Source organism: Patagioenas fasciata, chromosome 5 (genome assembly GCF_037038585.1).
Source record: "Patagioenas fasciata isolate bPatFas1 chromosome 5, bPatFas1.hap1, whole genome shotgun sequence".
NCBI classification, from domain to species: Eukaryota; Metazoa; Chordata; class Aves; order Columbiformes; family Columbidae; genus Patagioenas; species Patagioenas fasciata.
In genome coordinates, this window is record NC_092524.1 from 6,628,928 (window position 1) to 6,737,598 (window position 108,671).

At 36.8% G+C, this 108,671-nt stretch overlaps 1 long non-coding RNA gene across 1 annotated transcript; it reads left to right on the forward strand.

The window, feature by feature from the left end:
* The first annotated feature begins 2,532 nt into the window (after positions 1 to 2,532).
* LOC139827987 (uncharacterized) lies at positions 2,533 to 103,567 on the forward strand. The gene is made up of 3 exons (XR_011739136.1): positions 2,533 to 2,679; positions 55,717 to 55,763; positions 103,452 to 103,567. It is a non-coding gene; the product is annotated as an uncharacterized lncRNA (long non-coding RNA).
* The last annotated feature ends 5,104 nt before the right edge of the window (positions 103,568 to 108,671 follow it).

The window sequence follows — 108,671 nt, forward strand, 5'->3', positions numbered from 1 at the left end:
AGCTCTTCTCCCAGCTGAGCCCCAGGTGCTTGCTGTTAGGAGATGCCCCTGGGGAAGATGAAAGGTAAGAGGAGAGAAAGGAGGGGGTGAGGCTCAGCAAGTGGTTGCAGGCAGGTCTGCGGAGGGGGAGGAAGAAGAAGAGTCATTCAAGATGATAGTTAAAGCAGGAGGAGGTTTGTAAAGCCCCTGAGCTGAAGGGAACAGTTTATGGCCTTGGGCAAGACAATGAACTTACTGCTTTGTTACAGAAAGAGAGATGTAGTTACTCTGAGACAGCTGAAAGTGAGGTAATATTTATTTTAAGGGTTTTGAGTATAAATAAACTGCTTGCAGAATTCAAAAGATACCTGACGGTCTATCTGAAGCCAGGAAAGAGTGTCCTGTCTTGGTGCTTATCTGCTGGGAAAGAGAGTATTAGAACAATCTGTCTTCCCCTACTTCATTCATTTCTGATGCCCACAGCAATCAATGAAGGACAGAAGGGCCTTGTGTGTGCCAGGTGCACAGCTCAATAATCATCTCCCACAAAGGAGGTTCAACTCCTTCTTTGTTGCCAAGGCTCAGGGAATAGAGTGTACGATGAAGTACAATAGCTTTGTAAATTGTGTGTCTGTATCTCTTTGAGCCTATAACTGTGTAGTATAACATTTCTGTAGCTGGGGGAGTGAGCAGCTTTTTCCAAACCTGTAAGAGTTATTCCAAATCAGTTCCTAAGTGTTAGAGTGATTCAACCTTCACCTTCTCTGCCAGTGTATGAAACATCAGCAGCCATGTGTGCTTTGAGTTCCTGCCAAGTCCAATTATCATTGAGGAGAAAATAGCAAGAAAAAATGGCTTCATGGCTGTTGCATATTAAAAAGACCTTGAGAATTTTGTATGGGAAGGATTAAGTTGTCTGTAGTGTATAGAAGAGACCCGAGCTGAGGAAGTTACTAGAAGTTGTAGTTCTTTAAACCTGTCATGTGCTCCAGCACCAAATTTTCTGAAGAGCTGTGTTTGCAAAGAAGTACAACAGTTCAACAATGTAAACAATTTATATTTGGAATCCTCTTTTCTTTCTAATGTGAAGAAAACCATAGCTGAGTAAGAGTATTTATAGTGTGTGCTATGTGCCAGTCTTTCAAAACTCTTTAAAGAGTGTCCTACAAAGCTCTGTGGTATAACAGAATAAAGTAAAATTACCAAATAGGGACTTTCAGAAACACTGAAAATGTTGCATATCCCCATTAATATGTCAGTTCATTTCAAGTTTCCAAAAATAACAAGCAACTTAAAATAGATTAATTTTATTTATGCCCTTTTCTATAAAAATATTTTTCACAACATGCACCAGAAAAGCCTTGCTGTGCTCTCCTCGGTGCTTTAGAATGGCACTATGCAAAGGACTTGCCTTTGTCTTGAGGGAATTTTGATTTGAGACATGAAATAGTGGGTAAACCATCATTTGTTTCCTTCCCCAAACAACGGATGTTTTGCATTATTGGCATTTATATTTTGAGAGAATGTATGCATGCATGGAAGAAAAAGGTTCATTTAATTAGCTTAGAAGAGTTAATCTAAAACCAGATTTTAATCTTTTTTTTAATGATCTTAGCCACAGACATATCTTCAAAACAAAGAATTAAATCAGTCTATCTCTATAGTTTTAGATTTTATTATAGCGTGTTAATGTGAAGCTTTCAGTTGAAATATCAGAGAAGCTAAAATGAGTGAAATCAACACCTAGTCTAGAGTCCTCTTGTTTCAGATTGTTGAGAGAAGTGTGAGTTGTAAGGCAATGCGTAATTTTCCTCTTACAGATATGTGAACTGTCATTATTCATTTAAAGAGAAGAAACCCACAAAAACAACAAAAAGGCCACCAAAAACTATAAGCCAGAAAGCCATCTAAGGCAAAATTATTCCCCTGAAAAAATGTCATGGTGTAATAATTTTAACCTCTTGAGAATGGGCCTTTATAAAAGAATTGTTGACAGATCTTTTGCAATTGGGTACTTCAGTTCTTCATTTTGTTCTATTCCTAGACATGAAAAGTATCTGTTTCAAGAACTTAATTCACAAATTGGTCTGCTCTGAAATGTTAAAGTCTAGCAAAATATGCTAACACAAAAGAACCTTTATTTGTAGAATAAGATAAAGAATGTTAATAATAGAGTTGCTTGAAACTATTAAACACAAATCAGAAGCTATAAATTCCTTTTCCAGACACAGCTTTTGTTTTAGGGTTTTTTATGTGTGGGGTGCTTTCTTATGAAAGGGAAGTTTCTGTATGTTTTCTATCACTCTGTATGTGTACATATGTATATTTAGAGAGCTTCATAAGAAATATTTTCATTTAAAAATTATTAGCAATTTAAAGGTAGGTCTATGTATTTTGAACAATACTTTGAGAAAAATTTCATCTCAACAGTGACAATAAAATTTTGGTTTTGTGCAGTCAGTTTCTATCAACTATAAAAGGAGTGCAGAAATTACTATTTTAATTTCACATGTGACTCTTTTTGTTTCTGTGTTGCAATAGGTTCCAGTTGCCTGCAAGTCCCATTACTGATCAACAGCACACACATGTTTTTCATTAAGCATAATTGATTTCTTACACCTGGTGGAAATCTTCAGTGGAAGGCAGAAACCGCACACAATGGTAGTTTACTCCAAAAGAAGAGCAGCAAAATGGAGATAAGTAAGTAGACTACAATTTTATGGTGAATGGGCTTTTTGTGTGTGTATTTTAGAACTGTGTTGTAGTACAGAGCACAGTGCAGGCTTTCTCTAACTAACGTAGAGTTGCTGGAAAAGTGATTTTCTAGGAAAGCTGCAGATTAGTTTAGTAGTGGCTCACCTGGAAGAAAACCCCTGAAACTTCTTAAAAACGGTATTTAAGATGAAATCTCTGGTATAACAATCGTTGTACTTTGTCAGAGGGTAAGAAATCGTGCCTTGTAACAGAAAGGTTTTGTTAGTTGAGGTTCTACTTCACCGAGATTGTAGCAGGTTTCTGAGACTGATGATTTTTCTTTTTGGTAAGGCAGAAATCTGAAGTGTGCTTCTAAATGTTGGCCTACAGCAACAACATGTTCCAAAGTAAAGCATAGATTTAATAGCTCAAATTTGTAAAGTTGACTCCTTCCCCCTCCCACCCTGGTTGGGGTTTCTTTGTAACACAGTAGATTTTCTTAACTTCTGCTCAGTGTTTGTGTAATAAGACTTGTAATTATTCTCTATGATTTTGTACATTAAAAATTGTCTCTAGATAGTGCCTGTGTTATATTATTGAAGCACAACATGCCAATTAGTCTTAAACTAAGATGAAACTGCAGGAAAAAGAACATGCCGAGGCTCTGCTTGGTAAGAGATCAGCTGCAGGTGGGTGGGCATGGGGCTGCTTGTCTCTGTGGACTGCAAGGGGCAGGAAACAGGTGCTGGCTGAGTGCTGTACACTGTGGAGAGAGTTTCCCTCTTTTGTTCCTATGGTGTAGGTGGTATAAAAGAATGAAAGAAAGATGAGTCCAGGCTGTCCTTTGCAAGTAGCACCTAGTATGCTTTATGTACAGCTGTTGAAGTCATGCCCCTGTCTAGGAAAGAATTCAATATTTAAGGCGCAAAAAATATGAGAGCAAGATTAGGAGTAAATCTGCATCCACCAAGTCAAATTGGTGTATGACTCAACAGACTTGATCTTTGTGTGTGTGTTCTAAAACTTCTCAGTTTTGAAACTTTGTTATTCTTTCTCATGACTCTTACTCTTTTTTTTTACATGACTCTTTGTACATACGATGCTTCATTTTTCTTAAAGCTTAGAACGCTAAGACTAGTTGTTCGATATTGGTTGATATCCTTTCCTTTTTAAAAAGAAATATCTCCTTTTTGCATTGGAAGTTTAGAATTCCCAAGTGAATGCCTCTGAAATGGACACATTTTTGCAAATAGAAGATGAAAATTTAAAAATTATATTCCTTCAGTTTTGAATTTAAAATAAATGAAGAAACATAGTTTATTTTTTTAACCAACTTTAATTATCTCAGTAGTAGTAAATAATATTTAAGTTTACAGAAACTCCTAAACTATAGAAATCATTACTTGAAATATTGTATACAGTAGCTGCTTGCCAACTCCATGACCAGAACAGTTATCCCTTAAGGTACAAGCAGTAATTATAATAGAATGTACAATATGCTCTTTAGGGTCACCGTAAAACTGACAATATTTGATGTGTAACCCCTCATTTCACTAGAAATTTAATTGGTATATTTTTTGTTCAGGCTCCCTTTCATTGGCTGGAGCTTTAACCTATAGCTTCAGACCTGATGTTTAGTTAAGTACATTCTGACAGAAAAATAGACTGTTAATTAGATGCGAAGATATAAAGAAGACTTTGGTTGTCCAAAGTCAGTACTAGGGTAGGCTGGGAACACTGCATAATTGCACAGTTTATCCTCTAACCAGGATTTTTCAATACCTTATCATTCAAAACATCTGAAAAATAGGAAGGTCGACATGGAATGTTTGTGGTTTTATGCATCAAATGTGGCCATAGGTAGGTGCTGGATTCAAATATTAAGATTTAAAATGGGGTTGAGTAACCTTTAGCTGTGGAGAAAAGCATTAATTACGGCAGCAATGAAAATTTAACAATTAATGGAGAGAGAAGGATCTCATGTACCCAGCATAGGGTTCTTTCTTTCTTTCTTCTAGAACTTAGAACTAGTCATGTAAGAGGGCAAGGATCAAATTGTAGGTGTGATAGAGAATCATTGTTTCTTTACTGATGGAATGACCAAGAATTTATAATGGATTCTGTACGTCTTCATATTTCAGTGTGTAAAAAGCCTTCTTCAAAATATACTAGTTTGGATGAAAGAGATTAAAAAGTCTTGAATATTTATGTATTACAAAAGCATGGGTGTGTTCATTTGAGTAACTCTTAGGTAATGAAAATCATTATATTCTAAATACTAAATAAAAGTATACAATTGCCTACACAATCGTGAGGGAGAAAATACCATGTGCTATTGGAGCTTTTTTAGTCCTTTGTAAAGAGAAAGAGTTGCTTGCCAGTAATTTTTAGAAAATTGTAAGTTTTAATTCCCAGCTTAACATTTTTCCACTTTAATTATGTTTCAAGAACTTCCCCATCTCAGACTATTAATTCCTTCTGAGCACTGGAAAGCTTTTGGAGTAAATTCTCTTGCTCACTGTGTTACGAAGTTTATCATAGCCAAGTGTTCTTTGTTGTCCCAAGCCTAAATGCTTTGAGAGGTTTTGTCTCTTTTTCACAGCACTACATACAATTCTTATGGTTAGAATAACGCAAGGAGATGTGAACTATGATGCTGAGTAAAGTTCCTGAAAAAATATAACCAAGTGGCTAAATAATTTAATTTAGAAAAGAAAAAAACTCCTAGCCTGTTAGCAATGAGTAAGCAGCAAGCCTGTAGTTGAATAGCTAAGAGTAGGGATTGGATTTTGGTTTTATTCTGTTTATCAATCAAGTTGCTGCTTTTCTTTGTAGTTCAACTTCTTGGGGCACTGTTTAAAAGCAGGAAACTTAACTACCCTCATCACTGGAAGCTTACATCATTTTTAATAGTGTCCCCTTACCTTTCATGATGGTATTAATGATGAATTTAGTGAGAAGGCCATTCTTTGTAGTCTGGCAGCAGATGTAGTTAAAAGCAAAATAGCTGATGTCCTAAAAGAGCTAAATATGCTATCTGACTGAGCAGAAACAATTGAATAAGTGTAGAGAAGCAATAGAGGAGCTGCAGATAGTTTAATAGATGTCATCAATCAGAGAAGCAAGCACCGTACACCAGAGGTGGCATGGTGTTTGTCATCTGCCTGCACCGAAAGAGGGATTAAGAGCTGGATCCAGTACACCAGCTTATTTGCAGCTTCAGGCAAAGACATAATCACCCTGGCTTTTTCCAAGTGTCTTCTTAAGAGGAAAGTCTGGCATCCAATTTTTTTTTTAGCAAATTAATGTTGTTTTAAGATTAACTTGCTTGTTTAAAAATAGCTTATGGGGGGATGAAATGGTGTTCACTCCTAGAGATTCATAAATGTGTGCTTTCAAATTAAATTCTGCCTGCTTCATGCATGTTTCTAATGGCACCAGCATGTCTGTAGCTTCATCCTCAGAATTTCCTCAGTGTGAGTAAATTCTGAAAGTGTGATGGAGGATCAGCTTTGCAAAGCTTTATATTTTCAAGCATCAAGGTATCAAAGTGTTCTATAAGAATTGTCATATATACCACTAGTTATAAAATAAAAGGAAATAAAAGTGAAATAAACTGGTGGGGTTGCTGATGGAAGACAAAAATGAAACAAATTTAAGTACTTGAGAGTTGCTAAAGGTTATTGGGAACACCATACTTTCATTTTATGACAAAACAGATGTTGCAGTGTGCTGTAATTTTAGCAAGAGTGCACGATAATTGTGAAATAGTGTTAAACTCGAAATTATGAAAAAAAAAAGTTGAATTAAGTCTATTGCTTTATTAATTATGACAATCTCATAAAAATGGCATTGTGAATTTTGGATTGTGTAAATTTCTAAATGTCATCTACCTGGTAAGGAGTAATTCTAATGTTTTGCATGTTGCCTAAAACAGGCATAGTTATGGATAAATTGGGGTTTTTGTTCTTGTTGGGAGGAGTGTAGTAGGTCTTCAGGTTGGAAACATGTTTAATTTTATTTTCATACCATACAGTGATGCTCTGGTGGACAGTTGGCTTGAGCTACCATACAGCCACCAGGAGCTTTCCAATTTGTTTTGATTTGAAACAGGCCACATAAACATACATTCTCGTTACAAATGGAAACATCTGCAGTTTGAAACTGCAAGTTTCATTTGCTTCATCAAACTCTTAATTTACTCTTTCTTTTCCATTATAGATGTTTTATTTGTTGCACAAACTTTGTAGCTTTATCCATCGTTGTGTTAATATAGCAGTATCACTTTGTGTTTTCATTGTTAGCTTATAAATTAATGAAGTAATTTTTATAGTTGTTATCAAAATCTTGCTAAAGTGGTGTTACTGACCAATAAACCTCTAAAATGGAAGAAGGCTCAGAGATGGGCAAAGGTGATGTGCCCAGGAAGCTCGGAGACTCGAGGAGTAATGAGCACAGTTGTTGGAAAGAAGCTGACTTTATGTCACCACAAAGGGGACTGGAGAGTGCTCTTTGGTTTGGGCAAACAGCTATCAACATTTGAATAGATCAAATGGTGGTGTAAATGACTCTCCCATTAAAAGTTCATTAAAAGAGTGTAAACCTCTCCCTAAGTTACCCAGACCAACATAGGAGGAGGGAATCCGTGCCTCAACCCAGCATTAGGGTACAAAAACCTTATACCCTTCATGCATGGGATTTCTAAAAGGACCTGATCAGAACGTATTTGACTCTGACAAATGGGCAATTTGTGTAATCTTAAAAAACTTCCATCTGACTTGTGATGTGTATGATGCAAATAATGAAACACATGGGTGGTCGGTGTAGCAGTTGCACATCCCCCAGATGAGATCCGGAGCCTTCAATAGGACACTTGATGGCTCTTTAGTACCTTTTGTGCACCTAGGATGATGCTGATAGTCACGTCCTTCCCACACTTGGGGGCAGGGTGACTTCACCTCCACCCACCTGGGGGGCAGGAGGCGTGGGACCTAGTCGATTGATATGGTCGTCAACAAAGCAGATGCCCAGAGAAGCTTCTGGACCATATTATAATTACCACAGCCAGATCTGACCAGGCTATAAAACAGGGTCCCTGCCAAAGATCCCCTTTGAGTGGTCGTCTTGGAGCAGTGAGTCTGTGAACTGGAGCCCTACCCTTAGACTGGGATACCATCTAAGGAGAATTCCCAGGATTTAGTGTGCCTCTCCTCCTCGTCTGGTGAGTGGTTATTTTTCTCTACTGGATATATCCTTGAATGAGACCTCGCCTAACCCAGGCAAGTGTGAGTCCTTGCCTAATCCAGGAAAGTGATTATTTCTTCTGGGTACCTTTGAGTGACAGGCCTCTGGTTTTGTTTCTTGTGAGTGAATGCATGCGTGCCGTGGATCCTCATTATTCTTATGTTGTTGTACCCCAATAATGTCCTCAACTGATATCCAAACCTGTATTTTATGTTGTTGGAGTGCTAAATAATTGTATAAACCCTCTTTCTAGTCAGTTTATTTGCTACACTTTTCCAGCTAGAATAAAGTCCATTTTGGAACTTGTCATCTGGCTAAAATTGACTTTTGGGGAGCCTTTGTGACAGTTCGCATAATTAATAATCATTCAGGATATTACCAAGATAGGTATGTGATAACCAGAGTATTATTTTCAATGAATTTCTGGAAAAATCAGGATTTTTGAAAAACAGTATATTTTCGACCTTAGGCTTCCTATTGAAGTCCAATAGAACATAAAACTTCAGGTTTCAGAAGTTAGTAACTTAGGAAGTTGAGAGTTTCTGATGACTTTGTGACTTGATATAGCTAAAATTTACTTCAAACATAACATTTGATAGGTTAAACAGCAGCTGAATAGTAGGTGTTTAAAATGTTCTGTGACCTGTGAGTTTATTCCAGTTGGAAAGAGAGACTTGATTCATTTAGTTGGAGATTTCTATAGTGTGTTGCACTCCCTTTATACGTAGTGTTGCCACACAGGTGTAATTCCAAACTGACGTGTGAAAAGTGGCCTGGTTTACTTTTCTACAGAAAAGTTTATGAAGAATGAAGTTGGCTTCTGGCTAGATAGGAATACAGTTATCTTACAAAAGAAAAAGAACAGCACTGCTGCAGAGTTTAATTCTGCTTTATTTAAGAGTTTTGGGAATGTGAATTCAATATTAGACGGTTTAAGTCCATCTTCAGTTATTCTGTACTTGAACAGTTCAGTCAGTTACTCCAAGATTCAGTAAGTGGTATTTGTTCATGATCCTAACAGTGTGAGAAAGGTTATCATCCTCCAGATTTCATTAATCTGCAGTGGATTTCATCTGACAGATAACCCAATGACTGGTGGGTAGAATTATTTAAAACCTCTCAGTTCTTTCTCAAGTGAAATATTTATAATAAACTGTTTTTACTTGCACGTGTATAGCGATTCTGTCTTGTGTGTGTTGGAGATAATAGTTAATGCAATTCTTTTGCTATTAGCAAAGTTCACTTTGTTCTTTACTTCAATACAAACTGTTGGTAGTTGATGTAATGAAATAATGGTATTCATGAGTTTAATGAGTTAAAGACAGGTAAAGAGTTAAAAATACAGTGTCTCATGCTTGTATGTGTTCTTATATTGAGCACTATGGCTTGCACTGAAAAGGCTAAAAGGACCAACTAAGATTCTTATCTGTCCTCTGGTTTAAAAGAAATTGTCTGCATCATCTTTTTTCCAAAGGGAATCTGAATTCAAAGGAAAAGTGAGAAATGCTTAGTTTTAAAGGGCCATTTTCTTCCCTGAAATGCAAATAAAAGTGCAACTGCAGCACCACAGTGTCCAGCTCTAGGGCAGGCAAAGCTGTCCCTTTTCAGCCCTGAAAAGAGCTCTTCCTCTATATTGTGATGGCAGAATATTTCCAAGCTGCCTCCTCATCTCAGCAGCCTGGTAACAGACTGGAAAATATTTGCCTCTGAGTCTGTGTGGCAGGACTTCAGTTTGGGTACACTCTGCAGTCATATGGGAGCTGGATCATGAGGGCCACTCGTCATAAGAAGGACATTGGAAGAGTAGAGAGAGTGCGGAGGAGGTGATGAAGGTGGTGAGGGGCCTGGAGCACAAGTCTGCTGAGGAGCGTTTGAGGCAACTGGGGCTGTTCAGCCTGGAGAAAAGGAGGCTGAGAGGAGACCTTATCACTGTCTACAACTACCTGAAAGGAGGCTGGAGCATGGAGGGTGTTGGTCTCTTCTCCCAAGTAGCAAGTGATAGGACAAGGGGAAATGGCCTCAAGTTGTGCCAGGGGAGGTTAGGATTGGATATTAGGAAAAAATTCTTCACAGAAAGGGTTGTCAGGCATTGGAACAGGCTGCCCAGGGCAGGGGTGGAGTCACCATCCTTGGAGGGGGTTTAAAAGGCATTTAGATGAGGTTCTTAGGGCCATTGTTTAGTGCCAGAGTTAGGTTATGGTTTGACTCGATGATCCTGAGGGTCTTTTCTAACTGAAATGATTCTATGAGTCATTGTAGGACCGTGTAAAAACTGGTTGACACTGTCAATCAGATCTATACATTTTGCAAGCAGGTAGAGGCCTTTAGGGGCACTGATAGTTTGCAGTAATCTCTAGCCCGAACGGTAAGAATAGTCTAAGAAGAAAATATGGTGGCTAAGACGAAGCTGAATGTATATTGCTGTCCTCGTTCTGCCTAAGTCTTTGTTGTCCAAACCTATTTCTATTTGACTAGCAGAAATATTTTTTGCAGGTAGAAGACTTACAAAGTGGGTGCATATATACATTCACCACTGGAACAATTAGGGTCTCTAGTGGGCAAATGGAGTGTAGTTGTGAAAGGGACCTCTGGGAAGCTCTGCCTGGTGCACGCACTGATCTGGGAAGTAGGAGGCTTCCTACAGCCACTGGAAACTGAAAGGACAAGGGGTAATTGCTAGTAATATTTCTGTATTAATGAGTTAGGAATCTAGGAAGATTTTATTGCTTTACAGCAGGTAACCTACTTCTATTTCTTTTATTGCATAAAAGCTGGCCTTTCTATTGGGTAGTACTGTTTAGGTTTTTGTAATAACTCTAAGTCTGGGCATGAGTTTGTGCTAGTATTTTATTTTAACTTAATTAAAGACTTGCTAGCTTTTGTGCTATATTGGACTATAATTTCAAATGTCTACTCCAGTTAAAAAAAAAAAACCATCTTAAAACTAGCTGGTTGAGGCTCATGAAAGTATATAATACCTAGTTTGTGTCTCAGGGCAGTTGTCTGTTCTGCTCTTCACAGAGGCAATAAACCTTTTATGCTTTGGTGATTTTATTTTTAATTGGTTCGTATAACAATAGTAAAGCCAGAAATGTAATTAATAACTTGTCCTATTGCAACTCGACACCTATGGTTACACCCCAGATCTGAATATAATCCATATATAATGTAGAGGATTCTTTACTACAAAAAGCTAAGGCACTAAGGAGAATACACTTAAATTTGAAAGGCAGAACTCTCTAGGACACTGATATTGTTAGATGAGAGAAGTGAAGCAAAAATAGGACTGGAAGAGCTGACGCACACAAATGCTGAGGTCAGAATGAAAACTGGTTTGTCTGAAGATGGCATAAAGCTGAAGGAACTGAGACTTTACCTCCGGCAGTTTTTTTGAAGCTGTGGTTGCCTTCTGTGTGTTGCAGTGGCTGTGTTAGTTTTTTAATTTTCAGTTCGCTGTTTGTGGTGTTCTATTGAGAAGGAAAAAGAAAAGACCACAGCCTCTAGATACGCACATAATCCAGAGGAATTGTTCTAATATACTTTCTTACATAACAGCTCTGTATTTATTCTCCCTGAATAATGAATTGTTCAACCTAGGGTCACAGATATATTCTTCTAGGGTTTTTTAGGTAAATGCATTTTCTTGGAGAGCCTGTTTAAAATTTTATCTCCTTTCATCATGGCAACTTTGTTAATAGGAGATTTTTCTGGAAAATAGTAACATTTCAGGGATTGAGGCGAACCTCAGCCAGAATGACGCAGTGCCTTTGAGAGCCTCTTAAGCAAACACTCTTTTAATTGCAATGCTGGGATGAGAATTTCCTTTCAAAGACTTTCCGCACTTCTGAAGAGCAGTAATTTTAGGCTATGTCTTGAGCTACTGTGAATGTATGCCAGTGGGATAGATGAGGATGCGATTCCTGCTTGCCTAGGAATAGTGAGATACACAACTCATAATTTACTCAGACAGATGGCACTTCTATTTAGCATCTAGTATCTATTGGTATAAACTATCTACAGATTGTCTAGTAGTTGCAGCAGACTTTTAAAAAGGCAAGTGTTTTTTTGTGTGGTTGCTGTTGTTTTTTGTTGGTTTTTGTTTGTTTCATTATCAGTGCTTTCATATTTGAGGGGGCGGGATCAGGAGTATGACAGTGTTCTCACTAAAGATACAAACCCTCAGTAATGACATAGATTAAGATTGGCAGGTAGTATAATTCTTTACTTAAGGTAAAAAAACTAATAAATTTATGTAGCTGGGCTCTGTACTTGACCTTGGCAATGTTTAATATTAATAGCCCAGAGGAAACAAGAGAACAGATCAGCAGTTAGCAACAGGTTGCTTTTTTGACATCATTTGTTCAGATCTCCTAGGCTTTTTCAAATGTAAATGAAGAGAATGTAATCTCCCTTAATAAAAATATAAAACAAACCCAAAATTAACCCACTGCAACTGTAAATCTGGCTTTGTTTTATTGGTAGTACAATGAACGAGCACCCAGGATGCTCTTAAATTCACAGGTATTCTCAGTTCTGTGTTTTTCATTCACTAAGTAATGGATTATTTTCATTCAAGATTAGAAGTCTTGCTACAAAGTGAAAATCTGCTTTGATACCAACATGAAGAGGCGCTTCCATACCCAAAGATGAGTTGTCTATAAATAGATAGCAGTGACGCTACTGCAGTTGAGGAAACCTCATTCCATTAAAAACATCCGTGAAGAACTACAGTAATGCTTAATAATTAATGAATATGATTTAAGTACATTTTAAAGCGATGATACTTTTTAATGGTCCTGTAATATTTATAACAAACTCTTACCTCCTGTAATTCTAATGAATGAATTTTCCTGACCATTACTGAAAGTTACACCTCTAAAACAGGTTTTTCCAACCTTGCCTTTCATGTTAACAGATTGATTGTGTGTATGGCAGCTTTCCCGGTTAAGGGCATGTGGTCTTTCCAGATTTAGTGAAGAAAAATCTGGGCTTTGCGATTTCATACTGATTAAGGATTTCTGTGTGACTGACAGGGAGTGTTCTGAATATCCAGTGCTCTTTGTACTATAGAGATACTTAAATCATGGATATTTACTAGCAACTTGCAACCACTAGGGATTCAGAGAGAATGCTTTTGAAAGTGACTAAGTATTTAAAAAGAGTAGTTATATTTTTATACTAATATTAATTTAGGAGTAGACCTGGGTTCTTGGCCACCATCATACTGAGACCATTCATGCCCAGAGGTCTTGCAACACAAGAATATTCCAATATATTCCGGTGATCAGACCATAATTAGGTTGGTGTGGACCCAGACTTGGTGGCTTTAGTTGTATTGAGATTAACCACAAAAAATTGTGGTATGTGTGAAGGCCAAAGATGTGTGATGGAGTTCTGCACCATAATTTGTGCTTCCAGTGCTGTTAACGTATTTTAACTGACAGCCATTTTGCATAAATGCAGTTACTGTTCCTCTTTTGATGATAAGAACGAAAGGTCACTCCTTTTGGGGGGATTGGAAGCATGTCATTTTGTTCAATTTGCCTTTAGAGAATATCTGGAGTCAAGTTTTACTGTCTTAGAAAAAGCTTCTGTTACATCAATGGAGAGAATGGATTTTAAGGTTCAGTCTATGAAATGTTTTTCTGCTGAATTCCAGCCCATGAACGAGCTATGCCCTCATAGCTGGACATTTAGCACCTTCATGAGATTTTTAGGAAAAGGTAAGCTCAGGCATTTTGAAGTCTAGTATTCATCTGATGAGGTTTCTTACTGAAATATTTCTAAAATATTTGACTAAGTTATAAAACTAGCTTTTATTTCTTCCACTTAAACATTACCATCAGGGATGGGGTAGTTGCTTCTGGATTAATTGTTATCAATCTTGAACTGAGTTGAAAATTGGTGTTACAGGAGATACGAGAAAGGAAGTGGAAAACACTAGTCAGGAAGAGACGACTCAAAAGTGACCTGTGCAAAATCTTCACAAAATAGGAAGCAGCGTAATACTCTGGTAGGGTATGGTTGCAGTCTTGAACCATGACCTAAGTTGGGTTTCGATCAATAACTGGGCAAATTCAGCACACCTTTTAAATCAAAGAAAACTGGTCAACATTTGCAACAGTGTTAGTCACTGTGGGTTTGAGTGTTAGACACTCTAAAGTTTTGTAAAGAAAAAAACAGGAAGCAAACAACTGAAGGATAAAGTTCAAGGAGTCTAAACCATGGCAGATCAAAAGAGAAGCCAATGTCTGCATAACCCCCCACAGTATGAATCTGCTTTGTTTTTAATGGTTTCATTCTTAACAGATGTTTGAGATGAGCTGACCTTTTGCCAGGAATGTCATTATCACCTATTGCATTATCCAACTAATACCAGGCATTTGTTGTAAATTTCTTTTGCATACTTTTGCATAATTTTCAAACTATATTTTAGATGCGGCAATATCCAACTTCTTTGGTCTGTTTCACTTTTTCCATTATGAGTGATTACATGGAAATGCTAGCCACAAGTAATTCATGAGTTTCAGATGAAGGTTTCTCATGGTCTTTTTGGATTATATCAAATTCAGTGGTAGTCCCACATTAAACATTTCAAAAAGCAAAACTTAACTGTAGAAAAGGTTGGCACCTGCTTTTTCTGACTGTTTTAAAAGTGTTTTCTTGTATAAGAAGTAGCCTAAGTCTTGCAAAAACATCCTAGTATCCCCTCTCAAAACAAAAGCAAACAACAACAACAAAAAACCCAAATAAAACAAAAACCCCACAAAACACAGAAGAAACCAAGTTTACTTTTAGGTTTCGTGGAAATATTTCTTAAACTCTAGAATGAATGTTTTATGCTTTTTCAAAATGAGGTACTGTTTGCACAATGTCAGGAAAAGTTATTCTATACATAGTAGACACAAAGTCCAAATTCTTTCTTATCTCTTCTTTGGCATTGATGTCTATTTAATTTTGAAGAAAATGAGCAAATGCGTATAACACAGTTATGCTGTGTGCTCTAGAAATTTCTGGAGATATTAAAAAAACAAGGTGACACAGGGCTGGACAACCTGCTGTAGCTGATTCTGCTTGAGCAGGGAAGTTGGGGGTCTCAAGAAATGCCTTGCAACCTAAATGATTCTGTGATTCTTTATTTGCTTGATGATGGACTCTTAAATTTGCTTTTATATTTTCCATATTCCTTTGATTTGTCAGCACAAGTTAAAAACCAGCATGAAATCATGAAAAAGAAGCATTAACAACATGTTAAGAAACAAAAGTCAACAAGTTCTCAAATTAATGTGTTAGGTTAGAAACAGAGGAGCATAAAAGATGACTCAGCTCCTTTATCTTGATGTCAATGTATAATACAACCCAACCAGGGGAGGGAATGGCATATTAAAAGTGCTATACCAGTAAATTCTGCTGGCTCTTGTATTATAAACCTGCTGTTATAGATCTTACAGTACTTGTACCAATAGTTCTTTCAAAGGCATGCAATGTATGCTGAAAACATTAGTCATCATAACAGAACACGTTAATATTTATACAAAGTAACTCACCCTTAACAGTAAGAGAATGTATGAGAGAAGTTTTGATTATTTTGTTACCAATATTTAGAACTGAATTTGAATTTTTATTTCTGCATTGAAAACTCGAAGTACTAAGCTAGCTGAATGCATTTCAGTTGGATAAAGGTTTCTTGCACTTTTCTTATTCCAGCTGGAAGCAGTATGAGCAAAATATAAAAATCATAGAATTGTTTTGGTTGGAAAAGACCCTCAAGATCATCAAGTCCAACCATTAACCTAGCACTGCCAAGTCTGCTTCTGAACCATGTCCCTAGGAACCTCATCTATGTGCCTTTTAAACATCTCCAGGGATGGTGACTTAGCCACTCCCCTGGGCAGCCTGTTCCAATGCCTGACAACCCTTTCAGTGAAGTTTTTCTGAATATCCAATCTAGACCTCCCTTCATGCAACTTAAGGCCATTTCTTCTCATCCTATCACTTACTATTTGAGAAAAAAAGACTGACACTCTCCTTATAACAACCTTCTTTCAGGTGGTTGTAGAGAGCAATAAGGTCTCCGCTCAGCCTCCTTTTCTCCAGGCTAAACAGCCTCAGTTCCCTCAGCTGCTCCTCCTAGACTTGTACTCTAGACGCTTCTGGATTCTGTTAGTGAAGATCTGGATCTTCAGTTCCTGTGGGTGGTTAGGCCACCCAAAATGTGATTAGTTTACAGCAAAATGTCTGTCACTCTTGATCTTCCCCACGTGGTGAGCTTCTGAGTTATGCAACTCGTGTAGCACATTCTATTTTATTCTTAGTTCAGTGTGGACCTGAAAACATAAGCATTTTCTATGGAGAGCTAGTAGGCACATGGATCCCAGGTTCTTTGAGATGTATTTGGGGGTAGTTGTACAGCTGAATATGAAGAGGAACCGTAGAAAGAAACCACAGTCAACTATAAGGAAAGAACAAAAAGCTTGAATAGGTGGGAGAACACAAAAAGGAAGAAAACTGAGATAGAAATTATCCCAAGTATTTCATCTGTGAAACTGAAGTTTGATTCCATCTTTTTTTATTAGGCATTTAAATTTGTGCTAATTGTTAAAAGCTGCAGATTCGAGCTCAAAGCACCTGGTAAGCTGGGACACTTGGTATTATTTCCCGAATCTGTGGATTTCAGCACCCTGGACAGGGGTTCGAGTCCAACTGGTTGCCGTTCACTGAGAGGACACTGAAGCAGCAGATTCATGCTCTCTGGCACATAAGAATAACTGTATTTATCATGTGATACTACTGAGGGAGACAAGATTCAAGTCATTGTTTCCTCAACATAAAAGAGAAAAATTTTGGAAGTCTTAGTAAATTATTTCAGCTTCTTCTCAGGGCTGCCCACATCTTTGTGTACTTGCTGGTTTAGGCTGTGCTGTCTGGTAGAATTAAGGTGGCTAGGACTAAATAAATGAGTATGAAAAGATTGTAGCTATAAATTACCCCAGAGTCTGGGTCAAGTGCTTGGTGGTGCAGAAGAACACATAGCCTAGCTCTGAACTCTTTAATAGATTTACATTCTAAACTTTGAGGAATATTGCCTCCCTTGGCCTCTTTCTTAATTCTCTATCATAGAGATTCTCCACTTATTCCTGACAAAACCTGTCTTAATCTAGTTGGAGAAATAAAAGAACTTCAGTGGAAAATCCCATTACGTGGAAGAGTCTCGTATAAAGGTGAAATGTCTAAACTTAATCAACCATGCAGAAAATCTCTTTCCATTCTGAAAATTTATGTTATATCAAACAAGGGAAGGAATAGTATAAGATTCATTGTAACAGATGACAAAATACTTTCAGTCTGAAGATGAAAGGATCTAAAATATTTTCTCCATTTCTTCTTGAAATGAAATCTCCTCTGCTAGAATTATAGCTCTCTCTGCTTCCTTAGTGTGTTCTGTCCTAAGTAGACAGCTTTCATTTCTCTGCCATAGAACTGGAATCTGATGTCATCAACTTCAGCTGGGTATTCATCATACAACTCATATGGCAACAGAATTCATCATACAACAAGCTAGCTCTGCATCAAGCAGGGCTTTGGACCAGATGACCTCCTGTTGTCCCTTCCAATTGAATTTATTCTATCACTCTGTTTTCACCATCTGTTTCTCCAACTGTCTAGACAGATACTGGGCCCTCTGGAAGATGCTAACCTTCAACCTTCTTTCATGGCCTTTCTAAGAGCCAGAAGGGTAATGTGTCTAGTCACACTGTTATCCAAACAAATAATTAAAAATGTTTTGTGTTTCTTCCTGTATCCTGATATATTTAACTGGTGCACATGCCTGCTTGAATTAAGAATCTGCCTTAAACATTAAGTTTCTTTGAGCAGAAATGGACTTTTCTGTTTCTAAACTCATTGCTGCTGTTGCCAGATGCATATCAGCCATCTTCAGGTGGGCTGAGAGGAAGGAAGTCTAGTTTCCATATAAAGGAGATCTGATAAGAAAATAATTAGTGTTTGGGAGAAAGACTGTGCAAGAGATGTGGGTTTCACATCAAAAATAAATTTATTATCAAAATCAATATTTGAAAATGTTTAATGGCATAAGTGTTTCTTCAGTATGCTGATGATGGAAGGGAAGAAGAGGTGGAAGGAAGGAAGGTGAGAATGATATGGAGTATGAATTTTAAAGACTGATTGAGGAAGTCTTTGTCTGCTCTTTGATAGATTTTTGGCTGTAACGAACAGCCAAAATATAAACAAAACAACAAAGGAAAAACAACAAACAAAACCCACAAAACAAACAAATAAATACAAAGAAACCCAACCAACCAAAACCCACAAAACTCCCTCAAAACAAACAAACAAATAAATACAAACAAACCCAACCAACCAAAACCCACAAAAACCCCACAAAACAAACAAACAAATAAAACCAAAACCAACCTACCCACCAAAACCTCCCAAAGGCCAAAAAGGGGAATTTCAACAGAGTTATTTTGGTTGGTTTCTTCTGGTTACAGGGCTGAAATCACTAGGAGTTTTTCTGTTAATTTCTGTGAGAGGAGGACTATGTTCTAAAGGACTCCTACAAGCATGTTTTAAAAGGCTTGTGATGAATGGTAAAAGCAAGATATGAAACTCTACAAATAGTAACTGTTGACTCAGAAGACAGGATATATCCTCGCAAGACATCTCATACCATGTGTGAAACTGCCTATTTCTGGCAATTTTGTCATCACACCCAGACAAATGGTGGTAATAGCCAAATGTAAGAATAATGACTGATACAAAATCTGAAGTGAGCATTCTCTAGTTTTTCCATATGGCTATGAACAGGAATAGATTTCTTCCAGAAATCTCCAAGCTATATTAAATTTTCCTTGAACTATATCAGTGTACAAAATGTTGAGTTGTACTGTACAATAAAAACGGCAGAAATATTATGTAAGGAATATTTTGGTTCCCTAATCATATATGATGCACAATTTAAAAAAAAAATGTGTTCCTGGAGGAACACATAATGCGGTAACATAAAGTTACATCCTTATTCAGAACTTCATTTCTTTTACACTCCTAGAAAGCACATGTGATCTGTGAAGCCCCATGAAAGTGTCTGGTGGTCAGGAGGAAAGTAGAAGGAATACCTGCACTTCTTGCTCCGTGCATATACACATTTTGTTACAAATTACTATGATCAGAGTCATCATGCAAATCCTTTTTCAGACTCACTGCATTCATGTTTATATTCTACATCAGGCTTGTCAAGGCTCGTCAGGTATGAAGAACGTGGCTGAAGAAGAAGGAACTTATGGAGTTATGTCCATTTTCTTATCTTTGGCTAAATGAAGGGTTTTAAAGTATTAATCTGTTGATTCAAAAACAACATACAGCACTAAATAGTTTTACTGGTGTTGTAATTTCATTTTATGAAACCCTTTTAATGGCTGTAGAGTCATGCAAAGAGTAGTTGCTTAATGTTCATTCTTTTTAACTCTAAGGTTACATGTGGATACTTTTGAAAGCTGAAATGTTCAAGAAACACGCTATCAAATATCTATAGTAAATCATAAGGTTTGGTAGGAGAAAACATTAAATTTGCATTTATTTTTGAATGGCTCAGGTGTTTTATTCTAAGAGAATGTCAGGCAAATAAAAGGAAAGGTCAAATGGAGATCTTTCCTTTTAATAGCTAAAGAAGAGTAAATATCTTAGTAAATCTTAATAGACTTATGGAACTCTTTGATGCTTCTTAAGCTAAACCATTCAATGAAAGCCCCAAGGATATAGCGTTTTCACTGGTTCCAATAGCTTTCCTCATAGCTCCTAGTCACATAGGTTGCGTCTTATTTGGATCATGTCAAATTATTCCAATAGTGCTTATTACAGACTTGGAGAGAGAAAACTCACTCTGCCACCTTTCATCTCCTGGCCATTGTACATAAACTAGGACCTGTCTTACTGTCTCAACCACAATACTAGTGTGCCAGCTTTGCTACTATTATACTCATAGAGTCCAAGATTAGCAGAAGTAGGTATAGTAAACAGTTACCATGTAAATCTGTCCTACTTGCACATCAGTCAAAAGAACAAAGTGGTCAATCAGGAGATGTGTACTGGCTGTTCTCACTTACTGAGAAACAATGTCTCCTGGGGCCAGTATGCCCAAAACATTAGTTCTTATGACTTCAATTGTGAACTTTATCCTGAAGACAATTGGGCTTGCAGCTACATGTTCCTTTGTGACTTTCCTTGCTTCTGATTTACACTGAAGGGAAGTAACCCCTTCATCCTCAGTGAAATTGTCATAACATGTAACAACACTCGCTACAGAAAGAAACACATATTTTTACTCTCATTATGTTGCTAAATAGTCTAATTCTAAATAAAAATTGAGTAGTTATTTTATCAATGTTAATACGGTTACATATCTGTCATTCTACTTGGGAAATTCACTTTGGCTTAAATAATGCAGGCTTCCTCCCTCCTCTCCCAGCCTCAGTGGAGGAAGCACTGTGCTTTTAGGTGTTGTTGGGGTACCTCTCGGGTTGACCTATAAAAACGTCTTAAAAATATTATATAATTAGAAAGGGTATAGAGATATCTAGGAAGAATGTAACCTGTTCAGTACCAGCTGCTGTTCTAATTATTCAGTTATCTCACACAAAGCAGTTTGAAATGTAAATATTTTCATTTTTGTGTCCTATGGAAATTTTCTTAAATAAAGAACTAAAAGTATTGGGAAATCACTGATGTAAGTGCAGTAACAAAACTTGCCTGTATCAACTGGTTGCTCCCATTTACTTATATCATAGTGCTTTCATGAACCTGGGATTACAAATGGGATGCTCAAATTAGTCTGGTTTGAAAGACACAAAGGAGCAGCAGTGGTCACTGGACTTCTCCAAGAGGTGAATGACACATCTAACTGAGGAAAAAAAGTCAAGTTAGTAGTTATAAAAGGGTGTGAAAATAGCTGGGTAGGTACATTTCTCTTTGCTTTAGCCAGTTTCAAAGACAATTTAAATTTTGACTTGCATGATTAAAAGGGTGAAATGAAAGCTTTCTATTTGGTAATTTCTTCCACAAACCATTCATAGGTAGAAAAGGAAAAAATAAAACCAAGCATCTTTATATCATGCTTTAGCTATCTTTGTTTTCTTTAAAACTTTATACGCTCAGTGTGTCTCTATTTTAAACTAAGAATGAATAATTCTAGCACTGTTAATATCTGTCCATTTCGGAGAGTTTTCTCAAGGTTGACAGCACATGATTGTCTATAAATTATATTTATAGGTGATTTACTTTATAGCTTTATAGAATATGTTTTGCTTCAGTTTCCCTCTCTATATAAAATACAAACAAAAGTACATCAGTGTTAATCTCCAATGAGGATTATTTTATAAAATGTATTAGGGATTTAAGAAAGTAATTGAAAACTGGTCTTGAAGATGTTTTCCAATTTATTCAAGATTATGTAAAAGTATCTAGAGACAAAAGGACACACAAGGGAGTATAGAGATTAAGGTGCTCTGTGTAGTGGGAGGCCACAAGGGCTGGCTAAAGGAAGCTCAATATCTCAGCATCCTCAATGAGATGACCTACTCTCCCAGGCAAGTGGAAATTGTGAAAAACAGTAGTAAAGCTAGCACGATACAGAGTTTAGCTAGAAGATGAACAGCTTTGGTCCTGGTGCTGTAGAGTCCCATTAATCCTTCATCTGATGTACTGGGTTTGCTATGTTTTGGCATAGGTCTCACGATATGGCTACACGTCTTCTCGAGTTAACCCAGTACTGTGCTGCTCTGTTTGAATGTATGAGACTGAATCTCTGTAAGTCTTTGGAACGATCTCTAGTTCACAGTTCATAAATGACCTGCTTGCAAAACAGTTAATTTTTTCAAGCTGGGAAATGAGCCACTCTTTATTACCCTACTCTTTATTACTCCTGTTAGATTAAATACAGTATAGTGGAATTTGGTAGATTCCATAGCAACAAAGCAAATGGTTATACAGTAGATTGTCCATTAGACAGTGAGAGAAATGAAAGAAGAAAATCACATTCTTCAAATGTTTGGCCACATGAATGACTGAGTTGTACTTGTCCAAAGGAATGTCTAAACAGGTTGTTTCGAAGTCATGACTTGTAAGCTGATAGAATGCAGGATGAGTTATAAGGATAAAGCATTTTAGTATGTGCAAGTAAAGGTCTAAAATCTAAAACCTTTCAGACAGAGGGAAAATGAATAAAAATAGGTTATTAGTAGGTTATTACATACCATCACCTTCTTTTTGCAATCATGTCTCTCTTCTGTTTAAATCTCCCTTTACAGCATTTTGGAAGCAGTTTATTTGGTGCATAAATTGTTTCAAAGTTTACAGCTATTCAAGTTCAGTCTTAACACTCTGAGCAAGCCAAACAAAATTCAGACAAAGGTGTTATTGTCCCTAATGAACTAAATAAAACCTGTAGAACTAGGTAAATAGAGAAAATTGGAAAGTTTTTTTCTTCCTTCTTATTTTAGTATCTACCTACATCAGGAGTTCAGAAATTCTGCTATACTATGTTAGTATTATTCCAGCAGAAAGTTTTGTCATTCCGGTATATTGAAAACAAAACTTTAAACTGCAATTTGTTTTTAGGTAAGAAGATCAATTTATATGCTGATTAATTTTCTGAGCTGCTTGTCTTCCTCTGCCTTTGTCATATGTATCACTTGTTAGTAATAGATCTTTAACCTCTGTACACCAATTCTGATGGTACATGAATTCATTTGTTTGCTTTATGCCCTTCATTTGTAACACTAACTGATATCTATATTCTGTGGTGGAACTTGATCCTAAAAGGTGCCTGAATGCTCTTCGTACTTGCTGTGTTATGAGTGCTCAGCACTTAGCACAACAAGGCAATTAGGAAATATACATTCCTGTTTGAACTGTTCCACTAAGTTAAATGTCATTAAACAAGAGCTTATTTTTTTTAAACTAAAGCCTACATATTCGTGCTGATACCAGTCTACCTACCTGGAGGAGAAATGTATTTAGTAGCCTTGAAGTATGGATCTTTCCATGTGGATTTTTTTTCATTTTGCAAGCAGTGTATTGGGTCTTATATACCTGGAAGATGAAAATACCACTAAGACTATCATAGTTCCCCTCCCTTCCATTAGTTTCCTGCAGTGAATCTAATTTAAGAAAGCTAACAAGGATGTTAGACTTTGTTCTGTTCCCAGTCTAGCAAGTAAAATGAAGGAAAGTCCTATGTGAACCGACATTGTTTGTCAAACTAAAAGAACCCCAAACTTTTAGGTCCTGCTGAGGCAGGTACTATATGTGGGATTCTGTGAAAAGAGGAGGATATTAGCTAATTATCCTTTCTGAGGGGCAAAAGGAAAAGAAAAAAGAAGGCTAATGGGTTACATTGCATTCCAGAAATTAATGTCTGGCTTAGTTTTCTTCTTTTTGCATGCCAGGAAATTCTCAAAGTACTTTTCTGAAGATAAACTAACATACTCATCATATCTTACTTATGCCTGTTAAGTCTTCGTGTGAAATGTTTAATACGGAAGGATGTAAATATTTTGACTAGTCGTGCCTTTATTTTTGGAGTGCATTGCAGATGACACATGAATGTATCAGGATGAAGCTGTGGCAGCAGAGGCATGGAAGAGCTTGTCAATGTTTTTAAAAATATATTTTATTAATGGAGCCAGCAATAGTAAAAAATGCCATTACACAAACAAGTTAAAGTGGAGTAACACATACCTACTATAGGCTAGCAGGACTGTGGTAGAGATATTTTTGAGATGTAATTTATAATGTGAAGAGAGATATAAATGGTAACAACTTGTTTTCAAATCTGAAGGGACATTTTGTACTTTTATTTCTCCTTCTGGGCAGCAGATGTGGTGTTGGTTGGTTGGTTTGCTTGTTTTTAAATAATCACAAGGGCTAACAAACATGAGATACTTACCAAATGAGAATGGTTTGTATGGGATTGCGTAGTTTTTAATCTAAGGTACTTTGAAAAACACAACGAAAAATGTGATTCAATCAAATTAGTGTGTGTGTTTGTAAATTGAAGGTATTACACAAACAAATGCAAATTGTAAAGTAACAGATAATAAGTGTATGTAAGTGTATTTAAAGATTTTAAATGTCCACAAGTCAGGTCTCATCTAGAAACTACAAAGAAACTGAAAGCCTTCTAACTGCTTTATAAGCATAAATGTTAGCCTTCAGTTTTTTTAACATAAAGTTGAAGTTCAATATATTGTGATACAGTGTCTACTCAAAGTTGTGGACTTAATGACTAGGGAAATAATTCCTGAAGAGGTGGTTAGATCCTTTCTCATAGTCAATTGTAGATTTAGATTTAGTGTGATATATTTTGTTATACAAGCTATGAAGATTTAAGCAAGAGAAGCATCATGAAATCCTTAATTTTGTTTAATGTATGTTTCTTTTAGCATTGCTATTAGAACTTTCAGTTGTAGAAAATGCCTCAGTTGTGTTTAGCTGGCCTGCTCTTTAAAATTATGCAGCTTATTTTTAATCTAAATATATCTATAATTGTCTTAGTATCTTTGGTTCATACCAATACGGAGGGGGGGAAGAACAAAATTATAATGGTACCAAATCTCTCTGTATACATAGTTTGATGTGATACTATAACCATTCCATTACTTTTTTGGATCTGAAATAAATGGACTTAACTTTTAATCTTATGCGGCACCACATTTTCTAGACTTAAGGCTATTTTTATACCTTCTGAAACTTTCCAGTTTGTCAGAAACCTTTCTGAATCATGGAGAAATGAATCAGTAGAAGCCTTACTAATGCCAGATGTTGCCATTAAATCATTTCCCTACTCCTACTTGATGTTTGCTAGATTTTGCATCTGTTTATTTCCATTGCATTCCTTGCGTTATTTTTGAAATTCTTGTTAGTGTTTTTCCCTTTTGTCTTTTAGATTTAGAATAGAAATAGTCCACTCAAAACATTAGGCTGAGTAATATAGAGCACTTAAGCATATGCTTAGTTTTCTGTTGACACAAGAGAGATTTGTGTGTACTGCATGCTTGCACATCGTTCTGAATACATAATAACTGCTGGGCTGAATTTTGAGGTCAACTGATTAGTATTTTTATCATAACATTTGCATTGTGATATGGCAATGAATTATTAATATAAGAAAGTTAAATATAATTTATAGTGTGGTTTTTTTTCCCCTAACCACCAAATTTTCTGGTGAATCTTGAAATACCCTTTTGAATTGCTTACCTTTAAAACCTTATCTTTATTTAACCTCCTTACATGTTAAAAGCATTAGTTATCTAGCAAAATTTTAACAAAGCAGCAGCAAAGAGCATTTGTCTCTGCAGCAGACAGCATGTGACATTTCTTCATTTAAAATTCTCCTCATGTGCTATCAGACAAATTCACACATCATATTATTAAGCATGACCTTAGTGAAAGTTCTTTACTTCTCAAAATTTTTTGATTTTTTTTTTTTTGACATTTACATATGCATCTGTAAAATAGCACATGTTCATAAATATATTTTTCTCTATTTTGAGAAATACTATAGGAGTGCTTTAGTTTGCTGAGGCCACACTTGTTCAAGACTACTTGAATACTTAATGATGTTGAAAACTGGTTTTAGTCCAGTCCATACACAAGGAAAGGAAAAGCCTTTTTACTGATGTCTCCTCTCTGTATGGAACCACATTGGCTGTTTCGAAAATTGATGTTCTATTATTGTTAGCTTAAAATAATATGTTAGCTTCCTTTTTACTGAATAAAAGAGGAGAATTATAAGGAGGAGGTTATAAGAATAATTTAATGCTGTGGGAGAGGTTGGTGTGCAGCTTGTGCCAGTGGGCAGGGCCAGGATTTGCTTAGAAATAAAAGGTTAAAAAAACCCCTCAACCTTAAAACGTAAGAAAGTGATACTGAGGAATGTCACAAGTCCTCATTATGAGTATCTACGTGTCTTTTGCAAAATGTCAAAGGTTGATGAGTCCACATTAGAAACATATAATTCAGATATTAGTGGGGTATTTTTCGCTCCTACTGAATCCCCTTGTTTACCTTTTCCTTGTTCTGCAGCCTGATTTGTTGCTCTTATCAGTTACATCTGTACTGCACACAGGCACTTGACCTATTGTGTAGTTTTTCTTAGTGCTTAATAACCTCTAACAAACATTTTTGCTGCATGTTCTGTCTAAATTTCCCAACTAAGACATTTTTTCTTCAGTTTTATCTGTTCAAGAGGAGAATATATAATAAAGGCCCTGAGCTTCTTTTTCTCATTCACTGGGATCCTTTCAACAGAAAAAAGTTACTTTTCTCCTTTGAGGAAATTTATTGTTTTTATCAGAAAATGTAATTTTGCCATGTTAAAGCCATCTTTTTCATTGTGAGTTTGTTCTTTATAGGCCACCTTTTTCTTTAACAAGAGTACCAAATTGTGTTCTGGAATTAACTGTAAAGGAAGAAAAACAATAGCTTACTTTCTGAGTATAATTTAGCATGATTAATTCAGGAACTGCATGAGTTGTTGTAGTATGTGCTTGTAATTTCTCAAGTGTGTGTTTTGCTACTTCCTACTCAAAATTGGTTTAGCAATGCATAGATTTAGGTGGAGAAAATCTGTTCTATATTTTTCGGAGTGTGCTGATGTGTATGGGCTTAGATGACTTTTTCATTGAATAAGGGTTCTTGGTGGCTTAATCTAGACAAAACCAGTAGTTTTCTGTTCATCGTTGTCAGTGACTCAGTTCCCTGTCTGTAAATGTGATAACAACACTGCTTTTTTGCTGACTTGATGTTGCAATGGTGGATTACAGTTTAGTTAACTATCTGTGCAATGGCACTTAAAACTGAACTGGGGTCTGCTCTAGAGTTCTGTAATATCTGTCATACAAGATTATTAAAACAGGATCTAGTAATGGATTATTAACAATCCTTTTAAAACAGGATTTCAGACTAAGTGAAGTGAGGTTTTTGGTAGTTTTCTGCATTCTCAATGCGAATGGTGCCCCAAAGTTTTGTAAACAATACACTAAAACTATTACAGACGGGATTTGCCAACAGAGTTTTCCTGTGTAGTTGTGAGCATTTGAGACAGCTTTGCTGGAGTTTGGTATTAGGTGGACACCTGTGTCACCGAGCAGTAGATGTGGATCTAGAGTAAAAAAGTATTTTTTGCAAGAGCTAAAACAGAAGGAAACTTGGGAGGCCTTGGTTATTTAGCTGAGGTTCTACAAGACTGAGCTGTGCTGTAGAAACCATACATGAAGTGGGGATAATCCGTCTTCATCCTTGTTATTATTATTATTTATTTATATTAAAAAAAAAGTATATAGAAAGACTATTTAATTCCCAAACAACTGATTTGTAGTCCGAAAGCGAAACCTTCACGCACTCCTGTTTGCACTGAGAGTAGAAAGATTGTTCTTGTGTTGTACAAGGAGAAAGTCTGGACAAGGGAGGTGTATATGGTTTAGTGAACCCTGCCTTTGTGTGAGTTTCTCATATCACAGAAGATGCACGATCTTGGCAAGATAGATGGGGATGAGAATAAGCTACCTTTTTGTGGTGAGCATGCTTTTCAACTCTTCATGGTTTAAGAGAAAGGGTTTATTTTCTCTTTCTTTTGAAGATGCCAAGCGAGCACCCTGAAATTCATGTATACTCAAGTTAGATGCAGTTATTGTTTTCTTTTTGTTGACTATAGCAGTGTACTTTGGGTTTTATTATTTTTAAACACCATTGTTGAATTTGTTTCAGCTTTCATAAATAAATCTTGCAATGAGTGATTTGACAGACATAGAGAAAATATTTTGTTGAGTCAGTCTTTTTTTCTAAATGTAAGCTTAACTTTTCTTTGTGGAAATAGAAGCTTTTTGGTTTTCTTTGATCCTTGCTGCAAAACGTGTGCGGTGCGTGTATGTAGATTCATCATATGGAACTTCTGAGATAGACTGAATAACACTGAAATGCTGTTGGAGGGCAAATATAATTAATAGGAACATGCTATAGTGACTGCAGTGGGTGAAAATATGAGAGTCTTAAGGAACAATCAGCAATTGCCTCTGACATGGTTGCATTGGCAGCAATAAAGCCAGGTGGCAGGCTCTATTGTCTCAAAACTGTTTTATTCCATTCTGGGATAAGCTAGAGGTAATATATACTAATTAATCTTTCTGTTGAAATATGGCCAGTAATTAGAGGATTGTCCCTAGTCTTTGGAGTTTTCCACATAGTTAGCTGTACTAATGGTTAAAAATGTCAATTCTATATTTGTCTAGATCCATGTTCCCCTTACTGGTCCTTGTTAAAAGAGATTGAAGAACTCCTTTTTATTACATTACTAATCCCCATGTAGCTACTTAACACGTTAGATCAAATCACCTCTTAACCTTTTCTTTGCTAAGATAAATAGATTCAAATCCTGGAACCTCTCTCTAAGGCATGTTTACCAATCTTCTAGTCAGTCTTGCGGCTCTTTTCCAAACCTCTTCTCATTCCTCAGCAGCTTTCTTTTATTGGAATACTGAGGCAGGACATGATCTGTTTGATTGTATTCCTGTAGCTGTCATCAGATATTAGCTTTCCCCTCTTATTCAGAGTTCCAGTTTAGGCTCTTTGTTGGTCTTTTTTATTAACTGTTTCCTAAAGCATTTTTTCACCTTTGAGCTTTATCAATGCTGTTCCTCCTCCCCCGCCCCAATCATCAGTAAAAATACTAAAGACCACATACGAAAGACCACGTGGACTTTTGCAGATGTATACCCATTTAGCAGTAACTCTGCTTTAAAATTTGAGACTTCTCCACTTAAACACATTGTTAAAAAAAAGCTTATTGTTTGTTATTCTAGTAGATAATAGTGAAATTATTTAAGAAAAATATCGAACAAACACTAGTTAATATGCATTTCCATAAACTCTCACGGAAGTAGTAATACTACACTTCATTTGCTCTCTTTTTTTGTCCATGATCAGTGTCGTGCTAACAGTCTAATAGATATATTATTCAACGCTTCTTTTTTTACCTATTAAAACTTCATTATTAATTTTTTCCCCACTTCTAACTATCTTAATGTTTTGTCCAATTTAGTGTGTGAGGTAGCATGTGGTTAAGAGAACATTTTTTGGTAGGGATTCTGTAGTAATGTTAGTACAGGAAAGAGTAATAATTCAAAATTATGTATCTTTTTTAACAATACACAAATTTATATTAACCTTCTAAAATTTCTGGAAATAACATCCAGTTAGAGAATTCCTGAGTTTTGAGCAGTCCCTTTCCTTTCTGTATTTAGTGTTCATGTGAGAGCAGTATAATACAGATTAAATCCATCTTTCTCTTGACTATGCCTTTCATCTCTCCAGTTCAGCAACTTCAAAAGTTTGCCACTTTCTTTCAAAGTGTTTGCACTGTTTATCTTTAATAGCAGCCCTGACTAACAGATCAATACAACTGTAGTCAGAGTGCTACATCTTTCGTGTTTCTGTGTATAATAAAACCAGATATGTTTCCATATATATATCAATCCTTCTTTTCATTTTTTTTGTATGACAATTTCAACTTTAGTTAAGGCCTTGGAAGTATATTTGTGAGTCCCTTATGATCTTCTGGAAGTATGTACCGCATGCTTCTGGAATAAATGTACAATTGAAAGCATATGTCACAGGACTCTGACAATTACTATACTTTCACAGAAATTTTACCCCGGTGACTTCAGCAGAATCAGTGGATTTCTTGCCATTAGGGAAATTTAAGGACTATGTTACTAAAAAGAAAGTAACAGAAGTAATAGGTGCTTCCAAAAAATGTTTTATAATGGCACACTACTGTGTACTATTTGTTTTTAGCATAAAATATAGAGGGAAAAGAATCTGATAGTGCCAATTCCCCTAACTACGATTATTTTATTATCTTTTTACACACTTGTTTTAGTGCCCCCGTTGGATCTCGGGCTTGTGGTTCTTTCTCACTCTAATTCTGGATCTCACAAGTGTCTTTTGTACAGACTCGTGTCTCTGATGTCCATTTTGTTTTAAAATATAGAAGTCCACAACCTTCTAAAAGCAGCAGTCTTTAAGAGAGGTTTTACAAAATGCTCAGCCATCCCTTCTCATAGAAAATGAAATCTCACAGAAAATTTAATCATACCAAAGGCCGCAATAATCTGTGTGCATCCTTTAGCACAGGCTAATAATCTGCCAGTTAATTGTTTACTGCTGATTTATGTTGTTCCTCTCAAGAAGAGTTACAGCTGTACTAAAAATTAACATTCTTGTCAAATCTGCTCATTTGTGAACATTTTTTTGCTGTGAGGGAGCATCCATCTGCACCTTCTATTCTTCTTCGCTCTCATTCTCCCTTCATTTAAGGCACAAACTACTTTCTGCAGTGATAGTTGAGGAAAATAGCTAGTAACTTACATGTTACATTCTTGGAAAAGAGCCAAGCACATGGTACTTGTGTGTTAAAAACCAATAAAAAAGCAATATGTATTTTGAAGCTTATTCTGTAACTGTTAACAAAATAGTACATGCAAAATTTTGTTATGTAAAATGAGATAAACACGGTACTTCTTGAATTAAGGCTTTGCCTGCACACTAATTTACCCACAGCATCACTTGAACAGACTTTTTTGTAATAGTGGATTTCCTCCCCTCATACGCTTTAGACAGATAGAAACAATCGTTCTGTTCTTTACCACAAAAGCAAATTAAAGACCAGTTAAAATTCTACTTCTTGTTTATCTGACAGGCTGTTGATCTTAGAATTTTCAAGGTTCCTTTCATTTTCAACCTGTCAACAAGTGAGAAACATACATAGAACCCACATTGCTTTTCATTTGTTGTTTAAAAAGAGTGTAAATACTAATTCTATTTGAATCGGAAAAGTCTTTCTCACGAGGCTTCAATTTAGTAAAGAAGCAATTATTTTGTAAAATGTGCATGCAAATCTAAATGATGTATCCCATCTTTCTTCCTTGGTTATGTATAACATAACCACCAAGTTATAGTTCCAAATATATTTCTATGTTTTGAATGTCTGCACCTTACCCTCAATGTTGTTTCTTTTAAAGTCTTCCTGAATAGTCCAGCCAGCTGTGCTTTAATGTACATTTCTTATAGTTTTTTTTACAGGTCCTAATAGATGGTAAATAGTCTGGTTTTATCTTGATTCAAGAATTTGTAAGTCTGTCTTGTTACACTTCACAGTCCAGAGAGTATGTGGGTTGACACAGAATATCCTTGTGAAGTTGCTCATAGTTTGAGTGCCACTGACCAGATATATTGCCTAGTTTCCCCAAATTGACTTATACAGAAGACAGATGTATAGGCAATATGTTGAAATAGACACAGAGACATCATTGTGACTTTGTATATAAGAAATTCTGTGACAGGTTGTATGCTATGACATCAAGTACTCTGTACCAGATTCTTCATAAGTAAAGCAGAGACCATTTTAGAGAGTTTTTTGACGGGGGATTTGTTGATCTGGAAACAAAGGGATAAGGACCTAAAATTGCTTTTAAGCTGCAGAGATTCATCTATAGATATCCAAAATATGAAATATTGACAAATATACAGGGAAAATTCTGTAATGCAAGTAAGACTTTTGGTTATAGTTTTGCGAATCATTAATTGTGACTGCAAAACAAGATCTCTAATTTGTAATCCAGGCTGAAATCCACTTAAGCTGTCTGTCAGAAAGGAAAATATACGTCTTACATCTCATAGTCATGAATAATCCCATGGAATGTATTCATATCAAATTAATCAATGAAAGATTGATTTCTTTCACTTCTCAAAGTCGCATTCTGAAGTTGAAAATATATATATGCTTGTTTCAAAATGTTGTAAGGTTTTGTTTGTTTGTTTGTTTTTAATTTCTGAATACTATCTACATTAAAAATACCTGTGAAACTTGTATAATGGAAAGACCAATATATCCTGAAAGAAGAATAAACCCCAAGATATTTTAAGCTAATTGCAAAATAAATGTTGAGTGCTTTTCTTATTTTTCTTCTCTCACCTACTGGAGCTTAAGCTTTTGAATCTGGTTCAAGAGACTGCTAGTCCATCATTTTACACAGAATATGAACAGAGGTGTAAATTGAGAGAGGCTTAATGCTTTAAAGTTTCCTCATGTGTGATATCTGTATTCATCTGAATTTATAAAAATTGCACTGTTTATGAAATAGGTGAGACTGCGTCTGTATAAAAATATATATATACATATATGTATAATTGCAGTGTTACTTGAACAAGGCAGGAAGAGACAACTTTTAGTTTGTGCTGTTGTAGGTAGGGAATTGCATATTTAAACTTGCAGCTACTGGGAGTCTTAATGTGAACTCCAGAGGTAGTTTCTAGGAATGCTAAGTAATGCGCTCCAGACTAACTAAATGAAAGAAAAAGAAATTGGTATATGTTGACTTGGCATGACTGAAGTGAGATTTAATAATTTAGGATGTGTGTTTGTGATTTTCTAGGACTATTATGTAACTTTTCCCGAGCACCTGGAGAGCCTGGAGATGGGTAAAACCTCCAGCGTGTCAAATGAGGTAATGAAACACAAGGCCTCTTCTAGCAATACCTGGGGCTTTTTTACATTCCAACAAAGTGCACGTTCAACAAACAACAGATGTAGGTTATATCCTCAAAAAGATGCTGATTGAGACTGAATGTTCATATAGCAGTTTATTGTTTTGGGGACATTTTCCCCGGTCTGTTATGCATCTCCTTTTTTTAACTGATAATCAATGCCTGGAATTTTGTACCTTTTTGCAACATAATATTGCAAATAGATTTATGGCAACTCTAAATATTCTTTATTCTCTCCTGAAAGTTCACTTTTTCCCCCTGATAATTTCCTAAACCTCCTGATGTTAAAGAGCTTATGGAATGTGTAGGTGCTTTTCATTTGAGAAACTGTCTTAAATTCCATGGTCAGAAAGTCTGCCTGACATAATGGAATGTATTTAGAAAGGGTAAAAATTGGCAGAGACACGTTAATTGTGTAGTAGCTGAAGTCCTGGTTCAAGTGTCTAAATAGAGAGAATTGTTTGAAAACACTGAAGAAAAGGTTTCATAGCTTTTTATTTCCATGGAAACTTTATCTGATGTTATCTTTCCTTTGCCTTTAATTACGCTGTGTTTCTTTCTCCTTTCTTCCTGGTTTACATTATGATCCTGTGTAAGTCTGTAGCAACTTCTTACGCAATTCATAGTATGTAATAAACATCAGCAAATAAGTACAAATGCTCTTCTTGCCTTAAAGGTTAGTGACAAGCTATAGGTGGCAGTTGTCTAGCTGCACCAATACAGAATATGTCAGCATTAGTTTTTATTTCTGTCTCAACAAAACCTCTCTTTGGAAGTAGAAGAGGTGGTACTTGACCACTGCTTCAACGTAACAACAAAAAAGGGCTGAAGGCACAAAAAGGACACCATTATAGTTAGACTTAGAGAACTGAGGAAGAAACGTATTCTGGGGAGGGCATTCCCAAGAAAATTAAAAGCTTTTGCTGTAAAACAAAACCGAAGAACCTTTGAGTGGGTTCGATGTGAAGCTGCGAAAGAGCAATATGGGATAAAAAGAGGAAACTGGGTGGTAGCTCTGATCGTACTATAATAGAGGGATCCAAGTAGCTGGTGGAGCATATGAAAGAGTAGTTCAGGCAATTAATTACTACACAGGGCTGTATCTAGAAGTAGGATTGGTAGAAATGCTCTCTGGAGTAGCCAGGGAACTATCGATGAGACTGAAAACTCACCTAGTTGTGATATGTTGTATTTATGAACCAAAAAAGTGTTTCTAAGATGAGACTGAGTGAGATATCAAGTTAACTGTCAGCTTAGTGACATTGCAAAGCTTGGGCTAAATCACCTTCCTTGTTGTTAAAAGCAAAAATATCTAAAGGGTTTCCTTAAAAAAATAGTAATTTAAAAAAAGAGTGAGAAAGAAAAAGGGAGAAACAGGTTACTCACAGGTAAAGAATAGATGCTCCAAGGAGTTGTGTGTTTGTTAGAATGGTCTGACCTCTTGCCCCTCCAAAAGAATTAATGTATCATGGAGGTTAGTAATTGCTGAATAAGTTGGAGATGCACTTCAGAATTAGAAACTTTCTGGATAATGAATCTGATGGTGTGTGTTTCATTAAGAATCAAGCCATGTCTAGCTCAGACATTTGAGCCAAGAACACAAACACAAACACCCTGTGTTCCCAGGGCGCAGTGACTAATACTTCCAGTGAGATCTCAGCATTCCCTTTATAGATCAGGTGTTAATGTGCACTGACATTCCAACTTGCAGCACTGAAAGGTAATATCAATATGGTAGGCTAACTGAAGTATAACTCTGGAGCTGCAAATACTTTTGGGATGAAGAGCAAGTGTTTCAAAGCTTTTCTACTGATGTTGAGACAAAGTCTTTGGTGCAAAAAACATTAGATTAAAAACCTTCTTGAGATTGCAGATTGCTTATCCCTGTATAGATATGCTCATTGAACAGATCACTATACTAGAGTAACTGAATTACAAAAATGAACACATAAAACTAGATGGTGGTTAACAAGTTCTATTCCAATTTTTCTCATTTCTAAGACTTCCTCTGTAGTGTGTTGTAGCGTGTCTCTTAAACATTAATTACATTCTACATCTACAAGTATCTTTCTAAAATGCAGTCGATGGCAGTATTTCTAAGTAGGCTGAATTTCATACCAGCTTCCATTTTTTCCTTTGGAAACTATTCCAAAATTTAAGTTTATTGTAGTAATGTAGAGACTTCCCCTCTTTTTTGTCTTCCACCTGTTTCACCCTCACTGCTTCGCTTGACACCTTCATATGTGTGTGAATTACACGCTCAGGCTAGAATTTAATATCTCACCTGAAGTTGTAGGGGAACTCGGTAGTGAGGTTTTTATTTTTCATTCGTGGGGAATCACTCCTTTACAAATTCCCAAATCAAATTATTTTTGAAATCAGCTTCTCTCCCTCTGCCTGGAATATCACAATGTCCAGCCACTTGTTTGCTCTTGCTTCCATGTTTCCTCATCTGTTCAAGATATGTACATCTTTTCCAAATGTTGGCTTCCATTTTCATATGTTTGATGCATGTTCATATGTTTCAATAATTTTCTGTTCATGTGTTACTGTAATAACTTCTTGATGTCCCCTTTGTATCTTTTATTCTACTATTTATCTGAAATTTGTGGGATTCTTCTTCTTACTGATATTTTTTAAGGCAAGTGCAGTACTACCGTGACAAGTCAGGAACCACTATTACTTTACAGTTGTTCGATTTGTTGCTTATTATTTTCTTTCATTTTCTCTTAAGTAAGTCACAGAAAAACTTAGCTACAAGTGGATCAGTGACCCATTTATTGTTTACATATTTTCTTCTAATTCTTTTAACCTGATGTTCCTAAATATAGTCTTCATACATCCACATGTGTTAGTGTTCCTAACTCTGATATCTCTTAGACAGTTAATGTTTTGTTTCATACCTGCTGTAAGATTATGAAAGTCATGTTTCCCATGATCAGACTGCTAGGAAACTGAGGTTTATGACTGTGGCAAATATACAAGAATTAAAAAATTGTGGGGCATGTTTGTTGTTTGTATATAAAAGTAGTTCAGTTCTAAGTAGTTGTTTTGGATATTTTATTTGGATTACAGCCTGTGTCTGGGTATCTTTAGAGCAGATATATATTTTTTTTTTACAATGCTATTTGACTATAGAACCCTAAACATTTTAGAAAAAATGTACAGAGAGGTGTTAAGAAATTTCACATGTAAACTAGCGTATGTTTGTTTTGTATACTATATGCTATAAATTCCTCCTGCTTTGTCAGGTTTCATAGTTTCCATAAAAAATGAAAAGTGGTTGAATTTTGGCAGGTGTAAACGTGATGATTCACTGATTTCTTAAGCCAAATTATAGGAGCTGAAAACTTGGGCATTAGAACGACAAAAATAATGAAAAATATTTTCATAAATATTTCCTGGGTTTAATGTATTAAAGTTAATTACAGTCAGTAGGGTTTTACTCTAGCAAATGAATGCAGAAAGTGGAATACAAAATCTGACTGTGTTTGGCACAAATATATTTAGCTTCTTTGAGCTTGGTTCCTAAATTGCAAGTGTTCTCATGTTCATGCTTATTGTCTTTCATATGGTTCACCAAACAGGTAGAAATACAAGTATCAATCCAAGAGTGCATAACCAAATCAAAATTTTAAAAAGTTAATGCTGTTGGATTTTTATTGCTATAGAATAGGTTGCCTGTAAATGCATCATGAGCTCGTGTATTTGTACACATGCCATTTGTGGCAGTGAAGCTGCTGAAAAACTATTAAACTTCAAGTATTATTGGCTTAATGTGATTTAGAAAGTCCATACTGATGGAGCTGGTATCTCAGTCGCTTTTTGATCAGTTTGCAATCTATTAAAATTTGCCATTTATACGTTTTTCCTCTGCCAGTTGAGAGTAAGGTGTTTCACTATCGTTACTGTGTTTCTCTCGTTATAACGGTCAAAGGGAGGAGGGATATAAAGCCAGTTCTGTTGGTGTGTGAAGCCAATGGTACCCTTTTTATTTGCTAGATACGTGTGAGATATGTGGTAGCAATGGACTCCACTTGCCTACTGACCATACTTTTGTATGCAGATAGCTTATTCACAAAGTGTGAACCACATTATTGGCTTTATACCCCATACTGGTGATACCAATGGATATGGTAATTAACAGATTTATCTTCATTTTTGCTGTTCTTATTCTCAGAGGTTTTCCTCATATCTCTCTAAAGCTTTCAGTTTCTTTTTTTTTTCTGTTTATTTTTTTGATGTGACAAGAACTTCAGGGTGAGTGCCATGAGGATGGAGTCAGGCTCTTCTCAGTGGCAAACAATGATAGGACAAGGGGCAATGGGATCAAGCTGGAACACAAGAGGTTCCACTTAAATTTGAGAAAGAACTTCTTCTCAGTGAGGGTAACAGAGCACTGGAACAGGCTGCCCAGGGAGGTTGTGGAGTCTCCTTCCCTGGAGACATTCAAAGCCCGCCTGGACACCTTCCTGTGCGACCTCACCTAGGCGTTCCTGCTCCAGCAGGGGGATTGGACTAGATGATCTTTTGAGGTCCCTTCCAATCCCAAACATACTGTGATACTGTGATACTGTGATACTGTGAATATGCATGGGAATTTATGTAATTATTTAATTTGGTGCTCATTCTCCTTTAGATGCACCAACAGAAAGAAAAAGGCCTTCTTGCTAGTTCCTCTCCCTCCATTCTGATATATGCGCTCTCAACAAGGAATTCCAACGAATATATCTTTTTTGGCATATACTCTATTTACTGCAGCAAACCAGGAGACAAACAAACAATGAATCATCAACCAATTAGTGGCCGAAATGCCCCCAGGATATGAAGTGGGCCAGAGTTCCCAGCCCAGCAAGATGCATAGGTAGCCTTTTAAACAATTGCTTGGTGGTGCAGACACAAGCCTCCATTTATGATGGAAGATCACGATTTATTTTCTTATTGAAGTATTAACTTCCTTTACCTGAACGTAGTTAGAACAATGTTTTGAGGACTTTTTGTTTGTTTGGTTTAACCCCAACAGGCTTAAAAATAAATCTGGTAAACCTGGTTCTGATTTCATTGACATGAATCAGTTTGTGCCAGTTAAAGGTGACAGACATTCTTCTCTCACTTCTGTGGATTTTAGGCAAGGGATGCCTGTTTGTCCCATTTTCCTCTCTTCTAAATTTAAAAGAATTATACTGAGGGAAATGAAGTCATTCAAGTTAGCAAAGCTTGAGAAAAACAAAAGGCTTTCTTGCACAAATGCGCAGACACTGTAATATTGGCACTTTGTTTATAAAGAGGTAATTGAAGAAAAGGCTGATGTGATATTTGAACAAATGTGGTATATTCTGGCTGATCAAAACCACAATCTGTACTGGCAAATTATCGTTACTTTTAAGAAAGGTAGAAAAAACAACATTCTCTGTCTCTTATTAAGCATGGAATTACTTTTAGTCAACAGAATTTGATAATTTTCTAGACTTATTATGTAGCTAATTCTAACAAATGAAGATCTAGCAACTTTTCTTGTGGATTTGTCCTCCTATGTGTTTGTTTCATACAAAATTTTCTAGTAGAGACAATCTGGAGCAAAAATGTAAAATAGTTTGACAAATGCCTTACTCAGCTCAACTTTGTGTTTTTTCTTTCCTCATAACTTGTTTCAAGGTACCGACTTGACTTTTTGCATTTGGAGCCAAGCTATTTGTGAGCACCTGGAACTTTCTCGATAAGTTTGTATGTCTGTATTTGTTTGTACATTTACATTTTGCAAAGTTGTGTTAGATCCTCACTTTGCAAAATAAAAAATCTCTTTTATACCTGGCATGCTAACCTGAATGTCCTCTAACGATCTTAACATTCACTCGCATGTCCTGTGGAAAAGAGAAAACATTAACTAAAGTGCTCATCTGTAGAGCCTAGATGCTCTTATTTTTATTCCTGAAGGAATTCGCATAATAGCAATTCCATGTACCTGTCAAAGTTCACAAGCATGTAAAAGTAATATTTGTGCTGCTGGCTGGCATTGTTATAGCCTGTGCAGTGGGTTACATGAGGACTTGCATTGCGTTGTCTTCCCATGGCCATTATCTTTCTTTCTCCCAACAAAGATCAGCTGATCCAGTGTTGTGTTCTGTGGGATGATGTTGGGGGGGAGAGCAGCAGAGTTCAGCAATTTGGTTTACACCTCTGTGTCTTTTTTGAGTAGCAGTCATCCACAAAGAGGGAGCAATAGCTGTGGAGGAGGATTCCAGATCTGGTTATGGAGGAAAGCAAGGTCCAGTACGAGAACAGAATGACTGGCTGGTGAATGTGGTTGAATCAGGAGTTTTGGGCGTATCTGTGTGAAGAATGGGGCCATCTGAAGGAAAAGCCAAAAAAAAAGATTTGGAGGATGGGGATATGGTGTTTGAAAAAGAAAAAAAAAGAAAAGGTGTTTATTTATGTCGAGGGTTTCGATTGTGGGATGACAATAAAACCCTGGTGGATGTATTGTTAACTTCCTCTCCTCCACGCTTCCCCCTTTTACCCTTCCCTCTCCCCCCTTCCCACTAAGGACAGGCGATCGGGAGGGAAAGAAGGACAGAGAGAAGAGAGTTGGAAAAATTAAAAATGTTTTACTAATGCTACTAATAAGAATAGAGAAAATAATACAAAATATACAAAACCAATCTTGAAAGTCTCAGCAACTGCAGAGCCGGCACCCAAAGTCCTGGATTGGACTGTGCAGCCAACTGGAGCTGGATTCAGTTTCTCACTAGGCCTCAGTTCGCAGGGACGACCAGCAAGGTCCTCTCCTAATGTTGGCCATAAGCAGAAGGGAAAAAAAGGGACAAGATCCTCGTGATCTCCCATTTTTATATGAAGTATTCACGTGAATGGAATGTTATACACAGTTCGTCAGTTTCTTGGTCACCTGTTTCTCGTTACCCCTCTTGCAAGATGTCCATCCATGCTTATCAATAACTTTGCATTCCATTGCTATGTTTACCAACACATGTGTCTGGTTCTCCAGGAAAATGCAGCTAATATGAAGCTTTACCTGACAGGCAAATTCACTAAAAGAGAAACTTGGTTTTTAACAAAACCAGGACAATTTAGCAATGTCAAAATGATGTTTCTTTCCTCTGCATGTCTTGAAATTTCTTCTGCTTTCTTATACTAGAGGTGTTGTTCAGCATTTCTGCCAAAACATCAGTTTTAATTGAGTTGAAAGTTTCTGTTTTTTTCTGGGTGAAACTTGATCTACAAAGTCAGCAAGTCCACTATGAGCTGAAATTAGGAAATAAATGCTGCTAATGAATTCAGGAGTTTCTCAGTGAAGTTGAAAGTATGAGTATAATCCTCAAATTTTGTTTTGCTTTCGTAAGCTTTGAAACCTTTTTTTCATTTGCAAGTAGTCAAATAAAGTTTGCTGTCTTCTTTCTTTACTACTTGTGAGAAAATGCATTCCGTTTCCATAATAATCCAGGGAAAACATTACTGTTGTTAACAGCTAACAACAATAGAAGAGATAGTAAGAATGAAGACTTTTCTTGGCAGGTGGCCAAGCCGTTCTCTGTGCCAAAATGTGTGATCTCATGTGAAGTACAGAGGCGGTACAAGTCTGATATCAAGCGTGTCAGCCTCACGCTCAAAGCGTGAGCCCTGACAAGTCTGGTGAATGCATAAAAGGTGTATGTATTTAGCTTTATATAAATGATTATTTTGGTGGGTCTTACCTATGCAAGCAGAATTCAGATTCAGGTGGTTCACAGCCTATTCAAATGAGAGACATGGTTCTCCTCCATCAGTGTGTGTCAGTTCCCCAGGGTTTAATGTAATTGTGGAAACAAGACTCTCTAGTAAGAAAGGGTCTCTGCTGTTTGAGTTGCTTATGCTTTATAATAACAGAACTGATACTGACAGATCAATCTATTCAAACAAAGTAAAACAGAGTGTATTCAAAGCCTATTCCCTCTTTCCCAGGCTGTTTAGTTGCATATAAATGACTTAAGCGGCTTATTCATTATTTCTAGATTTGTTATTTTTGGCAATGGTCTGTACTTTGTAGAGATAATACATGTACTTTAAATTGCATTGCTTTTTTTTCTTATAGTAGCTCTTGCTACCAGAACACTTCTCCCCCGGCCTTGCAAACACCAATTTGGTGCTCTGTAATGTAGACAAGTTTGTGTTATGACACTTTATCCAGCTTCCATTCATTTTCAGCAACGCTGTCATAATTTTTGTCTGCTTTCATAATAATATGGCTCTGCACCTTTAAAACCTGCTTGCATGTGTATATTTATGTCAACCTAAAGCAGTATCCCAAGGAATTGTAAATAAGATGTGCTCCATTTTCCGCCTACTATACTGTCTCATGGGAGAGGAGGCTGAGTGCCTGGGACACCTTGGTGTACTGAACAAAAATCTGGCCCCACAGCTTCACAATGTGAAAACCCTGGGAATGAACATGCTGTTGAGCTGTCCTGAAGACATTGTTATCACAACTGCTTAGCCTGAATTCCTAATTTCTTGGCACTGCTTTTAATTACTCAAGCCACTAAGTTAGTGTCTCAAAAATCATCTGTGGATATTAACATAGCTGAAATGGAATGTAAGCAAAACTTTTGCAAAGTAATAGTGTCTACAGTAACAGATAACAGAACCTTAAATGTGAATGAAAAATAACAGTTGATATATTCTATATGAAACTTGTCCTGTTTACAACATTCAGCCAATGGCTGTACTTGGATAGTTTACCTAAACTATATTGTATTTTCCCAGAGAACACCTCTGCCTTAACTCCTTCAAGCATTTACAGTTCAGAGAGCATCCCAGAAAGACAAATGCCAACAGGCAACTGCAAAGAGGCATCTTTTCTTTCCCCTCAAACTACAACCTCACTTGTACACCAAGGGAAACAGACGGTCTGAGCGTGTGTAACGATGCCATCTAGCGAGTCCCGTCCTGACACTGAACAACAATTCAGCAGATTTGGTTGAATTGCTATTCAACCTATTCACTATTCAGCTCTTCAGCTATTTGGAAACATCACTATGCTGTGTTTTTTGTATTCTCCAGGTACTACCTTTCTCACAAATGTTTGTCCATTAGTATTATATGTGCTTTTTAGGGCTTGAATATGAGGTCGGGTTTTGTACTTTTTTAAGGCTGGTTTTGGCTCTTTGTCTTTGTAACAGTGTATGTTAGTTTTGCCTTACATTCACCAAATTTGCTCTTGCTCTTTTATTTGTTTTTGAAGTGCAGAGAGGTGTAGTTTTGTCAATAGGTGCTTTTTTTCCGAAAGTTAAGCAAGTGCAGGTTTTAAGCAAGCATCTTTTCTGAAGTATATTTCCTATCTCATTCGAACAGAAAAAAGCAAATTACTCGAGTAAGATGACTAACAGGTAGAAATGTGATTAATCTACACAACACATAATAAGGAAATTGTGAAGAAGTATGGATGATCAATGCATATAAACATAAAACCACCAGGAGGTTTATCACAGAGCAGAACAGCCATCATAAATAAGATGTTCTACATACGTATTTCATTCTCCTCAAAGATGTGGCTACTATTACATAAATAGGTAAAACAAGCACTACAGAGTCCAGTACTTCATGATACTCAAAAGAAAAAACAACAAAAACCCACAAACCAACAACAAACCAAACCCAAACAAACCAATCCTCAAATGAAAACAAGCAAGTTTTAGCTGTCATGAAACAACTTAACTGAAAGTATCAATCAAAATTAACATTTACCTCAGCATATATTAGATATTTTCCGAAATCACAGGGTTGCAGTTAAGATCAGTATTGATCTTATCAGGTGCTAAGTAATCTAGGGAGATAAATGGAAAACAAATTGGGAAACCCAGGAGTCTTTTGTTAGGCTGTGATTAATTCAATGTTCTCTCATAGTCTGTTACATTATCAGTACAGAGATCATAACAACAAATTCACACAGGCGGAAAGCTAAGTTTATCTATTGTAGCAATACGTATTTTCTCAAAAGTCTGTATTTCGGAAGTATTTTGTATTCCCAACATGTATTTGTAACACAGAAAATATTATATTAGTTCAGTAACTTCTGTACTGAACTTAACTTGTAAAACAGTGTTTGGTGCCCAGATTCCTGACAGTTTGTGAGATTTACAGCTACGAAAAGTATGATGTATTTTATGATTCTACATGGCAAATGCTAAAGTAAAAACAGATACTGAGAAGTTGGTGGAAAATGAGAGTATTTTTCAGATTGCCACTTAAATCTAAGCAAGCTTAGAACAGTAATCAAAAGATGGTACCATGCAATGACTATTTGCTAATGAGTGACATAATTTGAGAGTTTTAGTTATCAATTGACTGAATAAACATCCTAGTCCCGTAGCTCTACTGCAATCAGCTAACTGGTAGCTTTTTACAGTATTTAAATCTACTAATAACTGATGATGTTCAACAGTTTCACAATGAAGAAACTTCTGTCTAACAATTAAACCCCTTCAAGTGGTATTTAAGAGCCATTTAAGAACTGAAGGTGCCTCCCTGCCAGATTACAGAAGCAAGACTGGCCCTCTGAAGTTTTCAAATGTTGTCTGTCTGTCTTACCTCTTCAGTGGTGAAAGTTCACTAGTAGGTTTGTTGTTTGTGTTTCTCTTTCCCCTGCTTCAAAGAGTACATAGTTGTGATTTAACGATACATAAATGTTTACTACAGTGCAGGCCCAACTAGTTTTGGTGGCTGCATGTCCAATATTATTGACACGGAGTGTCTCCTTATTTAAAAGCTGGAACAAAGCATTGGATGAAATCCTTAATAAAATACCATAGATACACTGTTAGTCTAATTTTCAGCTTGTCTTGGAGTTAAATGGACTTGCTTCAGAAAGTACAGGATAAATGACTGAACTAGCTCACTTTTTCCTAACAAGCTCTATCTTGCTATGACTCATTTACGCCGTATTAAAAAGCTACTTTTGTTCTTAGTTCCAGGTTTTCCTTTCCTGTGTTTGAAGTACAGGAGAATCACATCTTAAATTGCCTTTTATTTTGCATTGCTTATGTCTGCAGAGCCTGTGAAAGGGACTAGAGTAAAAAGGACATTCGACAAGTCCCAGAACTATCCACAGAGCTTTCTCCACTTCATGCTTGTCAACTGCTCTATTCTACCAGCTCTACTCCTTTTAAGTGTGAATTTCAGTTTAACTATAGTATTTGATTGAAAACAATTATGTTTTCTTGGTGGGTGCTCTATAATGTAGTAGTATAATAGCTGGCTGGTTCATAGGCAGTGAGCTGATTGATTGTTTGAGTGAACCTGTCAAAGAAAATTAACGAGTTCTACCCTAGGGAACAAGTGAGTATTTTCCAGTGCCTACTGTAGTCTACCAGAGTATATATTTAAGGACTGAAAAAACCCTTAATTTTATAAGAATAACCTGCCTTTTCTCCAGGGCTATTTGGATATAACTACAGTGCTATGAATATTGTCTCTACCTGTGTCACATGTGCCTTACCGGCTAGACTACACTTAGGTTAACCTACAGTCTGCTCACTTGAGATGTTATTTTTTTTACTCAAGGTATTTTTAATAATGAAGACACTTATCCCATTGTGATGGAAACACCATATGTGTTGTTACTACTTTGCTAAAGAAAAGGAAAATCTATTTCTGTAGCATCATATATGTATTAGAAAATGTACCTTCTGGTGATATGGCATCAAGACAATAGTACCATCTGAGATAGAAAACAAGGAGGGGAATTTGGTGTTCAGAATTATTGTCATGTTTTTATTTGCTCCCCCAACCTTTTTTTTTTTTTTTTTTCTTCCTTTCTTTTACTTTTCTTAATTTTAGTTGCACTATTGGCAAACATTGAGTGGTAAACCTGCAATGTCAATTGTGTCAGGATTACCCTGCCATCAACAGAAGTCAGAAAGTACACATCAGCCCATAAGAGCTGTGCTCTGGAAAATGGTAATACCAGCAACATGTTATTTATATTCTTTGCTTATGCTGGAGAGCCTGAGGTCTGTTGATGACTGGTGTGAAATTTAAGAGCCTTCAGATTGCTCTAGCAAGTTGAAGTTCAGTGCATATGTAAACATAATGAGGGGAGTAAAATTGTGTTGGGCTTAGTTTCCTGTCAATGAGTTGTGTGATCTAGTCTTTAATCACATCCAAAAATCTGGGAATTAAATCCCATGCAACTATAGGAATATTTCTCCCTTGATTCAAGGTGTTGGTTTATTTGATGAAAACACATTAAACTATGTCACAGATACATCTGAAAGACACTCTAAGTGACCTGTTAGTTTCTGCAAATTTTGTAAGACAGAACCAAAAAAATGAAGATTTGGAAATCAGAAGTTATTTGGGGTATTTTCATTGATAATTAAAAAAAAAAAGGACAAATAGAAACAATATTAAGTGAATGTACAGGTTCGAAGACAAAGCTGAAAACCAAAAATTTTAATTAAAAAAACCTCAAATCAACAAACTGGAGTCTCTCTGAGAGAGACAGAGTGAATGTCAAAGTTAGGTTTTGTCTTTGGTGATTTGAATGCCCATAACACACTATTAGACTTGAGAAAATTTGTGTTTAAGCTTACTTTAGCTTCCATTTGCTTGACAGCCATCTTATTTTAGAGTGAGCTTATGTCCATGCATTTTTCTCCTGTTACATAATAGACCAGAATTTTGCTTTCTATGATCAGCCTCTTATTCATTTCAATGGAATTTTCCTAGATTTAATTTGAAATAAGTAAGAGGAAATTTAGGCCGTGAATCATTCATTCGCTGTATTTGATAATACATTAATTCTATATGCTTACAGCTACTGTTCATGCTGGAGTTCTTGAAGGTGCAAACTTCATTTATAAGCATGAGGTGCATTTTATGTAATTTAAATTTTTATTTCCATTATTTCTATATTTTTTACATTTCTTTCTATTATTTGGATAGAACAGTTTACTGTTTATTTTCCAGACCTGCATTCAATTTTACAAAGCGAAAAGTATCCCAGGTTTTGAGGAACAATTTGTACAGTTCTTGCAGCACATCATTACGAACAAAAGTTACCTTTGTAACTTCAGTGTTTGAATTTAAAATTGCACAGACTATGACTAAAATTCTTTAAACATCTAAAAATAATGTTCTGATTTTGAAAGGTCACACTTTTTGTCCTCACTAGCCTTTCAAAAATTAATTTTCCCTGTGTGATGTTGCTTTGAGGCTCCACATGTGACAGAGAGAAAGAGAATCAGGATGTTAGTGTTTTCCTAACACAAGGTACTCAAAGTTACTTTTACAAGGCTTTATTTAAATGGTTGAAGGCTTTTTTGTTTCTTTTGAATGCTTGTGGAAAACCATGTTTAAATATTGACAGGAGAAACACACAACTCAATGATCGGGGAAAATTTGTGAGCATGAATGATCAGAATTGCTTTTAGTCAGAAAAATGTCTGTATTTGGCAGCTGAGAGTCTTTGGTTCTCAACCACTTACTCAAAATAGATTTAAGTCAACATGACATTTACAGTAAATTATATATTATGGAAATATAGAAGCATATATAGGAGATGTGCATATATATATATAATTCAAAATAATTTTAATATATTCAAATAGCTAACAAACTAACTGTTGGAGTAATTGACAGGTTGATCCTTCTCCTTTCTTGACCTCAGTTTACATCTTATTGAACTTATACCTCAAGTTATTATTACAACATCAATATTATTCTAGTTATAGATGAGACAAATTAAGAAATTATTGTATAAAAGGGCAAGGATTGTTGGTGAACTATGGATGATTCTCAGTGAACTGTTAGAGGTTCTCTTCCATCTGCCGTTTTTACGGAATGTCTGTTTTACCTCCCTGAATTTGAAGGCTGAAATCAATGGAGTCTGGTCTTCCAAAGGTATCTGGCCCATCCTTGATATCTGAAAGAGGCAAGGGTGCCCTTGGCTTCCCTTGTAGCTCCAGGGTGCCTGGGAAGAACCTGCAGTCCTCCAGATCCCTAGATGCCCGTGTTCACAGGGCCATTTATGGAAATGAAAATCCCTGCTCTGTCATCCAACATTTTATGTGCCATGAAGCTTTCACAGCTCTGTGAAGGAGCTAATCCAACTCCTTACACAGCTCTAGGAACCCCGAGGCTTGATTAGCTGTTGGGGACAAAATATTGGGTGTAAATGTCTGGAATCTCCTCGGTTATGAATACATTAGTAATGCATGTGTTGCACCCCAGCCTTTCCTCCCTCAGTTGGCATTCCCTTCCTGCCACAAACAAAACGCAGCAGCTTTTGGACAGCTGGAAACTCTCCAGTCTGTAAGAACTGCTCAGCTGGGCAGGCCCATGTTCTCCTCGATCTCTTTAATGATGCTTGATGAGCCCGGTGCAAGTAGTCAATGGATGGAAGGTGAGACACTCAATGAATCAGTTTAGTTAAAAGGTATTAATAAGGAAACTCAGTAAAACAACTTTTCGCCCACATGTTTAGTAGAATTTAGAAATCTAAGTGTCACATTTAGTCCCTGGGGGGAGGAGGAGAAATCTTTTTAACTTCTATTTTTAGGTCACATGCCTATGCTTAGCTCTTTTCATTAAAATAATAAAAAATAGGGCAATTTTATATAATTATTTTCAGTGATTTAGGGTCCTGTTTCATTTTGATCAAAATAAGAAAGAATTCACATTTTCTTGGTACTAGGATGTAACCTGTTGACCTTTGGGCATATTTTGTTAAGCTAAATCACCACTGCCTCAGGAATCCACCGATTTTATGGGGAAAAGGTCTCTCCCATGGTCATTTTATCAAGGCAGCTGAGCTTCTGTCCCTTCTACTGGTAAAACCATAAGGCAATACCTATTGAAACAGGATGCTAACCAAGTAAGGATCTTGAAGACCATCTTAATTTTTTTGCACATTAAAATCACTATTGATTCTGAGTCACAGTGTCTAACTCATCCTGAAAGTTAGATGTGTCCCCAAGATGTTGCTGCATCAGAGGCTTGCATTAGAATTAACATTACAGTCATTTGGTTTTCTTGGGGGGGGGGGGAAGGGGGGGGTAATGGGACTGCTATTGATTTTGCTGTTTTGCTTTGTTAACAAAGGGAGAGGGGAAAAAGGAAACAAACATTTACGAGAGAATATTTTTTTCCTTCATCTATTTAAACACGTTGACACTTCAACTAATAGACTAGATGTTTTCTGGTGGGATACTGTGGTTTTCTGAAAATCACAGAATGTTAGGGATTGGAAGGGACCTCGAAAGCTCACCCAGTCCAATCCCCCTGCCGGAGCCGGAACACCCAGATGAGGTTCCACAGGAAGGTGTCCAGGTGGGTTTGAATGTCTGCAGAGAAGGAGACTCCACAACCCCCCTGGGCAGCCTGGGCCAGTGTCTGTCACCCTCACTGAGAAGAAGTTTCTTCTCAAATTTAAGTGGAACCTTTTGTGTTCCAGTTTGTACCCATTACCCCTCGTCCTATCATTGGTTGTCACTGAGAAGAGCCTGGCTCCATCCTCCTGACACTCACCCTTTATATATCTGTAAACATTAATGAAGTCACCCCTCAGTCTCCTCAAAGCTCAAGAGCCCCAGCTCCCTCAGCCTTTCCTCACACGGGAGATGCTCCACTCCCTTCATCATCTTCGTTGTCCTGCGCTGGACTCTCTCCAGCAGTTCCCTGTCCTTCTGGAACTGAGGGGCCCAGAACTGGACACAATATTCCAGATGTGGTCTCACCAGGGCAGAGTAGCGGGGCAGGAGAACCTCTCTCGACCTACTGACCACCCCCCTTCTAATCCACCCCAGGATGCCATTGGCCTTTCTGGCCTCAAGGGCACAGTGCTGGCTCGTGGTCAATCAACCCAATATTAATCTCTGGTCAAAAAGCAAATAGAATGTTAGGCATTACTAGCAGAGGAATTTAAAGCAAATCAGAAACTAATTTGTGCTTCTGCATATATCTGTTTGTAAAGTTGTGTAATTCTGTAAATTTCAATTTTGAATGCTTCAAGCAATTTTGTATGAATTATAGTCAATTACACCTTTGCAGCTTGGAGAAGAGACAGATAAGAGGAAGAGGAGAAGATATTGAGATATGCAAATATACAACTTGATATGCCAAATAAAATTATTAGCTTGTAAATAACTGTATAGCTAAGTGAAGAAATTATTTTTTGCACAGTTTATACTTCTAGAACTCATTACCACAGGATGTTGTGGAGAGCGAAAATGCAAAGGTATAAGGCAAATTTATGGAGTACGTTTCCTGAATTACCTACTAAACCTGACGGTCCAGATACGAGTTCCAGGTTCTGTAATTCTCTAAGATTCTCATAGCATGACACAGAGGCTATTATTGTACACACACTGTGATCTTCAGTTCCTCAGGAAAGTACATTGGACTAGGCAGGCTTAGAGTTAGTAAATTTGTTCATACATTCTGACAAGTTGATGATACAATATTCCAAATATTTTGGATTTCTAGTATCTGACGAATGTTAATGTATTTCAGAGACTTCTACACCTGGTTTGAAAAGACTACAAATGGATACAGAAAAAAGATACTGTGGGATATATCTGTTTTAGTATTATTTTAAACCACAGTTAGTGTTTCTTTATAATATTTTTCCCTTCTATTTTTGAAGAACCTAAAAAAAAAAAAAGGGAAAATGAAAATAATGTGTTACTTTGTATTTCTGAATGTTTGCAATTATCTAGGTAAAATGCCACATCAGTGCAAAGTGAATAAACAGTGTCAGCCTTTCTATTTCCAGTCACACTACTCAGGTTTATTTTATTAGAGACATCTATGATTTGTTGATACCACTTGAATGTTTCATTTCTTAAAGGAAACATAGTTTTAGAGCAAAAAGCCTCTAGAGTCTGCAAGCAGGAGGTGGAAGTGAGTGGGCTGATATTGAGAAAAGCACTGTTGATTGGCACGATATATTGGTTTGGAGTATATTAACTTAGCTCACACTTTAAAGAATCAAAATTAACTCAGGAACGTGTTTAGAATCCAAACACCTCAACAGATGGAAAGCTCCCTTCCTTCCTCCTCTCCCAAATCACCTGGCAAAGAGTGAGCCAAGGCTAAAAAGGTGTTTTAGAGAATTTTCTTTCATTCTGCAAATTATATTTTTTTACACTTCTCAGAATAGTTTAAAGCTTTCCATAAACCAGAAAATGCATCTTCATAGCTTTTCTTGTTTCCTCATGAAAAACAAAATTCTGGAGTAGAGTCTATTTTAATTACACTGCGTACAGTATGTCATGGACTAGTGCGTCAAGCATTGCTATTTTGTGTCTGTGCTTAATTCCAACTTTAGACGGACATACATCATAACTGTAAACACCTGCCCGGCTTCATTAAGGATAGTAAAAATATCCCATTGTGGGAGGATCATACGCTGTGTTTTAGGCAGTTAGTGTGTGATCTCTGACAAGAACATACCGTGCTACGTCTTTCTCACTGTCTGTATTCTCCTTTGGATGAGAAATATGCAATTCTCTCTCTGTCCCTGGCCCCAATGTGCGCACACAAATGCGCACACGCGGAGTATTGCAGCGGTATACGTGGTGATCTAAAATAATATTGCAATAGACTTTTTATGGAAAAATGAAACTAAATTTAACACTACGAGATTAACTTAAGGCCGTAATATATACAGATAGTTTAAAGGTCAGTTATAATCTTTGTATCACTGCCATATGTTTAAAGGAGATTAATTAAAAAGAAAAAAAAAGAGGAAAAAAAGATGCAGTTAGTGCTTAAAAAAAGGATAGAAGTTTCTGCATAGGGATCCAAACATGAGTAACTTGCAAACAGTCCTGTCATCTGTCAAACCAACTACTACATCAAATTCATAAATAGCAGTGCATAAAAAAGAAACTAGGAAAACCAAATTTCACTTTGAAGCATCATAGAAATAGGAGGCTTTTAATTAAAGCTGAGCACTGCTAGTGATATTGTTAAAACTCTTTGCATGTTTTTTTAGTATTATTTTCCAGAATGCTTCCCAACTACTGCAACCGTTTGCAAACAGGTAAGGTGAGGCAAAAATAGATCAGGGGCTCCTGGCTTCTTTTGGTTCCAAGAGAACACGAGCACACTTCATATACTGTGATGTAGGGACTAATGTACTAGTATGGCTTTCTTTTGGCACATGCTTTTCTCCCCTTAAAGCTGAATTAAATGTGCACTACTTGATTTTGTTATCATTAGAGTTTGTCTAAGAGGAAACAACTATCTACAGTAGAAAAATCCCAACGTTCCCGGATCTTTAATTACCAAACTATTGAACTGCTGAAGTGTTAAGTTTAAAAATAAATAAGAAAATTGATCAAACACAAAATCCATCATTTGGATTTTCTCTGTTTTTCAGTCATGTGCAGTACCGAAGGGCACAAATCCAACTTGTTGTAAAGCTCCTATTTAAAGTTGCTTTTCAGCTTTCTTGTGATCTTGGTCACGTAGGTCTTTACTTCTAGCCCACATCTCCTCCTACTCAGGACACTGTTCCCACTGCTAGAAATGTCATAACCCCTACCGATTTCTATAGAACAACACTGAACATTTGAAATAGAATGACGTGGATGCTTGTAAGAGGTGTACTGGCATAGCAGATGTGATAATTGGGATACGCAGACTCTCAGCATCTCTGTCTTCCACTTGCTCCTTTCTAGATGGGCATTAGTGTCTTTCTGAAGTCTCATCTGTAAAGCAATCGCTTCCCTACAAAGCAGGAAGTACAGCGGTGGATATTTTCATTTCCCAAATTACACAGCAGTTATAATCTAAATGCTAAATCACTTTGAAATTTGCTCAACATCTTGCATTTACTGTGAATAACATGGAAAATAATTTCAAAGACAGTAATTTTTTTTTTTTCATTATTATTATTCTTACTTTTTTTTTAATCTGCAGTATTACTGTGCTAGTATGCAGCTCTTGGAAATTTGCAGTTATATTAACTCCAGCATCACATATAATCTTTCTTGGTAAGTGTCTCCTTGGTAAATGACCAATCAAAAGATAGATTTTCGTAGGGTGTGGGCTTTTTTGTTTTTGTTGTTATTTTGCTTCTAAGTTTTTCTGTGTGTGTGTATATATAAGGTTTATATAAAAGTACATATATATATATATATAAAAACCTAAATAATGAAAACAAATAAAAAATCTTTCACCCATGAGATGCCCTGTTCCAGCAATGTACACGTTGAACCACCTCTTCTGCTCTTATAATACATACAATATTTCTTATCCAGAAATCTGACACCTGTCCTACTGACCTACACAGTATTGATGCATTTGAATACTGTAGGGGAGGTGGATTGCTTGCAGATTTTTCAGGTATTTCTGGAGTGCACAGAATTTAGAAAATTCATTGGTAACTGCATCTGCTGGTGATGACTGCTCTAGTATGGCTATGATGAGGTTATACATTTGTATCTTTAGACATATGATACTTGGATATTAGTTACATAAATCAAATACGAGACTTGATTGTTTTAAGATAATGGTAATTCCTCAGGAGCGTGAAATCTGGTAGGTCTGAGTGAAAGACTTTTTCAAATGGCCCATTTGATGTAGACAGCAGATTTCACTAGATGATTTGACTTTGCTCTTTTTCCAGTGAATTATAGATAGGTATGGTTCAATAGGGAATTATGTCAAGTGAATTTACACCAAGAAAATTCCTTGTACTTTGAAAAAGAACCTGAAGACCTTCTGAGAACTTTTCAGATCTATCTGTAAATAACCAAAGGCACTTTTTTTTTCCTATCACAGAATCACAGAATGTTAGGGATCGGAAGGGACCTCGAAAGATCATTATTGTTTCATCAAAAGATGTACAAAGACTGATATATAGTAGTGATTTTCAGTATATGCTTAATATCAAATTATTATGATCTGCGTGGCATGATTATTTTCTCTTTTTGATTTGTTTTAATAATACAAGACAGCTTTTATTAAGAAGGAATTATTTTTTTTTACTGTTTTACGTTTTTTCTAGTACTACTTCATTCTGTAGGTCCTAAAGACAGTTGACACAGTTGTTTAGGGCTTAAGCCCCCCCAGTTCTTGTTGAAGTGAACCAGAGGTGAGAGCACTCACATTTTTATAGGGCTTGGACTTTGCTCATTTTAATAGTCAGCTCCTATTCACTTAATAATGTGAGTTATACTCTTAAAAGTATTCTTAGAACACCTTAGATTTTCACCGCAACCCCCCTTTCTGGTCTGTCAGCTAAAAACTGGAACATAAATTAACTTTGTCTTTGGTGACCGGTCAGTAAATCTATAAAGTCAAAGAAAAATAGAGACAGCTCTAGGGAGATATTCTGTTTTCTAGGTATCTAATCTTAATTTTTCCTTGAGGGCTTAAAACACTGAAGTCCTATCAAAATGTGTTTTTTTTCTTGCCTTTGTATACTGTTAAATGCCTTCTGGGGGCAGAAGGAATCATGAAGACCTAAGAAATGGAGGTGGCTGTCATGTTTGATTCAGTTTGTGATTAGTGGTTCAGTGGACATGGAGAGTTGCAGCATTAAGGAACACCATTTCAGACCACATCCTAACCAGCTCTCAAAAGCAATACTTATTTTGTTTTTAAAGGCAGATAGCTCTAAAAGTCAAAAGAAAGGAGAGGTCATAATATGCTAAACATGGCTTCAAATCTCCCTTTCTGCTCCATATTTGTTGGACTTTGCTTTTTTTTCAAAGTATAGTTTCAAAGTAAGAACAGTATACGCAAAATAGGTATTTTTTCATTTCACCTGAATCTGTATAACTCTGGAATGTTATTCACTATGTTCTTAATTTTTGCAGTCTTTCAGGAAAGAAAAAAAATAAAATAAAAAGGTTTCGTTGTCCTAATCTCTTTTTTCTATCTAATCCCATGCCGTCTCCTTATAAAATTAACAGTGTGTCTTGTTTATCTTTTAATTTCATTAATTATAAATCTAATTAAACTTGCCAAACAAAACCCACAGTATTATGGAGGTTTTTCTTGGAGTGATACTTTGAGACAAATTAAACCAGGCATGGATCTACTTCCTTTTGTCTATGGACAAAAGAAGTGCCCTGAGCCAAATGCTGCCTTGCAGCTTGTTGGGAGAGATGTTGGGGAGCGGAGGTTCTCCCTTCGCTCTGGTGGGCGTTCTTGCCAGCATTTAGAAAAAAAAAGGTTTGATAACAGATGATAGTTCCTGGTCTCTTACTGCTGAATGAGATTTTCTTTAAGCAGCACGTTACACTCTAGGCTACCTGTTGACAGCCCCTTTTCCTAAAATCCTGTTTTGTGGGATGAGGTGTTTTTTTTAAAAATGTTGCAGTATCAAATTTGTTTTGCACCAATTGTAATGAAATTGAAGGTCTTTCTGGATTTTGTGATGCCTCATCTACAAATGAAGTGATGATACTGTAAAGGCACAAGCTAGAATCAAACCCTTGTTCATGGAAAACAAAACTTATGTCAATGTCCTGGTTTTGTTAAAAACAAGACCAGTTCTATTTTAGTGATTTTTCTTTCAGCTAAGTTCTTCTAGGTGGCTGCACTTTTCTGAGTTTTAGCCTGTGTATTTTTCCTAAGATGCTGTACTTGGTGCTGGTAAGAGACCAATGGAATGCTGAAGAAGCTTGTGTTTAGATGTATTACTACGGTAGCTAAGAAAGACTGATAAGTTTTCCCACGTTCTGTTGTGAGAGGGGCATGTTTGAGGAGGGGTGGATGGAACAGGTGACTAGAACTGACCAACAGAAGTATTCCATCCCATAATCGTCATACCCCCTATCTAAGAGGGTGATCACGAGGGTCACGCTCTCTTCGACCATGGCCGGCACCTGGAGAGGACCCTGTCTGTCTGCCTGTGATCTGCGGGCCTCAGGCCCTGCATCCTGCAACCAGGTTCTGGTTTGCTGTGAAGTCCCTCCCGTGACTTCCAGGGCCCTGAGCTGCACCTGCTGGAGCCGCCAGCTCCGCACACCCAGCTCTGCTGCTGGAGTGACACCAACTCCACATCCAGCACTTGAGATTGGTTTTGTAGATTTTGTATATATTCTCTATTTATTAGTAGTATTAGTAAAGCCCTTTAAAACTCTCCAACTTGAAGTCTAAGTCTCTCTTCCTTTCCTCTTATCTTTCCGATCATCTTTCCAATCTAAAGGAAAGGGGTGGTGGGAAATGAGGGGAAAACAGGGAGCGTCTCCCACGGTTTATTGCCTCCTTGCCTTAAACCTTGACAGTCACTCACAGAACTGAAAAAAATGGCACCAAACTTGTAAACTGGTAATCACGGCTTGTGGCACCAGTAGATTGTGTTCTGCAAACACATAGTCCAGAGATCAAGAACTGCCTGCAAAGAAAGCTGGTGGAAGTAGGAATGCTAATAGACTCTTGTATTTCAATAAGACCTAATATAAAATGTAAGTTTTATACTGTATAAGTTATGTTTCATGATGCTTTAGCCTAGTTTAGGACAAATTAAATCTATCAAACACTGAAGAATAAAAAGAAGCAATCATAGAAAAGATCCTGGAGAAGCAGTTAACTTTTCAACTCTGAGGCAGAATTTACAAGAGGTTATAGACTCTATTAGTAACCTTTAAGGTAACAAAATCAGGGGAAAAGCTGTGCATCATATTTATATTAATAGAGATTTATATGAGTAATTAGATGATGAAAGATAGGCTCTTCCCAAAGATAACATGCAGCTGCTGTTAACCTCATGCTTGTATGGAGGTTCATGCTCACTGATGCAGGATGATTTTTGCTTCTTTCTGATTTAATATCTAGGCCTTGAATAAGATTTATTCCTTGTAAGGTGGCTACCTGTGAATCCTGAGATATTAAGCAGAACTAATAAAATGTCAGTATTAAGATTCCTTTCTTAAGGCTATTAAAGTCATCCAGCAAGTAATTTCTTTTTAATATTGAATTATTTCAATTCTTGTATTACACGTTTTAGTATTTTAACACCAGTCCTTTGAGACTATTGATTTCTGTAAAGCAAATTCCTTTAATTTTTGTTTTCCAGTTCATATACAGAAGCCAGCAATACAGAAATTCACTGCAAGAATGTCATATAGCTTTTATTTTCTCTTTTTAGATTATGCTAAATTTTGCCAATTAGATAGTAGACACATTTTTTATTGTTTTGTTAAAGTGTTCTCTCTCTTTTATTTATAGAGCCTGAAAAGAAGCGTTTGAGGTACGAGGGCACCTTGAACAAAAAGGTAAGAACAAGTTTATTCATATTTAATCATACTTCTTGCCAATATTGTTCTACATTTAAAAAAATGCATTATGAATAGTTTATGTGTATGAAATAATCTCGCCAAAATCACAGAATCACAGAATGTTAGGGATTGGAAGGGACCTCGAAAGATCATCCAGTCCAGTCCTCCTGCTGGAGCAGGAACACCCAGATGAGTTACAAATGGAACACTATGATTGTTAGTGGATTTTTCAGTGCCAAGACTGAACCTGAAGTAGAGGGGAAAAGTTTCAGCGGAGATTATTCCGAGGCTGAAGAAAAAGAATCTCAAACTATTCTTACACTTAAAACAACACGATAATTCAGTTGTCCTGTCCAGTCTCAGGTAGCGTGCTGTCTTTGGCAAAGGAAAACAATGAATTCACTCTTCACTTAAGCTCGTGTAACTGAGAAACTTTTCTATGAAGTGTCCCTTGCTTTGAGAAATAATTTACATTGGTTGTAAGACTTAGAAATGTTTTGCCAGTCATTTAATATTGAAAGTGATTTATCTTGGATTTTGGTTACAGTAAAATGCAGTTAACCCCTGAGGGTTAAACTGCATCTTTTGGCTGATCTTTGACTGGCTTGTTCAGCTTGACTATGGGGGTCTCAGGCGCCGTCCGGTCTCCTGGCAGCTGGAATCACTGCTGATCTGTGCTGTGCAATCTGTGCTCTTCCCCAGGGGACACAATGGGTACCCAGCTCACACTTTTAATGGGACTGGGAATTTTTGGCTTACACAACATATCCAGCCAGCAGCAGGTCATTCAGCCAGTCGGAACTATGATGCACAGAATAAAAGGTCAGCAAACTCTGACCTTTGTTGTTTTGTTCTTTTTTTTTTTCGTTTGTTTTTAATCACAGTAGCCCCTTGTAGACAGCAAAGATAAAGACCATCTGCTAAGAACAATTAATGGTTGCTTAGTTCTCTATCTCTAGTAGGGTTGGATTAGACTTGGGGAATGTTCTGATTTGCGCAGGCAGGCAAATCTCTTCTACAGTGATTACTCTGGAGTAATCAAACTCCAACGTGTGATAGCCACCCTCTCCAAAGGTAGTCAGATGAAGCTCAATTAAAAAAAAAACTTTTAAAATATTTTTATTTTTAAACCCTGGCTATAAGCTAACTTGTGTGTAGTGAATAGTATGGTTTAAAATACTTGCTTTGGCAGAAGTGAGGAGGCAGAACTGCTTGCAGGGATAAAAATGCGATTGTGAGGATAGGACAGGTGAAAATTCATAAACCAGTTTAGCTTGTGAAGCCATATTTTGTGGAATTGTCTTCCGTGTGCAAGTCATCACATATAGTCTACGAGTTCTGTTCTCTTGGTATACCTCTGTCTTGCATATGACTTCTGGTTTGTGTGTTGGACCTTGAATTTCTCAAAGCTTCAGTTATCTGGTCAGTGAAGGGGTTTATAGATGGCTGTGAAAGGGGGTTAGGTACTTAAATTGTCTAAGTGGAACAGGTAGATTTTTGTAAACTCTGTGCGGTTTCTGTTAACCTATTGAGCAAATACCTTCTAGAGAGGCGTGAGTGCTTTGCCCTCAACCCCAAACCCTGTTAGTGCCGTGTCTGTGTGTGCACGTGTCCTGCTGTGCAGCTCAATGTCTGAGCCTGGCTGTGATTCCCAGATTAATAATTCTTCCACCTATGCCCCTGCTGCCTGCCTGGCTCTTCACTACAGTCACCTGGCATATGAGGATCAAAGTTTTTGTGTATTCATTTTTATTTATTTATTTGTAATATGAATGTAAGTTTTTCCATATTACTAGAAAAGTGTAACTCAGTGTAATTCCTTGAAAAATCCATATACCACTTCAAAGCTTGATTTCATAGTGCTTTGTAATACTAAGCAGAGGGCATTATAAGCACTACTTTTTTTACTCTTACATGTACTTTGATTACTATTTAGAACAGATGAGAAGTTTGGTTTTTAATGAAGCGAATGACATTTATTAACTACCCTGTGACTAGTTCAAAATAAATCAGCAAAGTCTGAACAAAATAAAAATAATTAATCTATAGAGATGGTTGTCTTCTGTGAATCACCTAATGCCACCTACCTCAGATTGGCGTTCCAGGAGCCATTAGTGAGGATTTTTCACTTTGTGACATGGCACAGTGATGGCAGATATATCCAATTAGTTCTTTTCCCAGTAGACAAGGTATTCTAATTATTGTTAAGGAATAGAAAAGGAGTGTCTGGTAAAGAATCATATGAAAGAACTCTTGACTTTCTCCCTCTCTTATATATGCCATACTGTGCATACAGATATATAGCTCATAACCAAGATCTTTAAGAAAACACTGAAGAAAAACGTACATCTATAATAGCCTGATTAAATTTTATTGTGAAGTATGGAAAAAGCTTCTATTTACAAATAGAAAAAAAAATCTGTATTAAAAGAAAAACACCAGCTTCATCTTGAAAAGCAGTTTCTTTTTACAGGTACAAAGAATATATAAATCAGAGATGGGTAAAGTTCTTAATTTGGATGGATACTTTTTATGATGCTTGACTTCAGCATGCATGGAAATCAGTATTTATTGCATATCAGTATTTATTTGGTGTAACATATTTTGCTGCTTAAATATAAAAAGTAACTTTAACTTTATTAATGATATCTTATTTAGTGTAGTTGCTTTTCTGTGAAGGCAAGATTTTATCTCAAAAGGCTGAGTTCAGAAGCGTAATGTCACAGAGCAAGGAGTTTGACGGAAATTTGGTTTTCAGGAGGCCATATGCTCTATCCATTAGCTCCTTGTACTTGCTTTCACCTGATAATTTTCAACTTCCCCTCAGTCCAAGCAAGACAACAGTTTAGAAAGCCATTCAGGGAACAGGATCAATGATAAAATGACTTGGTTTAACGGGTCTTTTAAGAGGTTATATTGACAAGGTCATTTTTAACCAAAATGTATTTAGTCCAGTGACTTGCAACCCTGCTCCATTAGCAGTTGTGTCAGCTGAGGAGAAGTGATAAAAGGAGCAGTTAACTACAAAGGCAAGGACTCCTTCAGATGGCTTTGTTGCCAGAGTCAAAGTGTATGTCACTTTGCACATAAAAATATATGCAAAATTTTGTAGAGACTGTGAAACTCTTGCCAGACTGCACATGCAGCTGTATGTAAAACTAGAAACAGAATCAACTTCTAAGTCATGAACTTACACCTCATGTTCTTTTTATTGGTTTTTTTTTTTTTTTTTTAACATGATTGCTTTCAGTGCTTTTGTGTGTTTGTCTCGCTGGCAAGGAGCTTGAATTGCTTCCTTGTCCATTTTCCAAAGAATATATTAAAAGGTACATGTTCTTCCTACCTCCTTTGCCCATCTCCTTTTTGCATCTCAGCTTCCCTCTCTCCACACCTTTTTCTTTTGTGTTTGTGCTTTTGTATCATTTTTTACTTTTTTAAACTAGATGTCTATCAGCAATTGATAAAATAACAATTATTTATGATGTTGCTGTGGTTTGCAGGTACTCTCTCTCTTGTCAGACTTAACTAAACTTTATTGGTCTTCAACAAAAGATTACATTGTGGACCATTGTTTTATTTTTTCAGTTACTATTCATAGATTAGTTTGAATGTTCATCCACCACACTTAGCTGAGGGCTGCAAAAATCCTGTGAGGTGAGACTCTGAACTGATACTTTGAATTGCTCTTGGGTTCTTATCCTCTGCCATGAGAATTTCAGAAAGAAATAGTGGTTATGGGCACAAGAGAGAGAAAATGAGAGATGAGGTAGGAGGAAGAGAAGGAAAGAGCCAAAATATAAGAAAATAGAAACATTGAGATGAGTGTGATGAAACCAAAGTAGAGGATAGAAACTTTTCACCATCGGTTTCTGTGTGTCAGTTCAGGCTGAGATTTTGAAAGACTGTTGCCTTCCTTTTAGGAATAAAGCACTATTTGTTTTCATTTATAAAGGTGTCCGGCACAGCACTCTTTTGCTAATTATCCATTTCCACTCTAGTCCATATGTAAAGTACCAGCTTGCTTGCAGTTTGGACATAACTGAATTTTGAGACCCTTGTTGAATCAAGAAGTTCTAACTTTGGGTTTTGCTTACTAAGAATGAGGAAAAAAAAAAATCAAAATTGTTCAATTTTGTCCTTGTATATGATAGTTTCTTCTTAAATAGAATTATTTAGTAAAGCTTCTTCCTCAAGCCCAAGATCAATCTGAATAGAGATATTGCATTTGGGTTATACAAATATATTGCTTTTCCCATCTGAAATATTTTGAAGTAAACCCCTACCCCCATCTTCCTTTTGAGGGATCAGACAATCCCTTAAAATGTCTTCATTGCTTAAGAAATTATATAAAGAGCAAAATTCATGCCAATGGAGTAAATGCCACCCAAAAAGAACAGATGTTTGGTGTTTAGTGTCATTCCAGCAGCATCCTTGATTCTTCCTCAGCTCCATTTTAGATGGGCAATGTCCTGGAACTTCCTTTCTGTCTTCAACCTTGACTTGTTGTTACAGTGTACGTCAATTTTTCAATAGATCCCTAGGTGTTTCAGATAATATATCCCATGCTTATAAGCAACTTTTAAAACTTTGATATAGTCCAGTCTTGGCAGTAGCTGATAGAGTTGGTTGGTTTGTTTTTTCCCTATAGTGCTAGAAAGCTAGAAGAACAATCTTAAAATCAATAGATTTACTGTAACTTTCTACTGATACAGTACCAATGTTTGGTGGTGATAGACTGGTGATCTTTTTATCTGCATGTTTCCTAGATTGATTCCAAATTACAAAGTAATGAAATCTCTAGTCTTTTCTTTGCAAATGCAGATTTTACAGGCAATCCCTCCACTGTCTGAAGTTCCACTGATTGAACAGCCAGCCTACTTGCAAGCAGGGAAATGAAGCATGTAGACAAACTTACCACACTGTGAATGCTAATGAATGATACAGGGAAATGAAGGTTAAAATGAGAAATGCTTGGCTTACGCCAAGTAGGATTTTACCAGAACTTGCAATAAAGTCCTGGCTCCACTGAGGTAAATAAAAGCTTTTGTACTGACTTGAATGAGATTTTACTTGTGAATGAAATCTTTCTGGATACATGGTGAAGATATAACATGGTTCTGTAATAGCATGAACCGTACTGGAGTGCCTCAGAGTTGAAACTGCAGAGTGGGCATGGTGAACAGCCTTCACCAAGACCCACTGCACAATCCCGGCTTTACCACCCCCGTGACACGAAGGATTATTAAGATTGTCGCACCCTTATTCTTCAAGGAGTGGTACTGGAATTGTTTGCACTTATCCTTAGATGAGCAGTAGTTCATAATACTGGACATACAATTTTCCAACTGAAATATTTTTGTCAACAGATAAATCCTAGCTCTTCAGGAGTACATCTGTCCACACAAATCATATAAATATGTAGAGAGGTTCTTGTAGTTTGTTGTTAGATAATTGCACTAAAATTTCAGGAAAACACTACCAGAAGTAGAGAAGTCACTCTTAAGTGTTTGCTGTGCCTAAACCTCTATGACACTGTTTTAGATTAGTGACAAAAACAGTGTTGATAACACACCAGTGTGTTAGCAATTGCTGAACGGTGCTTGCATAGCACTAAGGCTGCCTCTGTTTCTCACTCTACCCTGCAGTGGGTACCCTGGCAGTGGGCGAGAGGATGGGAGGTGGCACAGTTGGGACAGCTGACTCCAAGTCACCAGAGGGATGGTCCATGCCACATAGCATCGTGCTTGGCAATAAAACTAGAGGGCAGCTTTTCCAAGGTAGATGTTTCTCAGGGACTGCCTGGACATCAGTCTGATGGTGGGAGGTGCTGAGTGATTTCCTTTGCATCAGTTGGGGTGGGTCTGTTTGTTTGTTCCTTTTCTCCTTCACTTTATAAAGTGCCTTTACTGACCTATGAGAGTTTTTTTCTCACTTTTGCTCTTCCAATTGCTTTCCCTTTTCTGCTGGGAGGAAGTGAGCAGCTGGTGTGTGCCTACTTGCTGGTTGGAGCCAACTTACTACAAGCATGAAGCTTGAAACTTGCTCTTAACTTTCATCTTACAGACTGGCAATTAAAAGTAGACCATTTAGAAGAAGTTTTCTTGAAAGTATTGAAAGCTAGGACAGGAAGAATTTTCCTATGCTTGTACTTTGTATCTGGTTTATTTCAAGGTAAAGAGTGAATGATTAATTCTCAAGAGAAACTTACGCCTTTTATAAAACTTTACTGAAACTTTATGTTTTTTGCTCTATTTAGCACATACCAAATCTCTAGAAGAGAGAATGCTGGCAGCTCTAACCAGAAAAAAAAAAATCATGACGCAGTCACTATGTCATTCTATCATCATATTTTGGCTTTGAGACATTTTCCATGGTTTGTTCATTTGCAGATCTTAAAATTCCTCCCACACCTCAGAAATGTATTTTAAGGTGATGCTGTATCCTCAGGATTCATTTCCAGCTTAAGAGAAAGGTGCAAGCAAATGCTGAAGTTTTGGCAACTGATATGAAGAGACTTACTATGGTAGAAACTACAGGCTGAAATCTAATCAGATTCGTAGAAATAGGATCAATTCAGTATGTTTCAATCTCGTACTTTTTCCAGTGAGAAGGAAAGGGGCACTATAACTGTTACTGTAAAACCTGGTAGTATGATTCAGAACTAGAAAATGTGGCTCCAGCTCTATGTGATACACTTATCACCAGCTCCATCACAAGGTATGAGAAAGAACTCTGGGAGTTTTATTTTTCACATGTGTTTGTAAGAAGGATAGAAAAGGGAAAGAGGAAACAAGGTTCAAATAAAAAACAGTCTAATTTTGAGATTTCTGAAATAGTTTGGTAGAGCTGACCAAGCCTATAAAAAGATACCAATGAACAAGATTTATGTTAAAGTAGATGCAAAAAATAATTTTTATTAGATTCCCTAGCTTGATCGACTTATGAGCATGGAATACTCAGCAATGAAATCATCAGAGGGATATTTGAAGCAATGTAAGATCTGGAGAACATTGCTATGAGTTGCATACTGATTTGTACCATCTCAGGATCTGACTCTCATTTTATTATGATCACTTGTTCCCCTACTATAATAAACAGAAACAACACTGAAGGGAAAAATGGTCTCCCTGAGTTCATAGGACACCATAAACCACAATATGCGTTGGAGAGTACCTGTGATAGTGTTTTTCCTCCTGTACCTGCTCTGCTGCCCAAACCTGTTAAATCTATGCTGGGAATTGGAGACAGGGATCAGGCTGGGATGATATCCAGGAAAAAGAGGAGAGGGAGTGGTGGTTTTGTGATTCTTCTCAACTGGCAGAACCTTTCTTACATTGCAAAAACCCAAGTCCTTCACTTCTTACAATAAGGTTGGGAGCTGTGAACTATTTTGCTACCTTCTCTTTTTGCTCTGCATAGCCTGGCAGCAGAAAGTTTAGTCTTTAATGCCAAGTCTGCCACCGAAAGTTGAAAAGGTCTGAGTATTTGGGGTTCAAATCCATTGGTTTTGATAAATTTCTGTATTCCACTTTACCTCCTCTATCCATGAAGATTTTAATGAAGATTCCATGAAGTTAGAGGTCACGGTAGGCATTTCCCAGGAGGAAGAGAAAAAGGAAGAAGTTTTTATACTGTACTGAAGTTGCAACTTACAATTCATTAGGTTTGTTTTCAGCAGGTTCAAAAGACAGTAGTTGTGTATAACCTAAGCAGAGGGCTTTTACAATAAGGAAGTTTGCTGTGTTTTCCATTACCTCTTTCAATATAACTAACAATTTGAAGCTATAAAGAATTTAAAAATGAAACCTGGAACACTGTTCTCTAGTAAACAGTGAATACTTTACAATCAATTTACAATGAAATTTGGTGGCACATTGGCCTAGTTTTTTATTAGGGATCAATATAAATACATATTTTTTAATGAGAAATTTAGAAATGGCATGAAGTAAGAAAATGGTCAAGTACAAGAGGCCACTCAGAAAACAAAACAGAAAAAAACACAAAAAACTAGCATATGAATGTTTCTCTTTTGACTTTTTCCCTTGGCAGAATAGAGAATTCTGCACTTTCCTTTTACATACTCATGATATTCAGACAGGCTGATTCTCAAGTTTACTAACATAGATTTTTCCAAAGAAACTGCATCCTGGGAGGCAACTTCCTTTGCTATATATGGAAGAGGCCATGCTGAAAAAAATGTAGCATTATATGTCCTGCTAGAAGAGACAGAGCAATTTCAGTCCAATTCAGTTTGGGGATATTGCTTCAGTGATGGTCAAGTGAGTGGAACTCATTTGGTTTGATCTATCCTTCAGAAATCTGATGTTCCTTCCTTCTCAACTGTTCACTATGCTTGTTGCCACTTGGCTTGATCCTCAGAACACTTCCTCGTGTACGTTTTCTAGATCTCATTAGAACAATTTCTCACAAAGGTAAAAAGTGATCCTATTCACTTTGTAAAACTGTGCAAATAAGAGCAACGTTTGAATTGTTATTCTAGGGGTCTAAATCAATGATTTTGAAGACATAGTGCATAATACAAGTGTCCAAAATACAAGTTTAGGCACAATTTACTGCCTGCCCAGGGAGGCTGAAGGGCTGACTTTCTGCCACAAATACCAGCTAGGATGCCTAAAGTCCTTGTGCCAGGAGATATCAGTAGTTCAGCTGAGCCAACCATTGTGCGGGCCTATTTCCTATTAAAGACTCATGTTTTCACTTCCATAGAATCACATTTTTATGTCTCCAGAGGGTTCTGAACATGTTTGATATGCACCAGAAAACTGAGTTCAGTGTTCAAGCCTGGCTACCTTTTCTCAGAAATTCAGACAAGAGGGCTTAACACTATCTGGTTTTGAAGAACAGCTTAGAAAGCCCAAATTCAGTTTCCTCATTGCCATGGGGTAATAGAAGCATGATATATAGTTTTTACTTTCCTGTGGTTTTACTAGCTGGGAGCTGAATTAACCCATAATTTGCTACAACTTTAATAATTTTATACCACCGTCATCATTATTTTCTGGTTAATTTTAAATTTGATCTTTGTAATCTTAGGGAGAGAGCTATGCACATTTTGTCTGGAAATCATGATACAGTTTACAACTTTTTTGCTTCTTTTCAGTAGGATTTTTGCTCAGCTGGACTGTGAATTGTTTGAGACTTTGCATGCAAAACTACCTCTTTACCAGTGTCTCCTAGAAATTGAACAGCATGCATTTTTTGAAAGGCCTCACTCTAATCTCACATAAAATCACTGTAAATCACTTGTGATTCAGTGAGCTTCTTCACAGTCATGCATACAAAAAGAAAATCCTTGGTGTACTCAGATAGCCACCTGTCATGCTGAAGAGCTTTTTTCACTCTTCTCCTCCCTCCCTTTTCTTCTGTTTAATTGTTTCTCTTTGTTTCTTTTTAAAAATTTCAAATACCTTATTTTTTTAAAAAGAAAGAACTCCCTTAGTGTGTACAATACCTAGCAAAATGGTATCTTCATTTCATGGCCTAGGTACAGTGGCAGTAAGAATAACAAACAAAATACCCCAAACTATACTAATAATAATTTAAATATTTGTAGGTTTTGTTAGTGAAATCCAGGTCAAAGAATTCCTAACCCTACCTTGGTATGTTAGAGTTTCCTGCATAAGATACTTGTATATACATAGAAGCAGCTATGTGGAAAATACGTTCTTTAAAATGACAGAGTGTGAATTGTCCAGAAAAAGAAAATTAAAAAAATCAAGAAACATAAAATCACCTTCACTGCTTCTATGGTCTTCATGAAATATTTTGCGCAAATGTTATTAAACTGATGTCAATATATACTCATAGTGAGATCACTGGAACAGAATCCTCATATGACTGTTACTAGCAGAATAAGAATTATGATCCATTACTTTTAAATCCTGGACTTTTTCAAGATTTGAGTTAGATTTACTCATTAATTTTGTGGATTTTAATAATCCTCTGCTTGTATTCATTTTTGGGGTGATATTCAACACACTGCGGACATTCTCCAATAGAAGTTGAGGTCTCAGGAGAGTTTGGCATCACACTGTCATTTTGGTGAAAAATCAGAGTGTTCCCTTACAAATCAGTAGGAACAGAGTAACAAACTTGTGCATATTATGCTGTCAGTTCTGCACAAAATGCTCAGGAGGAGGTAGCACACTCCTGTGGTGCTACTGTGTTGGTGGATGGTTGGTTGGTTTCTTTTACTGTAGTGACAAACAAGATTTATTCCCTTACTGAGAGCATGTATAAGAAAACAAATCTCTTCTACATGTAGATAGAAACTGAGGATTTCAGGTAGGTCACAGTTCTGTGCAGCTGGAAAGGAAGAGAACATCATCTTTCCAGACTGTCAGGCAGAGAGTTGAGCCAAAGGGATTTCAATCTCAGCACTTCATTTTGTGAAAATAAAAGGGGTGAAGAGGTGTGTATGAAAAGGTCTTCAGACTTTCTTTTGCTTTGTCTCTCAGTTTCTGTGATAATAAGAAGCTCTGTGAAACTGTTTTAATTTTGGTAGGCCATGAGCCCTATTCCTCATTCCTCCTCCAGTCCCTCTACTTAGCACAAGAGGTTCTATTGCTCCTGTATGTGAAGAGGACGGGTCATGTTTAGTCCTTAAAGTCATTGGCAAAGAATAGCAGAATAGAGTGGAGAAGCTAGAGGGAGTGGAAGAAGAATGGAATGTACAAGAACCATGTTATTTTTGGTTTCTAAATGAGAAGTAAATGAATCAGATGTCATAGAATCATAGAATCATTTCGGTTGGAAGAGACCCTCAGGATGTCCTGCCAGTGTACAGCCATGATATCGGTTCCTAGGGGAAAGACATGGAAAGACATAGGCCTGTGAAAAGTGAGGACCAGAAGCTATTCAAACAAATTCATGTAGTCAAAAACTCTCTAAACTTTATCTTTAGCTTTTATTTGACATTAGAGACAGTGCTGCATGTTCCTTTCACTATCTTGTTATTCAGCCAGTCCAGCTGACTCATACATTCATTAATCTCTCTGAAGGAAATGTTGCTGTAGACATGGCCACCTCCAATCTACAGGGTGGGAGAAGGAGAGACTCCTCGTCATAATATCAGGGCTGAAATCAAATGACAAAGAATCAGCTTCAGCATCTCAAATGGGGACACGCTTTGGGTAATTCAGGAAGATCTCTCTGCTATGGTGAAAGTTTGGATCCTACCCTGTTGTGAAATCTCAGCTCAACTGGAGCAGACAGATTTCTTGAAATAAGAAGTGGTTAACATATTCAACTGAATTTACTTGGGAAATTGTAGAAGCTTGTCAAATTCTGGCTTTGCTTTGCAAGTTCAGTTTTAAAGAAATACATGCTGTATATGATCAGTTGTATCACTAAAATTATTATATTTCCATAGTAATTTTTTTACTCAAAACTTGTGAATTTTTAAGAATCAAATTGGATACCTGAAACTGTTGTATTTGAAAAAAAAAATTCCAAGTCCTCCTTTTGAAGAATAATAACATGCTGCCTAAAATTTAATTTTATTTACTAATGCTTTAGTTTTTTGAAACTCTGATAAAATCTTTTTGCTTTTTAGAAAATCTCTGGAGAAAAGGGAAAGAACAAATTAGACTAAACAGAAGTTGAGGAAAGAGAATATATTTGATGTTGTGTATTGGTTAAAATAACAGGAAAAAATAATAACTAATAATGTCCTGAATTGGAAACTAGCTGTGAGTCTCATTAAAACCTTAACTGCTTTAGGCTTTCCCTTCTCTCACCTGCCACCCACTGATGGCCTATGAGTCACCAACCATTCCAGCTTCATCTGAAATCTTTATTAAATTATTTTAAACCCTAAAGCCCTGTGTGATAAGAAAAACAACAGATCAGCTTTTATACTTTTAAATTATAAAATTATCTGTAGATAACAGAAATCATACTCTTCCATGTATGTATCTACAGGTATAGATGTATTAACAGCTACAATATGTGTAATTGTATAGTTTTAAGGCTCACAAATAGAGTAAATTATGAAAAATGATGACATTGTAGCTCATTACAATTCACTGTTCATAAACCAACCCTTTCAGAAAATAACTAGAGGACTTTCAGATTTACTCAGAGTATCAGCCTCTGGGCAGCAAACAAAATGTTAATCGGGATATACAATATAGCTTTTTTTTCCTGGTTAGTATAACACAAAATGGCCATTGATTTAAAATTATTTTTATTCAATAACATAGAAAAATACTACAGGCACTGATTTGTCCATGTTTTTCTCTGTTAACAAGAGCTTGGCCTTAGTCATTGCCTAGATGCTTCTCAACAATTATATGTGCAAGTAACTACCTGCTGTTTGTCTCACCAAGGCACAGATAAGATCAGGTCATTGAAACCAAAAGCCTCTTATTTACCTGGTGCAGCTGCTCACTGAAGGCAACTGGACCTGAGTGTGTCAAATGGTGGGTAACGTTCCTAACCATTGTACTACCAGAAAAATCAGAGATGCGTTGTGATGCTGCTTGGGGTTTTTTGTGTGTCCTGAAGAGCAGTTGTTGCAAGTAACTACATCCAGGAGAGGTTTTGCAGATGTACATTCTGTAGTAGAAAGAAATTGCTGTTAGTTACACCACAGCTCAAGGGGCACATATCTAAGGCTACACCCCCTTCACAAGAACTCTGCACAATAGGATTTTCTATTGGATGACTTATGTACGTCCTCATTCAGCATTTCAGATTTCTTAAATTTTGCTAGCATTGTTAGTTCTTCCTTTGTATCATGTAGGAAGTTAAGTAACTCAGCTATTAATTAGGTATAATTTTGGTATTCTACCGTGTACCGAGGTATCTAAAAGGCAAAGGCTGCAGTAAGTAACTCCTTGAAGTCACACTGTGAGTTTGTGATAGAACACAAAACATGTTCAGGCCTCCAGAGTACTGTTCAGCTATTTAACTATTCAGCCAATCCTTCTTTGCCATGTTTCCCTAGAATATGAGCTAGTATAAGTGCAAATCAAAACTCTTCACCTAAATTCACAGGATGGAGGAGTAATACTTGAGATGAACGGAGGATCTGATGAGTTGTAGCAAGTAGTCAAAATAACAACAGCAAAGTGGCTGATGGTTTACAGTGTGCAGAAATTGAGTCATGTGAGGCAGAGAATTACATAAGGGTTTAGGCTTCTCTATGATCAAGCTCTTGCTTAAGTTCAAGTATATGAATAATCTTATATTAATTATTTCAGATTTGTTAAGTTTCATTTAGGCATGTGACTAATAACTCTCCTAGGTTGGGATATTAATCATGTCTGAATGTCCTCACCAATAGTTAAGATGATCAGAGATGGGCATTTTGTGAATATGTTTTTATAACTCCTTGAAAATCCAGATCTATGTCACTGATGACTCATATGACAGAAAGAGCAGCTGAGAAGATCAAATATAACCTTTTTGCTGCATGAACTAGACACACTAACATACCACTAGAGCTTCTTCCTCTTGCTTAGTCTGAAATGGAAATCTGTTGTGCTATGGACTTTTTCTTTCCTTTCCCCTCTGTCTCTCTCTGTGTATATATATATATATATATATATGTATATATTTAATAATTAAGTGGAACCAAAAGTGATTCAGCTTTTCTTTTTAACATAACCTTTACTCACAACGAATCTCCACTCTGGTCAGCTGTTAAGGCTGCGTTCAGTATGTTGATGCCAGTAAACTTTTTTCTCTTTTGTGTTTCTTTTCCTACTTCTTTTCCTTTCTTCTCATCATACAGGGAAGTATCTCCTCTTTATTTCTTAGTTACTTTTGTATTAACTTCCATTTAGTACTCCATCCTGATTTTGTTTCCTATTAATGTATGGAAACATTTTGCTATTTCTCTCCCTTTTTCCCCCTTGCTTGTAATACTAAAAGCTAAAAATTCCAAAATGTGTCTCTTGTTATAACATTTTAATGAAATCTCCAATCTTAGGACTAGTTGGTTTGATAAAGCTTGGTTAAAAAACAAAACAAAACCACAGAACTGCCTCATCTGTAAAGCTACAGATGTTTATATAAAAGAAGACACTTAGATTTTATATATCTATATCAGAGAAATATCTTTAAATAGAATGGTTATATATCTGCTTTGACAATCTATGTGGAAAAAAAAGTAGATTTCACTGTGGATATATGATGATAAATAATTAGAACACAGTGAATAATATCTGCAGCCTGGTGCTGAATCATGGACCTCACTTTCCTTGAGGTAGATCACCAAAACATGCAGTTTTTAAAAATTAATTATTTGCAAAGGTCAACAAAATATTTTATGGGACATTTTATGCAGATCAAAGAACTTTTGGTCCTTTTCTAAAGTTGTAATAATGTAGATCATCTCAACTGCTGACCTTCAAAAGACCATATTTGACGTCACCAAGTTCTACTGAAATGACTGCCTGCTCATTATGCTCATAGCACAATGAATTTTCTAATCCTCACACCTAAGCAGATTACCTTGTTGTATAGAAGATGCTGCCCTTTCCTTTTCATAAGCACCTTGTCAGACACTAAGTATTATTGGGGTAGAAACATCTTTTGCTCTTCTTCTGAAAACCTACTATAATTTTTCTTTATGAAGTCATAGAGGGGACCAAAAAAGAAAAAAAGATCTACAGCATTTCTTGAGTAGAAAATGAAGAGGCAGAAAGGGAGTGCTGTTCTTCCCATGGGAGGATGAGCATGCAGAAGAATGACCAAAAATGAAGAGCTGTAGTTTCCCGCCTTTCTTTGTACCTGGAAAAAAGTAACCTGAAACTGGTGTCTTTTTTTTTTTTTTTTTTTAATCAACCTCTATTTTCTGTTTCTGTGGCTGAGACAAGATTTGAAAAATTAGTGCTCATTAATCCTGTCTCTTCTGTTCTTGTACTCTAGTGCTCCATGATACCACTTAGGCAACTGAGCTAGACTTTGAACTAAGAAACACAAGGATTTCTCTGACTGGAGGGTTGTGTTGGCTTTTACTATGTTCCCAGGACCCTTTAGCGAATTTAAATTTTATTCTGCAAAGATATTTCATTTAGGCTGGGCTTATTCCGATTTAAGTAACTCATAGATGCACAGGTCCTAATAAACATGACTGGAGATGGGGGAAGTTCCGGATTCGTTTTGGCCTCATATAACGTGCTTTGTAAGACAGCACATCATCCGTTTTGAAATTATCTGTACAGTTATTTAGATATAAAAATAACAAACCAAATGGGTCTACAGTGATAAATCTGTCTTGTGCTTGTCAGTCAGATGCTTTACTTGTCTGTCCTCCAAGAAAAAAAAAAGCTTTAAAAGTAACACATCTTTTAAAACAACAAGGAGAATCAGTACCGCACTTAAATACGTGCAATCTGTCTGAACGACAAGTAATGCAACATTTCGTTAGCCATAGTAAAGCTAAACTAAAGACAACCCACAGATATGGGCAGTTGGTGAGTGGGTAGTACTCCAGTACAGTCATGCCTGAGGAGTAATTGCATTGTAATTGGTGTTTTTTGCTTTTGCTCTCACTCAGCCAGCTTCCATCTAGTGGATACTCTTCTCCCCCCACACACTCTTACCTGACATGGACTGGGGGAGTGCAGACAACTGAGGGAAATTCTAGAAAGCTCTAAAGAAAATTAAACTTTACTCTCAATATTTTTAACAAGAAGTTTTATCTGTTTTGTTGTTGTAAAGATGAGCTGTCCCAGCATGAAACCTCTATGAATTGTCCAAACTGCACAATGCTGCACCAAGTTCTCTACAGTCTCCTTCAGGTTACTTTTATCCCACAGTAATCGCCTCCTTACTTCTCAGTAACTTTGTACCAAAGGACAGTGAATATAGATGGTCCTGCACTATCAGTTAGCCAACAAGGTCCTTCTCATATGTATATTTGGGGATTTTGTTTCCAAAACAGATAATTTTTTTCTGAAAACATCCTACTCACCAACCCCTAGGGTCATGTTCACAGTCTTACTCAACCGTTCCACAGTAGGTAGGAAGAATCATGTGGAACACATTTGACTTTAATGTGGAAAGGCTTTGCATAGTGGCCAGGGAACACCATAAAACTTCTGGGTTTGAATCTCTTTTGAAGCCTTCAGCATCTTGCCTTGAACTCCCCATAAAAGTAATTTTTTCACCCACAGATCTCTTCATTCTGCTGCAACATCAATGAATCTGCCTGGCTGATATTTTGCAGGGAAAGAGTCTGGGAGAACTTGTGTGTTCTTCTGGCTTTATTATGGTCTGCTCCTCAAGGATCTGAAAATGAAAATTATATCCCATCTTAGTTATCTCGAAGTTGTGGAAGTTGCTATTCTGAACTTTAGACTAGTTTCAGTTTTGTTTACTTCTCCAAATTTAAGACTGAATCTATGTACAAGACTGGTTCCCTTTGCTACCAAGTCGGATTTGACTTTCTTGTGTTTCAAACCCAGCCAGCTTTGCCCACTTTTAGGTGCAGAACAGGAATTGCCCAACATTTAAATATGCGCCTATCCTTCCTGTAAAAGAGGTGCTTTCATCAGCACCCTTGCAGAAAAGGGGAGTGGGAGTCAAGGCCATCTGTTAAGCACTGCTACTCTGTATGTCTGTGCCAATATTTTTATGGTATCAGAGTTTGCAATGCACAGATTAATTAAAGCACTACAAAAAAGTCAATAGTATAGATTAACGCTAACCAGGGAAAATGTCAGCTCCTTATTGAATGAACAATGCAGTTAGGCCAGCAATCACAGAGACTGTATCACTAGAGTAAAATAAATAGCATGCTGAAGAAAATACAGCCAGGCTTACTTTAATGCAGTAGTAAGCATTAGAGGTGTTAAGAGTGGTGTTGCCCCCAAGGCATATACTTGCAGTACTGTGTCTTTTGGTAAAAATTTGCAACATTGTGAAGAGCATTATAGAAAGCAGACAGGACTGTTATTCCTGGTTTTCCCCATGGAAAATGGAATCCTAGTGAAATCTACTTAGTGACATCTAGAAATTTAGAAAAATGCATATATTATATAAATATAGCTATATAAAACCAATGAAGCTGGCCAGACAAACACAAAACTGTATCAAAGGTGACAGAAAATTGCATCCTGACTATTTCTGTGACTAAGCCCGTAAGACGTTGGTTGAAGAAACAGAAAAGCGGACAAATCCACAGGAGAAAGGCCTTACCACGAAGTGTTGTATTTCATAACTGCCAGTCGAGTTTTCTAGGAAACACCATGATACCAAATATGTCCAAAATCAGTGTGATATGAACGTAGCTCTTCCTAGCAACCAAGCTGTTATTGCTGTAGCGGTTCAAAATTAGGCATGTGTACATATTTTTGAAGAAAGTAAAAAAGCAAACATGTTTTCCCCCTCCAACTCTTCAAAAGACAAATACAAAACTACTGTAAAACTAAAGACACAAAGATACAAAATAAATCAGTTTATTATATGGTTTATTTGACATCAGATATTGCCTGCTGCTGGGAATGTTCTTTGACAAAGGATTGATTACAGAAGAAATGAAAGATATCTCTTGAAAACTAATGAGATATTTAAAAGTCATCCTTCCTTTAATTAAGAAATAGAAGAGTGAAGATTATTTCAGTATCCCTGAAGTAGAGAAGTAAAAATACAAATAGTGTGAATAAAAAAGTATGTCTGTAACAGTCCCGATATGATCACTAGATGATTACATTATTTCTATCAGATTTATCTGAAGTATTCAGTACTGGAAAACTCTGGTCCTGTTGGTATCAGGCATGCAGTGAGGCCAACGCTCTGTTCTTTAGAAATGTATGCCTACCAATTTTATCCATGCAAGTTGGTCCCATTGTTAGGGAAGCTCATACTTTACCTCAAGATCTCAAGTGATAGCAGGAGAGTTAATGAATCTACCCAGTTTGTAAATATTTTCGGTAAAACCACTGTCGTCACCAACAAAAAACCTCCACTTCTGCTATTGTGACTTGTTGCATTTATTACCATCCAAATCCCAAATAGTTGTCAAGCAGGGAAAGTAGTTACATAACCTGTATTTTAAGAGTGTTATTGAAGTTGTGTGTTCACTTCCTTTAAAATTCCAAAATAACAGCAATCATTTGAAAATTCCTAAATGTTATGGTTTCAAAGTACATGTCAACATGTACTTGTGTACAGAAAACATGTTAAGTGTCGCAGTTTTAAATGGTAATTTTCCAAAGCAATTACTGTCTCCTATTATCACGTGTCACAGCAAGTAAGTGTGTGTATATATAAAGTATGCCAGTTCATCCTTATATATGAAAATTGCAAAGTTCTGTCATGCTGAAGCATGCTTTCAAAGTTGTAGTAGATGCAGCAGTAGCAAGCTCTAATACATGAAAACCATAGAATAAATATATTTTTGCAGTTTTAGTTTAACAACCACTTTTAGTCTTCAAGAAGCAGCAACAGGAAAAGCAAAATTTAAATATATATATCAAAATTAATAATTAAGTCTTAGTACTTGCACCAGTATAAAGCAAAATGGTTGCAGGCATGCACCTATTACTAGGAGCAAACTAACAAATTGAAAACTTGTTGAAACTTTAACTTCCAAATTACAGTTCACTATCTTCTTCATTTTAAGTAATAGTGCTAAACTTGTCGAGATCTAATGAATGGAGCAAGATGAATTCAAACAATATACGCGAGAATTTAATTATAAAGTTGGTTAATGAACAGAACAAGTTATCAAGCTATCAGTTCTCTTTGTTTTTGATAAGACTAGGTGATTTTCTGTGCCTGTATGTGTGTGTCAGCCTAGTGGACTATTAGTGAAAAGGTCATAATGCTTTATAGTCAGATAATGCTGCCATATTAAGAGTCTCTGATGTTGACTTCTGCATTACTTGTTGAGGTTGATTTATGCATTATTGTATATTTACCCTCAGAGAGTAAACTCTTAGACTCCACACAGATCTGTGTTTGACAGCAGAGGCTTCAGGAGAGGGATCGTTTCACCTTCTAGATTCGTTGAACTGCAAGTTGCAATATTATTCTTCAGCTTTCTGTGGCTTTTCAATAACAAGGGATTCCTGCGGTAGCTTATTACCCGCAGCAATTCAATGTCTCTGAGAATTGTAGGTAGGGTAGCTTATTCTTCCTTGGAGCAGAGACTACTGCAACAAACGAGAGCAATAATGTGTGATTATTCATGAAATATATTGTTTCTGAGTCTCACTGTAGCTGTTTCACACAAGTCTTTTGATTTGTTAGAGCTCAGGAGATGCCTGGGGAACTGGTCAGCTTTGGGTGGATGGTTCTGACATGCTGGGCTTCTTTCACTTCTTTCCCTCAGACAAACCCATCTAAATTAGTATTGTTTTTTTTTAATGTCATAAAATGTGGAGGGTATTGACTCCAACATGTTAGCTCCAACACAGGTAAGGAATGAATCCATATTTTTCTGCATTTTATTGATCTCTTGGTATCATACCATTTGACTTTGTCTTTCTACCACAGAAGGGAACTCCTCCTTCTATACTGCGTATCTAAATTTTCTACAAAGTGTACAGAGAAAGATGATATTGAAGAATGGAATTCACAGAAGTTCATAAACTTAATAGACAACTTTGGAAACTCATCTGTGGGAAAATGAAAAAGGGGGTGGTCTAGATGTCTATCTCTGGACAACAAGCAAACCATTTCTCCTTGAATTCTCATGTAGATTAGGCAACCAAACCATGTGACTTTCTTCTCAAATGTAAATATTAATAGATTCTCTTATTCCTACCTCACTGAAACTAGTAGTTCAGTGAAGAAGGTGGCTAGCCAGGAGACAGAATAATTTCCATTTACTTGAAATCTGTCAAGCGCTCTGCTCCAGTTGGAGAAAGTTTTGAGTCCCGATTCCTGTACTATTTTGATTTCCAAGGTATAGCCCTAGGGATGTAGGATTTTCTCTTCTATCTGCCTTTGAAGCTTTTCTGCTTTGAATAAATAGCTAGCAGTACACTGGAGAAAGGCCCTGCACCTGACTGTCATCTTATTCTAGGCGAGTGCTTTATCACAGGGCTTGTAGAGTCAACCTCTCGTTCATTCTTCTGATAAGACTAAAGCAAAAGGACAGGAACATGAGAGCAGCATAAGGTCAATGTACATGGAAACAAAATTTTAATGCAGATATACTCAAATTAAATGTAAGGATACTAGCTAGCTAGGCTGTAGGTTGCAGTCTAACTGCAGTGGGCAAGGGTTCAGCTCAGGCTAATATCTTCAGTTAATTAACAGGGTGAGCATCTTCCACAAAACGCTCTCTAAAACCAACTCCCTTCATTGGAGAGATGATGATCACTTGCTTCAAAAGCCAAGTCTTTCATAATCAGTCTAAGAAGCCAAATTGCAGACAACCCAATGCTCCTTTGAGAGGCTAGCTGGGTACCCTGGAAGATCCCAGAGCTGGTGAGCTGTGGGCATTTTGGTATCTTCTTAAGCTAATAAGCTGATGTCTAAATTGACCCAGAAGTTAATTACAAAGTGAAAAGCGCACCTGTTGTTTCACTTGTCACCAAACTAAGAGCAATTATGTTAATCAAATTTAATAAAAACTTGTAATCAGTAAGCAGCAATCAATTGACACCAGAAATTGAGACTTGGTGTTTGAGTGACTCATACAGTAACTTTAGCATCTTGATCTGTGCGCTAGGAACTAATGACATAATCATATATAATTGTTTAAAATATTTTTATAAACTGCAGTGAGTTTCCTAATGCTGTTTACTAATTATGCAATATAATTTTAGGAAAATTTCATGCATGTTGTAGTATAGATAGGATGAGTCACTTGTCAGCACAAGATTGTAGAGAAATCCTCACTCCTATAAATAGAGCCATAGGCATTATGTATATAGACAGAGTGTCTTTTTATTTAGTTTTGGTTTTTAATACCTGAATCTCCAGTTGCTATTGTGATATAAAATAGTATAAATGTTACTTTGTCTGAATACTAAAGAGTACTGGCAGCAGTTAGAAACATCATGCTTGAGGTACAGCAGAACAATGAGGCTTCTAAAACATTGTGGGTAGATTATTTTAGGGAAAAAGCTAAAGCACCAACTCCTAGGTATTATAGAAACGTAGAATGAAAGAGTTCACCAACTAAATAGACTAGATCAAAGAATACAGAATGAAAAATGTGTGAAGAAATTGGTAATTTTTATGCAGAAAATCAATAGTCGTACTGAGAATAGAATTCTTAGAAGTCTTACACTACTATGATATACTACTAATAATAATTATAGTACTGACTGACAGCTTTGGTTAGGATTAAATTCTCATTGAACACAAGATCATCAAAGAGAAAAGACTTTCTGAAATGATTCTGGATATTTTCTATCTCTAATACAAGAAAAGACATAGATTATTATGAAAAGTTACTCATGAGACAACATTGGAAAAGCTGTGAAAACAGGAGATAAACTAGGCTACTTAGTATCATCTTGGCTATATCTTATTAATATGCTTCATTCTATACAAGTTTTAAAATAAAGTCCCCATTCAGAATGTTTTCATTCTATGCTATTAGGAAATACATGTCAAACATCTACCTAAATCTGTTTACCTTAGAGTCACCTTTAGACACCTGAATAACAACTTTGTTCTTGAAAGTGCTGAGCTTTCAATTTCAGCCAGTGATACCTGTGATCCAAAACTAAAGTAATTCGCTGGTCTATTTTTTTTCATAGAAGGATAGCCAGAAGCTTCAACTAAAAGAGGGGAGGGCTGTAATATTGCCTTTAAACAAGCTTGAGCTGTGCTTGGATTTGGAAAGTATAAAACAAAAACCACCATATATCTGTAAGTGCCTGAACACACAGATTAGTCACAAGTGCTTACAGAATCCTTGATCTGACCAAGACATGGTAGTGTGTGGGATAATGTGCACAGATATCCCCCTGAAGGCAGCAATGCTCCTTATGAAGTTAGTTTTGAAAACTTTAGATGACAATTTCAAAATGTCATTCTCATAACTGGCATAGCAGAGGGCAGATTTGCTTCTTCTCTCCAGTAGTGTTCCCAAAACTTGCTCCCATGATGGCATCCTCAGATAACTGACTTGCTCTCGAGTTTTCTCCATAGCATCTTAGTTTTACCACCCTGCCTGCCAACAGTCAGCTTCAGGGGATGCCATAACTTCTTGACTTGCCAGTGTCAGTCTGACAATCAGGTCAGTCACTCTGGGTACTTGCACAATGTTTTAGGACTTCTAATCACACCAAACAAACTGGCAGTTTCTGCCCATCTGCTAACATGGATAGAAGTGTCAGTGTCTCCGGCCACACTGCATTTAGTAACTGGGATTACTTTGAGTGTGGTCTCAGCAACCACGATTCCCATGAGTGAAGAGTTACAACATCATGTGGAAACATCCTGCTCAACAAGGGAGAAAGTGCCTCTTCACAGGGTAGTATCTTCCCCCACAGACTATTTGTCTCTCTTAGTCCAGACAGAAATTATGTTCCCTAGGGTATCTTGTGAAAAGGAGATGATGTTTTTTATACATAAGTGTCTATGGAAAAGATGGCCACTTTCTTCACAAGTAACTTGTCTTTCTGTGGCGTGGCCAAACCAGTAAATGAGAGAGACCTCAGAGAGTTCTGAAGAACTTACAAGATGGTAGATGTTGCTGACATCTGGATGTGGCACAAGGGAATCACTGTACAGACCTTAGAAAGAGGTATGGTGAAAGCTCTGTTCCAGACCTGCTCCTGTATGGGTGGCAGCAGTCCCCAAGACTGGTCATTCCATTTCATGTACAATTTCCTGAGGGAGTGCTCCGATACTTGGCCATGGAAAAGGACTTTTAAGCAGATCTTCCTGCTGAGGTTTTCAACCATGTCCTCACGTGCTGCTGCAACAAGACAGCATGCACAGCCCATGAATTTGACTTGTAAGCTATTCTTGCAGGTACTCTGCTAAGACTTTATCGACACAATAGATAAGTTGAAAAGGCTCTTCAGGGGTATCAAAGGAGTAAAGTTGCAAAGAGTTACAGTGCCTCCATCTAGAACTTGAGCTAAATATCACAGCTCTTTCAGGCAGGTAATTGAAGTATAGGGAAGAACTTTGACTCATCGTGCAGGTAGAGTACTTTGAGTTACTTCACAAGAAAAGAAAGATCAACGTGATTCTTCCTGACAGTTTAACAAATGAGTCATGCCATCTGTTTTTAATAGCAGTTCAGATCTCTCCAAACTTTCTGTAGATTAACTTCAGCAAAATGTTTCCCAAGAAATTACAAATTATTATTCCACATTCTCATGTGTCTCTTAATTCTTCAGTTAACCTGCACTGAATAAATTCTCATATGCTGATTGTTTGTTCTTTAATTAGTTACCATTGTCATAATCACTAGTTGGCACAGGACAACAAGCAAAGAAATTCCTTCTATAGCATCAATTATGCAGAGAGTAATCTGAAGGAATATTCACAGAGCTACAGGTTTTCTGTTTTGTATTAAAAAAATTAAAGGCATCATAATTAAGCATCATAATTTCCTAAGTACTAATGAATAAAATAAAGGAGATGGCTGGTACGAATGAAGGAAGACCTGTATGGATGTTCTTATTTTCTTTCTAATGTAACATTTTATTCCTGGTCTACTTAGTGGCTGAGAAACTAACACTTGAAAGTCTACTGTTATGTGCTGGTAGCGTGCTCTGAAATGTGGATTTCTCATTTCCATTTTTAGATGATTGCTTAAGAAATGTATGAAATGGACAATTATGGTAAATAGTTGGAATAGAGTGAGGCCACATAGATTAGTGCACTAAAAGATGTCATGTACTAATCACTAAAATGGACCACTGAGACAGTAACAGGAAAAAACCCCAAAAAACTGGGAATACCTTTGAAAATTACTTAGTTTACAGGAAACAATTGCAAAGAAAAGGGGGAAGAAAGTAGAGAATTTTATTCATGTAACTTAGAAAATGCCCAAAGCTGACAGGTTATAGTGGATAAGGCTTGAATTCAAGCAAGTCTTAAAAGAAAATGCAGTAACCTCACGTATAAAGGCTCTTCAAAATAGTTGTCACTAAGATCACTAAATAAACCAATTATCTGCTACTTCTCAGATCAGCACACATGTTCAAAAAAATTAGCAAATAACCTTTGACAAATTTGCAGATACTTCTAGCAAAAATGACAACCACAAAGAAGGAGCAAAGATGAAAAAGAACAACTAAAAGTATATGCAAACATTCAGGATTCTAACACACTTTATTGAAAGCCAAAATTCTGAACATAACTTTGACATTATTGAGAGCTGATACTTTGATGTGTTTGGTAGAGCTGGTCCTATGCAATGTCCAATATTTCAAATAAAAGATGGTCACACTATAGTCATTACCTTCTAAACTGAGCATATCAGTTTTCCTGCAGAACACTTTCCTCACCTTCACTGTAGACACTGTAACCAGGAGAAAATAGGTTTTATAAGAAGCTGTCCTGCGAGGGGAAGGGAGCAATGGCCACTGCTGCCCATCACATGAATGTCCTGGGCATGGGCACCACGGTGTTCCACAGACAGAGGCTGCAATACTGCAGGAAATCCTTGTAGAATCTGATGTTGCTTAATGAAGCATTGGGTTTTATCCTGTTCTCTTTTCTGCCTTCCCTTCTCTAGAGGTAGGAAAATTACATTTCTGGGCAGCAGGGAGATCAGAAACAGAGCATATGTGGCAGTTCAGGTCAGGTAAGGAGTTCAAGGATTAATTGCAGAAGCTCGGGAGGCCAAGCACAGTGCACCAGCTGCCCTGCAGTACATCTACAACAACGTGCTGTTGAGATACAGGGATACAGAAAGGGAACCTTGACTGTGTTCAAAAGAGGTTCTGCTCTTCAAAGGTAATTGGTGTGTACCTCCCTGAGAGTAAATGAAAGCTTTTTGTTCTGTCTTAGTCTAAACTAATCTCCACAGCCAACACCATAAAGAGTCTGTTACAGAGCGATGCCCAAAGCTCTGCACTAACGTAAGCAGGTTGCTCCAGTTTCCTTGGTCTCGGCCTCTTCATACCCTATACTAGTGAAATGAAGTGTGTACTAAGTATACTATGGGTAATAACCATCTTGTTAATGAGTATATGGGATGATACTGCTTCAGCTGTCTCCATTAATTATTCATTTATTAGTGGTCTCATCAGGATGAGCACTTCAGCTCTGAGGCTGGATACCTGGGATAACCTCACTGTCTGTCTTTGGCCAGGAAACACAACTGGACAGTAATTTACAGTGAAATAAAGTAACCTTCAGCTCTTCAGAACTGACACAACTGTGTCACCTCTCATCATTATTCAAGTGTGAAACAGCTGCCCCTCTCCATCCACCCTGAACTTTCAGCCAGAAGAATTGCTGAAACATTTCTTCCTGTAAGTTTACAAGACTTTTTAAAATATGCATAAGGTTTGAACACAGAATGTTGCTCAGTGATTTTATGGGTACCTTCATAGCCAATTTCAAACTGCTCTGATGAGACCTATCAAACGGCTGTTTTTAGAAAGCAGCTAAGGTCCTTGCATAACTTTAAAAAGTGGAGTTCATTGAATCTCGTTTGGTGGTATGCATGTTTTGCCATAGAACTCTAACAGTTTTCATTACTCTTACCTATATTTTGCTCTTAAAATAAACTTAACAAACGAATGTTTTGCATTGACCTATATGGAACAAACAGTTTATCAGGAAGGTAAATTATTAGTCTAAGCTCTTCAAAAGCAGTGAAAAGGAGATGAAATTAGTTTGTTCCAAAATAGATGGTAAAAATTTAGGCTAGATTTTCTCAGTGGATTCAGTAGGAGTTATTACTTCATAAAATGAGTTTGATGAGTAACACGGTTAGTGCTGAGGGTCCAGAGTTCATACTGTACCCTTTTGGGGTTGGGGTGGGTTGCTACAGATGAGCTCTACGCTGTTTCTGCAGACAGAACACCACGAGACACTGGAGTGCGTCTTCTGGTTTAAGTTTAGTTTTACTTTGTGCACCCTAATATTGCTCTCCTATGTGAACCACATTGGTTACATGAGGACAGTTAAAAGGATTCACTCCACAGAAAATAAAAAGGCTTCCAGGTTGCATCTACATTAGCGTTTTAGTTTGATGTGTGATCCTGGATCTGACAGAGACGTGCCCACTATTCCCCAATATTCCAGTGTGTTCTAACCATTGGATGAGTGGGAAGATGATCCTAAAGTAGCTTTTCCATTGACTGTACAACTAGCACATATCTCAGGCTGCTATCTAAGGTCAGACCACCAAGAAAAATGGTGATCTAAATATGTGAAATAAGTTCCTGTAGGTGTACTGGACCATCTGTTGGGGGACAACTTTCTTAAAATACCCCAGGTGTAATCCTTCACGTTAGCGTTCTGAAGGTAGAGGAGAAGTCCTAACTTTGAAAGTGTCTCCACCAGGAAACAGAAGAACATCTTTTGTTTTACCTTTTAGGTTCTGTTTTTGTGGTACAGAAATATACCCCCATCAACTGTGTATTTGTTTGGTTTTGTTTCCATGTTTGTTGTATCAATAAAATCTGCACCTGTTTGTTTTGGCACCAGGAACAGTCAGTTGTCTAGCCTGTACAAACGTTTCCCACCTGCTTTGCTTATCTCTTTTCCAGTGATAAATACCCACTACATTTTTTGTGAGTAATTAGCAGGCCAGTTAATCCAGGAGAGGCAAATACTTCCTTGTGGACACTTACAAGCACATTTTTATTTTCTGCAAGTACTTTTCTATTAGAAATTATGAGAGACTTTGTTTTTTTGTTAAGATATACAGGCAGAAAACAGAAAGCATTTCTAGATGATGTGTTGTTATGATGAACAGGCATTAATAATTGACATTTGTGGTGAGAGAGAAGGCAGTACGCACTCTGAGGAATTGTGATGATATCATGGTAACCATGAGAGCAAAGCCCGAGTGGTCTGTGATGACGGCAGATGTGTGCATACCTTTATACAAGCTGTTCCTCTGTTGAATGGTTTACATTTGATGAAATCCGTTTACTAAATTAATACGTAAAGTATCTACACGTACTCCTGAAAGTTTGCTGGGGACAAGAGTAGGTCAGCTCAGTTGCACAAACGTGGGGAGAACAAACTGCTGCAAACTTCAGGCGTCACCCCAGTGAAATGAAGCAGAATTTCCATCGGTGTGTTAGAAGGGGAATAGCTGTGCTGCCAGGGGGGGACCTGCAGATGCACAAGCTTTCCGGGAGCGATCGGCAAGGTTTTCATCCTGCGTGCCTAGGGCACAGCCTGGTTTGTGAGGGATTACGGTTACACAGTTAGCTCCTATGAATTGGTGTAGTTGCAATTTCCTTTGGTAATCTCCTCTGTAGCCCTGTCTCAAGCCCTACAAATATAGTGCAAAGATGTCTATTCTGTGATTACAGACATGCATCCTATTGCCTTTGTGTAACTGGAAAATTATAGGATCATATAAACAGCTGTTATAGATTGTCAACCAGTTTACAACAACTCCTGAGAAAAAGATGCTTTTTTTTTCTAGACCTTCTTTTTCTTGATAATTAATACACTTACCAAAATCCAAATAGTTATTAGTTTCACTCTTACCATTGAGCAACTCAGTGAATTAACTGGATGACAACCACTTCAAAGAGCAGCTTTTCTGGTTGGCAAAAGCATAATGCATGAGGACAGCCCCAGGTCCCACCATCTCCGAACGGTGAAAACAGGCGGTTTCTAAGCTAAGTCTGGTAGAGGACAGTGGCCGTCCAACCCAAGCTCTTACTGCCTCAGTTTTCTTCTGCCTTTCCTTTTCTGCAAGGGGAAGCTGCATGCCAGCAGTGATCCAGAGCACGACACAGAGCTGCTGCTTGTTTCAACGTGCTTAACTAAGACCTTTTTGTACATTATTAGTTTTTCCTTGTGTTCTTCTATTCTGTTTAACTGCATGAGCTGGCAAAGCAACTGGGTTCTGACATTAGAGAATCCCTCTGGTATGAGAATTTCTTTGCTGGCAGACAGCTCCCTGCCTTCACAACACCGGTGGTGACAGGGGACCAGCCATCATTAGGTATTGTTATGCTGAAGTTACTAAATACGCATTTCCCAGTGTCGTGGGAAAATAATCCTGCAGCACATAGTTGCAGAGCACTTGACACATAATGAGTTCTTGGTCTCCTTCCTGGTATACAGCTCTGCTGCATAATTCTCGGTTTCGGGTAGTGCTTGTTTGGCAGCAGTGTTGCTTCAGGCTGAGTATGAACAGGTATGCCTTTGTACCTTTGTCCTTTATGTGAAGGATGACAAAGCATAAGGTTCATAGCCTCATCTGCAGCCTTTCAAGATAGGAACTGGTTCCTTACAAGCTGCTGTTAATGGAATGATTTTGCTTGTTTGTTTGTTGTTTCCTATTCTGCATGAATACACTGGTTGGGCACATTTAAGAGTCCTTTTCTTTGCTCAGTTTTATGGAAATATGCTCATATAACCTAGGACTGCATACGGGGATGGTAAGAAGATTTTGCCTTAAACTCAAACATGTACTAACACTTAAGAGACAAAGAAATGGTGGTTGGTCAAAAGAAAATATCTTCAGTGTGGGAGTTTTAGTTACCTTTGGAATGTAAGATACCCAGTAATGGCACATCTGGGTAGTACCTTGCATTAATACATGATCAGTTTAGTATAGCTTGTGGCATATCAGCCATCACTTGCCTTCAAAATGGTTTTCAGGACGGCAAGAATGTCCATGAAATGCTGTCTTGGGAGACAAGTAGGTTCTTTGACATTTAGTTATACCTTTATTGTCATGATTTCAGGTGGGAAGAACAGGGCTTCTCTTGAGTGAGCAAATGAAGTGTCTGACTACCAAATGAAGGACAAGAGGTAAATATTAGACCTTTTAAGAATGTCCTAAGAATTTTCCCCTTTTTCTTAGTTCTTATGTAATGTCCTTCTTAAAAACACATGGGCACTTGACAAATGTATTTCAAATATAATAAAAACTGTGGCAGAATAAGAAGTGAATTGATAAATTTATCACTCTTCACTGTCCAGAAGAATGCTTAAGGATCATTGTCTGAGCTCCTCTCTTTTTCCCATACAATTTCTGTAGCCTGGCTATCCGAATTATCTCTGACACTTTTCCTGTTTTCATTTGTATTAGTATTATTTCCATATAATGTAAAAATTTGTCATTTCTCCTACCTACTAAAATATCAGAAATGTTTTTATTAACCTGGGTGACAGTATTTTTTATTATGATAAGCACTTTGTTGGCAAATCCCCAAGCATTTCACAGCATAAAGTGTTGTGGTTGTTGATGTCTGCTTAAAGGAGGCCCCACAGTTTTCTGTGTAAACTGGGCAGGCATATAAAATTTTAGAAGGAGGTCTTTAGAAATGGATAAGGAAAAAAATATCATGAAAATGTACCTAATTTGTTTTTCTACCTCTTCCCCTAAAAAGTAGAAAACAAGAGGAATACTCAAACATTCTGTGTAAATGCAAAATACGTGAGCATCCTGGGGGAAGAGAGGGAAGGAAGGTTTGGTGATAGGTAATTTTGTGCTTTGTCTCTATGGATTACAAACTTTTCTGGTGTCTGTCTGGAGGGCCTATGTTGTCTGTTGATTGTCCTTCTTCACTTGTCCTTACTCTTCAGACTTTTATTGCCACAAGGTAGGTTTAAAGACTTGTTTCTACAGGTTCTCAGCATTAGCCATCAAGGTTGAATAATTTTCATTGTATTTTCACCCTATTTTCCCCTTAGGGTTGAAGAACTGGTAGGTGTGTGGTTCAGCAACCAAAACAAACCTGTTTTGTCCATATTAGCATTCAGTTTTAGCTCAGGAGAAACTACTCATCCATTTCAAATATCTGCTTTGTGCCAGACCAGCTTATTAAAGACCTGGAAGGCCAATGTAAAAATTAGCATTAGTTTCCCCATTGAAAAAGGTAGGAAACAAATTGGCACAAAACCAATATTTCCTCTTTGAGAACAAGAGGTGTATGCACCACGTTTGTAAAGTGATAAATGAGATCTCTTCCAAGGAAGCTGAACTAAATGGCTTTTTCTGTTTGCTGTGTATAGGAACTGTTCATTGAGGACTGAGCACTTACATTTGAATAGCACATTAAACAATTATTTGCTCATTTAGGCTGCATTTGTTCATCTGTGTCTCTCAATAAGAGTGCCGGGTCAGGCTGTTCCTGCCACATTGTCAATAGTTCATTCCTCTCCCGTGAAGTTGTTTTCTACAGGCCTAGTTTTAGGCTGGATGAGTTCCCTGATTCAGTTTATGTAGCTTCATAAGCAGTTGCATGGTAGCAACTTGGGGGGAAATGAGAAGGGTATGTGGGGAAAGATGCTGCTGAACTAAGTGTAATGTCTGTGGAATCATGACTTCAAAACTGACCTTGATAGGATAGAGTGTGCCTAAGTAAAAAGTTTTATCATAGGATTCAGATCAGCTTTTTTGCTACGCATCAGTTCTATGTTCTTTGACAGTCTGTGTTCAATATCGATTTCTCATCTCACTTGGTTTCTCAAGATTTCTTAGTACTTCCTTTTCAGATTTTAGGTGGTTGCACTGATTTGTTTTGATTTATATGAAACATTGTAGACTATTCTTTAATCTACTTCTCTGTATTGATTTTCTTTTATGATGTTTCAGCTGTAACAAAGTTATTTTAGTTTCAAAAAAATTATCACTCAGATATTTTCCTATTTGTTTCAATACTATGTTTAGGTAATTACATATTTTTCCAGGTTGTTTAAAATATATAATTATATACTTTTATATACAGATACTGTGGGTATTCAAACAGATTTCACCCTCCAAAACTAGATACATATGCATTTCATGTCTCTGTTTTACCGAGGAGATTATATTATTTTATTAACATTTTAGAATCTTTTATGGGTAGTAGATTTATAGATTTAATATTAAAAAATAAATTTTAAATGGGAATTATTAATTAAGGCTATGAACCCCTCTACCAAGCAAGCAATACAACAGAATTCTTAATGTGAGATAGTTTCACAGATTATATTGTATTAGCAGAGGATGGACTAGAAATTGGACTCAAGTTCCACTGAAGTTGACCAAAGCTCTGCATTGCCACTTAGGGGGAATACACACTGGCTAATTATAGTTCAGGCTGAATCTCCCTAACTTGTCACTGTAGTCAGTGAAGAGAGATGAGCTTCTCCAAGGGACAATTTAGAGCACAAGTCTCATATAGCTGTTCTTACTCATGCCGTGGAGGATCATATGGTAGAGTCCTCTTCAGCCAGTGCCATAGCAGCTAGTCCTTTCACACGTTAATTAGAACAGTATTGTGGTATAAACCAACAGTATTAACTTTCAACAGAGCAGAAAGTTGTCATGTTGGTAGGTTTTATATAAATGTTTATCATAAAATTACAAAAAGCACATTATTATTGCCTATAAACATACACACAATAAAATTAGCAGCAGAATTTTTAAGCTTCCTTTTAGGCAGATTTCTTAAGTGCTCAATGAAAGGTGAATGCATCCCATTATTTAGTAGTTAATAGGTATCATTACTTGCTAAGCCTGATGAGTAAAACTATGCTTCTTGGTTCAGGCATCTATAATACACATACACACCACTTTGTGGAGAAAAAGTCTGCAAGGTTTCTTGCATCTTGCCTTTGAGCTTTAAAAGGAAAAGATTTTTAAAAAGCGATGACTCTGGGTAAAGACATTTAATGTGATAAAATACATGAGGTCTCATGCAAGTATCACAAGTCCAAGAATCAACAAGGAAAACAGTTCAGATGGTTTTAGCTGAAGTCCCTGAAAACGTAAGCTTTAGTTACCTTTAGTCAAACCAGGACATTATATATTCTTGTTAGGCCAATTGGCTCAGCTGGTCTGTATAAGCATCTTCCTGCATCCTGAGGCATTTCAGCTTTGCCCTCAGTACAGTTATCAGTTCCACATGTCGTCAAAAGAATAGACAGGTTTTGGGTGACTGTTGAATGTTCTCCTTTTAGTTTATCTTTCTCAGTTTGCTGAGCAACTGCACGGAAAACAAAATAAACCAACCCAGTTGTGTTTAAGCCATGCAGACCTTTAAATAGTTTCTTTGTTAAAATTTTAATATCTAAACTATTAACTAAGGCCTATACAATCCTATGGCAGTTACCATAACATTGCAAAAATGACAAGGTTCACCACGGTCCACAACCTAGAAAGTATTGAAAGATGTAAATTGGAATCAAACTACCTACTAAAAACCAACCAACCAACCAACCAAAAAACCACAAACGGCACACACACCAAAAGAGAACAACCAAAACCACTCCCCTAAAAAAAACCAGGCAAACAAACAAATACACACATACACACACAAAAAACACCTACCACCAAAACCAACCAAAACCCAAACCAACAAACAAACTCAGACAAATTAAGCTACATTACTCTGGTATCAATTAATATTAAACAAGCATTCAACTGAGGCTGCGCACGTTTGTGAAGGAGTGGACTAATCAAATCAGACATAGGAAGTAACAAATCATCCTTTCTGAAGAGCTGAGTTGGTTTTGTCAGTGTAGCTTCAGTTCACACATTGCTTTATCTTCCGTACATATACATCTAGAGGATTTTTCTTTCAATAATGTATTATTTTTTCTATAAATATAACTTTGCAGATGTCCTTTCACACAAATAAAAGGCAAGAGGAGAAAAAAAATCTGTTATCTCTGCTCTGAGTGACGTCCAAGGCAAATAAATTCTAAGAATTGAAGGTCATTCCTTCGTTAGTTCACTTCTACGCATAAGAAAAGGATTTTAAGAGCCATACTGGATGTTTACTGGTGACATTATAAACTATTTTCTTTCTCCCCCCCCCCCCCCCCCCCCGCCTAGGGTTTCTATGACATCCCAGAGATTCTTATTTCAGTTGACTGAGTTATGTGGGCATTTAAGGCCCACTCACAGATTGTATTAGAATATGAGTATCATAGTGCTTTTTCAATATCCCTGTTTAACACAGGATTCCTACCTGCAGCCTCACATACCACCCTTTATTCTTTGAAGCCAGCCAACCAATTTTAGATGTTTCTGTTCCTAGGCACTTGTTTCTCACCCTGCGCTGCAGTTTGGGTTGTGCCAACAGTCCTGCACATGGAGTTATCTCCAGGGTTTTCTGATTTAATTTAATTTAATTTAATGAATCTACAGCTTATTTCTGTAAATGCTTTGAATTGCCACAACTCAGGTGACAATAAATTTTGTCACAAGGGCAGGAAACATTGTTAAAGGGTGAAGGGTGATATATGAAATGCAGGAGTGTATTTTGTCAGATAGTTTATGATTAATTCGATATTTTTAATAAAGTTGTGTTTCTTCTTGCACTTAAAATTTAAAACCATGTTGCAAAAGTCAGGAAAAAAATCTTTTGTAGTCATTGCCCCTCTTTTTCAGCACTATGCATTTTTAGACATATACTGAATAATTTTAATTCTGTTATTTCTGTTGCATGCAGAAGTGAAACACCTGTTCAGGTTTGCTTTCTATGTCTTTCCAATTTCTTTAGCTTTTGAGAGTGCTTAGCTGGAAAAGTTTGTTTCTCTGTTGTCAATGGCCTGGGTCACAATTTCCATTGCATTCCACTGGGGAGTGTGGGCTTATGAGACACCATATTTTTTTCTTGTGGACATGCTGCGTTTTGAATAGTTCTTTAGAAATGATCCACATAGTATAGTATAAAGTAACTGTGGTTGCCTGGTAGAGCTCAGTATCTGACAGCTGTCACAGAACTGTGAATACATTTCCACTCTCCTGTCTGCTGCTCAGTGTGAGGGAGAAGGGACCTACTAGAATCAGTGACTTTCTCTATACAAATTCCCTTTCGCTCCCCAAAAAAGTCTACATTTTTCATGATCCATTTTTGCATTGTGTGGGATTACCAGTTGTATATCCTTGAGGCAACTGCTCTCTTTACACTTCGAAATCAGGACAAGCATTTTTGTTTTTTCATAGTCACAAAATAACTTGCTTTAATATTTTCAGAAATGTTTCCCCAAAATTTATTTTCGCATCTTCACACCCTCAGTAACTCCGGTACCTTTTCTTTGATACTTAAAATAACAAGTTATTTCTTCAGCTTCTACCTGCAGCTTTCGGAAGTGTAGCAGGTTTATCTCTCATCATACTTACTTTCTGTTATTTAATTTCTGCTATTTTTCTCTAGTTATTCATAATTTCATTTACCGTTACATGTCTTATTAAGATAGTCATATGACAGCTTTCCTAATCATCATCATCAACAATTTTTACTTCAGATTTCGACATTTTCTCTTTGGTGTCTTTTAACTTAACAATCTGGGCTTTTGGCTTTTTTGGTGGTGGTGTTTTTGTTGTTGTTGTGGTTGGTTGGTTGGCTGTTTATGCTTGTTTCTTTGTTTCATTGTGTTTTTTTATAATTATTTGGTTTTCCAGTAACCTTCTTTCGTATTTTTCTAGATAATGAAATTACATTAATTACATAATTATCATGCAATAATTTCATGGTTTAGGTGTTCATTCTTCAATTATGGACTATAGAGACTGTGACGAGATGAATAGGCGGCTCTTTGGTTAGATTTAAAATAAACAGGAATTTTAAAATTGATCAGAATTTAAATGAAGTGGAAGCCTAAACCCATATGCAAAGCAAAGAACCTAATTTGTTTTACCATATATAAAATAGATTTTTCTTTAAATATCCAGTCACCAAGATAAATAAATTCTTATACCGCTTTATTATTCTTAGCTCTCACAGGGACCTTGCAGAAATGGCTTACACTTAAGACTCTATTATGGTTTCTCCTTGTGTAGAGACATAGTAGTATCTCACAGGACTGCTGCAAGGCATAACTGGCTGATGTTTCATCACCAACTTATAGGTCATAAGAAAGATTGCTCAGTGTTGTTAATGAGTATGTTCATTTGTTGTCACTGAAAATTTTAAAACTTAATTGGGAAACATTTTTATGATGGTACGTTAAGCAAAAGTTTTACTCCGATTTGAATCCTTCGTTCTGCAAAACCGTTCTACTACTTGGTAAGGTTTGTGAATGGTATGAACTGTGGTGATTGTATTGATATCACACTGTGAGTCTTGAGGAACTTACGTAGTACCCAGTGGTACTGTCTGTCTGTCCTTTGAACTGACTGAAGGATCCCAAAATATTCCCTACCCATCCCAACCCCTACGTTAAAAGTTTTTGTTACTGCCTTTCACTTACTTTTGTCACTTCACATGCCATAGTCTGGATGTAAACAGGGACTGCTCAGACTTTTAATAGCATGAACATGATATAAGTGCGATATAAATATTTCACATACTGTAGAATTTTCTCTATTTCAATAACTGTTTCTTTCCTACTTGATTATATTTCATCAGTTACTGCCAACTGTGGTTTGTATCTCCCTGCACAAACGAGCAGTCAGATGTTTTGCTTCAGATACGAGAATATTATTCCAATAGGCTTATTAACTTAGAGATAATTTACGATATAAGATTTTTCAAATAGGGTCTGATTTATGGCAGTTAAATTATTGTAAATTTGACAAATCTCTCGGATAGCCAATGTTCTTAAGGGAAACAACTTTAATTTCTTCTTTATACTGATTTCACAGCAAATGTTCAATAGTACACGTTTAATTTTACTGGTGAATGTAAGTGTGAAATTCATGTCAAGTCATTATAACCTTACATTTTCTTTCATTTAAAAACCTGTTTTCCTCCTATTAATATTTCTGCCCCTTCCCACAAATAAAAAACAAGCTTTGCTAGAAACAGGGCAAAATCAGGCTCCTGAGATGACCTTTTCCTCTTCTAATTTCAAGAGAAATGCAACGGTTTAAAAATAACTGATGAAAACATGAAGCCCTATACTATTTACATGAGTAAGGATTCTGCAGATGGAGCCTGACATAAGGGTGATTCAGTGGCGTGGGTAAAAGAGAAACTTCTCCAAACCTTTTGTACAACTGGGAGTATCTCTCATCTAGTGTTTGTTCTGATGCCTGGAAAGAAAAACAACCTTTTCCTCCCTCTATATAGTTTGTATTTTGTGTTATTATGTATTCTGAGTATTTTCTTCTGGTCACCTCTCTGACTTTAGTGGGCATTACACCAGGCCTTACTAGCAAAAATCCTTAGGACAGATCTGTAGCAAGTATAAATACATATAGCTTTGTCAACTTGAGTGGAATTGTGCAGCTGAGGTGGTTTGATTGTGTTTTGTTGAGACTGTAAGCCTCTATATATGCGTGAACATGAACAGATTGATACAAATGCCTACAAAGTACCCGTAGAGCAAGTTCTTGTCAATTGTGGTAGTCAAGCGCTGTTGTATTCCATATTACAAAGGACTGTTTCATCTGAACCAAAAATACACATATTTTTGTTAGGTTGAAAAGCTGTCATTGCATATTATTTATTTTTAGCAAAATCAAAATTCAGGATTCAGTAGGTAAATGAATACTGAGATCACTGAGTGTTTTGCAGTGTGATGAGAGCATGAGTTAGCCCTAGAGTTCTGTGGCTGTGTGGTTTTGGCTTTGTTTTAGAGTCCAGTTTCAAATGATGTGATGTATCTTCATTTTTAATTCGATGAGATATGCGGGTACCTACTCAACTTCTTGTTGATCTGGAAAAGGTACAAAAGAAATGCAGAAACCTGAGTCTTTCATTGAATCCATGGGAAATCAAGGACCCTCAGCATCTTTGCAAATTATGTGTTAGTGCCTCAAGCTGATAACAAAAATTGAAATTCCCTGAATTGAACTCCAGAGTGCATTTCACATAGTGTGAAACCTCTATGAAAATACTCTGGTCTATGGTATTAAAATCAATGCAAATGAAAAAATAAATTTTAAAAAGTAGTATCGCAATGGATAATCCCAAATCTTCTGATTCATCACCTCCTTCAACCCAAACCGTGTAAATCATGCAGCTGATACTAAAATACTTGACATTAATCTATTGTTATGAATGTCACTGTTCTCTACAATTTGCTCAAGATTATGTTTTTTGGAGTATTATAATTGGCAATTTGGCAGAGCATAAAGTATGAGCTAATGAGTTGGAAGAACACTCTGTACTTGCAAATTCAAAACATTTACATATGAACTATCTGCAGTTTCTTCTGAAAATTTGTATTCTGAGTAACAGGTTCTGACCTCACTTGCAACTCCACTACCCCATATTCAGCACAGAGAGTAACTTTCTATGGTGTAGTTTCCCCTGTGTAAAGTATCTCATACTTTGAGTATGTAACTCAAACACAACCTTGAAGTAACTGATGCTCCCCAACTTTCTCAGCACTGATGAAGGGTAGAAAGTAAAGACAAACTGGCCCCCTTGCTTCCTCCTCTGATCTTCGTACATATAACACTACCTAAAACACTTTCCAAAAAGTTCAAGACCATTGTTTTGGCCCCACCTTCCTGTGGAGGATTGCTGGAGCACATGGTGCCTGGCCTGCACTTCCTTCATTCCTTGGGAAGTCCTCTCTTATCCAACCATTCCAATCCTGTGATGATAGATGTTAATATAAAAGCCTAAAAGAGGTCAAGTCAAATGAACAATGAAGCTGGTGAGGGGTCTGGAGCACAAATCTTACGAGGAGTAGCTGAGGGACTTGGGGTTGTTTAGCCTGGAGAAGAAGAGGCTGAGGGGAGACATTATTGCTCCTTACAACTAAGTGAGAGGAGGTTGTAGTGAGGTGCATGTTGGTCTCTTTTCTCAAGTAGCAAGGGATAAGATGAGAGGAAATGACCTCAAGTTGCGCCAGGGGAGGTTTAGATTGGATATTAGGAAAAATTTATTCCCGGGAAGAGTTGTGAAGCACTGGAACAGCCTGCCCAGGGAAGTGGCTGAGTCACCATCCCCGGAGGGGTTTAAAAGATGTGTAGATATGGCACTTACGGACATGGTTTATAGGTGGATTTGTAGTACTGGCTTTGTGGTTAGATTCAATGACCTTAAAGGTCTTTTCCAACCAAAATTACTCTGATTCTATTAATACGCTCCTTATACCAAGAAACAGAGCTTTCCCTTCTATAAACTGTATTCAGGAAAATTTTGGCTCTACCTTGTAGTACACCTTCTAATTTTTTATATGATTTTTATACATTTTCTATAGATGCCTCAAAATATGGAAGTCAAGCCTGTAAGAACTATAAGCAGACTTTATACTTGAATTCATTAAATACTTCTGAACTGTCCTTAGTTCTCTTTTTAAGCGACTAAGCAGTCCTAGTTTCAAGTTTGTCTCCATAGCAGCAAATGAAGGAATTTCTGTGAGATCACTGTGTCCAATCCCCTAGTGCAGGCGGCAGCTACGCTATACGGTCTGTTATACACCCTGCTCAGGGACCAACATCATCAGACATTGTCTGGTCCCAGGACTTTTACTGAAAACTGTTCCAGAAACCCTGATGATTATAAACCTCTCCTGAATTTCCAGTCCAGATATCATAACTCTGCTTTAATAATCGTGGCATTTTCCTTTACAGAAAGAGTGATGTCTCTGTTAAAACATTTTTACTTGTACATTTCAAATTCATCAAAGAGATGAAACATGAAGCCCTTTCAGACACTTTAAATGGTGGTCAATGTTAACAAGAAGAACATTTAATTAGCTTTGGAAAGTGAAATTCATGTTCTATAGGCCACTTGTATGACCAAGAAAAAAAGAGGTTCTAACTTGACACATCTCTGTAGATTGATGGGTAGTTTGGTAGCAAGCTAGTAGATACATTACCTGCTTTAAAACTCCACAGAAAAGTTCAAAAGGAATATTACAGTACACACCACTTCTTATTAGCTATGCATTTTTGCAAAAATGTTATCAACTGTTTAAAATCCATTTTCTGAAGCAAAAATCCAAAGTGAAATTTCCTTCACAAAAGCTGAGTTTCACATAACTTAAGTTTGATTGTCTGAGAATCAAGGATCAGATTTTAAAGGCCAAAGCCAAGACAGTGCCTCAATATATTTCAGAACTGGTCATCAGGCGCTTCAAATATTTTGCCTGGTAATGCCATGCCAGATAATAGCACCGTGTAACTGGTGTCATATGTTTAAGAAGCTTATAAATTGTCTTTTAGTATTCGCACACCAACATGCACACAGTTTGAATTGTATATATCAAAGCATTTGGAGTTAAACCTGGGCCACGGCTATTTGTAAAAGATTATAGTTTGACTTTCACTTATCCAGGCTCTGACTCTCAGGGAAAATTTAGATTCGTTGGAGTCTACATAAAAAGTATTATACAAATGTAATTGCATAAAGCTCTCATTAGGCGTTTACAAAAATCTGTCACCAGGAGAAAGTTTTCATTTCATTTATAATGTGTTTAGCAGCATCAACTATTTCTGTAGTAACAGCAAATTATTTTACTTCACTGCTGGAAAGTGACCATATAGATACTAAAATAAAATATCAAACTGTTTTGATTAGAAGTTTTCATACTATTAAATCAGCAAACAATTTAAACAGTTGGTTTTCAGGCATTTTACTATTTGTAGAAAATCCTTACATGCACTCAATTCAATTTTAACCTGAGATTTGAAATCCCATGGTTGGACTAGTCAGGTATTTAGCTGAGTTGATTAACTTACTAATTCAAGATTATATTTTAACTATAGACAAATTCATAACAAGACAATTTTTAGCTACTATTTGCAAAGGCACCTTCAAATACGAATCAATAATGGCACTGAGGTACAAGAAGAGCAGAAATGGGGGATGTTCAGATCTTAACAGTAAAAATAAGTGCAAATATAAAATATTCTATATGCAGAGAAACAGAAAATGATGGGTACCTAAGAAGGGGCACAATAATGTTTGCAAAACAGTAAAGCGCACAAAGATTCGCAACTTTTATCCAAGCCATTTTGAAACTCAAGCAGTACGCATTATATTACTGGAGTTTTAATATTATTTTATAAGACAAGTAATAAGCCTCTCCAGTGGCCTGTATAGAAGTTAAACAGTGTCTACACTGGGAGTTAACACAGATGAAGAACATCATGTCAACTAAAAATCATAAGGTGCCAAACAGGTGAGGACACCACCTATTTTTTATTCTTAATTGTAGGATAGGCTTTGGACTACCCTGCAAAGGCAAACTGATTTGCAGAAGAATAAGAACAGAATTTATATGCTAACTCCCTGGATAAAGTAAGACATTGCTTAATCTTTTTGTATCATGATATAATGTAAGAGTGATATATTAATCAAACAGCCTGCTTAACTGTTCTGCTCTAGCTTACTCCACATTAATTTCCCTGTGTAAACAAGCCCTGGAACTCATAGGGAGAGAAAAATTATAAAGAGAATATAAATCTCCTATAGTGCAGGATATACATTTATCATATATTGATGATGATGAAAGCTATGAAACGAGTTGGCAAATGATAAATTCGGTATAGTTTGGTGGTCTTTATGTTTCTCAAGCTAACTGTGTCCCAGAAGCACAGACATCAAAAGGCCACTGCGCGTTCCCTGATTCTACTGGCATCTGTACAAATGCTCTATTTTCTCCAGTCCTTCTCAAGATATGGCATTACTTTATATTTCTTGCTTGTAAATTTTCTACAATCGTTAACCTGTAACTTAGCGTGGATTCTACCAGGGCTACATTTCACTTTTTTCCAGGAACTAATACGAGTTCCTATAAAATAACATGAACCTGTTATGCACAATTGTGTTATCATTCTAACTGTAAGATGGACTGAATTTCTGATTGGGCAAAACTAATGGAATGCAGCCGAATTCCCTTTATTGCTTACAAGTGTAAAGAATAACAATGCCTTTAGCAACCTCTGTTTACTAAAGGTGTGAGGATGGTCCCTTTAAATTTATGTTAACAATGCCTTCTAATTTACTAGAAAGAGGAAAGTTATGCTGACAAGGAGACAGGGTTATGGGGGTGGAAAATATCCATGATCTAATCAATGAAGCCGGCGGTGGGAGGAACAGCTGCTCCTTAAGTAATGGCATATAAGTAATATTAGTCCCATTGGCTTAATTACATTGTAACCTTAAACAACAAACATCTGTTTTCCATGTTTTCTTCCCCAAGGCCCTGGCATTTCCAACATTACTAAACCTTCTTCTATATTTCATGATAAAACAATATGAAGCGGTCAATAGTAGGAGTGTTATTAGTATTAAACAAACAAACCAACCAACCCAAACAAGCAAACATCAACAAAAAACAAAACCACAAACAAAGAAACAAAAAAAACCCAAACAAATAAACGAACCCCCACCCCCAACCAATCAAACAAAAACCCAAAAAAACCACAAACAAACACAAAACTCCCACCCCTCAAACCAAAAAGAAGATCCAAAGGAAAACCATATCACAGCTGTTCTCATAGTTTACTTGTCTCTTATTTTCTACTTGATTGTATGCTACAAAATGCAGAGATGAAGGACGGGTGAAATAGTCAATTAAGATGTTAGTATTTTTTCTTCTTTTCTCCTGTTCTCATGAATGTTTGCAAAGACCACGTATCTGTGATCTATGCGACATACGTAACTTTCAGATAATTCTGTTTCCAATATAAAAATAAGTGGTGAATCACCACGTAGATCTCAAGCATGTTTTAGATTCCGTTGTACTTTCCTTTCTCTCTTTGGTGCATCTACCAGAACAATCTGATTTTAGATCTCGTCTACTTGGGGTTCCATGTACCGCTGTGATAAAGGGGTGAGGGATTTGCACAAGTCTATGTGCTGTACAGGAGATTTGAGTGATCACAGGAAGAAAGGAAACAATTCTATAGGGCAAAGGCTTGTTTTATAGTAAAACTCAATGTCCTGAAAAATTGTGTTTGCAAGTAGGTGCTTCTAGATATCAAATGAATGGTTCCTAGAAATGCCTAAAATGAGACAGTTAGTTAGGAAGGTAATAGGGAAAGATAAGCAGGCTGGCTGGATAGTCTTTCAAATATGGTTATGGGCTTGTTTTTCAGAGAAACTTACCTGAAATCAGGAACTCAAAAATGTTCTATGGTGTGGGAAATACTTTTTGAAGGAGGATAACAAATGAAGAAATGTATACAAAAATAACTATTTCAGGATGCTGTAAATTGCATTATATTCTTGTCTTTCAAGAAAGATAGAGTATGTATTAAAGATGGAATTCAGGTTTAGAACGCATCTTAATAGTTATTGAAAAATTGTTAGAGTAATCGTGTAAAATTCATAGATTATATGTATGGTTCACACAAGATTAGCTGTGCCTATAAAATGTTATAATTCTGTAGGGTGTGGAAATTCACAATTAGAGATATGATCCAACTCGACAAACTCCGATAATGTACTAACCACACAATTGAAAGACATTTCATTATTTTAAGTCTCATATTGGAATGTACTGATTGTTAAAGATGTATTAAAATAGTTGGAAAATAACTGCTTTTCACATTGTAAAAAAATATTAGCAAATACATCATTTTCCACCAGTATTCACAACTGAAAAATACAAAAATGTGTTTGAAATATTTTATATGTATTCTAAATATAATAACCTTGTGTTTTATTAGAAAATGTGCCTGAATTTAATCTTAAAGGGATAAAAACTAGTTGGAATCTACACAAAAATTAATTTCAGAATAGAATCTTTGCATAATATACCGTTTTTTTCAACAGATCGGGTAATTCCCAGCTACTTTGAGTCTACCTAGCAGTTATTTTCAAAGACCTATAATAGATTTTCCTTTTAAAACAATCTTTCTACATTAACACAACAGAATACCTTTGCTCACTCGCTGTTTCTGTGACACATGTTCAGGATCAGACCGTAGTAACTGACAAATCTTGCCTCAGATCTTCAAACCGTTCCCAGTGCCAGCTCTTCACCCATATCCTTTCTTTGAGGGTTTTGCTCTCAACTATAGGGTCAGTTAATGGCATGTGAATCCCTGTTTTAGCCAGTCTAGTCTGAACTGGCAGCTTAGCTTGAGCAACTCATAAAAGTAAATTTTAAACTAAGATTCTGAATTATGAACTGAAACTGCAGAGACAAGAGCAGACATCATGTTCTACAGGCTCCACTGCAGTGAAATAACCTGAAGCAGAACAGGGCTGTGACAAAAAATAACCTGTAATAGTAAAACTTCTGAGTTCATTAGCAGCCTTAAGCATGGAAGTACCTATGAACTAGGATAAGTTTTCCAGTCTTTCTTCTCAGTGTAGTGCCTTTAATCTGTGATGGAAAGCCATATTTTTAAACATACTTTTAACATCATTCTTGTGGTTTCATTTTAATTTGTAATTAATTTGAAAAGTGACCATCAAAATCAAATTCAGCAATCCACTAATCTCACAAAATACTGCATTACTGATCCAATCAGTTGTCTCCATATTATGAATACCAGCATTCTAATAAATTGGATATCTTAGCATGGCATCACTTAGGGAGTAATGATAACCCCAGGTGTGTTTATATACAGACTCGGACCTTGCAAAGACATTGGAATGCATTCTGTGGATAAGACGCGCATTCTTAGGTCCCCCATGGATCTGCTTACATTTAGTTGTGTTAAAATGCAAGTTTGTTAAACAACTATGGAAGTTTTCGGTTTTAAACTGGGCCGTAGGGATAAATATTGAAATGAAGTCATCTGACTCCACTGGAAAAACTCCAATTAATAAGGTTCCCCATTAACAGAGTGGCTTGTGATCTGTCTCTGGTTTATATTGACTTTTCCATACATATTCCTCAAGGATAAATGAAATGCCTAAAATATAGAAATTTCATGTGAATGACAAACTAATCTGCTCAAATTTCTACTTTGTTTGGTGGCTTTTAATTCCATAAAATTGGAACTGACTAGCAATATTCCTGGTTTTGTGTTTCAGTCCCCTATTTTGTTGTCCTGTAGTATCTATTTCTGTACTTTATTTGGGCCTGATTCAAAGCTCTTGTTCTTAATCCTGCAAATTTTCCTAGAGCTAGGAATTGTTTCACAGTGTACGCTGAGGATAAAATAGGAAATGAAAATTGCTGAACTGAGGTATGTGTTATTTGTGGTTTAGAGCCCGTTACACAAGGGGTATCTAAAGTGCTACCAATGGCCAGGAAGCAGGCTCAGGCACTGGATCCCTGGTGATCCACTCAGCTCCTTGGCTTACTTTCGAACATTCCAAAGCTGGAATTGGAGTTCTCCCAAAATGCAGGATGAATAAAATCAGTGCATCAAATTTAGCTTCCTCTACCTACGCAGTCTTTAAAAAAATATATATCTCAGAATGTTTAGCACCCTCAAATGCACCCTCATGTCTCTACCTCGGTCTTTTCCGTTACCTCAGTTTTCTGCTATAAAATCAACCTCTCTGGTTGGCTACAATGAAGCTGTTGCATTATTATAGACACTTTTAAAATTTAAAAGTGTCTATAATAATGCAACAGCTTCATTGCTGATGCTAATGTGTTAGGGCAAGAAAGGACCACATGGGTACCAGAAGGCAGTGAGATCAAAAGGCTGGCTACCCTGGATGTGGGCAATCTACCCCAAAAGAGGCTACACTTTGGTAGTGTGGACACAAATCTATCCATTCCACTTGGTACTGGAGTTGCTGAGGTACTTGAAATTTGTAGTGCTGAGAATGTGAGAAAAACATTCAAGGTTGGTTTTCTCCTCTACCTAAAAGATGGGACAAAGTGGTTTAAATTTGAAATTTTTGGTTGGTCTCATTCCACTACCTCTAGGGAAGAAAAATAAGTTTTTGTCTGTAATGAAAGTTGTGATAGGACATATGTGTCATCTCTGTACCAGGCCAGTCAAACGACAGGTAGTGTTGCATTAAGATAACATTAAGATTTTCCTTTTCAGGAGTTAAAAGGTGTATGTGACTGTCATTTCTGGTGACACTAACTTTAAGAAAAACATGTAATTGCAGATTTCAGGGAGAAGGAGTATTTGTTGGCTTGTCTAGATTTTCTTGCTTCACTTCAACACGAGAAGTCAGATGTGAAAAGTTAAATCAGTCCTTCTTACACTGAGTTGGCAATATCACCTGAGTTGTAGAAGGTGACATTTCCTATTTGTTAAATTTTCACAGGATCTCGTTCTCTAAAATTTTTACCTCTGATAGGTCTTGGTTTTGAGCTGTTATAGAAGAAAATTAGCGACTCAGAAATAAAGTAACTACCAAATCATAGGAAAACCATATCCATGCCCAATTAATGGGCATTTTCCATGGGGAAAGCATAGAGGATTGGCTGTAAAATCTAAAATCTCTTGACCTACAGTGCTCCAGAGAAGTGGAAAAATTTTCTTCTGTCATTTTCAGTAACTTGAATGTATGGACAGGAATAGTTTTAGTATGTCATCTGAATTACTGATGATGTTTATTGGAACCTCACTATCTTAATTTCTGTACCCAACTTCAACCATCACTGCCATCCGTACAAACTCTTGTGAATAGTGAATCTTCCCATCAAACTCAAAAAGAGTGGAAGGGACTTCATCATCTTACATAGCTGCTATACTCTGGGTCCTGAAATGCAAAGGTGATTTATGGAGGATACATGCCAATCAATCTGCAGAGACGGGGAGGAGATAATGAAAAAGATGGAACTAAACAGTAAGGTGTCATCAGCAGTGACTTGATCTGCTGTGTGTGAATAACCTTTGAGGAGCAGGGCTGAGAAGGAGCCGAGTTGGGACTCACTGGCCCCTCTGTAAAACTCCATTTCCTTGGATGCTGACCTCTCTTTGGTCTTCAGGTTTTAAAAACCTTTCCATTTGTGAGTTCTACAGTAAAAAACAACAACATTAAATATATCCAGAATAATATAAGCTTTCCAGAAGAGCACATACAACATTTTAGTGTGGCAAATAATGCAGTGGAACCTAGATTTTTCTGATTTACACTCAAATAGAACCTATGTCATTTCAAAATAAACTCACAATGCTGGAACCCTTATTCTAAATCAAAGAATTATAGAAAAAGAGTAGCAGAGTGGGCTGTGAGAGGTCATGAGCTTCACCCCTGTGTGCTGAGGTACGATCCATCCATTTGATTCTCAACCTCTATTTGTAGAGTTGATTTTAAATGTACTTAAAAGCTGCTATTTTTCTCACTGAGAATTTTCTGTCGGGCCTCATGACTGGACCACAGAATTTGTTCATTGTTTTGTCTTAGGATAACATATGCATTTCCAAGCAGAGGACTTAACCATCTTCATTATATAATGCCAAATATTCAGACAATAGAAGCTAAGCCTGTTGTCAAATTGCATTTCCAATTGACATTCTGTGAGACATTAGAAGTCACTACATATATCTTCAGTGCATGTGGGAGTCATGACATTAAAAATGACATAAAACTTATTATGCAGACAGAAAATAAACATTTGCTTCCCTTAAAGAATTTAAGATTGATGGATAATTACTTTGCTTGCCAAGGAGAGATTTCCATAATCAGTGTAAATCATAAGGTCATTAAATTGGTAGGGCAATGAGAAATAAATCAGTGCCCTGAAGATGACTTGTAGTTTCTTGTTGCAGGATACATGGCTGAATGGTATTTTGTAAAGACCATCCTGTGCATCTATCTAATTGGGCTGGATGTGTTAGGGAGTCTATAAGAGCAAGCTGAATAAGTCAAAGACCACCCACATATGAACCAAATGACTTATGTGTCTGTGGGACACTGAGGAAAATCTGTACTTATTGCTCTGTCTCAACTCGATCAGGAAATGCTGAGGCCACTTTAAAAAAGGAAAGAAAAAGAAACAAAAGGTTGATGCAATTCATTTTGTGTAATGTTTCTAAAACCAATGATATGGAGACAAAAGTGACATGCAGTCATAGCGACAGCAATGCTATTTTGGAATGTTCTGCGTGTATGTCTTTCATAATTGGATTCAAATGACCAGAAAGTGACACTTCTCCCACAAGCAGCCAGCTCTTTCTTGTAGCCAAATCTGATAAATAGTTCAGAATCAAAATCTCAATAAATTGAGACACTGCAGTTCGTGACCTTTTGGTACTGTGGGTTTATAAATAATATATTAATCAAAAGCAACTTAATTAAAATGTGCATCTGCAAAAAGGCAGTAAACAACTATCCTAACATTGAAATAAATTGTGGAACAGGATTATCAGTGGGATTCACATTCTAGAGAATTGCCTTGAGTCTGTTTCACAACCTGGGCAAAATACACGTGTATATTTAAAACTCACTTATTCTGCTGTTTTCCCTGTGGATTTTGGACTTTTTTTATTCTCAGTTAATGTCTATATTAGTCTGGAATAATTCCACTAAAAATAATAGGATTGTTCCAGATTTACACAAGTGTCATTTTGCTTTAACATGCCTGTTACTAGTGAATTAAAAGGCAGGGATTCATTAAATGTTGCTCATTCAACATGCTTTGTTTAAAGCAAATGTATTTGTTTAGTATGGATGACAATAATAAAATAGTTATATGACATTAGGGCTTAATCAGTGTCTAATTCCTGTTGTGCTGGGAGTGGTACAATTATAGAAAAACACATGTTCCTTACCTCCAGATGTCTTAAGATTTCAAATGTAAAAAATAAGCTTGGCAAACTGATGAATCATGCCAACAAATGAAAAAAAGTACCATTAACATAGTTTTGTTAGTTATGTATTATAGCTGAGTTTTTAGGTTTTGTCTGTTGTTTTTCAGCTGGGAGAAGACACAATGGAAGGAGAAGACACAATGGAAAGAGAAGACAACAGGAACAGCCAGATGAGTTACCGCAGAAGAGCTGGAAAGGCATAAAAGGTGAAGACTACATATTTGCCCAGTAAGTTACTATGAAGAGTAAAGCAAATCTGAAATGATTATTTAATCTGTGTCCCTCAGTTTTATTGTTTGTTAACTGAGAATAGACACACACACGTGTTAGAGACTCTTCAAATTACTTAGTAAAGCAGTTAACTATCTGCAGATTGCCATAGCTACTATTCAAGCATGTAATTCAAAGAGCAGTGAATATGTCATCATTCAAAATTCCAAACATTATTCTAGAATAAAATTTTGTATATTGCCCCAATCTTCATAAGGGGCCAAAGCAAAAACTGCATAGAAACTCCAAAGCATACAGGTTGTTCAAAATTGAGATTCATCCTTCAGAATGAAGCTAGTTAATATCTTTTCATAAAAACAAACAAACAAACAAACAAAAACAAACAAAAAAACCAACTAGATGTGTAAAGCAAAAACTTCATTTTACACATTTTTGTAATGGTTAAATCAAGTTTTAAATTTCATTTATGTTTATATTTAATGTTAAATCTTTGATGGCAAATGGGTAAGAAAACAACAAAATATTTTCCAGTCTGACAAATTACAGATAAATCTGTTTAGCTGGTTTAGAATGAACTCTGCTATCTTGAGGATTTCATTCCTGTCTCTACTTGCTTGAATTATCTTGAGTTAGCCTTCAGAAGAAAATCTGAATGTTTTTAATTATGTCATAACATAAGCAGTTAGAAAGTCCACTGCAGTGTCATCCATGATCAGTTTTAACGTGGATACTTCACTCTAGAGGTCAGAGTCTTCTGGTACAATTAGTTTACCAAATAAAATGGAATTATGATATTCCTTTTATTGGTTGATTATATTCAAGTTCCACTTTTATCCAGTTTCAGACCTTTTCTGAATCATGACAACTGCCTTTTTTTCTGATGAGATTTAAACAATTGTCCTTTTCTTTTACCCATGAGTATCAATGAGAGAAAGAGTTCATAGTTTTCTGAAAAGATGAAGTTGTTGTTTTTCTGCAGTGGTTTCTTAGAGAAGATGTTGGATCAGATTTCAGGTGCAAAAGTTCAGGGGTGTTCCATCAAACCCAGTTCTTTTAATATAAGCAAACAAAATATGCAGTCAGGAGAGGTGAACAGAATAGACCTCTGAACTATATGAAGTTCGAACGCTGTTGAATGCCAAGAAATAAATTCATTAAATAGTAGAAAAAAGAGATTTAAAGATTTCAAGGCTTCAGTCAGATAAACTAGAGCCATAGCATCTGCTACTGTTTGTTGCTCTGTTAGCACATCTCCATATAGAGGAGGGAAAGTCTTTGAAGCCTTTTCCAAACAGTGATCTTGAGTAGCTTTCTTGGACTTCAACCCTTTCAAAGAAGTTTATATCCTACCAGAACTGGGGAGCAGATTCTTTTTACAGCACTACTGGTGGGTGTTTTCATTTCCAGCACCGTCTGAATACAGAAGGTGAAGACCATAGGGCACTGAATTGCCACAGACTGGCAGTTGTACTTATTCTTCACGATGGTGAGATCCATGCTTCACATGTTGGATAAAGAGGAGCTGGTCCTCTTCTTCAGCATCTGAACTTGGCTGTGTACGTGTAAAGGGTACAGCAGATTAGGTAACAGTTTTGAGTCCCAAGGACTAAATGCCTTTGAGAACAAATCAGATGATCAGGTGGGGAAGTAGACTGGAAGATCTTTTCTGCTTGTTTTCTACAGCTCTGTGATAGCTCCATGCCATTCCTTTTCACTTTCCATACACTTTCGCAATGACCCGGTAAAAGGATTGCAAACACGGCAGATGTAATTTCATTATTACCTGGAGAAGCAGATGGAGAGAGGGAAGCCAAAACTATTTCTTATTTTATTTTGGGAATTGAAGTTGAGGAGAAGAGGTGTTTTCCCTTGGCCGGGGAGGCGGAGGGAAAGGAGGGATAATGCCAGCTGCTCTGTTACTCACGAAAGCAAGATCTCACTAATTCGATGTTCTTCTCCACCTACATACAGAGAATAATCATCTCCTAAAAATATTTATACATCCAAACTGATTTCAAATAGAACACATGCTTCCAAAAATGTAATAAAGAGATGTATGTTCCAATAATGAAGGTTATAAAATATTTAAATACTTCCTCCGCTTCTCTGGAGAGGAAATGCCAAATAGCAAAGAGGAAGGAGATTCCAGCTTCTCTTGTTTTTAGTGTGAGGTTCTTATTCCCCTTTGCTTTATCACTCTCTCCTCCCAGAATAAAAACCTATTACTATTTTGTGATGCATATCCTGATCCAAACTTCATACATATGCATTGCCATATGTTTCACACATCATATGCTTTCCTTAGTTTCATTTCAGGTTCAACATCAACACTCTTTACCCATCACGCTTATATACACATACTTTGTTCATTTCACACATCTTCCGATGTTTGCAGAGTTGAACAGAGAAAGAAGTTGAATTGACTATATGTCTTATGGGGAAGAAGAGACTCGAGCCCATATCTAGGTCTTTCTATGTCATCCTTACTCACCACTTCAAAAGAATAACATCAGATATTCACTGACTATATGAATCCAATCTAAATCCAATCTTGCTTGTGCAGCAGTAGAATGTCAGTGAAATTAAGAAAGAAAACAATTATTTTATGTAAAGCACCAAGAGGAGAAAATACAAGTGGATTTGGGTATCTGTAGGCAGCATTACAAAATTGAATTTTAGATTCCTGGTTGCCTAGTAGAATCCCTTGTGTAGTTATCAGGTAGTTGCCTAAGTAGGGATCCTCAGGGGCCAACCTCCCGGCACCATTGAGCAAACAGGTAGCTCAATGCCTGCAAGGTGCAGGGACAGTCCTGCTGTGGTTCAGGATGCTCAAGACAAGAGACCTCGATGTACATTTCAGACTCCAAAGAGGGCATCACAGTTTTCCAGACAATTAAGTCCCAGCAGTATAAAAGGAATCTTCCTTCTAATGAGTGAATGGTGAAGAGAACAGGACAGAAAGGACAGGCTTGAGGTGGGTGTTCCCAGCTCTAAATCTCCTAAGGAACTGCCTATGGAGGATTTTTCACATTTTAAGCGTTCTTCTAGGATATTGCAATGGGTGGGTGAAATGATTGCTACATAGGGCACACAACAGATGTTACTCTGGAATTTCAAGGTGGTTTTTGTTTTGTTTTGTGTTATTTTTTAATATTGAGATTTTTTTTCTTTTTTTTTTTTTTTCCTTTTTTGCGGAGCTTGGAAGGATGAGACATACTGTGATTCACCTGCCAGGTAGGTGAGGATGGATTGGTTTTTTTCCCCCCAGTGGAAATGTGATGATATAGCAGCCATTTTCCTGAATTCTGCTTTCTTTTAAGACCATAATTATGTTATTACAGTATGCTAATGTACTTGAAACAGGTGGTGTAAAACAGCATTTCTTATTATGTTTAAATTTTACAGTCTGCACTTACAGTGTATAAGAGTATCAGCACTTGGAATTGTGAATCTCAACATTTCCAGATTTATAATAGTGTGTGCATTCCACCAAGATATTTAGGATCTTACATGGGAATACTATAGGCATTTCTAGGCAATTATGGGTTTGATTTGTTTTCTACTTAGCATTTTAGTTATGGCTTTGGATAGGAAGTATTTATGTTATGGATGTTTATAAGCGGATAACAAAATTAAGAGTTCCTTCACGTTTTAGAGGAAGAATTTGTTTGCTTGGTTTATTGAACTGCATGGTAACCTTTTGGTTCCCAAGCTGAGTGATCTAGTGCTCTTTCATGTTATTCATGTACAGACTGACTTTTGGACCTATTTAGATATTGAAGGACAAATTTTAGATCCCTACGGTCATTAATGTAATAATTTTAGATCACTCATAATGCAGTCAATGTTCTTACATATGGGGTGGCTACCCAAAAATTTACTTGGGTAGTAATTCTGTTCTGCTGATACCTGATGAAAAGCAGATGGATTTCACAAAGTACAAATGTTATGGATCTCAGTATGAAGGACATACAGAATCTGGATGCTTTCATTTATATCTATCTCTACTGTCGCCATTTGAATATACTTCATTTTTAACTGTTTTACAGTTCTATTTCAGCAAGCGTGAAAATGAGACACCCTGCAAAATAACTAATAATTTAGTGATTTAAGTGTTCACCTGGAAAGTGGAATACCCGAGTTCATCTCTCTCTCCAAGTCATGTCATGTAAAAGAGGCATTAGGGGAAGGAGACAGGAACTAAGTGTTGTGTTGGCTAACGATAGAGCTGCCTTAGAAGGATCCTGTTCCTAAGTCACTAACTTGAACTGCTCAGGGTCAGCAAACCCCAGGGTAGTGATGTGAGCTATTGCTTTAGAATTCTGTAATATCCCAGCTCATCACTTACGTTAACCTTTGTCCGGGGAGGCACCTCACTTGACCTATACCCTTTCAGAACCCTAAATATCAGAGGAAACAACCATTCATTTGATATTTATACAGATAAGAATACAGCTTTATTCTCCTTTGACATTTATATACAGTTACATTATGGTTTTTCAGATAAATGTCAAATGAAAGGTTTCTAAATCTGACATTTTTTAATAGTATGCCTAAAAATGTTGCGGTCAAGTGAAAGACTGATTCATGTGGCACTTAGAATGTTCTACCTGTCTTTTGCATACAACTTGAAGGCTAATTCCAGCTAAACGGAGATCAGCATGGTAGCACCTAACCAAAAAGGAGAACAGGAGAGTTCTCTGTGGCATTAATCAAGTTGAAGCAAAAGGCTCATTTTCAAGTAACAGATACTCTGAGTCTTACTACCAAAGAGGTGAATAACCATTTTAACTCCATCAGACTCCAGCACTCTCTGACCAGGTTCTTCTAGATATTTCACACAGAGGGTTTAAAATTTAAACCAGCTTTACTTATTAGATACTGGACATTGTATAGGATTTTGATTTAGCAACCACAAGGTCCTGAAATCACAACACCACACATGCAAATTACACTTCAGAGAAAACAGGAATTGCACTATACAGCTGAACCACAATACAAATGTGATTCTCATTACTCGTCTATATAATATGCTTACTGTCAAAACACTGGGCACTGTTGGATTGAGCCACGCATATGCTCCCACCATGTTAGTC